Source organism: Homo sapiens, chromosome 10 (genome assembly GCF_000001405.40).
Source record: "Homo sapiens chromosome 10, GRCh38.p14 Primary Assembly".
In the NCBI taxonomy this organism is placed as follows: domain Eukaryota; kingdom Metazoa; phylum Chordata; class Mammalia; order Primates; family Hominidae; genus Homo; species Homo sapiens.
This window is the reverse complement of record NC_000010.11, coordinates 9,185,099-9,329,277: the sequence shown is the minus strand read 5'-3', so window position 1 is coordinate 9,329,277 and position 144,179 is coordinate 9,185,099. Positions and strand designations below refer to the sequence as shown.

The following is a 144,179-nucleotide window of genomic DNA, read 5'->3' as shown; positions in this document are numbered from 1 at the left end:
CAGCTTATAAACAGAAGCAATAAGGTGGCTTCTTCCCCAAGCTCATATTCAAGTAAAGTCCTGGGTTGCTTGAATTTGAGCATTGTTTGTATTTAAATGTGTCAGTAAGTTCCAGTTGTTTTAAAGATGTGTGGCATGGTGATATTAATAATTACTTCATATGTTCTTATGCCAATTCCACACTGCCTCAATTAATGTAGCTTTGTAGTAAATTTTGAAATCAGAAAGCATAATTTCAACATCATTCTCTCTTTTCACGATTGTTTTGGCCATTCTGGGTCTTTTGCATTTCCATAAGAATTTTAATCAGCCTGTCAATTTCTGCAAAGAAGTTTGAAGGGATTTTGATAGAGATTGTGTCGAATCTATAAACCAACCTGGGGAATAGTACTATCTAAATTTTAATTTAACAATATTAAGTTAATAATGTTTTATTGATCATTAATATTTATTCATCAATGGGATCTATTTCAATGACATATTCTATTATCATTAAATCTGTAAGCAGAAATAAACATAGGTAGTTTAGTAATCCACTCAAGGTTATGGAGTCCCTTTGACTATTGTAACTTGTGCTTTGCTGAGAAAGAAATAAGCCTTACTGAGGTTGCATTAAGCTTTTGGTAATTTTAAAAAATCTGTCTACGAGTAGCTTTAAAAAATAGGGTCCTCTCTTAAAAAGAAAAAAACCTCTGGATAAAGTATTGTTCGTATTGATTCCACTCTTCACCAACACCATCAGAGGCTGAGAGCATTTCTCTATTTATACTCCACCATCCTTAGAACATTGGTTTAGGTCCTGTGCTGGCTCTCTGAAGGTTACCAGATAAAAAGAGAAAGGAAAAATGCAAAGGTGGAAGGGGGAATGAAAAAGACAAAAGGCTTTCTTTTCTTTATTTATTTATTTTTTTTTTTGAGACGGAGTCTTGCTCAGTCACCAGGCTGGGGTGCAGTAGCGCGATCTTGGCTCACTGCAACCTCCACCTCCTGGGTTCAAGCTATTCTCCTGCTCCAGCCTCCCCAGTTGCTGGGACTTCAAGTGTGTGCCACCCACACCCAGCTAATGTTTGTATTTTTAGTTGAGATGGGGTTTCACCATGTTGGCCATGATGGTCTCAATTTCTTGACCTTGTGATCCTCCTGCCTCAGCCCCACAAAGTGCTGGGATTACAGGCATGAGCCACCGCGCCCGGCCAAGTCTTTCCTTCTTAATTGATGAACGAAAACCCTCCTGTGAGATTTCTGCTTATATGTCCTTGTCCAGAACTGAGTCATATAGCCACTTCTAACTGCAACGGAGTTTAAAGTTGTAGTTTTTTAGACTTTAGAACTTCAATAGTAGAAAGAGATGGGGAATGAGGTTGTAACTGAAGTTGATTCAGCCAATCCAGAAGGCTTGCTAACCTCGGTCTTCAATGCAGGAGACTGAGTGTCACTGTTTACCTCCCCTTCAAAGATTTTGGTGAAAAAAAAAAAACGTAAAACAGAAAATGTACAAGAAAACATGTAAATCAATAACAGATCTGTAAGAAGAAGAGGGAAAGTTTATTAACATATTTGAAAGAATTGATGGATGACAGGGAGCAGATGAGATTGGCTAAGGCAGAAGTGAGTTGTGAAAACAATAGGCCAACACCAACAAAGAAAAGAACCATTGCAGGGATAGGAGCTGTTCTTCATGAAGCACTCAACAAGCCTTGGAGGAACTCTGAGGAATGGTTAAAAGTGCAAGGAAGGCATGTTGATCAGAGGGTAGCTACAAGGATGATCATGTAAAGGACTATTGGCCATGCAGCTGGGTCAGCCATGCTCCTCCTTACTGTTCATACAGAATGGTGAGATGTAGAGTTTGTCCTCAGACTAAGGCACAGAAAATATCTCTTTAAGCAAAAGAAAATGCCTGTGGGAGAAGGAGGCATTCTGAAAGTGGGGTCTGGGAGTGGGCGATTAAGAAGGACAAAAGAGAAGTACATTCTAAAATTCTGAAATAGTATGAAGTGGGGGAAAAGGAAGACAACCCTGGTTATCAATGAAACACAACGAAATTCTCCATGACGAATGTAAAGGTCTCTTCTAATGAAAGTTATGCACTTCTCCACCTTCCTTTCCCTCTCCTCACCCAAACACCATCAGGGGAAACCTCCCTGTTGAGCCACTCAGACAATGAGCTGCAGTCAGCAGCCAGCTCTCTGTCAAAGGGCATGACTGAAGACAGAATTAGCATTGTGCAAGAAAGAGTCAAAGAAATCTCCCAGAATATAGAAAAATGGGGACCCAAGAAGTGAGATAAAAGTGAGAAGCTGTGGAGAACACATTGAGCAGATCCAGTAACCATTAGCAAAAGTCTTAGTAAAAACAAGGAAAAAAATTGTATATATGTATATATAATATTTTATATATATATATAATGAGGTTATTGAATTGTGGGATGAGAAGTGATAATTGTGACTGAATTAATAATTTGTTGAAGAATTTCTATGAACTGAGTAATAGAACAAATCTTGAGACTAAAGTGGCCCTTTGAGCAACAACAAAAAAAGTAGACACTTACTTAAATGTTTCTTAAGTTTCTGAACTCAAAGGATGTACAAAAAAATCAGAAGTGTTAGCCTCAAATTTGTCCGTTGAAAATATAGATGCTAACAAAAGATATTGACTTCTTTTCTAATTCTGTGGAAAAAAAATATTAGGAGCGAGACATTTGTCCACAAAAATTATCATTTAAGTTGAGGGCAAAGGTATCATTTATCATAAAGCATGAAAGGACTCAAAATTGTTGTCACCAACAAAGCTTTGTTATCAAAAATGCACTGGAGATAAATGAAACAAAAATATACAAGAGAAGAAGAAATGGAATTTAAGAGACATGAGAGACAATAAATAGTCAAATCAATGATTAAATCTTAAAAAGAGTATTTACAATGTAGGTGTGAAGATTACTGAAATTATTCAAATAGGATTGCTTTCTGATGCAAAATATGAATTATCTGTAGCCAGAAACTCATACGTTTAACCAAAACATGATTAATAAAAGTTGCAGTGGAATGATACTCAAATATTGCCTTGTTCAACATAGAGAGTTACATATACTCATTATTTTATTAAGATCTTGAAAAATCTCAAAGTATGTTTGGTTAAGTTCTGTCAGCATTCTAACAATGAAAACAAGATTTAGTTCCTCCAACCACTAGAATAAAATAAAGGAAAAAAAACTCCCTTATTTTTTTTTACCTGACAATTATATGTTTTTATCATATTCCAACTTCTACTCATTTAGTAAAATATTTACTATTAGTATACCATTCCCTATGTGAGGATCTATAAATCATGATAAATAGAAAATAATACAATAAATAGACAAGAATAAATGCAAACATGTAAGTATTCAAAATACTTGTGAATGGTTAAATTTCTACATTAAGAAAAATATAATATTCTCATACTGCATAAAATAAGTCCAGCTATATTCTATTTGTATGATAAAGTATTTAATAGAATATTAAAAGTAAACAAAGGAACAAAGATATCATACAAAAGTTACAAAAAGAGAGGACCTAGTAATAGGAAAATCTGATGGCATACAATTCAAGGTAAACTGTTTCATACAACATAAATATGATAACAGTTTAAGTTATCAAAATGTTGTAATACTTAAGTGAAAATTGGGGACATCAATTCACTATTGACCTTATATTTGTGCAGGGACAGACTCCTGGAAAATTGCAATTGACACCAAGAAATCACATGCTCATTTAGTAAAATATTATGTAAATTTAGTAAAATATACAGTTTTACTATAGTAAATTTAATAAAACACAGAGAGACAGGGTGCATGATGCCTTACCTGAAACTGGATTTTTCCCTTGACTTTTTAAATGTGTGACTCAATAAACAATAAATTGCACACACACTCACACACACACAGTTATTTCCTTTTTACATTATTATTATCTGCAGTACCAAAATTATTTTTAGTTTGCTGAAGTCAGTTTGAGTTGGATGGTCACATAACCAAGTCAGGCCAACGAGAGCCAAAGAGACTCCATGCCAGGACTGGGCATTGTTATTTTGTTAAAGTGGCAACTTTGTTCAGCAGGTTGCTGATAGGATGGGATAGCCTAGAATGACTGAAATCTGCTTGAAAGCATGGAAATCATGGCGTCACAGGAGAAAGTAGCTCCATGGAAGAAGAGACAGTAAATTCTGCTGATATTGAATGCTCCATTGTCTAACTGTGCCTTACAAGTGACTCTTCATGTATGGGCATCTAATGACGCTGCTGTGCCTAAAGCCAGTTTCAGTCCTGCTGTGCCAGGACTCCTTTATTTATTTATTTATTTTTGAGACGGAGTTTCACTCTTGGTTGCCCAGGCTGGAGTGCAGTGGCGTCATCTTGGCTCACTGTAACCTCCACCTCCCGGGTTCAAGCGATTCTCCTGCCTCAGCCTCCTGAGTCGCTGGGATTACAGGCATGCGCCATCACGCTCGGGTAATTTTGTATTTTTAGTAGAGATGGGTTTTCTCTGTATTGGTCAGGCTGATCTCGAACTCCCGACCTCAGGTGATCTGCCCGCCTCGGCCTCCCAAAGTGCTGGGATTACAGGCGTGAGCCACCGCACCCGGCTGGACTCCTCAATTATTGGAGCTGGCAATCAAAAGCATCATTTGTATGAATAATAATAACAATAATAATTGAATCTAGGATGGTACCAAATAGAAGTGAGAGAGAGAAAGCAAGTGAAAGAGTAAAAATGAGTTTTTATTCTTCATTGAAAAATGGCATCAAAAAATGAAGTTAGACAATCATCTAACTCTATTTGGGTCTTCTCTGCATGGCTGATAAATCTTAATTGAACAAATTAGTTTGATATGTCTTTGAACAGAATGTGTGCCCTTTTATCTCTAAATTCCAGTTCAGGTGACCCTGAAAGTGGGTCATGACATTGATCAACGCTTTTATGAATGCTCCCATTCTCACTGATCTGCTTCTGTCTTGGGCTCAGGATAGCCATATCGCAACACAAACGAATTTATTTCCACCTCAAATAAACATTTGGGGGTTATTTCCTTTTATCCCAAATCCAAACACCAATGAATTTTAAAACAATTACGTTAAAAAAATGGAGAATATGTTAATATCATTATCTCAAATATTATTCCTTAAAGTACTTCCTCTCTGGAATAATTACCAGGTACTAAGTACACAAATACCAGGGGAAAAATACACTTTTACGCAGAAATGATGCCGTGAACGGTGCCTTAAACAAGTCATCATATTTAGCATCACCCACGATGAGACAAACTATCATTATATGCTTCCTGATGTGATGCTACAAAAAGTATATAATATCACCTATTTAATGTTTTTGCAATAAAATTATATTTAGTTTGAATTTAATCACTCAGATGAATCAAGAAAGTTCAGAGTGTAGCTCAGGGGATTTTTCTAGATTAAAAGAAACTAAAGAAACTTAAAAACCAAAGGTGATGTATAAATCTTAATTGAATCTGTATTAAAAACATATATCAAAGACATTTTGATAGTTGGAAAAAATTGAGTATCAAATGTATTATTAAGTCAGTATTGAATTATTATTCATTTTCTTAAGTAGAGTAGAAGAATGCTATTATTCTTAAGCACTGAAGAGCTGTATTCTGAGGGAGGCAGCTTAATGCCTGCATCAAGTTTCTAAATATATTTCAGAAAAAGTATATATCTATATTTGTATGTGTGCATCTATGTATTTATGGTTATATATAATGTACGTGTGTGCATGTGTAGGGGGGGCTAGAGAGAATAAAAATGTGGCAAATTGTTAGTGATTTATGAGTTAAGTGAAGGATATATGGGCTTTCATTGTGTTTATAATAATTTTATATGCTTAAAATTATTCAAAAACTCTGTTTAAAGTCTAAGTGAGAAATAAATCTTAACAGTTACAGTAATTAACAGAAGACCAAGAAATGGGAATCTTACAGAAAATAACAGAATGTTAAGAAACAGGAATAGACCTTTTTCAGTGATATAGAATTACCTGACAATAAGAAAGACACCAGCCCAGCCCGTTGTATTGGGATATGGCTGTCCTGAGCCCATGACAGAGGCAGATCAAGTGAGAATGGAACACTCATGAAGATGATGATCAATGTCATGACCCACTTCCAGGATCATCTGAACTAGAATTTAGAGATAAAAGGGCCCACATTCTGTTCAAAGATATTTCAAGCTAATTGGTTAAGTTCACATTTACCAGCCATGCAGAGAAGACCCAAGCTAAACTTGAGGAATATGTTGAGATTTAAGTTTATCTAGAAAGTGATTTAGGAGTGGAGAACTTCATGTAACAACTCCTAATAGACTGGAGCCATGGTCTATCCTCAGCCAGGTGCACATCATGACTAATCCTTGCGAAGTCTCAGCCTCTTCTTCTCTAGCTGCCTAATCTAGGACTTGATAAACAACGTTCTTGGAGGTCTGGCTGTTGAATGCATAACCAAGTATTTCCCTATTTGCCTTTGCTTCCATCTGTTCTTTAAAACATTGGATAATAAATACAACATAATCTTTAAAATTCAATTATTGATTAATACTTCATTATAGACTTCATTATTAAAAATGTGTATTTATTCTGACATCTTTTTCCACAGTTTACTTAAAATTTTTGTCTTACATAAATTCTATTAAAATACTGGCATGCAAAATGTTCTCTGAGCCGCATGATGAGTTATTGTTCAAGACAAGCCCACAGCAAAATCTATGGAAGTCTCATTAAGGAGCTTGTAAATGATGTATTTCTCATTAACTTTGAGACTTAGCTTTTGAACTCACCTTTTCCTTCCTTTAGATAAACAATATTCCAATTCTCCATATTTAATATGTGTTAGTTCTTAAGAGTTTTATCCCTCCCCCATCTCTACTGAAATACTAAACAGGCATGTAAAGTCATTTATTTCATTGATTTAGTCTGAAGTTTTCACAACAAGGAAATACCAATCACAAACAGGAATCCATATCCAGTAATTTAGCAATCAATGCAAGCAGTCAGGGTTTTAAAATAATAAGGTAATAAGAAAAAGAAGGTAAAATCTGAGGTTTGATAATTTTGTTATTTCTTGCTCATTAGAAAGAAGAAAGACAAAAATCATCTCCAATTATTTTCAAGGTTTATTGATGTTTTCCTAGTTGATAGATAAAAAGACACCATGGAAAATAATAAAAACAGGGCTAGATTATTTGGGCTCAAAATTAATTTACAACACTATCTTCTTCATAAACAGCAGGTAATTATATTTTTCCATCTGCACTGCACGTGTGTGCTTACAGCCCATCCAATGTCTTAGAGCAGTCATTACACATGTTACATTGTATTGCAAACAGCAGAGGCCCATTGCTTTAATTTGATAAGATAATATCATTTGAACAAATTCTACATAATTACTAAGGAATCAGACCAAGTTCCCATATTGAAAATTAGAGAAATTAAAATAGATTAAATGAATTGTTATTCTAGGTGGCTACTTCCCAAGTACTGTATAGTCAGAAACACACACTGAGAAAGAACAAACTTTAAAACATTTAAAGACTACTTAATTTATTCACATGTGACAGCAGCATGCTGTAGTTACATGAGGGAGATTGCTTGGTGGGAAACCCCTATTACAGGCCTTTAATATACCACCAGCGGTCCAACACCATCAATGCCACTTTAACACTGACGTTTATATTTATTTTATTATATTGGAACAACTGTGACAACACTGTAAACCTAAATATTCATGTCTCTAAGATCCTCTGAAAACTGTTTTCATTGAATATTAGCTACTTTTCTTCACTGTACCAGGGGAAGAACTACTCCATGTGTATTCTTTCAAACCATGCACTCAGAACCCAGGCCAACATAATAAAATAAAAGAGTCGCTTCTACTGGGGGCCTCTCTTTGTGAAGATTCACTATTTCCAAGTCTGTGCTCCTAGATCTGTGTGGTTCACAGCAGAAAAATAGAATGCTCAGTCACGCTCTACTTGTAGAGGCCAGTGTTATTTTTCTTTGTATTTTATTAATAGCTTGCTTTCTAAGTGACCGAAATCATATATTCTCCAAAGTGCAAAGGGACTTCATTTACAAAATCTTCTAAGTAACTCTTTGCTTTTATTCCATGGGTTCCTGAGCTGAATCATCATCACAAGCATACTTGCTCACAAAGAAGAAAGAAGGAAAGAAGGAAAGAAAAAAGAAAGAAAGAAAGAAAGAAAGAGAAAGAAAGAGAGAGAGGGAGAGAGAGAAAGAAAGAAAGAAAGAAACAAGGAAGGAAGGAAAGAAAGAAAGAAAAAGACAGAGAGAGAAAGAGAGAGAGAAAGAGAGAAAGAAAGAGAGAAAGAAAGAAAGAGAAAAAGAAAGAAAGAAAAAGAAAAAGAAAGAGAGAGTGAGGGAGGGAGGGAGGAAGGGTCCTGTAGTTGCTCTATTTTCTGAGAAATATAGAGAAATGAGGAAATGTACGGGAAATTTTGTGATATTAAGGAACTGTCAGATTATTACCTTTGGGGAATGCTGCTTAATAAGCACATATAACTGCTATCCTATAACAAGCCAACTGTCTTCTTATTTCTTAATAGGATTTCTCTCTGACTTGACAGATGTCTCTGTTGGAATGCAGTGAACAAGGTATACCCAAACACTCCAGTAATACTATTTTTGTTCTCTTGATTATATTCAAGAAGAGATTATATTCTTCCTAATAGAAAAAAAGTGTTTCAGCTGACTACTGTCTGAATATGTCATGTAAAACAAGAAGTCAATGATTATGGGAAGAAAAATATGTCTTCTGTATAAAGCTTTGTTCTTAATGCGAAAAGTCTCTCTCTTTTTATTGAAGAAAGAATAGGACAATAGAACCATCATAGTGTAGATTTCAGATAACTCATCTATTATACTAACTTTCACACAAGGGCATTGTCACACATTCTGAAATACATATTCCACTTCCTCTCCGTGACACACACATAGCCTCTCCCCAGAATGCTTCTGTTCTTAGTCTTTGCCTTGGATTCCACAATGTATCCAAGTTTCCAATATTCTACTTTCAGAACTGTAGCCCTGACTTGCCATCTGGTTCTGGGCTATTATCCATCCATCCCACATTCTGGTCGGGAAAGTGTTTTTGATGTACTCTCATGGGCGCAGGTCTACTCTGAGCATTGATGGTGCGCACAATCGTGTCCCCTGAGGGTCATCCTTCCATCAAGTTGAGTGGTGTTTCTGACTCCAGACCCCCACTTTCATCTGTCCCCACATGCAAGACATCACCTAGCAACATCATTGTTACTTGTAGTTAGCTGGTTTATGTTATTTACATAACAATTCTTTTTGATTCAAAGCCTATTTTGAAGAATGCATTATTTTACTTAGTATGTTTTTTTACACGTATTAAATCTACTTATACACAGATTATTTATGTTTAAACACATAACGTGCTCACGAATTTTGTCAGCTGTGATGTTTTCCTCCATTTATTACCCTGAATTTCTGCATTTCTTCTGGGTTCCAAATTCTCCATTAAAGTTGATCTTAAACTGTATATTTACTAACTCCCTTAGACTAAGCTTTTGATGTAATTTGTTACTGTTTTATGCTGATGTTCACCCTTCTTAATTAAAAATCCAATCTTAGCCAGGCCATAAATATTTAGTGCACTATTAAACAGAATACCTCATTTAAAAAAAAAGCTTTATTGAGTAAAATGTACATGCCATAAACTTTGATCATTATAAATGTACAATCAGTGATTTTTAGTAACCATATAGTGTTGTAGCAATATAACCAAAATCCACTTTTATTATTATTAGAAACCAAGATCTTGCTGACTGATATGCATATTGCTACAGGGTGTCATTGCCTTTAGGCCCCCTAAGCTCACTGAGTAAGTTAATGTATGTGTGTATTTTAATCAGTAGATAGATTAACTATAGATATAGTTATAAATTATTACAGATATAGATAACTAGTTTTCAGCTTATCTGAATCCACTCAAATACCACTATACTGCTTCATGTATAGTACAGTACCTTAGAGGACTCCTAATTTTTCCCTATCATCACTTGTGGTATGTATCTCACACACACACACACACATCCTATGTGTATTATATATATGATGAATATACACATGTATGTGCACATATATTATATATGTGTGTCTATATATGATATATATAGTATATGTGCATGTATGTGTGTATGTATATATTCATTGCTTCTGCTCTTTGTTTCAGCTTCATAACTTTGTTGTTTAAAATCTCATATATGATAACCAATTATTGTCATTATATCTTTCTATTAATAAGATGTTTTGTTAAAATTTCCCACTTGTTGGTGATTTTGTCAATTCTTCCTTGAATTTCTGTCAATTTTAAGTATAGTTATTTGGAGGGTCTCTTAAGAGGTGCATATATTTAGAATAGTTATTTGGTCCTGGAGAACTGATCTTTATTTCAAATTTAGTGACACTTTGTAGCCCTAATAATTATTTTTGATACAAAGTCTATTTTGAAGAATGCATTCTTTTACTTAGTGTATTTCTTTGGCTTGGCAGGGTCTTAAAAATAGCATTTAGTTGAAATTTTAATATCTTTTATTGATATGTAATTTACACAACATAGAGTTTGCTTATTTAAAGTGTACAGTTTAATGATTTTTTATATATATTAGGAGTTTTGCAACCAACTCGATAATATAATTTTAGAACATTTTTTTCATCCCACAAAGAGGCCTAGTTGTCAGCGGCCATTCCTCATTGCCACCACCCTTCTCAAGCTCCTGGTAACAGCAAATCCACTGTCTTTCTTTATAGATTTCCCTATTCCGGACACTTCATATAAATGAAATCATACAGGCTGGGTGTGGTGGCTCACGCCTTAATCCCAACACTTTGGGAGGCCAAGGGGGACGAATTACCTGAGGTCAGGACTTCAAGACCTGGCCCATATGGTGAAACCCCATCTCTACTAAAAATACAAAAATTAGCTGGGCGTGGTGGTGGGCGTTTGTAATCCCAGCTACTTGGGAGGCTGAGGCAGGACAATCGCTTGACCCCGGGAGGCAGAGGTTGCAGTGAGCCAAGATCGCGCCACTACACTCCAGCCTGGGTGACAGAGTGAGACTCCTTCTCAAAAATAATTAAAAAAAAAGAAATCATACAATATTCTGCGGGGTTTTGTAGCCAACTTCTCTCATTTAACACGTTTTTTGTGGTTCATCTTTGTCATAACAGGTGTCATTATTTCATTCCTTTTTGTTGCTAAATAATATTCTATCGTATTTTAATTTTTAAATCCAACTTAAATATTGATTACTATAATTAGCTAGTTTATGCTGTTTCCAGGTGTTAAAATTACTTATATATTTATCCTACCATCTTCTTTTTTTCTATTTTTCCTGTTTTCTCAAGCTTCCTATTTTTTCTTCTCTTTACTTTCTCATGGATTGGATTTTTTTAGTCCATTTATTCTCTCCACTGTTTTGAAGTTATACATGCTACATCTTTTATATTTGAATTTCCCTTAAGTTGTAGCATGTACATTTGTATTAAATGTAATATTACTCATTATCTCTATAATTTTTCAGAAAACTTCAGGAGATTAAACCTTTGTAAAGCCAGTTGCTTCCTTCTAAGTTATATATTATTTAAAAAAATTTAGGTTCTACTTTGTGTTAATTCGTCCATATTTATTCACTTCAAATTAGAAAACATTATTAATGCATAATCAATATTTATTATAGTTTACTTAACTATTTACTATTATCTTTTTTTTTTTAATCATTCCAACTAACATATCAGACTCTTGTTCTGGGATTATTTTCTGCCTTGCCAAATATTCTTTTGAAGTTCCTTTCATGAAGTCCTGTTGATCAGAAAATTTTATTTTTTGTTTAAAATGTTTTTGCCATGACCCTTTTCTTGAATAATAGTTTAGGTAGTTCCCCAATCTATGTTGAAAAAATCTTTTCTTCAGCAATTTAAAAATTACTATTCCTTTGCTTGGTGCAGTTTTATTCAATTCCTACTGAGTAGCACGCCTGTTCTAGATGTTGGGGGTACCAGAGGAGGTAAAATTGCTGAAGTTCATGACTTCTTTCTAGAGTGTTGGGGAAGACAAATAAGACAAATACATAGCTAAAACACAGAGGTCATTAATATCAAAAACAAAAACAAGGTAGCTGTAGATATCTTATGGGATTCATTTTATGTGTCACCCCAGATCTACACACTTGCTATGACTCTGGTTAATGTTATCTTCAAAAGTTTATGTGGTTCTCATGGTCATGGGAGCAGGTCAATGACTATACCTGCAGTAGACCAAGGCTGCCAAGGACCCATATTGCCATTCACAGGCAGACTCAACAGCGTTTGCCTCACCCATGCCATGTGTCACTCTCCTCTTACTTTGACACCCACCGGGTAACCATGCCTGTGTAACCCACACATACAGGGAAGTTAAAATCTTACAGTGCAAAATTTGAGCAATGAGAAGTAAAACCTTGGAGATAAACCTCCCCTTCCTCCCTTCACCCCAGACAGGAGATTCACAGGAGTAGTTTTAGATGGTGTTTCTGAAGATGTCCTGCAACTTCAAGCAGTTGGCTTATTACAAAGAGGTGGCTAGCTCTGTAACATATTCCCATCCATTCTCCTCCTCACACTCCTGCTTCTCTGGAATGGCACAACTCATAAAGTCTTGGCATAAGTGACCTCTGATTCTATTTTGTTAGGACACCTGGAAGAATCATATGGGAACTCACTAATGATGATGTGTTCAGCCATGAATTGAGATGAAGGGTTCTGACAAGATAGCTGAGACAGTTCAAAGCTGGCGACGCAATGATGGTTTTTTGAATGTTGAACATAGTGATGGACTGAAGTAAATAAGGTGACGATGCCACAACTTCTTCTGCATAGCCTTAAGGAAGGGTTCTAGGGGTTCAGAGAAGTGGATTAATTAGGACGGTTGATCGACTAAGCCCTTTGAACACACTATGCAGCTGTGTTTCCTCAGAAGACCCAGGGGACATTCCTTTAACCATCTTTGAGAGCTGACGAATCTCTGTGACTAGAGTTCTTGGTGGAAAATGCTACATGAAACTGGGCTCTATGATCTCAATGAGGATGACAGGATACTAGCATGACAAGGTACCGAATGGCAACAGTGGACTATCAGAGGCAAAGCAGCTGTAAATACCAGGGTAGCTTGAAGATGTGATTGGCAGCCAAGGCATCTTTACCTGCAGAAGATCTGTGGTGATAGCTAATACATCACTGCATTTTTAGGCATGAGACAAATGGACAATAAGCTAGAATGATACTTAATTTGTATATTTTAAAAAATCAAGATCTGGTGAGTAGATGGCTTATATCAGCTGCCACAATAGAATATTGCCATCTTTCTATCAGGATCCACATCTAATTCCACTCACAGATCTGAAGCCCTTTAATTAAAAAGTAGGCCAGTTGCTACCTTGAAGGTCCCTGCAAATACTGTCTTTAAATATCCCTCTGATCTTTCACTAATAGGGTCTGTGTTATTTATAGAATAACCAAGGGAAAATAAGAATTGTCAGACTTCTGAGGAATATTAAATTTGGGAACTGAGCTGGATTGAAAGCAAGGGAACAAACATATCTTTAAGTTTTTTTTTGCAAGAGTGGGGGTAGGTTTAGGGAGGTAATAAGGAGAGTTTAAACCAAAGTCTGTCTCAAAATGGTCCTACAGACCCACCTGTGGCTATAGACCCATCTGTGGCTGCTTCCTTCTGATCCAAATGTTGTGGTTCTCTGACCTACAAGAGCAAGAGCCATTATTTTAATAGGGCCAAGTGGAAGTCCATGAAGAAAAATCTCTCCTAGTCTAGTCAAAGTTGTAAATTAGAAGCAACATTATACCTCAGAAAACCTAAGGATGTTTATGTGGTTTGGCTGTTTCTCCACCCAAATCTCATCTTGAATTGTAGTTCCCATAATCATTATGTGTTGTGGAGGGACCCAGTGGGAGGTAATTGAATCATAGGGGCATTTAGTGATAGTGATAGTGAGTTCTCATGAGACCTGATGGTTTAATAAGGGGCTTTTCCCCTTGGCTTGGCACTTCTCTCTCCTGCCACCATGTGGAAAAGGACGTGTTTGCTTCCCCTTCCACCATGATTTTAAGTTCCCCAAGACCTCCCCAGCCATGCAGAACTGTGAGCCAATTAAACATCTTTCCTTTACAAATTACCCAGTTTCAGGCAGTTCTTTATAGCAGCATGAGAATGGACTAATGTAGATGTGAACAGAGGTCAGCACTACCACAGAAGTATGGATAGATGCTGGGGTGGTGAGCCTCACCATATCCTCATTTAACATACCCCCATGCAGAGCTTAAAAAGAAGCAATTGGAACATGGTAAATGATGGTGAGCTACTGTGAAATAATCCAGATGGTTTCCCTTATTGCACCTGGTTACTATTGCTGATCAATGAGCCCATATCACTTCATGCACTATTGATCTGATGAAAGTTACTTTCACGTGCAGAAAAGATCAAACATTGTACTTTACTGAGCAACATGCATTAACTCTCTTCCCTGAAAACCATTTTAACTCTTGGCCTTTCTGTAATACTGAGATACCAGGAACCTGAGGCAGCTTGACTTTCCTGAGAATATTACACTGGTCTGCTCTGCCCACAACATCATGCAACTGGACTTGGTGAATAGAGAGTGGTGAGGACCCGAGAAGCCTTGGTGTAGCAGGTGCATACCAGGAGGAGGCCTGTCAATTAATGAGGTTCATAAGAGGCCAATGGTTTGGTGTATGCCAGGGTGTCACCTCTAAGGTAAAGGGCAAGTAATAGCAATTCACATCTGCCACTAAGAAAATTACACAGCACTTTGTGAGTCTCTATATATTTTGGAGGTAGGATATACCACAAACAGAATGTGGTTCTGACCCATTCATTTGTTAAGGCTGGCAGGTTTGAGTGGGGTCCAGAGCAAGAGAAGGCTGTGCATCAGTTTCCAGTTTATTTCTTTTTATTGTGAAAGGGATACAAAAGTACAAATAGCCAGCACACAATTTTTGATAAAAAGACAGGTACTGCATTTAAATGAAGAATGAAATATGCAAAGATTTGAGAGCAGGGAAGCCCTGGTGAGAATGTCTGTATAGCTTAGGAGAGATAGGACACAAAATAGTCTACTGTTTAATAAATGAAGGCACAGTAGTTATCTAACCTACTCAGTTTTACGGTATAGCCAATGGAACAATAAGCATTTTAAAACAAGCAGTTTTACTTAGATTTAGATACCCAAGAACAATATTTTTAAGAGAGAGTATTAATATAGTCTATGTTATAGAAAATAAAATATACACACTGATTTGAGATTAATTGGCACACATTGAACATATAGATGCACCCATGGCCCAGAATAGGAAGAAGTGTTTATTCTAAGAAAAGAATTATGTTTAAACTATTTATATAAATGTAAGGGGAAAATCCAAAACTCCCTTTTTTGATAAGGCATATTGCAGATTTTAACAAAGAAGACTGGAAGCATTTGAGGGAACCAAGATTTATTGCTAGAAGTTTCTTTCTTTCTCTCCTAAACTCAGCTATGCCTAACAATTGAAATGCATGGACTCATAGGGAAAGCAAGAAAGAGAGTCAGAAAGGACGATTATTAAGTTTGCACTAAAAAGGAGATCTTTTCAGTGGTGAAGGGTTGCTTGAAAAATAATTCATTGATTTCCTTGGAATAAGATTTTTATAACTTTCTTTATTCCATAGAAGTCAAGGAAAGATATAGTTATAAAAAATCTTCTGCAGGATTGCATTAGTGCCTCTGAACGATTCACATGCAAATTCTTTTAGTTGAACTCAAAAGGAAGCCAGAGACCTTTTCAATCAAGAATACGCTCTTGGTTACATACCGTCAACTCTGCCAAAGCACGAGAAAGAATATTAGGGGAAAAAATGACCCAAGAAGGCCTCTTTTTTATTTTCAAACAAAATTTTTGTCTTGTTAGGAACATTAAAGGAAATATTAAGCTGATAGGAAGTTTTTCATTTAGTTTTTTTTCATTTGTTATCTAAATCCCTTATTTAGTTATTGTAGATTAATCCGTATATTCACAGTGACTGTATTTTTACTTCAATTAACACATTATATTCAAAAGGCAAGCTTCGTTGGAATGTTCTCATCATTACTAGGCAGTTGGCTTAAAATTCATGTAACTGATGCTAGGGACATGGTGCCACTTTAGGAATTTTTAGGAGATGATGGGCCAGATGGTCCTCAAAATATCAATCTATCCATGCTCCCCTTAACATTATAGAATGACTACTTTATTTGCATGAATTTTAAATAAGCAAGATTGTTATAACATAGTTTAGTCAATACGATATGTTTACTCTTAAGAAATTAAAAGATGAAAATGCTAAATACATTGGTTTGTCCTTCACTTTAAGCCTCATCTATATTTCTTCTCTGTTTATGTTGAATTTTCTTTGTTACATTAAAAATCTCTTAAGTGTCTCTAATTCATATGTCAGGGATTCAAGATTCCAAACACATTGCTTAGCTGCAACAGAAACCCATGTCATTGATTGCATTTATCTCACTGCTGCTTGTATAGTGAGTCAATACCATCCTAGCCACCTTCAATGTCTCCCCAGCACCAGCAAGGAGAACCACCTTACCATTTCCAGTGAAGCTATTATATTTTATATCTAGTCACCTCCTTTCCTCTTCCTGTGTTTATACCATGGTAGGTCATCTGTCAGGTGAACAGTTGGGCTTCCTAAGGCTTCTCCTGGGAAGAAATGATTGATATGATGAGTGAGTTGTTAACGTGTCCCCTTTTTCCTTTTCTCTTTGGAATCTGCCCACTCTCAGAAAGCACAGTTGGCGCCACCCTGCTACTCAGCAGTGAGGAGGGAGCAAGTCTTAGGGCTTCTAGCTTGGTTTATGGCTGAATGGGGTAGTCATCGCCTGCTGTGCCACCAGAGCTGGAAGCCCGATTTTGTCATGCAGATAAGCCACATTCTTCTACAGCTTTATTGGTAACAAAGATAACATATTGATGTCCATTTGCCAAACACCCTTGTCCTTCAAAGATGGTTCAAAATGTGAGTGTGAAAAAGATATTTATTATCCTTCTAACATATTAATAGCTAAGGTATTACTACATCTTTTCTCCATGTTTTGCAAACATGTGTATTATATATGTTTAAATCTATATTTATTTCTTTACATATCCATAACCAGTAAAACAGGTGAGATCACATCAATATTCCAATTCCTGTCCAACCTCACAAAATTGAATTTCCCTCTGTTCCATGTTTGCAGCTCCCTCTACTGACAGTAAGAAACCTAACTTCTGTTACCCTTAATGTGTTTATGTGTTTAATTCATCCCACTCAGCATACTTTCTTGAGCTATCAGGATGAAATTTGTCCTACAATCTATTATTTGAAAAAAAAAAAACCCTGCAACCCTGCTTATTAGAAAAGCAGAGTAATTATAGAATGTAAAATTAGTGAAAAAATTTACGAAATTTTGCCTTTATAATGATATTTAAAATAAATAACATCATGCCTCTTTTGCAGGTAAAGAAAATGAAAAACTAGAATATTTAGGCTCAGGGTGGGGTAACTTTAAAAAAGAAGGACTGGTCATGTCTATACAATACAATATCCTTCCTGCCCTAATAAACTAACTCCTAAAATACTATGGTATCTGAGATTATTTTAATTAACTAGTTTTGAAACATAGTACCATTTCTAAAATTCACTGGCTTTTGAGGAAGTGAAAAAAATTAGCAGAAACACAATCCAGATGCTTATGATTATTAAAGAATCATTAACCAGTTTATATTCTTAAGGCAAAAACCATGCTAATTTAAGGAAAGACTGTATATTCAGTAAATATTTACTAAGCACTTCTGTGCAAAGTATCATGCCTTATATTGTAGTAGCTGTATTCCCAAAAGAATGACACTAAGAGATTTTGTTAAAGTTCTTATGCCTTTTCTTGGATCCCTTCTAAATTAAAACAAAGGTCACATGCTTTTTAAAGGCATGAGAAAATGCATACTCCTCTCTTCTGACAGAAGAAACAGAAGCAAATTGACCGCAGAAAATTATTCAAAATCAGTAGTACATTTTTCTATGTACTTTTTTTTTTTTTTTTGAGACAGAGTCTCACTCTGTTGCCCAGGCTGAAGTGCAGTGGCACGATCTTGGCTCACTGCAACCTCCACCTCCCGGGTTCAAGGGATTCTCCTGTCTGAGCCCCCTGGGTAGCTGGGATTACAGGTGTGCACCACCACGCCTAGCTAATTTTTGTATTTTTTATAGAAACAGGGTTTCTCCACGTTGGCCAGGCTGGTCTCAAACTCCTGGCCTCAAGTGATCCGCTTGTCTCAGCCTCCCAAAGTGCTGGGATTATAGACATGAGCCACTGCACCTGGCCTGTACTTTGTTTCATATAATTAAAAGCTTATTTATCCAAATCCTGATTTCTTACCTTGATAATACTGTGTTTTGATGTACATATTTTTGTAGCTAATATACTCACAGTTTCCTCAAATATTTGATTTCGATTTGACAGATTTTAAATACTATTGACTCACAAATACCACTATCAAAAATAGTATATTTTAAAATATAAATGCTAGGATTGTTAATAATTTTGCTGGTTCTTCATCCATGACTTAGAGATTAAAGCACCCATGTGGATCATTTTTCCAGATACATTCACCTGAAGTTAATCAATAGTGGCAACCAAAATTGTATTCAGAACAATTTAATATCACTGCATAAAAGCCAAAGGCAAAGTTCAAGGGTAAATTTAACTTACAACTTTAGTTAATTATCCAATGAATAGAACATTTAATAATCATCTTTCTCTTGATTATTTCCATCCAGGACATGGATATTTAGATGGGATGTCCACCATAATTATTTTTTTGCTGAGCTTCAAGAATATTCTTTTGTTTGTCAGTGATACATAATTAGAGAATATGAGGAATCACGGTTTCATATGTGAGTGTATTTACATACGTACATGTGTGTCTACCTTTGTGTTTCATTTTTATAAATAGCATTATTTCACAATTAAAAGTAATACCATTTTCTGTTTTAACTATCGCTTGTGAGAGGTTTACTTTTTAACTTCATACAAATTGAGTGTAGACAAAAAGAATCAATTGTAACTACATTTGATAAGAATATCTGGGAAAGTTACCTATTTTAATATATTCAACGATAATTTTCTTCGTGACTGAGTGCCTACTATATGGCAGACACTGTGCTAAGCTACAGATAATTGGTTCTTGACGTTAGCTGCACTCTGGAATACCCTAGAGTGAGTTTCAAAAATTCAGGGCATGGGTTTTGTCCTAGTTTCAGGCTGCTCTGGAGGAATAGCCTCAGTCTTTGAAATGTAAAAACTCTTCCCATGATTCTGATGTGCAGTCAAGACTGAGAACCTCTGAAAAGAGAAAGACAGTATTTTCAATAAGAGGAATCATGGTTGGACAGTGACTCAACTGAATTCTCTCTTTAGCTGTCTTCTCTTGCACCCTATATACTTGCAGCTCCATGAATTGAGGGGTTTGGTCTCGTTTCTGACAGTATCTGAGAGTCCAGTCCAATGCCTAGCTGAGTAAGTGCTTAACCAATATTTGTTGACAACAGGAAAATGGTTTCTGAAAGATAACGTAATTTAATCTTGTGTCTTTAACTTTTATAAGTAGATGGCTTTTAAATCTACATCTCTCATATCCTCTTATCAACAATTGGATCTTTAAACTATTCACAATGGTTTTAAGTCTTTTATCCTTAAATATAATGTAGGAACACTAAGGAGAGAACTTATAGGGTAAATTGGAAGGCACAGAAATGCCATCAGGAGGTAAAAACCAAGAAAAAAGTGTTATTGTGTTGATGAGAAATATACTCGTTTATAATGACATACATTGGCTTATTCATATAATTAAACGTACTGGCTTATAATGACAAAACTCTATTTCAATTCATGTACACTCACACTAAGGGTCACAGGTTGCATATTTAACGAATAGCAAACCGAACTAGATCCCAAAATTTTTGGACTCTAAGTCTATTGCTACTACACCATGGCAATGGGAACAGTTTAATATTGTCTATATAACCAAATAATGCTGGGAGCCAAGTGAGATTTCAGTAATCACTAAATATATTGATGAAAAGAAATCAGTTTTGTATTTCATCATTTTGAGCCATAGTTTTGCCTTAATCAGGGATCCACCAATCAGAAGCCTTTAACATATTCTGCTCTTCTAATTTTCCAAATAATTTTGATTGATTAGGAAGTTGAATAGACTGCCTTTCAGGATGTTCACATTCAACCTTAAAGGGTTGAAACATGTCAAAGATGTGACAGTTCACTCCCTTCCCACAAGATTGTGAGGTTTAAACTGTAAATACCTCAAGATTAGAGAACATTAATGTCTTCAAATACTCTTTGAGTTTCCTTTGCAGGTTATGTCTCGACTGCCATGAATGAGACAGTGTGAAGAACAGAAACCAATGCAATGAACAGCCCTGGAAGCCGCCAGCGATGGCTTGTCTGACAACAGAAAGAGGCAGGTTTCTCTCCTGAGCCTTGCACAGACGATGCTGGCCCAAATCCTTCCTGATAAACATCAAATGGAGACAACCAGCTACAAGCAATTCCTCCAACAACAGAATAAATATTGGCACACCAAGAAATAATCTACTGATGGGAATAGAGGCCCTGAAAATCATCCCACAGTGAGTCAATCCCAAGTTCAGCAGCAAATCCTCATTTTGACAGAATCAGGAAGATGTTGAAGTGAGTATATTTCTGGTCAATACAAGAACATTTTTTCTTGGTTTTAACCTCCTCCTGGCAGTTCTGTGCCTTCTCATTTACCCCACCAGAGTTGTTCTTGCTAGACTTTTACTCTGGTATCAGAGTCTATTTAGCCAAGAGACTCACTGGGTATTAGCTAATTGGCCCATGGAGGAGCTTCCATAGTTTCCCTGTCCCCACTCAACATCAACTGCAGAAATTGATTCATAGGGGCCGTGGTCCCCTATTTGTTAGCAATACATGGATGTTTATCTGTTGAAGAAGACATTGTGGTACATTGGAAAGGGATTGGAATAGGAGCAAATAAGCCCCAGCTCCAGTCAGCAGTTTTACTGTGCTATGTGGATAATCATTTTGCTTTGCCAAACTCACAGACATGTTATGTGACTAGAATATGATATCTTGTGTAAGAGTACTTTCAAAATTATACTTACGTGGAAATGAGAACTGATATTAATACGTAATATATCTGTGAAACATTTTATGAGATTTTTCATGTCATTTCTCTTTGAAACAGATGAGTATCATTAGAATTTTTTTGCAATTTCTGAAAGGCAGACCTCTCAAAAAAGTTACACTGATATTTATTCTCGAGTATCGTAGCTTTTTATCCATTTATCCTTTTCTTTTTGTAAGTGTCCCATGATTTGGGGAACTTATTGTAGCAGTCAATGTAATTTACAAATTTAAATTACACTATAGGAGTAACTTAACTTCTTGCCTTGGGCAGCAGTGAAAGATAACTACTTTGTTTCTATTTGCAATAATAACTATTGATTAGATAAATAAATACTTTAATATCTCGGCCAAATCACCAGTGACATTTATGCCAATCCCTCTAATACTAAATCCATAAAATTTGAAAATAGTCTGTTTAATATTAATTTTATAGCCATGAATAAAGTACTCCTTCAATTTCTATGCTTCATGTAGCTTGTGTCTTTAACATCCATGTTTCTTACTCTACAGAGGAGGATACTAAAATTCAGTAATTAAGCCATGCAGCAAGTAAGACGTGGAGCTAGGATAGATACCCAAGCCCATAATTTTTCCAATATCTTATGTTGCCACTTGATTAACAATGCTTCTTAGAAGCATACTAATGGCAATGTCTATGATGGCAGTGACTGTACCTAAAAAATAAGTGTTTTTCCTATCACACGTCATTATGATCAGGTCACATTATATAATAAACATCAGTCATGTAAGGTGATGGAGTTTCTACTCAGAATGTTATTTTGCCACTAGTTAGCGTGTGTCACTAGTTAGATAATGACAAAATAGGGTTCAAAATTTTAAGTAATTTATATGCAGATAGACCAAGGAGAAAAATGTATTAGCAGTAGATTAAGGTTCAGAAACCAATGTTTTCTAATCCCAGATACCCATATGTATGCCTTTGAAAAAGTTATCAGGCAGAATTGAGGTATGGAAAGTAGAAGGCAGTCTGGGACTGCTCAAGGCTCAGTACGGAGCAGTACATGGAGTATCACATCATAGAGATCATTGACCATATAAAACACATATTCTTTCCTCAAAAATTTTAAAAGACACACTCACCAACTTTCTTTTTTTTAAACTTGTATTTTAAGTTCAGGGGTACATGTGCAGATTTGTTACACAGGTAAACTTGTGTCATGGGGGTTTGCTGTACAGATTATTTCATCACCCAGGTATTAAGCCTAGAACCCATTCGTTATTTTTCCTGATCCTCTCCCTCCCTCCTCCCACCTCCACCCTCTGAGAGGCCCCAGTGTGTGACATTCCCCTCTGTGTGTCCATACGTTCTTATCATTTAGCTCCCAGGTATACATGAAAACATGTGGTATTTGGTTTTCTCTTCCTGTGTGAGTTGCTAAGGATGAAGGCCTCAGCTGCATCCATGTCTCTTCAAAGGACATGATCTCATTCTTTTTTATGGCTGCATAGTATCCCATAGTGTATATATACCACATTTTCTTTATCCAGTCTATCATTGATGGACATTTATGTTGATTCTGTGTTGTGAATAGTGCTGCAATTAATATATGTGTATGTGTGTCCTAATAATAGGACGATTTGTATTCCTTTGGGTGTATACCCAATAATGGGATTGCTGGGTCAAATGATATTTATTTCTTTAGGTCTTTGAGGAATCGCCACAATGTTTTCCAAAATGGTTAAACTCATTTTTACTCTCACCAACGGTGTATAAACATTCCTTTTTCTTCACAACCCCACCAGAATCTGTATTTTTTTGACTTGTTAATAGTAGCCATTATGACTGGTGTGAGATGGTATCTCCTTGTGGTTTTGATTTGCATTTCTCTAATGGTCAGTGATGTTGAGCTTTTTTCATATGATCCTTGGCCGCATGCATGTCTTCTTTTGAAACATACTAACCAACTTCCAACTCACTATATGAACCTTGAAATATTTTGCTCAACATGTTTGAGGTTCTCTGTTCTCCTTATAGTTTTTGAAGCACTTCTTTCCTTGTGAGAGACTTCCTCCTGCCACCACCAAATCTGTATCAAAGCCAGAAATCTCTATGGATCTGAGGGCCATTTTTTTCTTTTCAAAATATCAGTAGGTATATCTGAAGTATGAACTCAGACTACTAGAAAGTCAAGTGGTTCTATTGGCAAAACTATGTATCGCTCATGAAACTATATTAACTATGCGTAACTATCTTTTGTGCACCTCATCAAATTCACTGATAATAATCTTTGTCAATGGTCCATATTTTGCTGCATCAAAAAACCCGAACGTCGGGTAAGCATTCGTTGGATTCAGGGTAAATCCACCTTGCCCTTTGATGGCATGTTACGCTGGAATCATCTTTCATTCTTGAATTGTCCATATGGAGAAGCACATTGGCTTTGCCTGTGTTATCTATAAACTGTCAGTTATCTACTATGTATGCTTTCTTTTATTAGTTTTCTTTTTCTTTAAAGTGAATATTTGTTTCTGCACTAGGCATTCAGAGTAAAATCCCTTTTTTCCTTAAGACACTACATAAATCCAGGCTTGCATTTACTATGGCATTGATCAAACTAAATGCCACTTACTAACCAATACAGAAGAAAGTAAAGTCAACAAGTTATATTATATGAGCATTTAAGGGAATTAACCTGAATTGCCAGTAGAGGTCTCTGCTGCTCTATGTAAATATCTTTTAAAGGCAAAGCAAAGGAAAGCAAACAAAACAAAACAAAAAACAAAACCTAACACCCCCCACCAAAAAAAAAAATTTTTTTCGAAGAAATTTGCTGGCTAAATTGTAGTGTGGCACAAAAGGTGCATTAGAAGAGGAAAATATATTTAGAGCTTATGCCATATTTTGGGGGTAAGTGGCTAGGTCTGTTAAGGAATGCACCTCTATGGAAGCAAATCTGGCTACATTTCATAGGGGGACTTGAAGTTAGACTCATGTAGAGAATAGCCTTAGGCAGCCCAGCAGGGATTGAGTACAGCAGGGCAATGGAAGAGCAGAGTGGAAAACGAGTAATATTGAATTAGCCAGAGTCAGGTACAGAAATGCCAGGTGCCAGGTTTGTGTTTAGGTTGGTACAAAAGTAAAGTGCTGCCAACGTTGAAAGTAAGGGCAAAAACTGCAATTACTTTTGCACCAACCAAATATATCTCCAATTACCATACTGGGATACTGCAACAGTAATTCTGTTTCAAGGATTAGCAATGTGAAAAATGCCAGGTGACAGTATTAAACGTATTGGGGTATCAAGATGCATTAATGCACAGATTACTTATATAAGAAAAAATCAGTGACTTAAATATTGCTTTTGTTCTATAAAGATTAGAACATTGTTACAGAAAGAAAAGTAGGCACGCAGTTGTTAGAACCAGGTGTGAAGATCAAAGCAGCCCTGGTAAGTAGTAGTAGTGATCAGAAGCTGAACCACCTGAATAACTTCATTTCCTTACATTCTCTCTTATGGGAATAAGATTAAATTTAGAGCATGTGCCAAGTCTGAATCTGCAGAGGTGAATTGATACACAGGAGTAGGTACCTAGGCAGATTTATTAGCCCATTTTCACACTGTGGTAAAGAACTACCTGAGAATGGGTAACTTACGAAGAAAAAAGGTTTAATTGACTCACAGTTCAGCGTAGCTAGGGAGGCCTAAGAAAACTTCCAATCACTGAGGAAGGCAAAGGGGAAGCAAGGACCTTGTTCACATGGTGGCAGGAGACAGAGTGAGAAAGGAAGGAAGGGAGGGAGGGAGGGAGAGCAGGAAAGGGAGGATGGAGGGAGAGAGAGAGAGAAAGAGAGGAAGTGCCACCCTTTAAAACCATCAGCTGTCCTGAGAACTCATTCACTATCATAAGAACAGCATGGGGAAATGGCCCCCGTGATCCAATTACCTCCCACCATGTCTCTCCCTCAACACATGGGGATTACAGTTTGAGATGAGATTTGAGTGGGGACACAGAGCCCAACCGTATCAGCAGACCACTATAGGCCAAGTTTAAATCTGGGTTTAGTGGTTTTTCTATTATTTTTCTTTAATCTTACCTGTTAAGTGGAATAATCTACCAAATACTTACTAGTAATTACCACATGTGAAAAGGAGGGAGAGGAAGCAGCGTCGGGCAAAGAGAAAAGATGAACTAAGATGCAGACTCAACCAAGCTTTGGGTAACTCAGTGGAGCGTTCTGGAAAGAGCAGTGTCCTTTGGAGTTGTCCTACCACAGGCCAAGATGGCTAAAAGAGCTGGAGCTTTAACCTTCTCCCCAACTTCCTCTATTCGGTCACCATAAGTAGACTGCCCAAAAAAGGCATGATCATAGGAGGACTTTAAGATAGAAAAACTGAAAGACATTCTTCCAAGAGCATCATTATTGTAAGAGGAAAACAGAGGAGAAGACTGCAGGGGATCAGATCACTGAATTTGCCCTCATAGGAGGACATTGAAGACTTCGGTGAAAGCAATTATTCTAGACTGATGGAGCCCAAAATCAGAATACAACAGGTTGTAGAAATAAAATGGAAATTTGGGAAAGAAGAGATACGTTAACAATAGGATGCAATCCTATTGCCACCAAGGACTTGCTAGAGTGTGTGGGTATTTTCCCTTTCTCAATGGGCCAGCCAACATTTCCAAGTGTTCTAATGGAACAATTAATAATCAATGGATCAATTCTTTTAGAGCTGTTTTGTTTTTACTGGTGGAGTGAAGAAGTGGGTATCTTTGAAGAATGAATGGGCAGGCATCAGAAATGATCTGTGTGGTTTCTAACTATATGAAGCCTCAGTAACTCAAGCAAAATCCTTGAATCTTATGTCTTTTTTTAATTATATTTCTCCAGTCTCCACTCAGCTTGAGCCACTTTCCTTGGGAGTCAACTCCAGTGATTTAGAAATGGAAGTCTTTTCTCGGCCTTAGTAAAAGTGGTGATTAGTAAAAGTGGTGAGAGACTGTTGATCACTCCATCTGGGATGTAACGCCCAAGCCGACTAAAGAGATATTCTTAGCATTATACTCTGGAGCCTTGATTTCATTTCCTCATAGATGCATTATGGGGTTTAGACTGTCCGTAGTATAAAATACTCCAGGGTGTACTATGTATCAGGTAGTAAAATGTAATAGAAATATCCTGGTGATGACTCTGAGGTATTCATTCTAGCTGTAAATTCATTCTAGCCTTAAATAATCATTATGTAGCCCCAAGACTATTGTGAAGTCACTTAATCTCTTGGTGGGGGGTGGTCTTAGTTTCCTCATCCGTAACATGATTGGGTTGAAATAGTTCTGTAATATGACGTTCAACTCTAAGACTAAGCTCTTGAACTTGAAGCATATTTCATGTCCTTGGGAGTTAGATAGGATTTTCTGAGCCTTTGAAATTTAACCTCCACATGCAACATTGTTTCTGTGCACACACATTATTTTAAATCTCAAGTAACCAACTTGAAAGTAAACTTTGTGAACCTAACACATTTATATGATAGTTTACTTGTATTTCCACTTTTAGAAACTTTAATTAAATTCATAATCACTTCATCCACAAGATGTCACTGTCGGCCACAATTTATGTTTAATCAACTTGCTTCCTCTTCCCCCAGGGCTTTATGACAAGCATGTGCTATGTAGAGTTAAGCACACAGAGATCCAAAACCTTTGAGATCATTTCTGTGTTAAGTGAAAGTCAATGTATAATGAGCAGATTTCAAAAGTAAATATGTGTATGTCATGATAGTCCTTAAAAAATGCTTTTAACATTATCCACTCATTTTAACATAAAAAAGTTTCTAATACATAATTTTATAAAAGAATCATAAGAATCCTCTAAAACAAAGAAGAATATTTAAGGGTTAAATAATTTTTTTGTCACAAAAATACTATCTTGGAGGGAAATTAGAGTGTTTGGTATGTCTTGTGATTGGTTTGAAAGGACAAGACAAAAAGTTTTGGTTAAATGCGAGTGTACCTTTCTGCAAGACCTGGTATCATCTGGGGTATAGAAATGGCATCAGGCATTTCTATTTATTTATATAAGATGGAGGGTGCTGCAGTCTTGGCCCTTGTTGCAGAACTTTATGCAACACCTGTGCCCGTGTTTACAGGGCCCTTCTCATCATTTAAGCCTCATTAACCACACCAGAACTAAATTGCACCATTTCTTCTGGTTTAGGAACTTGAATGACAGTGGTGAAACGTCACTGGAATTATGCATGTCACTGAGTACCACAAAATGAAAGCTGTGAACACTGAGTTTAGTCACTGATATAATAAAGTATTTCATTGTGTGACAATTTTATCCCTGAAGCATTTCCTTGACATAGCGTTTGAGAACACTGTCAAAAAAAGGATCTTACAATTGCCTTAGATAAACTCAAATCACAATTATCAATATCATCTGACTGCTAGAATAACGCCTTAACACATTAATCTCTATGATTTCTAACTACTGTGATCAGATTCTGTAAAGTATTTTCTAATACTACGTGGAGAATTGGCAACACAAGCATGGCAATCAAGGGAAAATCTATGTTCTCCAATAAAAATGTAGTATTTTGGGAGGCCACTGGATGTCAGACTTCACTCTAAAACTGTTGAATTGGTTCAGTCACATTTATCATTCAATATTTCCCTGAATTTGGAGTTCCTGAAGGTAAGGCATTTTCATATTCTTATTATCTTTTCTATGCCTATTAGTTTCAACTGAGCCTAATTATATTTTTCAATGAATATATAAATTTAAAAAGAACACAGATTTTGTTTTTTAGTTTGATATGCCCTCATAGTTTCTCACTTTCTTTGAGATGATTCTTCTATTAATGTTAAGATTTTGGGCATGGTGGCTCACATCTGTAATTTCGGCTCACACAGTGGCTCACATCTCCCCAGCACTATAGGAGGCCAAGGTGGGAGGATCACTTGAGGCCAGGAGTTCGAGGCTGCAATGAGTTATGAATGCACCTCTGCACTCCAGCCTGAGCAACAGAGTGAGGCCCTGTCTCTAAATTTTATGTGTATATATAATTTCCGCATTAGAGAGAAGGAGTAAAATTAACAAATAACCTCTTCACATTCTGTACAAGTGAAATTTGTTGTTTGGCTTACTGCTGATCTCAACAATAGCGTCACCATAAAGATGAATGAATTTCTCCATTGTTTCAAGCCCTCTCTGCTGTTCACACTCTTTTGGCCTCACAGATTATGTCCGGTAGTTTCTCTTGGCTGAATGCTAGGAAATATGGCAGAAGCGATGAACTAGGTAGGTACAAGAGAACCTAGGTTCAAATACATGCCCTTCCACTTCTTAGCTGAGTAACTTGCGGAATATTGCATATTGTCTCTTGACCTCAATCTTAAATGTTATAAAATTAAAATAATATAGATTCATCTCAGAAGTTTCATTAAGACGGTGTTTTATTATCTCTACTTGATAGCCGGCATGACAGAGTTGGGTTAAATTTCTAGGAACAATCATTTCAGTCTTCCCAACAATTTCAGACTCCCAAATCCAGCCTGGAGAAGCTTTACCCACTGAACCACTGAAAGTGGCTTTTACCAACAGGATGTTTTTGCTCCTCAATAGGGGACAAAGATGGAACTGCATGAGAAGCTGGAAGGAATTCATTTGCTGGACCTAACTCACTCAACCAGATGGAAAGTTGGGCATTAGCACAGTGCCCTGGAGCATGTGTTGGGCATGCAGTTTGTTGCCTCATTGGCCCCAAGTCTTCCTCCTACATGCTTCTGCACATACTGGCTTCATTGTTTCATTGTTCTACCCCACGGGCAATCAGAACATCTTTAGTCAATGTGCTTCCAGGCTAACAGAAGGCAGCAATGTTTTGTATCTGGCTTTTACCAAGCGTCCATCTTTAGTACTGAGTAGGACTTGCATGGAGGCAGTGGATGCATGCTTGTGTTTATCTCAGCCTTTAGCATCAGTCTGGATACAGGTAATATCAGTGGAAAATAGTGGCATCTCTTGCTCACATACACTCAAAGAACTTGGACAGCAACAAACACCGACTTCTGCATTTCTTTAAGTTCCCAAAACTCTTTGGCATAGTTTTCACGTGATTTTTCAGATTTTTTTTGTTTGTTTTTTTGTTTTTGAGACAGAGTTTCACTCTTGTCTCCCAGGCTGGAGTGCAATGGCACGATATCGGCTCACTGCAACCTCCGCCTCCTGGGCTCAAGCGATTATCCTGCCTCAGCCTCCTGAGTAGCTGGGATTACAGGCACCTGCCACCATGCCCGGCTAGTTTTTGTATTTTTAGTAGAGACAGGGTTTCACCTGTCTCTAATAAAGTCATGAACTCCTGACCTTAGGTGATCCGCCCTCCTCGGCCTCCCAAAGTGCTGGGATTACAGGCGTGAGCCGCCGCGCCCAGCCTGATCTTTCAGATCTTGTCATCATCTTATTATCTGAACTTGCTTCAGACATTAGATCAAAATGAATCTTGTGCTACTGCATGGATGACGTGGACAGACGGAACTTTTAGGAAATCATCAGCTGACCAAATCTCACCAATTGATTGTGGGTAAAAGTACGCACAGAGGGACATTTTCTATGTTACCAGATTTTCTTGGCTTGAAGCAGTGAAGGCTCCTCTGTACAGTAAACCTGACTTCTCTTTAGTACTATAGCTTCTCTGGTCCTTCTGATCTCTGCTTACCTAATAGATCTCATTCACCTCTACATCTCTGCTCTACTACTGCTTACTCAGGTGTGTCCAGTAGGTAGGCCACTGATGAATTTGCAGGGTACAAAAAGAGCTTAATGGATGGCTTAAAATATGGCTGTAACTCAAATCATCATGAAAAGGGATGGAGATGTATTTTGTAAACACTGCTGTGCATCAATAATAGTCAATCCAAAAGATATACCGCAAAAAATCTACTTAAGAGACCATGAGTGAGCACGTTATTTGTGAGGAATAATTAACCCTGCGTAGAATCTAAATATAACTTTGCAATATGAGAATATCATAACTTCTTTAGTATATTGCAGCCAAATATTGAGTTGAAGAAATATATTTTAATTGTTAAAGATCACTGTCAGGGACAGTATTTTCTGTCTTACTTGTATCGAATTGTGTTAACATGTAATTTATGGCCAGCCTGGGTTTAATGCAGTAATTTGGATTCACAGTACTAATTTTCATTCATCACAATTCACTTCTTCATTTGTTGGGCTAATGATCCACAAACTAAAAAAAATAATAATAATAATAGAAGAAGAAAAAAAATGTGTGAGGCTGCAGTATCAGGTATCAGAGAAAGAATCGTTTTCCCCCATTATGACTGTTCAAGGCAATGTTTACTCATCTGCTTGGAGGATTGGTCTCTAGGAACCCCTTGTTTTATTCTTTTCTATGTCTGTTTACAAGTGACAGATTCTACCTATGGTATTTTTTATTTGTTTGATGAATGAAATAAAAACCATTGAATTAATTTGCTTGGATAAAGGAGCCCAGGGGTATAATAGGCAAATGTTTCATGTTATTCAGAACTCAAAACAAAAGCTTTATTTTCAGAAATATTTGAGTCTTTATAAAAAGAAAGAATAGAATTACATATAGACACATACACATAAATATATATGTATCTGATTTGCTCAATAGATACATTTAAATTCAGACATAAATAATTATCTAGAAATTATCTGGTATGTATTATTGCTTAAATACAAATCAAATTTCCTTTAAAATAATAACATTACACCTTGGGTTTGTGATAAGTGATCGTCAACCTACTTGCTTACCTCTAGTCCCCAACTCGGGGTAGTTTTTATAATGTCACACAGAGATCATCAATCAAGTTTTTGCTTTTAATTTCCCATGATTATTATTAGTATTATTTTTGGTTGATAGGAGATTTTACTCATCTAAGGATTGCAGGAGCCAGTCCTTTAACAGTTAGAGATGAAATGAGAATCAATTTTGGCCAATAAACAGTGAACGGTGACTCAAGGCATCAGGTTAGAGTTAAATTCAGGGTACTGTAAAATAGTAACCTCATTGAGGATCAAAGTCATGCTTTTTTATCCAGCGCTTCTTTGTGACAAACACATTATGTCAGCTCCACTAGCTCATTTGTCTGCGGCAGTTCCACTTTATCAGGCTGGAGTAAAAAGAATTGATGTGTCTGGATAGATAAAGTAAATGGAAACTCAGGACTCATTCCAATATGCTGTACTTTGATATATTTTGCAAACCTGAGAGCAGCTGGTGTAACACTAGTTACTGTTTGTATTTAAATATTGTACATTAGAAGACCTTTGAAAAGGTGTTTTATAATGTTTCTCTTTTTTTATTTTTTAGCACCTATTGGCTTTCAATTGTTCTTTTTTCTTTTATTTTCTTATTCATAAATATTTTCAGAGCCTGCTCTTTCAGAAACTTTTGTCTCATTTCCAAGTCAGACAAAGCAAGTTAAGATACTTTACAAAGTGCTAATTGAAATATAATTTTAAATTAGAGTGGTTATTTGCCTTTGCCTTATGTCTTCATTCTTTATAAAATTAAACTGGGGCTTTTTTGATTTGGTAAGATTTATTTCCCACCATTTTCTGTTTTCAAACTTTTGTCCTTTCTGGTTATTATTCAACATAACAAATGTATCTTCTTGAATGTTAGATCAAGGCAATATGAAAGTATTTTTATTTTAAATTATGTTTTGAATAAAATAAATGATCTATATCAAAATAAAAATCTTAAACATATAACATGTTTTCATATGTAGATTAATAGAACAAAAAAGCTACCAAAATTACAAATAATAGAACCATAATATATCTCAAATTATTAGACCAAAACAAGTTTTAACATGTAGATACTGACACTAAAATTACTGGTGTTTTTAGAGGTTTAGGTTGCAGACAGCCTTTAGATAATGGTTCAAGGAGAGTAGAAGAGAAAGAATCACTTTTGAATGATGAAAATGAATTCATGAAAATTATACCCATACTTTGTCCTTTCTTTCCTTTAAAACTTCTTTACATACTCAAATGAATTATTGAGAACATTAGTTAGATCACCGAAACCCAAAATGTTCCTGTTTATTTGCATACTTGAATTAATGTATTTTTTCTTCCATTTGGATTTATCTCAATAAATGCTCTTTCATTCTGTACTCTTGCACATATTGAAAATTTTGATTTCAAATTTAGGGCAAGAGTATAATCGTAAAACCTTTCAATAAAGTTGAAATGGTACCAGATATTATGCATATTAAATACATGAGTAGAGAGAGGTGGGAGAAGAAGCCATTGTGATAGGGAGGTATCAGGGTGAATGACTAAAATGACCCACAGATCTTTCTTTTACCAATACATTTAGGAGGAACTCAATCAGCTACTGATGACTCCACTGATTATGGGCTTTCTCAAGCTGCCTTTATGAAGAACAGGAAGACAAGATGGTCGGCTCTTATCCCTGAAGAGGAACTTGATCCTGATGGAAACATCCTAATGGAAAATGTGGGTTGGGATGGGAGCCCGTGATGAAGTGGCAGCTTGGCCTCACCACAAGTCATTCCAGTGACATGCGTCACAGTGCCTTCCAGCTCCAAATTTTCAGAAATAGTTTTGCATATGGAAAAATATGAGGTGACATAAAATGGTAACAAAGGTTCTACATTTCTATTGACTCTTCAACCACATGTCAATTAGGGCCAATATTTAGAACATACTGGATCTTCTGAAAGCGTGAGAAAGGAAGGTGCATTTCCTTGCTCTCCTTGCAAAATATACATAGCTACGCATTTGATTTTTATTGGGAATGTAATCAACAGAATATTTTAATAAAAAATGTGAAAGCAGGCAGAAAATTTTCATATACAACATATATATATAATATATATATGTAGAAAATGTACTTTATTATCAGCCATTTCAATTACCATGGACTCTAAATGTTATGAGTTTAATTAAATAAAGATGAGTTTTAAAAATAAAGAAATGTACACATTCAGCATTTTAAAAACTATACTTCTAAAAACTCTTATTTATAGAGATGTCCCTTAACATGCAAGATATATAATAAGCACTTAGGATAGGCTGGCAATGGCAAAATATATATTAGTCCTAAGTAACTAATACATATGTACCTATACATACTAACTCTCAAATGAAATGATAAAGACTCTAATTGTAGCAACCAAAAGATCTTTCCTTGTTTGAAGATTGATTGAAGAGAATCCTGACTTATGTTTCTGTTTATATGAAAAGTAACAATGAAGAAAGAGAAGCAGAAGAAAAAGTGCATTCAAAATGCTATAGCAATCATGAGGCTCTCACCTTGCAGTTAAAAAAACTCCAGCAAAGTTGAGCTTATTAAGGGACAAAATGGAAAATTTGGTAAGTAATGGAGGTAAAGACGATTGATAACCAAAAGAAAGGGAAAGGGAAGAACAAGGGAGGGGTGTTATTTAGGATATGCGCAGTGTAGACACCATGTAGCTCTGCTTTTAGCAGCTCAAAATGTCATGTCATTGTTCAGTGTGTTCAAAATGCCATATATGCCATATAGTTTGTGCAGTGACATTTTCTAGGTTATATCAGCAGGGAAGAATAGTGTCATGGGCCCTCCAAGGTGTGATCCTATGGAATGCAGGTGCACAAGTTCAGTAATGTCACTGAAACCCTATCCCAAGCAATGAATGTCAGCCAGTCTGTCCTCTGAATACCTCACTTGATACAGTGGAGGTGCAATGGGAAACCCTTCCTGTTTACTGAATGTCCTACTCTGTGATTGGCCAGAGCCATTTCCTTTGCAATATAAGCAGGTTAAGTAATTCTGCATTTGCTAATCTGATCATGGATAACCAGATGGCCTAAAGAGTGCAGAACTTGTTTCAAGCTTACTCAGCATGAAAACCACTGAAGTGGGTGACTTCCAGTTATAGTAGGGTGACTTCAAGTTATAGTAGGGTGACTTCCTGTTATAGTATGAAATTCCTACACTGAGAGTCCTGAGCATGGAGTCCTGGTCTGAACCCTTCCCGAGTTGCTGAGTGACTTTGGGCATGTCATTTAATCTCTAGGAGTCTCAGTTTCCTTACCTGTAAAATGAGAATGATGGGCTCATCTTGACAGTTGGTTTTGGTTCTAAAGTTCTATGAGAATTAAAAAAAGGGACACCTAAATATATATTCTCATGGAGCCTGATTTCTACCAAAAACACCATTGAGAATTCCAAAATCTGCTACTTTTGATGAGAAATAATGAGTGATTTATCTGCCCTTTGGGTTTCAAGGTTTCTAACAACACTTTGAAATGGAAATCCCCAGAGACAGTTTGTAACAGCTGATCTTTGGTACATTCTCTGTGGCATAAATTTTGCATATTTTTGTCATATTTAAATTTTATATGAGCTCAAAAGGAGATAAAAGTTGGCCTGATTTTTTCAGATGACAGGTCTGAAACTCAGAGAATTACAAAGCTAATTCGTGCCGTAACTTGAACAGTTTTCTGGATGCAAGCACATGTGATTTCTACTACAACCACAGCTGCTGGGAAGGGAAGAAAGACATTTGTTGAGTGCCGACAATGTGTCAGGTATAAAGCTGCATCATTTAATGCTCATTCTGAATGTTAGACAGATTATCTCCTCAATATCACAGAGGTTAAATCAGACGTTGGCTAACTACAGCTGAGCAGCAAAATTCAGCCAACCACCTGTTTTTGCAAATTAAGTTTTATTGGCCCTCAGCCATCCTCATTCATTTACATATTGTCTCTGACTGCTTTCACTATGTGGCAGTGGAGTTGAGTATTTGAGACAAGACAGTGCAGCCCCCAAAACCTAAAGTATTTATTTAATCTGGACTTGTACTGAAAAGCTGTTTAATCATGGGTGAAATGAATCCTTTGGAGACAGAAGACATCTTTTCCATTGGAATAAAAAGCACGAATTTGGTAGACTTAATTCCAACCTAAAAATGCTCAGAACAGGAATACCAACTGATTAATTTTTTAAAAGTACAATGAAATAATGTATGATCATTAAATTATATCACTGATTTTCTTTTCTTTTTTATTTTTAATTGAAAGTAAAAATTGTATATATGGTGTACAACATGTTCTAACAGATACATACATTGTGGAATGGCTAAATCAAGCCATGTAACATATGCTTTACCTGGCATAAGTATTATTTGTTTGTGATGAGAATGTTTAAAATCTAATCTCTTAGCAATTTTCAAGTATACAATATATTTTTATTAGCTGTAATCACCATGTTGTACAATAGATCTCTTGAACTTCTTCCTCCTGTCTAACTAAAACATTGTACCCTTTGACTCACATCTCTCCAGTCTCCCTGCCCCTCTCCCCACAGACCCTGGTAACTATCATTTTACTCTCTGCTTCGATGAGTTCAACTTTCTTATTTTTTTTGAGACAGAGTCCTGCTCTGTCACCCAGGCTGGAGTGCAGTGGCACAATCTTGGCTCACTGCAACCTCCGCCTGCTGGGTTCAATCGATTCTCCTGCCTCAGCCTCCTGAGTAGCTGGGACTACAGGTGTGTGCCACCACGCGTGGCTAATTTTTTGTATTTTTAGTAGAGACGGGGTTTCACCATATTGGCCAGGCTGGTCTCGAACTTCTGACCTCGTGATGTGCCTGCCTCGGCCTCACAAAGTGCTGGGATTACAGGCATGAGCCACCATACCGGTCAAGTTCAACTTTCTAAAATTCCACATATAAGTGAGATTATACAATATTTGTCCTTGTGTGTCTTGCTTTTTCATTGAACATATTATCTTCCAGGTTCATTCATGTTACAAATGATAGAATTTCCTTCTTTTTAAGGATAAATAGTATTCCATTATATATGTACGTACTACATTTTCTTTCTCCATTTATTCATTGATGGACATTTAGGTCGATTCAATATCTTGTCTGATCTGAATAATGCTGCGATGAATGTGGAAATGCAGATATCTCTTTGACATACAAAAAACCACTGATCTCCTTGGATAGCTCAAAAACTGACTGAAGACAATTCAAGAAAAGAGTTCTAAAAATATTTTGAGCAGGCCAGGCGAGGTGGCTCACATCTGTAATCCCAGCACTTTGGGAGGCTGAGGCAGGTGGATCACGAGGTCAGTAGTTCGAGACTAGCCTTACCAGCATGGTAAAACCCCATCTCTACTAAAAATACAAAAAAAATTAGCTGGGCGTGGTGGTGGGTGCCTGTAATCCCAGCTACTTGGGAGGCTGAGGCAGGAGAATCGCTTGAAACCAGAAGGTGGAGGTTATACTGAGCCGAGATTGTGCCACTGTACTCTAGCCTGGGCGATAAGAGCAAAACTGTCTCAAAAAATATATATATATATACATATGTATATATATATATTTTTTGAGCAATGGCAGCATTAATGAAATAACTGAGTCAGTTACTAATTTTTTAATATTTATTGTAAGTATATATTTTTATTATTTAGTTATAATAAAATAAATATGTTAACTTCAAAGGAAAATTTACATTTATTTGTATTATGTTTGGTAGTTTATACTTGCTCCATCCAAGTTTATGAAGTTTGTTTCATCTTCATGTGGGACTCTGAGGCCCAGCTGTTATGAGATCTTCTACATTATTTCTAAATGTTCACTTCTCAAAGCCGACTTAATAACAGCTAGCAATTTTGTGGCACACACCGTGTCGTAGGCACTGTTCCAAGGGACTCGCATAGAATTCATTCATCCCTTACAATCACCTTTGTATCGTTAGTTACTATTGTCATTCCCATTTTAACGATCAGGAGACTGAGCACAGAGAAGTTAACAAGCAGGTCACTCCATCAGCAGTGGCTTGGTAGGACCTGAACCCAAGCATTTCTGGTTCAGAGACTGTTTTCTTGGTCATCATGGAATGTCCATTTCTGCAACTGTCCTGATTTCCTTATTTCATACAACTGCCCTGTTTGTAAGGTGACTAGAACAAACAGATTTACTATCCCCTGACCAACAGAAGGTCCAGATGACTTTACCTGTACCATAGCCAGAAAGTTGCATCTCTAGGACTGGAGCCAAAGCCATCTTTTTTTTTTCTTTTTTCTAAAAACATGTTCTTATTCCATAAAGTCACCACTGGACTTCCTCCTAGGAGATAATAAAACAAGTACCTTCTTCTTGAGATGATAATGCTTTATAAATTGTTAACACTTTTTCAAATAATTCCATTTTATTGTGTGGTACCTAGGGAATAAATACCTAACTCATAGAAGTAAATCTCTAATAGAGTTACAGTGGTAACCATGTTGCATTGTTGGGGGGGCAAAGTTTTTGGTAGAAGAGAATTTGAGACCCCTCAAGTCAACATATGTGGTTCTGTGGATTTCCTAGTGAAAATTAGAAAATAGCTATAGATACATCTGCTAGCATCACCTCAAGCACCTTCAGAATTTGTGGAGTCATCTGTTTAGCATCCTGAGAGGGTACTGACATCCAACAGCTCAAGTGAGTCCCCAGATTGTATGAGCCCCTAATTAACTGAGGGAGTATACAAAGTTACTGAAGAACTCAATTGCTTAAAGGCACCAGTGGTGAATACAAGCTGACATCTACAGAAGCTGTCTGTGACTAACCAAAGGACTTTATCAGTGGCTTGCTATCACAATTTAGCAACATAGGCATTGCATTAAGACCTAAATGATGTAATAATTATGTCCAGCAATGAAATATAAGGCAAGGAGCCATATTGTGAAAGAGAAGGAGAAATTTCGTTTCTTTTACACCTTGAACTAACTTTTAAAATAGGTGTCATTTATATCTAGCCCCAGATAGATTCAGAACAAATAGGAATATGGTTAAAGCAATTTTTCTTTTTGACCAAAACCAACTAAAAAGTGAAGAATGGAATATAAATGGGAGCGCCTTGTTTGGCCATGTATAGATTTTTGACCTGTGTTTGAAACCCAGTTTGGCAAATTCCAGCCAATTCTAAATACCCTGAATAATCAGTCATTTCTGTTGACAAAGGTGTCTATGATGAGAAGCTAGGAGGGCAACCAATGTAGACAGTGCCATAAGACCTTTTATGGTAACAAATGGGGGAAAAAAATAGACCATACCGAGATACTGATGCTGTATGGCCTCCTTTTTCATTGAGGAAAGAAAAGCCAAATTTATGCCCAGTTTCAAGTAAAAAATATGTTTCCGGTTTTGGAAAGAGAGTGTTGGGTTTGGCCACATACGAAAAAAAGTCAAGGAAGAAATCACCTGCAGGAGCTATTTTGAATAATGTCAATTACATTGTGGCTTCCATTATCACTGCACACCAGAAAGAGGTCTTTGCCAAGTCATTGACCTCCATAGACCATAACGCTAGGATCCTGACCTTTTAGAAGAAAAATAATTATTCTCTCAAACTGCCATCAATTATCAATGCCTACATGAGAGATATTTTTCAAATTATTTTGTTTCTAAACATGAAGATTATATCTTGACTCAACATACACATTCATACATAAAAATGTTTTATAAAGCAAGACTTATACCTTTGTTGAGTAGTGTAGTTTGATATTGGTCATTTCATTTCATTTTATTCTAATATATTGTCTTTCATTGCAAAACCTAGTTTTTACCTACACAATTGATTTAACCGCTCTGTTGATTCTCAATCATAGTTTGAAAAACAGCAGACCAAGGCATATCTTCTCAAGCTTGCAAATGCATTTTCAGATATAGAAATTGAATGATTCAAATACTAATGCAAAAGGCCAAGTTTGCCTTTAAAAAATAATCATTTAGTTGAGATTCCTTGAAGTACCCAATTCCATTTTCATCACCTCCCTCTGAAAAGGTATTTTTAAATGAGCTATATGCAATGAGTTAGTTATGTAAATAAATAGTGGTCTAGAAAATATTGCACCATTTCTAGTGGTCTAGAAAATATTGCGCCATTAAAGAATTACAAATACCAGAGGAACTTCCTGAATGTTTAGATCCTGAAAAACTGTTTTTTTTTTAATCAGACTTGTCATAGGAGAAGTATAGGATTCAAATCAAAAGAAAGAAAGAGAGACAGAGAGAGAGAGACTTAAGGGACCTCATATAATATCCTCAAGGTTTTACCCCAAGCACAGTATTATGAGCAGCGAGCACAATGATTTGCCCACAGTAAATTTTCAACCATTGAGCATGCATTCACTCATTCATTCATTCATTCAACAAAGATTTTTTTGAATGCATAATCCTGTTAGCAATGTTTAAGGCACTGAGACTATCATTGCTAACAAGACAGACAAGGTTTCTGCCCCTCAGCACTTAGACATTTATACATGGGTGTCTAATAAGTAATATGAATAAATGAATTAATAAATTGTGGGCCTCTTTAGAACAACTTCCTTTGGTTTTGGATTTAGACTAACCTAGATCCAAAGCCCCTCTCACAAGCTATTTGGAAAATCAACATGCATATGATTTACTGACACACATTTGTCACTCATTAAGTGTGAATTCCCCTCTCATTCTAAGAGGGCAAGAAATGCTCTCTTAGCTCTTCTGGACGTATAAAATGTAACAATTTGATTGTTAGCTTTGTAAACTAAAAAGATAAGTGTAGTTAGAATACTAATTTCTATAAACAAGATGATGGGAACTTTACTGAATCAATGAAAAAGAAATTAGGTTTTAAATTTTTTCGTGTAACTTTCTAAATATGTTGTTTCCACATTTGTAATTTTTAATTATTAATAATTTAGGCTAATCATACTTAAAATTAAGTTGCATAATTTATTAACTTGATGATTGATCTCTTGACAATACAAATATATCTGAGGTATGTAATGCTTAAATATATAGCATATAATTAACTATTGAAATATTTTGATGAGGCCAATGTGCTACTCTTCCATAATTTTGCCTCTGTAATACTTACAAAATATTGATGGATAATGCCTTCAGTTACATTCTAATATTGGCAAAGGAATGTACTTGATTTTTTTTCTCACAAACACCTCTGCCTTGGTTGAAAGAAGCAGTAACACTTTGAAGAAGAGACCTTCCCTTCAGTGATTTGGTTGTATGGTCAAAGTAAGAGAAACTCTCAATTGTCCATCAAAATACACTCTCCTTTCTTTGGGGATATATGCTTTTTGCATTTTCTTTCTTTTTTTTTAAAGTTGGGGAGGTTGTTGCTTTTGAGGGGAGCTACACTTTTTTTTTTTTTTTTTCCTTTGTGTGGAGAATAGGGTCATGCTATATTGCCCAGGCAAGTCTCAAACTCCTGGACTCAAGCTATTCTCCCGCCTCTGCCTCCCTAAGAGCTGGGATTACAGACGTGAGCCACCACACCTGGTGGTTTTTGCATTTTCTATCCTCACTTGCAGTTAAGTGTGGTTATGTGATTCAGTTCTTGACAATAAAATTTGAAGGCAAAGGACTTGTACCATTTCCAGCCCAGGGCTTTAGGAAAAGCTATACCTTCCACTAGCTGGAATCTATATGCTACAGCAAGTCAGACTGACCTGGCGGACAACAGCAATGAACCACTGAATTATGGAGCAAAACATGTCAGGTCCCCTAGGTTCAATTCGATAATTTTTTATAGTAGCTACTGTAAGTCAGGGACTGTCTAGAAGCTCAGAATACATCAACACACAAAACAGATGCAGATCCTTCCCTTACTTTTATTCCAATGGGAAAATACAGAGAGTAAATAGGATAATCAATGAGTAAATTACAACATCTGTTATAAAAATAAAAGTGCTATGAGAAGAATTAAGTAAGTGTTTTGGGAAGGAGAAGCATTAGTGGGACTGGGGTGCCTCCATAGGGAAGACGCCATTTCAGCAAAGTCTTTTTGAACCAATCAGAATAGACACCAGACACTAAACAACAAATGTGCGCTCCTGGCTGGAGATCAGCCCTACACGTTTTGTGAACTCCCCGTGCTTTTTCTTGCCAATGTCCATGCCTTTCTCTTTGTCTAGGATTACATCCTTCTGACTCTACATATCTAAACCCGACAGGTGATTTCTTCCTTGACTTTCTTTTTTTTTGTATGTGACCAAACCCAACACTCTCTTTGCAAAACCAAAAATATATTTCTACTTGAAACTGGGCATTAATTTGGCTTTTCTTTCCTCAATGAAAGAAGAGGACAGGCAGCATTAGTATCTAGGTGTGGTCTATTTTTTTCCCATTTGTTACATCGAAATGTTTTATGGCACCTTAGCTTAAATGCAAGTTCTTTGGAGAATCGGCCTGCGCACCTTAGCTTAAATGCAAGTAGTTCCTTGGAGAATTGGCCTATGGCTTCATAGCACTGCCTCCCAAACCAGGTTGAGTTTCCTTCTACATACAGTTGTGGCTGCCTAAATTTCTGCTTTGTAATACTTAGAATTACTAGCTCAATGTCATTCTTTTCTGATAGACTGTAAGCTTCTTGAAGGCAGGTGCTATTTCTTCCTTGTTCACTGGTTGTCTGTTTTATCTCTAATGTGGAGAACTGAATAGACCAGACAAGAATGGTCAAGAAACACTTCTCAAATGAATGAATGAATGACTAAGCAATGATGTCCCATTATCAGAGAGGAAATATTCCACGATGTTGACACGTGATTTCTAAGAAACTGAGCTTATTTTTGCTTACATAAAGGCAACAAATATACTTAAGTTGAAACAGCATTTAACAACTGTTATTTGTGAGCATTGTGTGAGGTGTTGAGAAAAATACAATAATGATTAAGATATAAACCCTTCTTTACAGAAACACTGATTTGTGTATTTTTGAGCTTTCATGGCACTTGGGCTTGACTTAATCAAGAATGTATACACACTAAAAAATGTGTATTACAAAATTTATACCAGTACACACCTCGTAAAATTAAAAATAAAAATATTTCAATGGATATTTAGAGTTTATTATCTTGTTTTTTAAGAATCAATATATCTCAGTCAAACCTCAGTAACTTGGATTGAATTTTCCAGTTGTATTTGGTTTTCAGACATCCATCTTGTTAACGCAAACTGAAAATGGCTTACTTTTAATACTACCATAGATATGCAGGTAACAGAGAATAAGGCAGCCTAATGTGATAGAATAAAGCACAGAGCAAAACCTAAATGGCCTCCTAGAAAAATCTTTACTTCTCTGATGTTACTTTTCATATCTGTACAATTATTAGGTGTGAATGGATGTGCTTCAAGGCCTCACAAGAGTCTCCTTTCCAATGAACCTTCGTGCTCAGTGTGCAGAGAACTTGAGTGCGTAGTAATTCTTGCAGCAGGTCCTAGATTTTTGACCCAAAGCTAGGCTATACATTGGAGAATGCACGGTGTTGTATTTCAGCCGGAAATCCAGGCTCCTGATGTGTTAGAAAGACAAATTTACGAACAAGAATCAGAACATTTCTGTGCCTTCTAGAAAGATAGATGAAACCAAGATTCTATTTGTAATTAAATTCAGCATCTCCTTTAGCTACAGATTTATGTACATACATTACTGAATTAGGTCATTTCCTAATTTTAGAGAACTTTTGCTCATGCTTAATACTTAGGCCTCCTCATTTGTAATTACCATTCCCACAATGTTGGTCACAAACCTCAAAAGAAGAATGAATTAAAATTAGATGCCCCAAACAGTGTTTTTATTTTTAGCTTGAAAGACACTTGAACCCCTAACACTGTAAAGCGTAAGGAAAATTGCTACTCATTCAGAGTTTTGTTTTGTTGTGAGTAAGGTTTGGGATTTGTGTTTGCTCATTCTCTCCACAGCCTCTCCTCCAGGTGTTTTGTCTTGTTTTGTTTTGTCCTGCATCTGTTTTACAGTTTGTTGCTCTGGCGATAAATTTTAATTTATATTTATTTTTATTTCGGGTATTTATTCTATTTGTGCTCACTGACTTACAGGCCAGGATGGTGATTGTTATACAGTAGTTTACTTTTAAAAGAAATAGGGCTGCTCAAGCAGCTAATACGGGAAGATGTATCACCAGCCTGAATAATTGTGACAACCATAGACCGTATCAGGGCCTGTTTGTTTGCACAATACCCTCCTGCATTAAGAAAGCCGTCCCAGCTGTCTTGGGCTCCGGAGTCACCCATTTCATCGCTTGACACTGCGGCAGATGTTATGGATTGATAACAGACTTCACTTCATTCACTCCACATCTAAGATTACCTCTGGAAAAAAAAAACTAATACATTATAACCCTCCCAGCCATTTGTTAAAAAAAAAAAAACAGCAATTTATTTCCCTTTTTAGCATTAAATGGTGTGTGTGTGTTTTTTCTCCTTCTTTGAATGCACGTACTATTTAAAAATAGCCATTTAAGACATTCATTGCATGGCTTTCTGTAGGCAAGAAAATCAGTGAAAGACAAGAAGGTAATGATTTAATTGAATTAGGACCAGATCAGATTTTAGGGTGATGACTCACATTCTCATTATATCTGAAAGATGCTGTCTGCCTTTAATGATAGAGAGATGCACTGTATCCATAAATTTGTCAGAAATAAGGTCTTCTTCATTTCTGAAGAATTGGAAAAGAAGAGCTCAGTCTGGGATTTAAGAGAAGGTATAAAATCTGTATTAAGTTGAACAGATTTCTTAGCTAAACAGCAGATTCTCCTCTTTACTTTTGGAAATTCAAGGATCCCCATAAATGTAGCACAAATAGGATTGACCATTGCTTAAATATCATGCAATGAAACAGTCTCAAAAGTGGGCATACAAATAGATTTTATGGGAAAATGTGGATAAAATGGAAAAAAATGCACAATGGGCCTGTTTCTTATACGTGAAATGCTTTGTTTACAAACAGCATGGTTTTATTGTTCAGGTTGTAGAATAGCATGAGATCTGAAGTGCATTTCAAAATTAAGTGTGGCGAGGGAAGGTATGTAGATCAACAGCACCCCATTTAATCTCAAATCAAACTAGATGCAGAAGCTTCAAACTTGCCTTCTACATTCGGGCATTTCCACCATTTTTTACATCTCTTTCTATCTTAAACCCAGCCCTTCAGGGACAAGTGTTCAGTCTGTGAATACAGTATGTATGCAGGCACCTTCACCTAGAGGCAAGGTCACCAAAGCTGGCAGCAATGTTCAGAGTGTCAGGTCCAGGGTAGAAAGAAAGGAGGTGGAGAATAAACAATATGTGACAAGATCATTTTTATTCAAATGATGAATTACTTTCCTTTACAGGTGTGTAATGTCTTAAAGTTCACAGCATTCTTCTGCATTGATGTTGCCATTTTTATTTGCATCCTTTCTTGTGCTAGAATGGTCCACACAGGAAAGATAGTCTTCCCCTAGTTTACAATGGGTTAATTGAGTATCAGAGAAATAAGCAGACCAACTACCAGTTTTAAACTAGATCTTGTACTGCCTTATGAAGCCTTTCTTCTACTCTGTGTTATGGACTCCAAATGAGAGTGACAGACTTCATTTCGACAAAACTGTGTTCACCCCATTTTCCATTCTGTGAAGTCTGGTTTAAGAAGCAAAGGAATGGTTGCTCTCATAGCTCTGTCTTTCTTTTCCTTTTCCTCCCTTTTCTCACAGAGGCCCAGAGAAAACCATTGTTCCAGCAGTACTTCATAGGCCAGGGCAGAAGACAGAGAGAAGGGACACCCACAAGTCCAGTCAGGGATTACAATGACATCCATGGACCACCTCAATCTAAGCCAATTACAGATAATTCGGTGGTGGCAGCTGAGTTTTGAATATAAAACATTGCAACATTAACTAGAGGAGACTATGGCCCTGGAGTCTGAAAATGTGTGGGAAAGGTGAGTTATTTATTTATCTTATTTATATCGAGTTTTGGATGCTAGTTTAGTACCTTGTGTGGATGGGTCTGGGAGAGGCATTATTGTGGTTATGCTGATCATTATAGCTCTAGATCATCAAAACAGCCAACTCGTTTTAAATCTAGAACTGCAAGCTGGGCACAGGATTACAACTGTAATCCCAGTTACTTGGGATGTTGAGGTAGAAGGATGGCTTGAGGCCAGGAGTCCAAGTCCAGCCTGGGCAACATACTAAGACCCCATCTCTTAAAAGAATTCCAGAAATACACAGCCAAGCATTCTGGGGACTATTGCAAGATTCAAGTACCACTATCAAGAAGAGTTGACCGCTGATGTGGAAATCCAGCAGGTTAAGTATAGGAAATCCAGCAGGTAAGTGTATCTCCAGAGGAGATAGTGGTCACAGCCTTGATGACAGTAGGCACTGATGTCCGAGGAGGAGGAAAGTAGGAAATAGGAAGACTGGGGCAACAAATGGTTCTCTTAAGAACAGCATAGGTGAAGTACAAGGGACAGGATTCTTCCCAGCTGCCATACTGAAAGAACTAGAAAGAACCCCACAAAATTTCAGGTCTTCCATCAAGCCAGGTTAGGCTTTGCACAGTTTTCAGGTTTAGTGAGGGGCTATCAGGCCAGGTGGGAAAATAGATTCATTCAAGAAAGATTCAGTGTTGTGGTCAATATAGGAAAATGGTGACTTGTAAGGACATTGCCAGGATTAGCCCTGTTTCAGGGAACCAGATTTACTAGGACCCACAGGTGGTGGGAATAGGCATTGCTATGTGCTCCCTGTTGTGATAAGGCTATTCTAGAAATTCAGAAAGGTTGAAAAGGAAAGTGGCAGGGATCAAACTGATTGTTGCTCTGCAAACATAAAAGGAGTTCTTTGGGCCGGGCACGGTGGCTCACGCCTGTAATCTCAGCACTTTGGGAGGCCAAGGTGGGTAGATCACAAGGTCAGGAGTTCAAGACCAGCCTGGCCAAGATGGTTAAACCCCATCTCCACTAAAAATACAAAAAAAAAAATTAGCCAGGCATGGTGGTGGGGGACTGAAATTCCAGCTACTTGGGAGGCTGAGGCAGAGAATTGCTTGAACCTGGGAGGCGGAGGTTGCAGTGAGCTGAGATCATGCCACTGCACTCCAGCCTGGGTGACAGAGCGAGACTCCGTCTCAAAAAAAAAAAAAAAAAAAAAAAAAAGGAGTTCTTTGTTTCTGCATCAGAAGCCAGAAAATACTTATTTCCATATTTCTTCACTTGTATACCACCTATACTTTAACATTTTAACATCTTTGAAATCAGGGCCCATCTTAGTGTTGTCTCACAGTTTAATTGACAGTAATTTTTCTTGCTTAGTAACACCATATAATGGTACTTCTTGCAATAAAATATGTCTAACAGTTGATCAAGTGTCAGACATCTGCTATGATGTAAATAATCAAACCAAACCAACTAAAACCAAACAAAAACAAGTTGAATGAGATATCTGCATCCAGTGAAAAAGAATCCAAAATTTCTTATGACAGAGGGACCGAAAGAAGGACTCTAGGAAACCCTGAGATGAAGATAAAACATTTTTTTTAAAAAAAGGATTTTGCTGAGAGACTAATACATTATTTGATTAAAATGAATTCTTACAAATTGTTTATCAATTTATAATTTATACCTATAAGATCAGCAGCAGTAAAGAGCATGTTTTATTTTAATTTCAATTAATAGAGCAAAGAAAGGATGCAAATTGGAGCATGAGATTAGACTACAGGCCTAGCGTGCAGGATGTTTGTGGGAGAAGTTTCTCACTCCATTAAATTATAAAGATGGAAGAATACTCAAGAGACCCCATGAGATGGAATCTGTTTGAACATACGCTGGGAGATTTCAATCATAAACGGGAATCTCACAATGAAAACTTTTCTTTTTAAAAATCCAGTTTAGATTGCATTTTCCACTTTACAAAATGTGTATTGTTGAAAAGTCCTATTCTACATTGATAAAATGTTTTTAAGAATGAGAGATTTAATAAGCCCTGGGCAAACTACTTTTATGAAATGAGCAAATATTCTCCATTTATCTAGCCTATAAATTTGAATTGTCAGGTTAATATACACCTACACTTAATATAGTAATGATCATGATGATATAAAACCACCAATTAGCTCTAGATCTGTGATCAGTCTTGTACATAACATAGTCAAAGATAAAACACTCTTGGCCTTAAGGAGCTTGCATTATAAGTCAGAGATAAAATATAAAGAGAGTTTGTATTCATAGGAGACCAGATCTGGAAAGGCCTAGAGATGGGAATGAAAATGCCTTCTGAGTTGGCATGAGAGGAAGGCCATAGTATTATTTAGTGATATTTTCCTTTTGTGTCATGAAAACAGACTGTCATTTAGCCTTCCCAACTAAGATCTCAGGTTTTGCGTGATCTTCCTAGGAACACTGTGACCTTTTCAACTGGCCTCTTGGCGAATCATCCTGGGCAGCAAGATGGCTTCCCTCTCTGGGATTTGATGGCTACCTACAGAATCTCTGGTGTCCTTAGGTAAAGGCCTCATGTGTCCAGTAGTTGTGTCCTGTCCTGGGGGTGATTCTAGGATCACTTTAATCTCCATGGAACTACAGAAAAACTAGAGTGGTAAACTGACCTCTACCTTTAAAATTAAAAAAAAAAAAAAAAAGCAGAAGGCACAGGCTTGATCTAGGATAAACTGGGAACTTCATTCCAACAGCAGAAATGTTTCACCAGGAAGTGCTTCATCGGTCTACAGAGAACAGAACTGTTAGCTTTCTACCACTCCACAAGGGTCCACTTCCTGGAAACACAAGCAACCTGATGTCTGTGGGTGGTGGAGGAGCAGAAAACAGTGAATAGACAAAGGAAAACAGCAACATACTTAAGGGTCTCTGTCACCTGGGGCAGCTGGTAGATCCAACAGAAGGAGAATGAATTGAAGAGTCAGATACTTTTGACCAAGAAAACCGGAAATGAGACAGCTCGAGTGGATAGACTTAGATCACATGCAAAAACAAAAACAAAACCTCCTGGAAAGGTAAAAAGAAATTTAAAAATTTGAAAGTGTAATAGAGGAACTGATACAATATCATTGTCAAGTTGGTGGCCTACAAGAGAAAGTAAAATAAATCCTCACAACACAAAGCCAAAACATAGAGACAAAAGAGATGGAAATCTTTGGGGGAAAGAGAAGCAGTGTGAAGGAGAACCATGAAGAGTAAGAGGAGAAAGAGGAGTGTGAGAAAAAGAAAGTGAACTCAGAATCTGGGGAATCATTTGCTGGGTAATTTTTCAGGTTCTTTTTGCTTTAGTAAGGCTTTTTTGGTTGTTGTTGTTTGTTTTGTTTTGCTTTAGAATGGGTAATATCGGTGTGTCATGAACCAAGGTTATAATTAAGCCACTTATCTGCAGTTCAAGTCCCAGACCCCCAAAGTTTTAAGTAAGGATTGGAATAGGTTATATTAATAAATGTAAATAAAGAGACTCATTCAGTGGCAGAAAATTAAAAGTCCAGTGGCAGAATGTATGCCCGAAACATCAAGCAGGACCAAGAAACTCATCACATATAATAATCACTACCACTCACCATGACCACAAAGTCACTAAATGGCACACATTTTATGTATCAAACAACATAAAGCAAAATAGATGTGGAAAATCATCTTGAGATTGATGGAGAATTTAACTCTAAAATGATATACTGGATAAATAAAATGTGGGACATCTATACCATGGAATACTATGCAGCCATAAAAAGGAATGGAATCATGTCCTTCGCAGGGACATGGATGGATGTAGGAGCCCTTATCCTCAGCAAACTAACACAGGAACAGAAAACCAAACACCACATATTCACACTTATAAGTGGGGACTGAATGATGAGAACACATGGACACATGGTGGGGAACAACACACACTGGGCTCTGTCTGGGGTGTGTTGGGGGAGAGAGAGCATCAGAAAGAATAGCTAATGGATGCTAGGCTTAATACCTAGGTGATGGGATGATCTGTGCAGTAAACCACCATGGCTCACATTTACCTGTGTAACAAACCCGCACATCCTGCATGTGTATCCTTAAAGTAAAAATTAAAGAAAATAATAATAATAATAATAATAATAATAATAATAATAATAATACTAGAAGAAGAAGCTTCAATGTGTTTCTTTATTAATAAACAGATTTAAAAACATAAGTAAGGTCAAATAAGATTTAAATAATATCACCAACAAGCTTGATATAATAAATATTTACATATAAAACTTAAAACCAAAGAAGGAGTTTGTATTTTTTTAGAGCAATGGAAGATTTGCAAGAGTTGTTCATAGGCTTAGGTTCAAAGATAACTTCAATACATTCTAAAAATGTACAGACGTACCACCCACATAATCTGAATAAAATTCCAGATATCAGAAATAAACAACAAAAATAAATTAAAACTTCTTAGCTGCTTAGATATTATTATTATTATTATTGTTATTATTATCATTTGAGATGGAGTCTTGCTCTGTTGCCCAGGCTGGAGTGCAGTGGCATGATCTTGGCTCACTGCAAACTCTGCCTCCTAGGTTCAAGTGATTCTCCTGCCTCAGCCTCCCAAGTAGCTGGGATTCAGGCATGTGGCACCATGCCCAGCTAATTTTTGTATTTTTAGTAGAGATTGGATTTCACCATGTTGGCCAGGCTGGTCTCGAACTCCTGACCTCAAGTGATCCACCCACCTTGGCTTCCCAAAGTGCTGGGATTATAGGCGTGAGCCAAAATGTCGGGCTTTAACTGCTTAGATTTTAAACAATTGTCCTAAAGAATCCCTGGACAAAGGAACAATGACAAAAATCACAAAATGTATTTCAGGAAAAAGTATTGGAAAAGAGAACATGCCCTATGAACCTTAGCAACAAACAGAAGCAGCAGACACACTGATATCTACTATACGTCCATGTTACAAAAGGAGTATCCACATCCAAGTTCGAACATCAGTTAAAGAGGTGGTTTTAGTGGAAATACTGTCATTTTGAATGTTTAAAAAGGGTAGTCATAGGAGAAGTTGTCGGACATATTTTAAGGAGAAATAACTTTTTCAGGTCATACTCAGAGGTGTTTAGAAGAGCTCAAATCTAGAAACATGAGAATTGTTTGAGAAGGAGAACCTAGAAGACTTGAGGTCACCTTGAAAATGTGGGTGAGATGACAGCTTGCAATAAAATACAAGATTCCAGAATTCTTGGTATGACAGGAAAATAGTTAATGTGCAACCCTGTCATATCTTGATGCATCTGCTGATGGCTATTTTTTCAAAACCTCTAGAGCATGACCACTAAATAGCATAACGTTCACATTTTTGTCCTCTCTCTCATTTTCTTCTTTTTAACGAACGGTTGGGAAAAAAACAAAAAACAAAAAACAAAAACCAGCAAACAAAAACCAAAAGAAAAAAAAAAACATCACCAATAAACAAAAGAAGCTTCACCATCATTTGGGCCAAAGAAAGGGGTGCTTCATTTTCCCCGGAAAGATATGCCCTTCCTTCATTTGCTAAAAGCTGTTGATGACCACTTCGAAAAGAAACTCCACTTTGACTCTGAATTGCAGCAGTCTCTTTTTTTTTGATCCAGCTGCCGTGGAAGTGCATTGTCGAGCTAGATAAAAGGTTGTTATTGGAACAAAAAAATTGTGTTTTTTCCTTCCTATGTAATATGTAATAAAACTATTCTATGAAGTCTCAATGAACTCTCTCAATTGAGAAAAATACAGACAATTTTCATTATAAGTGAATGTCTCCAATTCATTCCTTTTCTATGGAAGGAAGACATGCAACAGTAACTTACTGTAGGCCACATTTCATAAGATATAATCTATTCCATTATTCTTGTGTATGTTTCATATGAAAAATGTTATGAAGTTTTTTCCCCTCACAAAAATACATATTCCCTTATCTCATTAAGTCCCTATCTCACACAACACCATTCCTCTACTGTCGCCCAGACCCCCAGCTCCCCTGCTCCCCCGCTGGGGTCTCAGCCTGTATTGCTATTTCAGAAATATAAAAGAAATGCATGCATTTCATTCACGCACAGTCAGTCCATTATTCAATTTAAAATCTCTGGCAAATGTAGATGAAATTCTGAGAATGAAATGAACCTGGTTTTGGTTGACTGTGCCTGATGAGATTCAGCATTATCTCCAAAATGCTATGACTTACATTTTTTGTTGTATGTAGAACGTTCTATTTGTTTCTAGAAATTACAGTGTTTTTGCCTAGCAATGACCTTACGCTGGTCACAGGTACCCATGTGAAACCAGTTAGTCTAAGCAAGCATTATAACCCTGAACACTGGATTTATCAAACACATTTAACATAGTGTGTGCTTGAAGCTTTATGTTTGATTATAAAATTAATACATGCTTATTTTTGAAAATTCAAATACCGTAAAGCACGTTAACAAAAAAAGTAAAGTGTTCTACTTCCCCTCTCTTCTATAGTTAACCCGTTTCTGGATAGTCTCTGTGTTTAAAGGTTAGGCATGAACCTTCACACAGATGCTTACCCTCCCTCACTCCCCTACATAAATATTCATGTGTATTTTACATACTTTTTATTCTTTTTAAAACTATAAAATAATACTGTACATGCTGTTCTGCAGAAATCATTTTTGCTCAGCATATTATCAGTAAATCTCTGTGTTACTTCCTACAGATCTGTTACATTCTTTTGAATAGCTACATAACATTGCCTTTTGCTCTTAAAATCAAAGCTGCAATGAAGATCACTTTGCATAAAGATTTCACTATACTTGATTGCCGGGTCAAAGAAAGTTTATTTTTTATTTTGATAAAGTATGTATTTTGAGATTTTAATAAGATAAAATATTACTTTAAATGATTTTAATAGCCCTATTAAAAATTACACCAAATTTATATTCTCTGTTACGTACTCCAATAGCATTACTCTATGAGTAAAACACATTCTATTCTTTGTGACATGCTTAATATTCCTTTCTTAGAGTCATAGACAAAAGACAGGAACTGGCTAGAAGCATGATCTTATTTTAAAAATTAGACGTGAAGGCCAGGTGCAGTGACTAACGCCTGTAATCCTAGCACTTTGGGAGGCCGACGTGAGTGGATCACCTGAGGTCAGGAGTTCAAGATCAGCCTGTCCAACATGGCAAAACCCTGTCTCTACTAAAAATACAAAAATTTGCCAGGTGTGGTGGTGCATGCCTGTAATCCCAGCTACTCAAGAGGCTGAGGAAGAAGAATCACTTGAACACAGGAGGTGGAGGTTGCAGAGTGCCGAGATCACGCCGCTACACTCCAGCCTTTGCGACAAGAGTGAGACTCCATCTCAAATACACACACACACACACACACACACACACACACACACATATATATTAATTAGTCGTGGAGTCCCTTGGAAATAGGTTTTGCCCACAGCCCTATTACCAATGTGGATTTGTGACTATGGACACATTATTAATATCAGTGTCCATGTGGTTCTAGTGAAAGTTAGCACATGTCCTAAGTATTTGCAGGGTTGTAATAAACATAAAAAGAAAAATATGCAGGGAAGATATATTCAGGTAAATGCACTCTAGAGAAAAATGCATTTGGTTACATATAACACACACACACACACACACCACAAATAAATGAGATAATATGCCATAAATGATGAAATGAGACCAAATCTCATCAGTGTCAGTTCATAAATATCTTAAAACTGTCTAATGACAGACGCCTCATCATTTTCAGTCAAGGCATATTATAAGCCAGTTAGTAATAGCTAGTTATTCATTAAGTATGTTTTGAATTTCTATAGTTGACATTCAGAAAAAATATTTTCTTAGCAGCTTGCATTAGATTCCCTTTTAATTCAACTATTTGAGTTTGGAAGACACTTTAATAAGTCTGTTTATGTTAATAGCAGTAATAATAGTAAATACTTTTGTGGCACTTATTGTAAGCCAGATGCTATCATATGCATTATATGTACGTTAATCCATTTAATCTTCCTGACAACCCCTGAAGTTGTTTTACAGGTGAGACACAGAGAGGTTAAGCAGACTACCCAATGTCACACAGCAAGTAAATGACAGGCTCTGGACTTAAATTAAAACAATCTGGATCCAAGTCTATGCTATTATCCAGAATACTACATAATCGTTCTTCTGTGCTGTGACAGATAGCACTTTAAAATGTAGTTATTAGCTAGTACCAATTTTTCAGACAAGGAAAGTACTAAATGAGGATAGAAACTTACTTGATCCGGAGTAGGAAAAAGAACGAAGAGAAGAACATCTTTGTAGTTACAAGTGGCTATGGTGGGTGTGCAAAGAAACCCATTTTGTGACTGTCCATATCTTCAATTAAAGTATGAAAACAATAAGACGTTTAATTTGAATAACTTCTGGTAGAGACTGGTGAGAAGGCAGGGTTTTGCCCCTAAAAGAGCACAGGATAAAAACTGAGAGAGTATCCATGGCTACAGAAGCCAGGCAGGTGAACTGTTCCCCTTATAACAAGAAAAATTCCTGGAGAGCTTTGGTTTAAAGTATATATCCTCCCAGGCTACGTAATGGGAGGTTGAATCTGATTCAAATAGATTTCCACTGGGAAGAACTCAGCTAACCTCTAGGTTTCACCTGCTAAATGCCAAGCACTGATTACATTTTGGCAATGCAAAGATATTCATCAAATCAATTAACTAGGACTACCTGAACTACTCTGATTTCAGGAGAAGGTGGTGGTGGTGGTGGTGGTTGATGGGTCATGACATGGAACATTGTCCTGAAAATTGGCCCTTGACCTTGGACCATAAAAGATAGCTGGAGAACAAGTGTGAAACTCTAAGAGAGACCGAGGGAAAAAATGATATGGTTAAGATCAAGACGATTCCCTTCATTAGATAGAAACAGTTTAACTGCTTTCCAAGAAAACAGCTCCAGCTAACATTGAGTAGCTTTTCTTCTTAATCTGCCAACTCTTTAGTTAATTAATTGGGATAATTTCCAATAGATAAATGGATTTGGAAACTTGATAGTCAGCTTAAAGATTGTTTTGTTTCCTTTTTCAAACAACTGTATTGATGTATGATTGACACACAAAATGCTGTACATATTTAATGAACACAACTTGATGAGCTCGGGGAAAAGTAGACACTCATTAAACTATCACCACAATCTATGCAATAAGCGTATCCATTACCTCCCAAAGTTTATTTATTTATTTATTTATTGAAATGGAGTTTCACTCTTGTCGCCCAGGCTGGAGTGCACGATCTCGGCTCACTGCAACCTCTTCCTCCCAGGTTCAAGCAATTCTCCTGCCTCAGCCTCCTGAGTAGCTGGAATTACTGGCATGCACCACCACACCTGGATAATTTTTGTATTATTAGTAGAGACGGGGTTTCACCAGGTTGGCCAGGCTAATCTCAAACTCCTGACCTCATGTGATCCCTCCGCCTCAGCCTCCCAAAGTGCTGGGATTATAGGCATGAGTCATCGCACCCAACACTGTCTTTATTTAATATTACTATTTTTTTTGTGATGACACTTAACATAAGATCTACCCTCATAAAAAAAATTTTAGTATACAATACAGTATTGTTAACTATAAACACTGTGCTATAGAGTCGATGTCTAGGTCTCAGGCATCTTGCATAGCTGAAACTTTGTGCCCCTTGACATTCTCCCCAACCCCTGACAACCACCATTTCCTGCTCTGCTTCTGTAAGTTTGACTATTTTCGATTCCTCACATAAGTGGCATCAGTTATTATTTGTTTTCTGGCTCTCAATTATTTCACTTGATGAATGTACTCCAGGTTCATTCATGTTACTGAAAACGGCAGAATTCCTCTCCTGTCCCCTGCCCTCACCATTGAGGACCTAAAGGATAATGAAAGGGGGGAATCTGTGCCCTAAATAATCCCTTTTGGCAGTTACTTTCTGTTTTCAAAGTTCAGCTCTCCCTCTCCCTCTCCCTCTCCCTCTCCCTCTCCCTCTCTCTCTCCCTCTCTCTCCACGGTCTCCCTCTCCCTCTCCCTCTCTCTCCACGGTCTCCCTCTCCCTCTCGCTCTCTCTCCACGGTCTCCCTCTCCCTCTCCCTCTCTCTCCACGGTCTCCCTCTCCCTCTCCCTCTCTCTCCACGGTCTCCTTCTGTTGCCGAGCCAAGGCTGGACTGTACTGCCGCCATCTCCGCTCACTGCAACCTCCCTGCCTGATTCTCCTGCCTCAGCCTGCCTGGGATTGCAGGCGCGCGCCGCCATGCCTGACTGGTTTTTGCTGGAGTGCAGTGGCGTGATCTCGGCTCGCTACAACCTCCACCTCCCAGCCGCCTGCCTTGGCCTCCCAAAGTGCTGAGATTGCAGCTTCTGCCCGGCTGCCACCCCATCTGGGAAGTGAGGAGCGTCTCTGCCTGGCCGCCTATCGTCTGGGAAGTGAGGAGCGCCTCTTCCCGGCCGCCATCCCGTCTGGGAAGTGACCAGCGTCTCTGCCCGGCCGCCCATCGTCTGAGATGTGGGGAGCGCCTCTGCCCCGCCGCCCCGTCTGGGATGTGAGGAGCGCCTCTGCCCGGTCGCGACCCCGTCTGGGAACTGAGGAGTGTCTCTGCCCGACCGTCACCCCGTCTGGGAGGTGAGGAGCGTCTCTGCCCGGCCGCCCCGTCTGGGAAGTGAGGAGCCCCTCCGCCCGGCAGCCGCCCCGTCCCGGAGGGAGGTGGGGGGCAGCCCCCGCCCCGCCAGCCGCCCCTTCCGGGAGGGAGGTGGGGGGCAGCAGCCGCCCCGTCCGGGAGGTGGGGGGCCCCTCTGCCCGGCCGCCCGGCCTGGGAAGTGAGGAGCCCCTCTGCCCGGCAGCCGCCCCGTCTGGGAGGTGGGGGGCAACCCCCGCCGGGGCAGCCGCCCCGTCGCAGAGGGAGGTGGGGGGCAGCCCCCGCCCCGCCAGCCGCCCCTTCCGGGAGGGAGGTGGGGGGCAGCAGCTGCCCCGTCCGGGAGGTGAGGGGCGCCTCTGCCCGGCCGCCCGGCCTGGGAAGTGAGGAGCCCCTCTGCCCGGCCGCCACCCCGTCTGGGGGGTGTACCCAACAGCTCATTGAGAACGGGCCATGATGACGATGGCGGTTTTGTCGAATAGAAAAGGGGGAAATGTGGGGAAAAGAAAGAGAAATCAGATTGTTACTGTGTCTGTGTAGAAAGAAGTAGACATAGGAGAATCCATTTTGTTCTATACTAAGAAAAATTCTTCTGCCTTGGGATGCTGTTAATCTATAACCTTACCCCCAACCCCGTGCTCTCTGAAACATGTGCTGTGTCCACTCAGGGTTAAATGGATTAAGGGCGGTGCAAGATGTGCTTTGTTAAACAGATGCTTGAAGGCAGCATGCTCCTTAAGAGTCATCACCACTCCCTAATCTCAAGTACCCAGGGACACAAACACTGCGGAAGGCCGCAGGGTCCTCTGTCTAGGAAAACCAGAGACCCTTGTTCACATGTTTATCTGCTGACCTTCCCTCCACTATTGTCCTATGACCCTGCCAAATCCCCCTCTCCGAGAAACACCCAAGAATGATCAATAAATACTAAAACAACAACAACAACAAAAACAAAACAAAAAAAAGAAAATGGCAGAATTTTCTGCTTTATTAAAGCTGGATCATATTTTATTGCATATAAAAAGCAGACATATAGACCAATGAAACTGAATAGAGAGTCCAGAAATAAAACCATACGTATATGCTCAACTCGTCTTCAACAAGGACACCAAGAATATCAATGGGGAAAGCAATGTCTTCAGTGAACGGTATTGAAAAACTGAATATTCACATGCAAAAGAATGAAATTGGATCCTTATCTCACACTATACACACAAATCAACTCAAAATCAATTGAAGACTAAAACTTGAAACCTGAAATGAAAATATTAAGAAGAAAACATAGAAAAAAGTTTTTTGACACTGATGTTGGCAATGATTTCTTGCATGCGACCCCAAAAGCATAGTTGACAAAAGCAAGCATAGTTGACAAAAGCAAACATACACACATGAGACTCCATCAAACTAAAAAGCTTCTGCACAGCAAAGGAAACAATCAGCAGAATGAAGAAACAAACTATGGAATGAGAGAAAATATTTACAAACCTTATATTTAATAAGTAATTAATATTTAAAATACATAAGGAGCTCCTACAACTGAACGGCAAAAAACCAAATAGCCCAATTAAGAAATGCGAAAAGGACTTCAATAGATATTTCTCCAAACATACAAATGGCCAACAGGTATACGAAGAGATCGTCAACATCACTAATCATCCAGGGAATGCAAACCAAAACCACAATGAGGTATCACCTCATACCCATTATAATGGCTATTATGAAAAACAAACAATAACAAAAGACAGCAAGTGTTGACAAGGATTTAGAGAAAAGTGGACTCTTGTACATCATTGGTGGGAAAGTGGTGCAGCTGCTATAGAAAACATTATAGAGGGTCCTCAAAAACTGAAAAACAACCACCCTATGATTCAGCGAACTCACTTCTGGATATATATGTATATACATATAATCTCCAAAGGAATTGAAAGCAGAATATTAAAATGATATCTGCACTCCCACAGTCATCACAGCATTATTCACAATAGCCAAGACACTGAAGTAACTTAAAAGTTCATTGATGGAGGAGTGCCTAAAGAAAATATGGTATCTACAAACAATAATTTTGTTTCTGATGAATGTATACATCATATTAGAATTTATATCCTTTCTAGAAAAAATAAAAGACACCTGCAAAACTCATCATTTAATTTAGGGAGAAAATACTGCTGTAAGAAGGGCAAGGCTTCATACAAAATATAGAAATAATTATTCATTTGCTCAGAATCAGGAACTCTTAGTTGGTGTCAAAGGAAATCAAACAGTGAAGACTTATTTATAATATCTCAAGAGATAAGGACACCCAGTTTATTATTATCGCTTATCTGGGTAGTTTCTTTAAAATATGTTTTATTAAGATTCATCAAATACTGACTACTGATCCACAATATAGGTGGGCTAGCAATTAACCAAATAATTTTTTCTAATACATTTGTAAAATAACTAGCAAAAGAGAATCAATATAGGTAGGCATTATGAGAACTACAGCAGCATCTTATTTATTTGAGGAGCCTCTGCCGTAATGCCAAGTACAAGACATGAGAAGCTGAGAATGTTCAGTAATCGGTTGCCAAACTTAGGAAATGATTCTGAGCTTCAAGCTGCTTATAATCTATTTGAAGAGACAAATTTAATATATAAAACCAATGAAAAAAGAATTCAGTGTCAAAGTAGTCTTCCTTATCTCTAAGGGTAAGCAGGAGTTGAGAATATGAGAAGGAAAACCTGCACCAGAATAGTAAAGACCTATGCTGATTTACAAAAACAATTTTTATTATATATTTAAAAGAATTTAAGAACTTTTGATAATACTCCTATGGGAAAAAGGGAGAAGCTGATGGAGGCATTTGCACACTAAATCCATTTTATTACTCCTAGTCACATCCAAATCACAGAATAGGAGAGGCCAGTGATTCTCTGCAAGCATCGAGGAGGCCAGTGTTTCAGGATCCTTTTTACCCAGATTATTTCCTGTCTGAAAGGAAGCAGTGATGAGCTGTATGGATTTGAGTTATTGAAACTTCCTCTTCTTGCAGAAATTCGACAGGGAAGAAAAGCAAGTCACCAGGGACTGTATCCTTGATTAGTGGCTGCGATCCTGCAACACACTTCATCCTGCCCAATCCCCATCGATGTTGGCATTTTCCTACTCAATTGATGTCCTCATATTTTCCCTGCTCCATCTACACACCATATATTTCCTCAGGTTAGTCCATAACTCTTATTCTTTTCTCCTCTTGCTTGATCTGTAAAATAATTTGTACTCACGTGTTCACATATCATAAGAAATAATTACACTCAAGGTCAAGATCAAGTGAAATTGCTTACATTTCTTCTCTCTCTCTCTTTTTTTTTTCTCCAGGGCTTTACAATTGAACCCCATGGATTGTCCTTAATTAGATTTTAGAGGAATCACTTTTCTAATTTCTGGTTTCATATATATAACCATTCACAAGCACACATATGTGTATGTACATGCATATACACGTAGAGAGGCAGTTCACTTATGTATGTATATATGATGTGTGGGTGTGTGGGGGTGTGTGTATGATTTGTGTGTGTGTGTTTGTGTGTAATATATAACGCTGGCACCAAAAATGGCTGTTGAAGTCTCATATCAGGTAATTCTAAATGAATATCTGAAATGGCTAAAAGGCTTTTGTCAGTTAGATAATTCATTTATTTATCATCTCATTTTTTTTCATTCATAAGCAAAGCCTAATGATTAGGGTGGCTTGAGAATTTTCTTTTCTGAGAGTTGTAAGGACGCAAAAAGAGCTCCACCCATCTACCTGAGAAGAAACTGTGCTCCTAAATAAGTGAGTTCTTTTAGAAAAAAAGAGAATATATTGCATGTAGAGTTTGTTAAACTTTGCATTTCAGTCAACAGCCACCTAGAGATATCAGTTTCACCTGTATATACATGGAATATCATAGAATATAATACTGTGCTCCACAACTGCCTCCCCTAGCTTCTGTGCCCTCTTTGTTCATCCCTCATCCACATTCTCACCCCAGGCTGCACATCTACAGAATAAGTTCCGAGTCTGTCATTTGGGGAGGGTAGAAACAATGTCTCATTCATTCGTCTTAGTGTTCCTACAGCTTAAAATACAGTCAGTGTTTATTTATTTTTACTTTTTATTTTTTAACATTTATTTTAGTTTCAGAGGGTACATGTGCAGGTTTGTTACAAAGGTAAATGCATGTCATAGGGGTTTGTTGTACAGATTATTTCATCACCCACGTACTAAGCCTAGTACCCAATAGTTATTTTTTTCTGCTCCTCTCCCTCCTCCCACCCTCCACCTTCGAGTAGTCCTCAGTGTCTGTTGTTCCCTTCTTTGTGTTCATGTGTTCTCATCATTTAGCTCCCACTTATAAGTGAGAACATGTGGTATTTGGTTTTCTGTTCCCGTGTTTGTTTGCTGAAGATAATGGCTCCCACCTCCATCCATGTCCCTGCAAAGGACATGATCTCATTCCTTGTTATGTCTGCATAGTATTCCATGGTGTATGTGTACCATATTTTCTTTATCCAATCTATTCTTGATGAGCATTAGATTGATTCCATGTCTTTGCTATGGTGAACAGTGCTGCAATGAACATTCATGTGCATTTGTCTTTGTGGTAGATTTTATGATAAAGACACCAAAAGTAATCGCAACAAAAGCAAAAATTGACAAATGGGATCTAATTCAACTTAAGAGCTTCTGCATGCCGAAATAAACTATCAACAGAGTAAACAGAAAACCTACAGAATGGGAGAAAATATTTGTAAACAATGTGTCTGAAAAAGGTCTAACATCCAGCATCTATAGGGAACTTAAATTTACGAAAGAAATACATCCCCATTAAAAAGAGGACAAAGGACATAAACAGACACTTTTCAAAAGAAGATATACATGTTCCCAACAAGCATAGAGTAGATGTTTAATCACTATGTATTGAAACTTATGTACCTGAATAAAGAATTTAATAATCACGTTTTGCAATAGCTCTATGCAAAACAGCATTGTGACGAGGTTGGGAGCAAGTAAAGGGTTGCAGAGGATGCAGCAGCAGGGAGTCAGGGGATTACATAACCCACCCTGGGCATTAGTCCATTCTCGTCTGACTCCCTACTTCTTCTGGCATCGTGTTGGCTAGTCCTACCTAGTCTGCACACACGATCTCTTTTAACACTAATGACCATATTGCTGGTAAGAATTATTACTCATGTTTTACTGCCAATAAAGCACCCAATGGATACATTTCACTCAATAAAAAGCATCCCTCTTCTCCAACCATTAAACAGTTTCCTACTTATTTCCAACTCAAAATAATCCCTCTGCTCACTTAGGCTATATCCCAGAAGTTAGTATTCTTTGCAATTCCCACCTTGTATTGAAAATATATTTTCCCGGCTGGGTGTGGTGGCTTACGCCTGTAATCCCAGCACTTTGGGAGGCTGAGGCAGGTGGATCACGAGGTCAGGTGTTTTTGAGACCAGCCTGACCATCATGGTGAAACCCCGTCTCTACTAAAATACAAAAAATTAGCCAGGCATGGTGGCGCGCTCCTGTAATCCCAGCTACTCAGGAGGCTGAGGCAGGAGAATGGCTTGAACTGGGGCGGGGGCGGGGGTGGGGGAGGCGGGGCGGAGTTTGCAGTGAGCCGAGATCGGACCACTGCACTCCAGCCTGAACAACAGAGCGAGACTCTGTCTATATATATGTGTGTGTGTGTGTGTGTGTGTGTGTGTGTGTGTGTGTGTGTGTGTGTGTGTGTGTGTATTTTCCCACAGGTCTAGGAAGTCACCCTGCAAATAGGAGACTTAGCCTGATATCTGATATTCCAGAATTTCAGAGGCCTCTTTCTTCATGGCCCGTGGTTGTAGTAGAGACACTTGTTGGATACGTGGATAGATGGATGGGTAGATATTTGAGTAGGCACAATACAGAAAGGTGAATAATGACTTCTACACATTTTTAATATGCCCAGGTCTCAATATGATTGTGCGTCAGAGTCTGATGTATGCCTGTTGTGTTGCTTCACCACCTCACGTGTTCTTACACGGATGTCTGAATACATATCATCAGACTCTCCCAGGCTCTGAGAAGTAAAGGCTGAGTTAATGGCCCCATGCTTCAATCCACTCCTTTACTCTCTCTGTTTGAAAGAATGCGATTTTTATTCTAAATACTCGTTAAACTTCAGAGCTCTGAATTCACCCCAGAAACATCAGAGTCTACTTTTCATTTTATCATATAAACTATATACAGCAAATTCAGGACCATGCAATGTTCCCCAGGCTCTCACATTTCATTGTCCTACTAAATCTAATTGAGGCAAATAATTTTTATATCTCTTCATGATGTAAAGAGTTTCCTTTTCTTGGTTTCATTTTTTCAAAGCATATGTGGTCATTCAATATATCAAATTTGAAATTTAAGGAAAATTATCCCCTACATGTAGATAATATGGAAGATTTTTAAAAAAATAACCATATGGATTTTAATTTGGCACAAATACCATGTATTTCTATACAGGGTGAGTTAAGGTGTATGCTTCTCAAGTTCACATCATTCTTCATGGTCTTGTGACTTAGAATTAAAGCTGAAATATCACCTGCTGAGCTCCTTGTCCCACTTTTCTCCACCTTCTGTATGAATAAAATCCCATTTTCCTTCTTTCATAATTCAAAGAAACTGACATATTTAATCAGAGATAACAGATTTTATTAGACCAAAGGCATGAGGAAAAATATCCAGGTGTTACTCCTCAACTGCAATTAATAAAGTTTCATGGTGGTTCAATTCATTAGGACAAATTAAGAGTCTGTAATAAATCCTTTAATTAACTTTCTAACTTTCAGCTTTTTTAAATGATTAATGTTGCTTGTACAAAGGAGTCTACTGTGGCAGGAATGACCAGGAACATAATAAGCAAATCCAATTATTATATTGTCAAATGAACCTGACTTCACACTGGACTCAGAGGACCATTCTTAAAAAAATTACACAAAATAAGCTACTTAAATAAGTATCTGATTAGTGTGAGAAAAAATATCCAATAGCTTAACAAATTTCATGGATTTTTATACATGAAGTATCCTGGCTGCCTATTTATTATATAATGGTGTTTTCTATGTAATGGTCAATGTTAAACTTATTTTTTGTTGCATATAAATAGATTTATATTTAATAGAATAGATATAGTAACATCTGTATAGCATTAGATTTATAGACTTAAAATTGCCTAGCCACTTCACATAAATATATTAAATATTTTACCATTACTTTCTGGATGATTAAGAACTAAGTTATTTAGATAAATTACCAAACTTCATTACTTTAAATATGCAGTCTTAAGGCTTCACTAAAAAAAAAAAAAGATACAATTGAGCATTGTGAAAATAGCATAAAATTTGTATGTGTTTTTAGCATGGTTTTTATAAGACATTTATTTTCTTTCTGATGGCACAAGATAACATATAATTATTAATAGCATTCATCTTTACTGCTACATTTGAAAATATGTAAACCTTAGTGCATAACTGGCATTCCTTTTCTAACCCCTATAATGTTGGTTAAAGAGACCTGGGTTTTCTGTTACTAAAAAAGTTATTTTTAAGTTGCTGGCATTTCTTGTTTGTTATAACCACACTTCCCTTTTAAAAAATTAATATATCTTAGTGATTTGGCAGAAAGCATAGCTATAAAAATACAATGCAACTATTTTACATTTATAATATTTTTCTTTTCTAAAAATAACTTTGGTTAGATCTCTAAAATTTGGTTTATTTTAGATCCATAAGCATTCAACATATTATAGTAAAAAAGTTCACTATCACAAAACTGCTTAAATGAATGAACTCATACTCATAGAAATATATGTAATGAGAAGGTTGTAATTCTCAGCAGGAGTTGGTCACTAAATACAGTAACAGAAACAAGGAAGGAATTCTGTCTTCAGGAAAACTGATTATTCTAAAAAATTAAATCTGCCAATCAAGTTAGTCCTTTGCATAGTAAAGCTGTTGATAATCTGAAATCTACCTAATACAATTAGTTTAAAAGTTTGTATAACCTCCGATGGTGGTAAGTATTCCATATAAGTATAATAAACAATGCTTGTCTGCTTTAAAAGCCAGCAGAAAACTTACCTTTTCCATACAGCTTTTCGGGGCACCCTTATTCATTCCCAGATGTAAGATGAGCAAACCTCTCCTGATCTTCACTCATTGTCATCTTCATTACATAACTTTTCTGTGTTACTGAGATACAGCAACCATTATATATTTGTATCTGGGATCCTAATTATTGTGTTACCTTACAGTTCTATTTCCTATACTTTTCACATTCCATCTTAGTTTTTAAATATTTATTCATTCCATAAATATTTATATTCTATTATATATACACTAATATAAATATATATTTATATACATTTCCTTACATCAACCACATTTTAAAAAACCCCACTTTGGGAGGCAATGAGATGATTTAAAAGTAGCTACTACTTGTCTCAAAGGGTTTGCTACCTGAACAGGAAGAAGTGCTGGGGATTAAATAGGTAGTAACTGTGCATTGTTGAACACTGTGCAAGTAATTAGGGTATTCAGAAGGCATCAAAATTTTTTATACTGAGGCAAGTAGCAAAATAGGAGCATCCAATTTACATTTTACAAAGGAATAGAAGAAGTTGGCCATGTAGAAATATTAAAGAAGACAGTACCAAGCAGATAAAACAGAAACGACCATAAGGGTGGAAGTTTAAGGGGACAGAGAATAATTTGGCTTGAGAATGTGAGTCTTCATAAGGGAAAGAATGACGAGATAGCATGCAGTAAGTGGGACTTGGTGAAAACGTTAAGTTTCTTGAGTATGAAGATAAGAAATTGGGACTTTGAGTCAAATGCTAGCTTTGTGTTCCACTGCTGACTCTTCAAAACTATAATTTTTGAAGGTTGAACTATAATTTTATATTTTCTGTAAGCTTCTGCACATTGTACTCACATACTTGGGATCCACTGACTCCGACCTTCCTCTAGTGATGTAGCTAAAATTTGGGGAATCATAAGTATACCAGATCCAATGTTTCTACACAGTATTAAGAAATGATAGTCAGGGTAAACCTTCAATAGTTGGTATGCCTGCCAAAAATTTATCTAAATATACCCGGTCACTTTGCCCTACAAGTTCGCTTAGAAATGTTGATAAAGCAGGCTTTCTACAGAATGGTTATTTCCTTTCTAACTTGCACGAAACAAAATTTACTCTGGCAATCAACTTTTCACCTAGTATTTTGACATAAGTACCGAAACTAGAAAATCAATGATGCACAGACAGATTTCTGTTCCCCTTCAATAAAAATCTGGCATTATTTAATATTCGGGTTAACAACAACAAAAAACCTCAAGTAATCTTGCTCTGTAGTTCTTATTTTCGCTCTTCTTTCATTCAATGTTAAATGAGCAATTACTGCATACTAGATACTGTGTCAGATGACAGGACTACCAAAAGGGATATGTCCCTGACCTCAAGGACCTCTCCTTGGGTAGAGAGTATGCACAATGAAATAGTGATAATAAATTGTGATAAGCACTACAGCAGGGATATTAAATATTAAATACTTGCTGAAAGCCCAAAGGAAATAGCTATTGCTGCATGGGTTTGCTATTACTACTGAATGTCCATTTGATAATGTTTTAATAATCATATTAATCAGGATAAAACAATCCATTGATTCATATAAACTTCCTTTATCTCCGTGTTGGTAGGCAGCAGCAATATGTTTCACAACTATGTTGGTTTAAAGCCCTTTCTATTAAATATAAGGTCAAGTAGAGAGTCAAAGGGAAACCTGTGTGCTATGCTTAGCCCCCAACTCCTCCTCTTTGTCAGTGAGATTATGCATCCCACGTGGTCTGTTTCCTTAGATAACTGAATTATGATGGACATGTCAATCAGACAAGAAAATTATTGGCTTATTAACAGCTTACTTTATAAATTCTGACAGCCAGTCCCTATACTATTGGACACAGTAGTTTATGCAACATTTGCTATGCATTTGCTGAAGATTTAACATAAGTCATTATTTCAATGTCTAAGTCCTTATAAAGTCTAATTGAGAAATAGAAGTCCCAAAGCAATGAAGATTTATATCATTCGCCCTAGGTCAAAAACTGATCTTTATAAAAATGGAATTCAAAATCTTCATTCTTCTATTAGAAAATGAAGTGAAACTCTGAAAACTTCTAATACCTTTCCCCCAAATGTATCACCCTACATTTTTCATCTTTTTATTAAGCTGTACAGAGATATTTAATAGGACTATTCTTGTTTGCTTTGTATACAAAGCATATTCCACTTGAACATGCTTATTCCACTTGAGCAATCCTTAGAGTTGGCAAATTCCTAACACTATGACTTTTGTTCTCATTGACTGTTATTTGTGTGGCTCTAACACACCTTTCCATAGTTAGAAAGATAACAGAACCATAGAAGCTGACACACAGACTTGGAATGATCCTTATCTCTGGTGTGGTAATACGATGCTGCTGTGTGACCAAGGCTCTGGGAAACTTACCTCAAACCCACATATCAACAAGATACTGGATCTTGAATAACAAATTAGGGGCCTGGGAGTGAAAAGCAGAGAAAGCATTCTCTTCAATAATACAAAATCACTCCTAGAGAGAGGCTTGTCCTCTGTGAGCACAAAGGTCTCCCTTTGGGTGCCCCTATAGACAATCCCCTTTGAATTTTGTGAAAAGTTTTAGCTATTTCTCCCAGAAGTCAAGTTCATTTCAGGAAGAGAGTTTATAATCTTCTCTTATTTTTCTGGCTACAGCTTTCTCCCAGCCAAGCTATTGGGGAAAATGGTGTCTAGAAATATATGGGCTGCTATTCCAGGGTCTCCAAGCCTTCCACTGTGTCCATCTGAACTTAGTGAGTCTGTATTCTTTCTTTTCAGTGATTCTGCTCTGTTCCCTGAAGCTGTTCTGTGAACTTCCGTTTCCTTCCTATTTTGAGATGTTATGATTTAGGAGGTTAAAAATATAGAAAAAGTACTTTATGCAAAGGTTAATAATATTTTGTTAAGTTTCCCAGGCTGGTCAATTCATAAGAGGCAGGAATTTGTGCGTGGAACTGTATGCTGAAGTTAAACCAAACCTAAACCCATCCAGCAGGGGGAAAATACTCCTCTATGGTTTCTAGCTTGAGAGGATATAACTAATATGGTCAAGTCTCTATGTGAGCAAATTAGTTCTTTAATTAAATACTGATATACATAAGCCCTTTAAAAGAAAAGTGACCATAGAACAGATTAAAGCATTAAGACTTCTTGAATTTTCTTAATTGATGACTTTTCAAGCAGATGCCATGTTTCTGTGGTAATCTAGCAATGTATGGTCAATTAGTCTTCATACATGCATGTCCTAATCCAAAATCAATTTATTTAACGTATCAGATTCCTGAATATAAAATCACCAATTTAGCTACAACACAGTTAGCTTTAGACATGAACCTGTATCCTAAAAATAAGTTTGGGGTATGGAGAATATTTTGTTTATGAATCTTGTACCTGTTCATGGTCCTAAATGGACTGAAGTTCTAATGAGATGTAATTTCTTTCATGTTATGTTGCATGTTGCCTAAATTAATTCACAAGGTGTTGTAAAGGATAGCCACACCAAATAACATTTTCTTGATGCAAGATCCTAAGAAAGTATGCACAAGCAACTGATAGGCAATGTCAAGGCAAATAAAATATCCACGAGGAATATTTATTTGTAGTCACATGTGTAGCTTTTGATTTATGGTATACTAGAACCATTTTCAAGCATTTTTTCTATAAAAGGACTTCATCCACACACAGAGGACATTTCTACCTACTAGTCCTGGTTGTAGTTGGAATTGTTCTGTTTAAATGGGTGGCAATTTTTAAAGCTTTTAAGGCATTACTGGAAGAATAGCATTCTATCAGAGATAAGGAGGGGGTGGAACAAGTATGGCTGGAAAAATTAAATCGATATCCTTGAGCATTTATCCTTGTGCTCTCTCCCTTTCTCCAATGACATGAATATCACATGGCATCTGTTATTTTTCACTGGGAATGTGAAGGTTAGAGATGTGGTTTCAGAAAAATACTATTCCCAAAGGAAAGTATTGAGAAGCAATGTAAACCCAGCCATTAAGTGAACCTTACACCCTACATATATAGGGGATTTGGATTAGAAGTTCTATGTGGGCATGAAGTGAGGAGGGTTGCCCATAACATCCAACACATTAGCAAAACATTTCAAGCCAATCGTGCCGAAGGAAAATGCAATGGACATTGGCATTCAACATTTTTTTTAATGGACATAAATAAAATATCAATTTTTCATTTTTATAATGTATTTTTAATGGGGCAGAAAGAGGAGATGAAAGATGCAAAACTGAGAAAATAAAGTGATTATTGAAGAAGCATCATCTTACTTTGGACAAATAAACATGAAACAGATGGCTTGGGTTAAGAGGTCATAGAAAAACAAATTTAAAGTCTTAAGGCCAAAGTGTTCATGGCAAAATGCTTGCTGAGTTCTATAAGAATTCATAATCATATTAAGAGGTTTAAAAAACCCAAGGGACATCAGGGGCATACTTCACTGACAGATCTCTCAGGTCATAAAACTAAGAAGAAAATGTCCTGACTGAAGCATTGTCAAGGAATTTCCAGATGCCTCATCTCTGTGTGTACAGACATTGGGGAAAGTGTTTCTGTTGTTACCTCCGGGGCATTTGGAATTTGGAGTCTGCCAGTGCAGGTGGAGGCCATCCTGAAAGTCAGCTGATGAGGGTATGGTGATGGAGAGCAAAACTGGCCTGGAATAGTGGAAGCTTGAGGCCAGGAGCTACTGATTTCATAGTCCTTGGCTAGGGAATTGATTTTGTCCTATGTGCAATGGAACCACATTCTAGGTTTTCAGCTAGGAGGAGGCATTTTACATTCTCATAAAATTACCCTTCATGCAATGGGGAGAATTAATTGGAATGAGATAGGTTTGGAAGCTAAATGGCCAGTCCACAGATGATGGCTTGCTGGAAAACGTGTCAGGAAGAAGTAGGGATATAAGACAGAGCAGGAAAAAGTAGGGATATAAGACAGTACCCTGGAATGACCTTTAGATAGAGGAGAGGAGGGAACAAGATAATATAAAGGGGAAGCCTAGATTTTAGATTGACCTCCTGGGTGGATGGTATGAACCACTTACTAAGAGGAGGGAGATATTGAGTGGCTGCAAATATCCGAAGACTAAAAATCAAGCACTGGGTTTTGGACATGCTAACTGGACATGCCTATGGATAATAAAAAAAGAATAGTTAATATTCATCATGTTTTTCACTGTGTGCCAGTGAGAGTTTTAATCACTTTGAATTAAAATATTTTATTATGACAATAACTTTGCTACTATTACTATCTCCATTGTATATATGAGACAACCGAAGCCCAAAAATATTAAGTAAAAACAATCAAATCCACATAACTAAGAAATGGCAAAGGTATAATTTTACTTGCTTACTCTGTCTCCTTATCTTTAAATACTTCGTTTATACCACCTCTCCTTATACTACATTATTTAGATGATAGGTGAGCAATTAGATAATTGAATTTGAAATTCAGAAGAGAAGTCCGTACTGCACATAGACATTTAGGAGTCATTATGAGAACAGTTTCAGTGGAGCTATGACAGCCATTGCATGCTGAAGTAAAAGAACAGGGTGTGCAAGATAGATGCATGGAGCCAGCGTGCATTAAGGGTTCAAGAAGTTCATCTCCGAAGAGAAAAGAAGAAAGAAAATTTCCTGAAGGGACTTTGGAGCTAGGAAGGCTTAGTATTTTAGTTTGGTATTGGCGTTTCCTTGTTTTCAAGGTGGAGTATTTTTGGCTTAGGAATGAGAAAAATTTAGGAGAAAAGAAGAAGCATGTGATCCAGGAGAGAGAAAGACTAATCGAGGGAGCACACCACCACAAACAGCATGCAAATGGAGACAGAATTGAGGGTTATTGGTAAAATTCAGGTGATATTGCTTTTAGTTTTTTTTTTTTATGATGAAGGAGACAAGTTCATGAATTGAGAAAGTAGGGTAAAAAAGAGATGGTGTTCTCACTTATAAGTGGGAACTGAACAATGTGAACACATAGACAAAGGGAGGAGAACAACACACACTGGGGCCTGTTGGTGGGGGTGAAGGTAGGTAGAACATCCAGAAAAATAGCTAATGCATGCTGGGCTTAATACATAGGTGATGGGTTGATAGGTGCAGCAAGTCACCATGGCACACGTTTACCTATGAAAGACACCTGCACATACTGCACATGTACCCCAGAATTTAAAATACAATACAATAAAATAAGAGAGATAGTGTGATATGTAATTGGTATACCAGACCTCTCTCTTGGTCCCAGATTCTCTCTTCAGGGATGTGGCTTCACAGATCTATTATAACAGATCACAACTCCATGACATAAATAAAATATCAATGGACGTAATAAAATATATCCATAGTGACAATATTGTGCTTGGCACAGTAAACACACACACCCCCACCACCCCACAGTATTACAGAATCTAACAATGGTGAGAAGCATAATATTGTCAACTGTATAAAATACAAAAGTAAAGTCAAGTAAATAATTTTTTAAAAGATCATCAAATAACACTTTAAAAAGGATTGTGATTAGCTGTTTAAACCATGCAATCCTGGGAAAGCAGGCTTTTCCTGAAGTTCTGAGTACAATACTATTAAAGAAAATGCAAAGAGTTCATGCTAAGCACTCAGTCCTTCGTTTTACTCTCCTTGTCCTAAATATTTTTACCTAATGAATTAGAATCCAGAAGATTGGATCCATTAACTTTCCAGAGGGCTTCCTGGAGAAGTGCCTCTCCCCTCAGCAGTATCCTGTGAGGATAATTGTGTCAATATACACATTTTAATCTACATCCTTTGATTCTCTAAATTTATCTAACTAGCCTGGAATATTATTTGCGAGGAGCTACCTGTACCACCCACCATACATAACTACATTCTAAATCATAAAAAATAGAGATTAACTTTCATAATCTAACCAATGCTTAGATGTCAAAGTTAATTATTCTTTATAAATCAGTAAGGTCTCTAGTCTGTTCCTATTAAGTACACCTGTATTCAGAGAAGCATAGCACTGTTGTTTCTTTGGGAAATGGCAATGTCCAGTTTAGTAATTGCCTGATATATGTGTGTTCCGTGTAAAAATATGTTTATTATAATTTTTTATCCAAAAGTGTCATGATAATCAAACTTGGAAAATACACATATAATTTATTATCTGGTTTTAAAAGAAAGCAAACAAATAACAAGTAGTTCTAATTCTAGAAGAACTGAATAGCTTATAAATGATGCATATGCCAAATATTTCTTCATTCATTTATGCCTGTATTTGTTCAAGAATGTCTTGATGGATAATCAACAACATTCAGGAATATTTCATTGAACATATTTCGTGGCTCCTATTACTTTAATAAATGAATGAGTCATTAATTATTTATTTGAAGAATAGTTTGTTGAACATTTTTATAAGACATTTATTTTGTGAGCCATTTTTGTACAATTTACATTTCCAAAATGAATCAGGCAAAAATCTGCCTTCAGAAATTAATTGCAATGATAAGAGATGCTCACAAATAACATTAATAATAGTCAAATACCTTTAATAATAGTCAAAATAACAAGCATTTCTATTATCATATCTCTGTTTTATTTGCTTGTTTTCTGATGTAATTAATTCTCTGAACTCTAAGTCAGAGGACTTACCCTGGTTCCAGCTTCCTCAGAGTTAAAACATTACTGAAGAGACAATTTCTGCCTGTATATTTAATTCTGACAGTTTCTAAGAGCTATCCTGTAACATCCAGAGGATACTTTAGTTGTTATTATTTAGCTTCTTAGAGGAGTAATCAATGAATTAACCCTCCTAGACCTATTTTGTTTCTGTGCAAAAACAGTAGAAAATGGACTTTTCCTTGCTCTTATGATCAAGTCCCTAGTATATAGCTCCAATATCTCGATTCCCGCTTTATTTTTAAGTGCTTGATTCCTTTTCTCCTTATCTTTTTATATTTTATGCAATCCTCTAACTATGGGTAAATCAAACTATCTGTGATTTCTATTCCCACCTTTAAACAGCTGACCCTTTTTCAAGGAAATCACTCAGCCTTCCAATTTGTGCCACCGCTAATCAATGAGGCATGGCGTTTGGGGGAAGGTCATGCTAGAGCTCAACAGTTTTGTTTTATGTCCTGCCTCGATAACTGCCATTTTCCCTATCACTGATGACAACCCAGACCTCTCCTCCTCAAAGGACCTAACCATCTACCCCTCTTCCTCTTAGCCAGCGATCTTCCCTTGTGTTAGAAATGCTCCAAACCCCTCCCCATTATTGAGGATGAACAATCTCAAAGAGAATATAAAAACTATAATTAAGGAAACTCTCCTAAAATCTGCCTCCCCCCCCACATACATGCTTTGGCTTCTCCACTTATTCTGAACTCTGTTCATCTTGGTACAATGTGTTCTTACTTCTCTACCAAGTTAATCTGTTTTCGTGTTTCTTTTCCTTCTGTCTCCTCTGCAACCGTACTCCATCAATTTCCTCTGCTTCCTCCTGTGCCACACCTCTGTAAGTATCTCTCATCCTTAAATCAAACTCTCTTAAATTTATGTTCCTTTTAGCCACATCTCTGACCAATTCCTACGTAATCTTGCAACTCTCAAAGTAGGGACATCTTCCCTGGAAGTGTCATCCAATCTCTTCTCTCTGCTGTCTCTAGAATGCCTTCTCTCCTCCCCACCAATTTTCCAATACTACATAGTCTGGACCTGTTACATTGAAATGATCAGTTTATGTAGCTGTAGCCTCAAAAAGACCATGATCTATCAGAGGAGACTCTGTCGTGTTCATTATTGTGTCATGTTTCAGCCCGGGGCACTGTATGTAAGAGGGAGCTAGTTTAATGATCATTGAATTGAAGGACACAACTCCATGTGATTTTTTTTTCTTTTTTTAGATGGAGTTTCGCTCTTGTTGCCCAGGCTGGAGTTCAGTGGTGTGATCTCGGCTCATTGCAACCTCAGCCTCCAGGGTTCAAGGGATTCTCCTGCCTCAGCCTCCCAAGTAGCTGGGATTACAGGCATGAGCCACCGTGCTGGGCCTCCATGTGGGTTTGAAATTGTCTCAAATGCCCATGCTAATACAAAACAAAACTTGTTCTCCTCTGCGTTGGTCCCTCTTAGCAACATTATGTCCAACATGGAGGGAAATGTTTATCAAGGGAAGCAGACATAACAACAGGAGATAGTAATCAAATTTTAATTAATTAAGGGGAAAAGTGAAGAAAATGAGAAAAAATGATGCAAAGCCACATATCTGAGAAATGCAGAGGTCACAATCGAGAATTATTTTGTAAGACGAAATGTTGGAGAGACAAGAACTTAATCAAATGAAGACAGTTAATCAGATAGAACCAGTCAAATACCAAGTTGATTGACAATTGGAGTATGTTTGGGGTCCAGTTAAATGAATGACTGAATGTGAAAGGAAACCTTAAGATGGAAATGCTTGTGCTAGATGGGTTATCTCCTTATTTTTGTGTGCGTGAGTGCTGCTACCATTTACCTAGTTCCCCCAATGAGAAGGTCATGCAATATGAATTCTCCATTTTTCCACGTGCCTTCTTATATCCAATCAATTATCACATCCTATGAACTCTATCTCACTTGTCAATATAATATTCTTCTCTAGCCCACTCTGCTGCTTGAGGTCAGACACGTGTCTTATCATGCCTACACAATAAACTCTCTCCTCCTTTAGCTAATTCTTCATATTCCTTCCAGAGCAGTCTTTCTGATACACAAATACAATTGTGCGAAAAAGGAAAAAAAGAAAAGAAAAAAAAAATCCAGAGGCTCCCTAAAACCTATGTCTATTTTTCAGGTCTAGGCCACTCGGATTACCCTCTATCACCATCTAAATCACCTGTGGCCATCATTTTAGTTGCTATTTTTATTCTGTTGCTTTACAGTTCTCCTGAATGGAAAATGTCCCAAAGAAATAGCACGAGTTGGTACAATATTCCCCAACTGACTCATTATTAACTCAGGGGAAAGCTAAGAAATGCTCCAATGTCAGCTGGGTGCAGTGACTCACACCTGCAATCCCAGCACTTTGGGAGGCCAAGGAGGGTGGATCACGAGGTCAGGAGATGGAGACCATCCTGGCTAACAGGGTGAAACCACATCCCTACTAAAAATACAAGAAATTAGCCGGGTGTGTTGGCGGGCGCCTGTAGTCCCAGCTACTCGGGAGGCTGAGGCAGGAGAATGGTGTGACCTGGGAAGCAGAGTTTGCAGTGAGCCGAGATCGTGCCACTGCACTCCAGCCTGGGGAACAGAGCAAGACTACATCTCAAAAAAAAAAAAAAAAAAAAGAAAGAAAGAAAAAGAAAAAGAAACACTCCAATGTCTTTGCTGCATCCTCCTTCCCAAAATGTCTAGGTAATGTCTTTGGTGCTAAATACTTAAATACTTGCTTAGTCAATTCTTGTGCTTTTGGTGATGTTTTGTGGAGCGACAGCCTGTAGCACAAGATGATAGTCTTTTCCAAACTATTCTCAAAAAAATGCCAAAAAGGGGAGAGGGCAATAGTCTATTAAAATAATATAGTACTGTCCTATTTAGGCAACAGTATTAATACTGTACAGAGAAGCTAACTGGGGGCGAGGATACATAAACACACTGGACCAAAATCAGAGTAGTATTTGATAATAGACTTTTTTTTTTATATTCATAGAGTTATTTTTACTTCTGAAAACAGCATGTGGAATTAATCATTTGAATCATCGTGACTAAGAGGAGAATAATCACAAATAGAGAGTAAGTTGTTTCTTAGATGAGTGTCCTTTAACCCTTTTTAGGAAGTTAAGAAAAAGCATTTCATAGCTTCAGTGTAATAGAGTACATCTGAATTTGTAAATGCTAGATAATCAGGATTGAAAATCTGACATACAAAATAGGCTGGTTTAACTCCTCAATTAATGGCTATAGATATCATATGTGACCTACTATCTGAGGCATTAACACTTGACATGGGATCCACTCATATGAAACAAAATCTCTGACCCTTATTTCTGGGGTAACAGAAGCTGTAGGAACTTGTTATGGTGTGTAAATTCTGTATTTTTTAAAAGGAGAAATAATTGAAAGAAATATTCTAGTAGTGCCACATTTCAACTTTGCACGTATTTTTTAAATGTAAAAAGTTTCCAACATCATTTCTATGCCTGGTATCTGATGTGTTTGTGAGTAAAGACTGCCTTTGTTTTTCTCGTCCTTTCTTTTTAAAGAAATGAACTTCCACATTATGAAGTTACCTGTGAGTCCTTAGTGTCCTGTATCTCACGTAGGGACTTCCCCAGTGAAAGATAATTCATTTCAAAGGCTTTTCATTCTGTGGAAATAAATTTTATTATTGATAAGAACAATTGTAAAATAATTCTGAAGAGTATTCTTTATAAGAAATCTGTTACTTTATCTAAACCACAGCCATGAATTAGATTTAGTTTAGTGAGTTAAAACACAGACCCAGTTGAACTGTTTTACCTACTTGTTAATGACAGAGAGCCATCCAATCTATAGACAATAGGAAATATCAATCATTAAATGCACATAGATTTTTTTCTATAACATCAACCATTAAATTTAGCACCATATTTTGATCAATTTATTTACGGTATCATTTCTACAAATGCTGATAAACAATATGCAAATTAATATCTTAGTATTTGATTTAAAAATTTTATGTTGGAAGGTTGATATTAATTTTCTATCCAAAAATTCTGCTTTGCAAACAATTTTGCTTCTTATGAAACAGTAAATTTTGGAGATCCCCTTTATAAGACCAATGGTCAGAAGAAGATTAAAAGATTTAAAAAGCTGGTTTTCAAATTGGGGGGGAAATGTAGGCTTTAAAAACTAGAAAAAAAAGTATATTTTTTTGCATCTAAACTCTGCTCTAAATTTCTACCATAGAGTTATAATAGGTATTATGACTAAGGGTAAATGTTTATCTCTCTCATAAGCCTTTCTGGCAAAAATCCAGCATCAGATTCCATATTAAAACAGAGAAGGAAATGTGCATGTAGAGGGCTGGGGAGATTGTATTTGTTTGATGTAGCTTCAGTTAGAAGCATAGATAAAGATGGTAAAGTTTTGTAATGATTTTGTTGTGATAAACTTCCAATGTGCTATATACATTAAGAAAAAATAGAGCTTGACTTAATATGAATTTTTTAATGTGGCAGTAGTGTCCAATCTAAACATTTCTGAGTATTAACTTTGGTTAAATATTGTAACTCTTTTTTTGATGTAAATGAATGAGAAAAGCAAAACCTTAATGTTGTGGGTGGATATCTCTATCTGTCTTTCTTTGTTAAAGTTCCAAATGCTAGTATAATAAAAATATTCATTTGCCAAAAGGGACCACTGTGGTAAGTACAAAAAGACATTATTCTTTGGTGAGAAAGAAGCAAGAAGGCACAGAATTGGCTTTGTGGGTGAAAAGGGACAAACCTTCATCTATTTTTTTCCGTGTAAGTGTTCCAATGACAAATTTTACATGATGATTAATTTTCAGAGAGGTCTGGTAATCTTTGTTCCCATGCTTTTTCTCCCTATAGTGTATTTTGCAACATATTTTTAAACCTAAAATTATAGTGGGATTTATTCTAAATTCATTTATTTTTGTATTGAACATTAAATTGCCATGCATTTGTTAGACCTATGTTGAGATAGATCAAATAAGATAAGTGTTGCAAATAGTCTTCATTAATAATTAAATTATAATAAAATTGAAGATGTAAACTAGCAGGAATTATAACATTGATCTGCCTTTTATGTTTATAAACTAATTAGGTGTTGCAAAACTTCAAAGTCCATAGTAGATTTGTTAATTTAAGTAGTGTATTTTCTTTTTTTCCCCCTCATCCCCGTAAGCATTTATCCTTTGTGTTACAAACAATCCAATTACACTATTTTAGTTATTTTTAAATGTACAATTAAATTATTATTAACTAAAGTCCCACTGTTTGGCTCGCAAGTACCGGGTCTCATTCATTCTTTTTTTTTTTTTTTTTTTTTTTTTTTGAGACGGAGCCTTGCTCTGTCGCCCAGGCTGGAGTGCAGCAGCGCGATCTCGGCTCACTGCAACATCTGCCTCCCGGGTTTAAGCGATTCTCCTGCCTCAGCCTCCTGAGTAGCTGGGATTATAGGCGCCCGCTACCATGCCTGGCTAATTTTTGTGTTTTTAGTAGAGACAGGGTTTCACCGTGTTGGTCAGGCTGGTCTAGACCTCCTGACCTCGTGATCCTCCCGCCTCGGCCTCCCAAAGTGCTGGGATTACAGGCGTGAGCCACAGCGCCCGGCCTTATTCATTCTTTCTAACAATTTTTTTTGTACTTATTAACCATTTACGTCTGTCTGCCCCCAACCCATCACTATCATTCCCAGCCTCTGATAACCATCATTCCACTCCCTATCTTCATGTATTCAATTCTTTTGATTTTTAGATTCTACAAATAAGTGAGAACATGTGATATTTGTCTTTCCATGCCTGGCTTATTTCACTTAACATAATGTCCCCCAATTCCATCCATGTTGTTGTAAACGGCAGGACCTCATTCTCTTTTATAGCTGGATAGTACCCCAATTGTGTATAAGTACTGCATTTTTTGGGGGGCAAGGATGTGCTTTAATGAAAATTCTGTTTTTTTTTAATTTCTGTGTATGTGTGTTGGGTTACAATGTAAAATATATTTCTTACAGTGAGTCTCAGTAAAACAAAATAAAAACCATTTGAAGGCCACTATGTTAAAAGATGTAAAAGAGTTCATGGAGACAAACAAGGTAGGATAATGACTATATTTTTTTGCAAAGGCAGAGGTTGAAAGATGGAAACGTGTTGAAGGACAGAGTAGTTCACTATCTGGATGTGAGATGTCACTAGACGAGTGAGATAAGGCTGTAAAAAGGAAGATGAGGTGAGGAAAGTGGGAAAACATAGAGGACTTGAAATCCAAGCCAAAGATTACAGGTTTTATTCTAACATGTAGAGAGCCATTGTAGATTTCTGGACAGCGGAGGAACAATAACAGAGTTATAGTACTGCATTTTCTTTATCCATTCATCTGTTGATGAACACTTAAGTGGCTTCCAAATCTTGGCTATTGTGAACAGTGCTGCAACAAGTGTGGGAGTGCAGATATCTCTTTGATATACTGATTTCCTTTCTTTTGGATACATACCCAGCAATGGGATTGCTGGGTTGGATGGTAGCTCCATTTTTAGTTGTTTGAGCAACCTCCAAACTGTTTTCCAGAGTGGTTGTACTAATTTATATTCTTATCAACAGTATACAAGAGTTCCCTTTTCTTCGCATCCCCATCAGCATTTGTTAGTTGCCTATGCTTGTGGCGTATGACTCAATAAATTTTTGCCTAGACCAATGTCCTGGAGAGTTTCCCCAGTCTTTTCTTATAGTCGTTTTGTAGTTTGAAATCTTAGATTTAAGTCTATAGTCCATTTTGATTTTTGTATAAGGTGAAAGATAAGGGTCAAGTTTCATTCTTCTGCATATGGACACCCAGTTTTCCCAGCACTGTTTATTGAAGAGACTGTCTTTTCCCCAAATTATGTTCTTGGCACATTTGTCAAAAATGATGTCACTGTAGGTGGGTGGATTTGTTTCTGGATTCTCTATTCCATTCCATTGGTTTATGTGTCTTTTTAAATGCCAGTACCACACTGTTTTGATCACTATCACTCTGCAGTACAATTTGAAGTTAGGTAATATGATTCCTCCAGTTTCATTCTTTTTGCTCAGGATGGTTTTGGTTATTCTGGATCTTTTGTGATTTCATATAAATTTTAGGATTGGTTTTTCTATTTCTGATCTTTTAAATATATTGTTGAATTCGGTTTGCTGGTATTTTGTTGAGGATTTTTGCATCAACACTTATCAGTGATATTGGCCTGTGGTTTTCTGTTTCTTCATGCATCTTTAAGTGGTTTGGGTATCAGGGTAATACTGGTTTTGTAGAATGGGTTTGGAAGTAGTCCCTGTTTCTCTACTTTTCAGAACAGTTTGAGTAGGAGAGTTATTAGTTCTTCTTTAAATGTTTGGCAGAATTCAGCAATGAAACCATTAAGTCCTGGGCTTTTCTTTAATGGAAGACATTTTATTATACATCAGTCTTATTATTTGTTATTAGTCTGTTCAGATTTTGCATTTCTTCGTGGTTCAACCTTGGTAGATTGTATGTGTCTAGGAACTATTAATTTCTTCTATATTTTCCAACTTACTGAAATATAGTCATTCATAGTGGTCACTAAGGATCCTTTGAATTTCTGCAGGATCAGTTGCAATGTCTCCTTTTTCATCCCTGATTTTGTTTATTTGGATCTTCTTTCTTTTTTTCTTAGTTAGCCTGGCTAAAAATTTGTGATTTTTGTTTTGTCATTATGAAAAACCAACTTTTGTTTAATTGATCTCTTGTATTGTTTTTCTTAATTTCAAGTTCATTTATTTCTGCCCTAATCTTTATTTTTTTCTTTTCTTCTAGTATTTTTTGGTTTGATTTGCCCTTGCTTTTCTAGTTATTGAAGATGCATCATTATTTATTTATTTGAAGTTTTTCTTGTTTATTAATGTAGGCACTTATAGCTATAAATTTGTCTCTTATTACTGCTTTTCCTGTATCCCATAGATTTTTGTATATTATGTTTCCATTTTCATTTGCTTTAAGAAAATTTTCAGTTTCCTTCTTAATTTATTCAGGAGCATATTGTTTAATTTTTACGTGTTTCTATGCTTTCCAAAATTTATCTTGTTTTGACTTTTAGTTTTATTCCTTTGTGGTCTGGGAAGATGCTTGATATTATTTAAATTTTTTGAATATTTGTGATCTAACATATACTCTGTCCTTGGAAGTCATCCATGTACTGAGGAGAAAATTGTGTATTCTGCAGTTGTTGGATGAAATGTTCTGTGAATATCTATTAGGTTGCTTTGTTCTGTAGTGCAGTTTAAGTCTGATGTTTCTTTGTTGATTTTCTATTTAGGAAATCTGTTGAACATAGAAAATGGGGTATTGAAGTCTTCAGCTATTATTGTATTGGAGTCTGTCTCTCTCTTTAACTCTAACAATATTTGCTTTATATATCTTGATGCTCCAGTGTTGGGTGCATATATACTTATAATCCTTGTATCTTCTTCCTTCATTGATCCCTTTATCACTATATGATGAACTTCTTAATCTCTTCTTACAGTTTTTGTCTTGAAATCTATTTCGTCTAATATAAATATAGCTAACTCTATTCTTTTTTGGTTTCCATTGGCATAGAATATGTTTTTCCATCCCTTTATTTTTAGTCTATGTTAATTTTTATAGGTAAAGTGTGTTTTTTGTAGGCAACAGATTAATGGGTCTTCCTATTTTTATCCATTCAGCCAGTCAATGTCTTTTGATTGGATAATTTAGTCCATTTACCTTCAATGTTGTTATCAATGTTATTGATAAACAAGGACTTCCTCCTGCCATTTTGTTATTTGTTTTCTGGTTGTTTGTGGTCTTTTCTTCCTTCTTTCCTTCCTTCCTTCCCATCTTCCTTTCAGTGAAGGTGATTTTTTTTTCTGGTTATATGATTTAGTTTCTTGCTTTTTATGTTTTGTGTATTCATTGTATATTTTTTCATTGGAGGCTACCATGAGGTGTGCCAATACTACCTTATAACCCATTATTTTAAACTGAAGACAACTTAACACTGCATAAACAAAGAAACATGCAAAAGGAAAAATAATAAATAATAAAACCTCTATACTTTAACATTGTCCGCTGCTTTTTAACTTTTTTATTGATTCTCTTTATATCTTATTTTACCATCTATGTCTTGAAAAGTTATTGTAGCTCTAAATGAAGAGGTTATAATTTATGGAATGTGACCTGCTGAAGCTATGTGGCATTTTTGGTTTATATCCCCAAACCATGATAACTGTGGTAACTGTGGTTACCATAGTTTAGTAAGATTATAAACAAAGAAAAGTACTAAGTGATCAATAAACTTGGTACTCTCGATGAACAGTTTGACCCAATTTTTTGTTATTTTCAGAACATGCTTAACTCACTTTCTGGTTAATAACTGGTAAGGCTTTTGCAGGCACAAAATATTATAAGATACACTATTAGGAATAATTTGAAATACAAAGAAACAAGGAAGATAAGTAAATGTTGAGAGAGGATTTTGATTCCATTTTAGAGATATGAAGTTTCAGGCAATGGTGAGATATATAAGTTGAGATGTCAGGTCGGCAGTTGGACATGTAAGTGTGCTTAAATATATATGTATTTAATTTAATATGAATGATTGATTTCATTCAATTTGTTATAAAATTGAAAGGTTGTCTCTATCTTCCTTTCATCATTTCATCTTGCATATTTGTAAAATCATTAACTCTTCATCATATAACTCTGAAGAGTGGAAATGATTACACCTTCCATTAATATGATGAGAATGATTTAATTGATGAATGATCTATTATGGCTAACATGGTAAATTCAAATTATTTAAAATTATTTGGAAATTAGAGCATCTCTTTCATGCTATTATAATACGCTTAGTAAATACATAAATAAATATCATTATAAATGATATTAGTAAATAAATATAATATTATAAATGAACTAAATATATTTAATGTTTATTAATCACGTTGGCTCTAATCTTGCTATTTGTTTTCTACTTGCCTCATTTATTCTTTTTTCCCTCTATTCTTTTCTTTTTTTTGGATTAATCGATTATGATTTCATTTTATCTCCTTTATTGGCTTATCAGCTATAGCCTTTTGTAGCATTTTTTAGTCATTACAGTATACAGCCTTAGTTTATTGCCAATTTGACTTTAAGAATATTATACCACCTTTTATATATAGTAACCTTATAAGGGTAAACTATATTTGTTCCTTCCTAGTGCTTATGAAATTGTAATTCATTTGATTCCTACATATGTCATGTATCTCACATGTATCTATTTTTGTTTTAAGCACTCAATTATATATTAAATGGATTAAAAATAGGGAAAAGTATTAAACTTATTTACATATTTAGCATTTTCAGTGAACGTAATTCCTTTGTGCAGATTGAGGTTTGTAGTGTGGGTCATCTAGTAATAGATTTTTCAATTCTTATATGTCTGAAAAAATATTCAAACTTTGTGTTTGAAAAGCATTTCAATGGACATATAATTCTAGCTTTACATTTTTTTCTTAAAATACTGAAATATATAATTCCATCTCTTACTTGTTTTCATCAAAAAACTTTTCTTTTCATCACTGATTGTAATTTTTCATGATGCCCTTCAATCTAATTTTCTTATGCTTCCTGTCTTTGAGGTTCATTGAGCTTCTTGTATCTTTGAGTTTATACTCTTCATTAACCTTTTAGAATATTTGGTCATTAGTTTTTCAAATGTATTTTTATGTTCACATTATCTCTCCTCTGTTTCAGAGACTCTGAATACATGTGCATTCAATCACTTGAAGTTGTCACACAATTTTCTGAGGTTGTGTATTTTAGTATATTTTCTCTGTGTTTTGAGTAGTTTCTATTGCCATGTCTTCAGGTTCACAAATATTTTCTTCTGTGGCATCTAATCGGCTGTTAATCCCATCCACATTAATTCTCTATCACCACCATATCATATGGCTGCAAATTTAGTGACTTAAGACAAATTTATAATCTTACTGTTCTGGACCTCAGCCGTCCAACAGGCATCTTATTGGGCTAACATCAAGGTGTTGGCTAGGCTGCAATACTTTTGGAGGGCTTTAAGAAGGAATTGCTTTCTTGCCTTTTCATCTTTTAAAGACCACCCACATTCTTTGGCTTGAGACTGCCTGCCTCTCCTTCTTTTTTTTTTTTTCTTTTTGAGACAGAGTCTCACTCTTTTCACCTAGGCTTGAGTGCAATGGTGCAATCGTGGCCCACACCAACCTCTGCCTCCTGGGTTCAAGCGATTCTCCTGCCTCAGCTTCCCGAGTAGCTGGGATTAAGGTGCCCGCCACCATGCCCAGGTAATTTTGTATTTTTAGTAAAGACGAGGTTTCACCATGTTGCCCAGGCTGGTCTCGAATTCCTGACCTCAGGTAATCCACCCATCTCGGCCTCCCAAAGTGCTAGGATTACAGGCATGAGTCACTGCACCTGGCCCCTGCCTTCTTCTTGAAAGACAGTCATAAAGTTACCCTCTGATCCAACTCTCTGTGTCACATCTAAGAAAGAAAGAGAGAAAGAGAGGGAGAAAAAAGACAAAAGAAAGAAGAAAGAAAGAGAAGAACAAAGGAAAAGTCCGTTTCTCCACCTGCCTTTTTGACTTTTAAGAAAGAAAGAGAATAGAAAGAAAGAAAGACCTGTTTCTCCACCTCCCTCTTCGACTTTTAAGGACAGTTGTGATCACATTGGACCCACCCAAATAATTGTGGAGAATATTCCTATTTCAAAGGCTTTAACTTAATCACATCTGCAAAGTTTCTTGTACCATGTAAAGTAACATATTCACAATTTCTGGGATTAGAATATGGCCCTCTTTGGGGAGCCATTGTTTTGCATGCCACACCACTGGATATGTTTCATAATTTGTGAATTTAATCTCTACAGGTTTGATTTGGACTTTATCTTCTGCATCTCTACTGAAACATGCTCAGTCTTTCCTCTGCCTTCTTAAACATATGGAGTACAGTTACAGTAACTGTTTTCATGTCCTTGTTTACTATCATCTGCGTCATGTCTAGTTCTCTTTTAATTGACTGATTTTTCTTATCATTTTAAGCAATAATTTTTGTTTTTTTAATACCTAGTATTTTTTATTGAATGCCAGAAGTTGTGAATTTTACTTTATTCAATGCTAGATATATTTGTATTTTTTAAATTATTGAGCTTTATTCTGGAAATGGATAAGTCAGTTGGAAACAGTTTGAAACTTTTGAGACTTGCCTTTAACCTTTTTTAGGTTATCAGAGAAGCTTTATTCTAGAGGTAAATTTTCCTCTCTACTGAGGCAAGATGCTACTAAGTACTCTAACTAATGTCCTTTGAATTACAAAATTTGTCATTCTAGATGATGGGAAAAAAATTATATGTGTTGTTTTTGGTGTGTTTTCTTTTCTTTTTCTTTTTTTTTTTTTTTTTCTTCCTAGTCTTGGGTAGACCCCTCCCTGCTACCCATGGCTATAAATCACTTTAATGTGATTAAGTTAAAGCCCTTGCATGCCCTTCTCAGTACTCAGGCGAAGGCTTACAAGAGATCCTCCAGATGTCTGGAGTGCTCTTGCTGTGTGGCCCCTCTTCTCTTCACCACTCAGCCCTGCACACTCTGGTTGCCTTGGCCTCTGTACATTCCTAATTCCATCTCCTCAACTCAGGGAGAACTTTAGGCTCACTTAGACTCCTCCTCTCTGACTCTGGTCTGGAAAATCTCACCAGACAATAAATGGTGGATCATCTTAGCGCTTGACTTATTTGTTTCCCCCTCTCAAAAATCACTGCTTTGTGCTGCCAAATATCCAATGTCTAAAAAAAGTTTTTAATATATTTTATCTGTTTCTGATTTCCCATTGTTTATTGTTTTAGGCTGAAGGATAAATTCAATCTGTTATCCCATCATGATTGAAACTATGAGTCTTTCTATTCTTTCGTTCCAATATGAGAGCTGATTTTCAACACATTTGGTGCATTACATCCTAGGAACCCTCCAAGAAAAGAGACTGGGGAGGCATACTATTTGGTGTCTTGGGAGGATTTTATTCTCTACATAGTATATCTTTAATAACTTTGTAATTGGTACAGATTTATTGTAAAGATTCTAAATTCAAACTTTAGAAGGAATGCCTATTAGGAGGATTATATCATGGAGGGTGATGTGTGAAATGGAAGTATTTACACTAGAAGTGTTTGGATGCTGTTGCTTTAAAGGGAAACAGTGCAATTGACCTGGTTGGCACTGGGGAAACAGGAAGAAGGGCTGCTGGGAGACCAGAGCCAGAGAGCTGGGAATTAGGACAGCTGCTCTTTTTGTTTAAGCTGCCACTGGCCTTGCCAACGCATGGGAGCCTCTCACAAATCATGCAAATTTCAGGGTCTTTATGATGCCACCTTTGATTCATGCAGGCGAAGCAAGGGAGAGAAAACACTTATGTGTCAGTGTGTGTGTGCTTCCATAAACACGCCCAGAGACACATGCATGCACACCATTGCAAGATTTGGCTAGGATTGTGTAGCTGCTAAGTCATGTGGAAAGAGGTATGAAAAGAGAGCAGAGCTGCTCTCACACCACTGAGCCCGATGGCCTGAGGGAAGTGGACAGTTTGAAATTCCGCAGGAGAATTAGGGCAACGTATCACCTAGAATGACCAGCTGCTCTGCTCTATTCAGGGATCCTAGAGATCTGCTCTTCAGGCTTGTCTTTCTCTGACTTTGCCAACACTCATTGGTTTTCGTTTTCTAAATGCCAACAGCGCTCACATTATGTCCCACACGATTTAGCACACAACTGCCTAGTTTATAGTTATTTATTTATTTATTTTCAGCTGTTTCCTGTTGAGAAGTGTTGTCGCTTCAATCAAATGGAATGCTTCATGAGGAGAGGATTTCCGTGTCATACCTTTATGACACCATAGCAGCCCGACTGCCCCCAGTCTTGGGTGCTCCCTCTATGAAGCTAGATTATTGGTTATGGTCCAATAGGTAAAGCTTCGATTGGTTTGCTAGAGAAACCACAGTTGTTTGTTTAAAAAATGATTTATAATGATTTTTTTACAAAAATAATAGACATGTAATTATTTAGCAAAATATCAGGGAATGAAATAGAATAAATAGGCTTATGGAATAGTGTTTCAATAAAATAAAAGTTTCATAATTCTACCGCTTATTTGTACATTTTAACCAATTTGTGCACAAGTATCATACCCACAGATTTGATTGCCTCAGCAATGGGAAGGTGGTATTCTATAAGGTATTTATGTTCAATTCCTTGCTTGCTTTAATGTGATTACTATAGACAATAACACTTACATCATTTTGATCTTTAATGTTACAGTTTTCAGACATTATTCTTTTCATTTGCATTTGACAATGCAATGTATAATAATGGTGACAATGAAAATATATTTAAGAAATTTAAACAATAACTCAAAAAAGGCATTAAAAACATTGACTGAGGCCAGATGCAGTGGCTCACGCCTGTAATTCCAGCACTTTGGGAGACTGAGGCGGCAGATCACGAGGTCAGGAGATCGAGACCATCCTGGCTAACACGATGAAACCCTGTCTCTACTAAAAATATAAAAAATTAGCTGGGTGTGGTGGTGGGCACCTGTAGTCCCAGCTACTCGGGAGGCCGAGGCAGGAGAATGGCGTGAACCCAGGAGGCGGAGCTTGCAGTGAGCCGAGATCGCGCCACTGCACTCCAGCCTGGGCGACAGAGCAGGACTCCATCTCAGAAAAACAAAACAAAACAAAAACAACAACAACCAAAAAAAAACAAAACAAAACATTAACTGAAGTAAACCTCACCTGTTGATAGCCTATTAGCTAGGATTAACTAATCAATTTTCTTGGCTCATGAGTAACATTTCAATATGTGAGTTCTTAAGAGATTTATTCTTCAAGATGGCAGATAAGACACACTTGTACATCTTGACTTATTCTGTGAATTCCATTAGATTGATCATGAAGAAATAAAGGAATAAAATAAGTATAGAAGATAACTGGAAAAAAAAACTTCAGTAGCATTTCTAGTAATATGATTAAACACACACACACACACACACACACACACACACACACAAAAGACCAACAGAAAGAGAACAGAGAGAACAAAAGCTGTGAAAAGGGAGTTCATAGAAATTAAAAGTAAACTGCCAAATAAAAGCTTCACTACAGACTTGGAAGATAAACGCAAGCAAGTTAGGATATGGAGCACAGTTTGAAACTACAAGGTGAAACGTAAGAGACATAAATGTTCTTTTTGTCTATCACCAGGAAATCCAGCATTAGGTTACTAGGAATTCGAAGAAGAAAACAGAGAAAATGGATGGAAAACATCTATCAAGGAAATAATATATACTATTCAGTATAAATGACACTTGAAAAATTGAATTGCAAAGGGCCACTGACTACCATGTCCTATGGACTAAATAGCTCCATATCAAGACATTGTACTGAGAACCAACTGGTAGACCACTGAGAAGGTCAATGGTGTGGAGTGATACATTGTAATGTATTACATAGTAAGATGAGAAATAAATGTGTAGAGAAATAAAGGTCTATACTCCCATATTACATAAGCCAAAAAGTTAATTCTAATAATGAGCATCAAAATGGTAATGTAAATAAATATTTGTGATCCTTTTACTTCAATAGAAAATGTCCACCTTTACCTAAAATCATGATTAATAGTTTACATAGAACTTTAAACATTTAGAGATGTATACCCAACAAATTAATTTTTCTTATCATTTCTCATTCTGAAACACTAAGGTTTTCCTGCATACATGTCATTAACACACACACACACACATATATATATATCTATATATACATATATAGATATAGATATATATTGCATTGAGAAACTCAGTTTCTCATCTGTAAAACAGGCAGAATAATAGTACCCATCTTATATGATGACCCTTAGAATTAAATGCACCGATACATACAAAAATGGGGCAAGGCCTGGCACAGAGTAATTGTTTAGTAAGGGTTAGGTATTATAGTTCAAACATTGCAAATAAGCCAACTTATTTCTATTTCAGAGGATATGGTGGTTGTGAAAAATAGAACTTCAAAGTATAAAAACAAAAATAAAATGTGTGAAAACATCCAGAGGATGTTTTCCTCTGTCTGGTAGGACAGTGGTTTTTACCTTTTCATTTAAGACCTTTTGAACTATTTAATTTTTAACCATATTCATATATAGGTAAAATTACTTCCTTGAAAATTGTTCCCATTGAATGCATTTGTTTATGCTGGATCTCTTAGTGAGCCTGTACATAAGAAGCATTGAGTAAATATTTGTAGATTATGAGAAAATAATCTGTAGAATCTTAATTATCTATCTTACTCTCTCACCATTGACTTTGAAAATACATTTCTACTGTACTTTGAGAGTGTAGATTAGTGAACTTTTTATACTGCAACAACAACTTGTCTCTTTCTTTACTTCAATAATCAAAATACTGTATACAGATAAAATTATCATCCGTTCATTGCAGCCAGCATGTTTTCTTCTGTTTCAGAACTTAAATCTTCTGCCGTTTTTTCTATATCTCTTACGAATCTTTCTGAGAAAGAAGGGCATTACATGACCAGAAATTGGGTCATCATCCTGAATTCTGCCCAGTTCTGCCATGAGCTTCATGGTTTATCATCAGGTTGCTCACTTGTTTCTGCACAGAATTTGGGAACAAAGGTGACCCCTCTTCTGATTCCTTACTGTGAAGGAATAGAATGAATTTCTGCCACAGACCTTAGTGGAAGAATGGAGCTGGGGTCCTGTCTTTATCATTTACTGCATAACTTTCTCTAAGTTACCTAAACAATCTAAAACTTAGAGTTTTTTTTTTTTTTCTTTTTAGTGGAAGGTGGGTATGGAGAGGAGTAATTATGTTTACTCTAAAGAGTTGTTGTGGGCTTTAATTGAAATAAATATTTCCAAATGAATTGGAAACTGTTGAGTGATAAAGCAATGTCAGCACCTAGCCCAGACTTAATCACAGCAATGCCAATTATTGTTCTGCTTAAAGAAGATAAAACAGCAAAATCTGGAAAAGTCATAAATAATAATCATGCAATATCAGCTCTAGAACATTCCATCTGTCATCTCTTTTTTTTTTTTAGAAATAAACAATGTAAAATACTAGTAAGACTGAAAATTTAAAAGTTGCACTAAACATGACTAAGCTACCAATGCTCTATATTTTGGTTACCCATAATTATTCTTTTGGAGAAAAGTAGAGGAATTTTGGGAGGAAATATTAAGCATAAAAGAGAAGCATGTTGAACAACAATTGTTGCTTCTTGAGTTAAAAAGAAAATTTAGAAAAATTAGCTTACACAAGAACATTGTGTTTTTAATTGTTATAATGTATTTTCCTGTGTACAGAGCACTTTAATGAAATGCATCTCTAAAAATTCCAGTTTCCAGATACTACTTTTATAGATAAAATGATCTGACTGTGGCAACATTCTCAATCAGAATATATTTAAAAGCCTCATGTGCAAGAATAATTTTAAAAGATAAAATATTTTAAAAATGTGCTTTTAGAAAAAAAAATCACAGTTTGCTACCTGTGCTTCCAACCTAAAAATGAAAATACCCTACTGCATTTAACCTATATCTTAGATTATGTTCCTGAATGATACTGTAGCTTTTGCTGCAACATCCATCCAATCAAACTTTAACTATTTCCAGTTTTTCCCCCTTGAAATAGCAATAACAACTCTTTTCCTGGGGGTAGGAGAGAGGGGTTATGCCATAAAAGCTATCTTAAAATAAGCATTTTATTTATGCTGTTTTTCTTAGGGCCTAGGAAAGGTTGGAAGTGTTGAAAACTATTCAGGACTTTATACCATCTGCCCTTATTTCATATGTTCCCTCATATGAGTTGGAACAAAGGAGTGGGCTGGATGGAATTAAAGAATGTATATAAAAAAAAAGAAAGTAGTGATCAAACGCGACTGATAAGGGAAGCCAGTGTGCTCCCGGGTGATGTGTGTATTCAACTCCAGGCTGACTCCTCTTATGCTAATACAGCCAATTTCCTCTTTTATTTCATTTCTGGAGCCTGAATCTGTGATCTCTGATAAGGTTCCCAAGGATACCGCCTTCACTCACAAACGGGGAGGTGGAAGGGGGAGTGGATGATGGAGATGTGTAACTCGGAGAGAGCACTAGTGGATGAATAATTTAAAGCTCCGCCCGGAGATTTGAGGCAAAATGCAGAGATAAGAGACACCACAGGGTCCTCTCTGTTTATTCAGAGCTTCATCTTCCAATGACAGGTGACCTCCAAGGTCAAGGGCATGATGGGAAATGGAACCGACAGTGGGAAAAGGTACTGCATCCCAGAAGAAAGTAATGATTTACTTTGTGTCAAATGAAAAATTGATCTTTTTATGTAACTACTTCTTTATTTTGTTCATCAGTGGAAAACCTGTGATGGAAGACACTTTGCATAAACCACAGAGAGTATCCCCATGATATGGAGGTATTCCCATAGGCTCTTTCTTAGCAACTTCAACTTGATAATTTTAAATACCGTATTTCTTAAGGAAATTGTTAAGGTCAGAATGAACTTTGATTGGGTACTAAGTGTATATAACTTCAGCCCTCAAGTGACAAACACAATATCTGGGTTCAGAGTCAGTTTGGTCTTTAGTGTCCCTTAGGCAAAGGCTGTATTTCCTTAGCTTCCTACCTTTTAAACTTTGTCCTAAAAAGGCTCCGTGTGTTCCCCTCATTACAATTTTCTGGAGCCTTACATAATCCCTTTTGCAGCATAACACCACATTACATGCATTTAACCTAATCAAATCTTTGTGTTTTCACTAGTTTGCTGCCTAAATCCCTGAATCTAATAACTCTTTTCAGTTCAGAAAATTTGAAGCCATTTGTCCCGGGTAGAACCGTGTTGTTAGTTTTAGGATCTTATAAATTCTGACAGTGAGACACACACCTAGGAAAGCTCTGGTCCCCATGATCAAAACCGTCTGCTGGGTCGTTCCTATTTGTTTCAATAGAATACAACCATGACCTCTACCGAGAGAGAGGCAATGTCAAATGTTTCCCAGGGCTGGTTTACATTTCCCTCATAGTCTTAAACTGCTGTTTCTGCTTTCCTCTGTTTGAATGTTACCCATGTTTTCATTCCTGAGCAATCATACCTTTTATCTTTTTTAGATAAACATGAAAACATACTAAGGTCACTGCCAGGTGAGAGGTAAGATGTGCGTGACTGCCACCCAGCCCTATCGAGTCTTTTTCCCTCTCTCTTCCTTGGCAAACACTCCTTGAGGGTTTCAGTGAAGTGAGACAAGTTACAAGTATGATTCACAAGCTTGCCACAAAGAGTGCCCGTACAGGTCATTCTCCAGGGGTCCCATTACTGTGGCACCAGTCTGCTTGGTTTCCAGCACGCACTTTGCCCATGTCCCTCCTTTTTTTTTTTTCTTTCAACATTCTTGTTTTTATATTTATAGTCTATCAAAGCAAATACAAGGTGCACCACATTTTATGGCTTCCTGGTTGCATTTTATGCATTTTTGCCAAAGCTTAAAAGGAAACTACCCCATTATTTTTGGCCTGGCCTGGCCTGGCCTGGTCCTTTTTTTTTTTTTTTTTTTTTCTTCTGAGTCGTAGAAAGAAACATGAGAGAGGGAGCACACAAGCTGAAAGAGAAAGTTTCTGATGAAAATGGACCCTGATAACTGCTACAAATAAAACTAAAACACAAACTTTTTGGTAAGGATGGAAAATGAGTTTTCACGTTAGTCCTACCGCAATTTTCTTTTATTGACTTAAAAATCAGACATACAGTTTAACTTTCACATTGAGAGATATTTTTAAAACAAGGGTATAACTTTGATTAACTACTATGCGAATAGCACATTAGTTTCTTAGTATTTCTCTCCTTCATAGAGATTGCAGTTGTATTAGTTTGATATTTCACTTTCTTTTGACCATTTTCAATAAGCCAATGAGAAATGTGTTCCTTTTGCTAGATCATGTTTGCCAAATTGTTTCTAAAATTCATAGCTCAGTATCACAATAGCTAAATATCAACTATGGCCCTCATGATACATAATATTCATCTTATTCTAAAAGTGAATTTGATTTTTAAAATTATTGTCCTTCTAAAGGTGTGTTTCTACTTCTTTTTATCTCAAACTACTGTGCTTTATAATTTCTTTTGTTTTTATCTTGAAAGTATTTAGTGCTCAAATACAGAAGCTCAATATTTTCAGTTAAAAATGGCATTCAAATCTCAGGATACTGTCAACTGAAAAGAACAAAAAACTAATTTAGAACAAGAAAGAGACTAAACTATAAGAAAAAAATAGTTGGTCTTCAGCTAAGAGACCCTTCTCAAGTCAGTTTTTAGAAAGTACTATTCCTTTTCAAAAACAGAATTAGGACTTTGTGTTATAGCACATTTTTATCAATGTATATATGATACTCATAACACTTTAGATTTACGGTAGGCATTAAAGATAATCGAGTATAAACTTTTAAGGAGGTATTGATAGCAAAGTCAGGACTGAAACTCCTCTATCCTCCTAGCCCAGTGGTCTTTCAACTCTATCATTCTCAAATTGGTTTTGTTCATATGAATAAAAGGAAAACTGCCAATTATCACTCCCGGATATGTGAAAGGACCAGCATTCGTTCATGCTCTTTGATGTTAAAATCCCCAAGCTTCTGATTCCTCTATTTGAGAAACAACTCAACTGCTCTAATCAAAGCTTAGTTGTATGAAACACTTAGGCCAAATGATTTAGTACACAGGCATGAAGAGGTTAAATGAAGTATTCAAGTATTAAGCCTTTAAAATTTTCTAACTTTGCTAGTTGACAAAAATTTATTTCCACAACAACAAAAATTAATGTTGCTGGTGACTGTGAAAACAATCATGTATGAACTGGTAGATAAGAGGAAAATGGAGGAAATCAGCGTGTAGAACTTATTAACAAGAATCTGTGTTTACGATGGGTACTTTTACCTTAAAATGATTAAATAAATATGAAATAAAGTAATATTATATTGAAATGGCAATAGATGCTATTATTATAAAAAAGTCATTGAAATTACTTTTGCATGGAATAAGTAAATTCAAAAACATTAATTAGAATTTTAGACACTTTAGAGAATATTTCTCTAGAATTTTAGACACTTTAGAGAATATTTCTTCATTTTTAATTTGAAGGCCCCGAGGCTCTGAGAAATTAAGTTACTTGCCTAAGACACTACAGCTAATTTGTAGTAGAGCTGGAAATAGAACTCATGTCTCTTTGCCCTGTTTAATACAAATGCAGAAAAGTGGGAGAATTAGAAACCAAAGTTGTCTACACGGACCTTTCTTTCCATTCCAGAGTTTGTTTGAAAGTGGAAATGGATACCTCTTCCTGCAATGACTTTTCCTGCAGGGACCTTTTCTGAAATGGCTTTTCAACATTCATCTAGTCGGATAATCTATGCATGCCTCCGATTATCATAGTCTCTCTTCTCTAGCCCCAAATCAATGATCCAGAAGTAAGGCAATGTATAACTTTGTTATAGGAAAGATATTCTCCAGTAGCTTAGTATTACAAAGTCTGAATTTAACTTTGGAATAATTTGGATAAATACTCATTTAAAAATAAAAATTAAAATAAGACAACAAACAGACATGCATCAAGCCTGCATTCTCTTTTGGGTCATAGCTTGTTTACATTTATACATCACTATAGCCCCTGAATTCTGACTGTCCCTGTAACATGCTTTAGATTCGGATTCAAATTTTCTTTGAGCCATCACTTGCTGTATAGAAGATTCTAGGCATCCAATATGCATTATTTGCAGGTTTCTTAAAACGGGGTGCTTTTGCTGATCATAATTGTACAAAGCATTTTACCTATGGAAATATTGGGAGGAGGGTGTTCAGTCATTAAATTAAGGAGAACCGCATTTCTCTCGTCTCTTTCCCATGGAAATGAATCTGGATGTCTGTGTCATAGCCTGTTTTGCTTCCCTTGGGTGAATTAATCAATACATAAAACCAAATCTAGGGCTGGTTTCCCTCTTATCTCTATTATTTGGATTTCGTTTCAGATTTGGGAAATTGGTTTGATCTAACAGTTTAACTTTCAAAGCCACTCTTATTTTCCATAGCACTCATTGCTAAAATACTCATTGCTAAAATCATAGTATGTATGCAGTAAGTTTAAAATCCCATAGTTCATTATTGATATGAATGTATTTTGATCATTCATTATATGTTAGAATTCTAAAATATTACTTGCATATAGTTTATGAAATAATACTCTACACACAATTTAGGATTGAATTTATGTTCTAGTTCATTTTTGGCAAACTCATTAAAAAATACTCTTTACAATTTTATTATTTTTAGACAATGTCTATTTGCTAAATTTAGTTTTACTTATATGGTACATGTTAGTTAAAATGTTGAATAAAGAGGTCAGTGAAACTGGAAAAGACTGTATTACATTCAAAGTTTTGTTTGTCTAGTTTTTTTTGTTTGTTTTTTGTTTTTTCTTTTTTTTTTTTTTTTGCCATATGCCCATTCAGTTGAATTTCTTCACTTAAAGCCATTTTTCATTTGCATTGAAGGAAAAAAATCACATTACCATTTAAAATGTTTTTTCTGTCAGATTTGATTAGTTTCCTTCAAGTGTACTTTTATAATATACATTTATGAAAAGGAGAGAAACTAGTAGATACCTTATAGTTCTATTACCTAAAACCCTCAAAAGAATTCAATTTCATCCAAATGCAAAATTCACACCATATTTTTCCGAATTAAGTTTTTCTAAGTTAAAGCAAACTATTAACTAAAACAGTAGTTAGCTTTCCCTGAGGAGATATTTCCTTTCTTATTTTTTCTCCATATTTTGGAAGACAAGACTTTGGAGAAATGTTTTTAATCCACTTAAAAATAAAGGAGGTATGCTTTAGCCATTTTTCATTAAACACCATGAAAATGTGTTAATTCCATCTAATTGTGGATAAGCTAAAAAAAAAAAGCATTTTAACATGTGTGAACTATGACCTCAGGAGGGCTTAATTCTCTTTGTTATTACAGTTTTTCTAAGATTGTTGCTCACATGGCTCTCACTATTTTTCCAACAACAACAAAAAAAATGCATTAGTGCTGGTTTGCTGGTTGATGCTTACAACTTGGGCTCTATTCATAAGATGTCCTGTCAATTCTTAGCTGAACAATAATAACCTCTGTGTCTGTGTGTGTTCCATGAATAGTCCTCCTGTCTCACATTTACCCACTACCCAAGAGCTCACCCGTGTTTCATGTTTATGTTTGCATGACTTGGGTTGTGCATCTTCTCACAACAAAATTTCATAAAAATTAAGTGATATAGTAATCACCAGTGCAGCTTGGAAAGCCTTGCAAAATGTCAGTTTGCTTGTTAGTTGTGCAAAAACAAAAGATTTGAAAACCAGATTGTAAAAGTTTCACACAGCATTTATTGATTATAGTATAAATAGTAGAGCACTGCTTTGTAGAGCATTTTAAATATATTTGTAAAATTATGCATAACAAAAATCATAAGATATTTTGTAAGGCTATATCTTGTTTTGGGACTAAAAGTATTTAGACATTGCTAAACTTACTATATACATTTCAAGGAGAAATTCCTGTAAAAGGGGTCATTTCTGAAAGAGTAAAGACTACTTTACATGTATATTTAGGAAAGTCACTGTTTTATCTTGAAAAATTATGGATAGTTTCATGTAACAACTATTATAACAAAATAAAGTCATTTTGATAAAATCTTTTGAAAGTTTTGTATTTATCTATATACTTAGGTGTTAAAAAGTTAAACTATTGAGGACAGAAAATATGAAGATTCCAAGTTAGGTATTTAGGAATAAAGAAACTAAGATGAACACAATATAGCAAAAAATTAAAAATCGCTTTCACGTAAAAATTCCAACAGATAATTTTTGCAATCCTAAAATGTAATGTACTGGCAAAACAAATTTTATTATTTGTTAAACAACCACAAATGTGAAATGAAGTGACACATAGGACCCTGCACTCTGCGCAAAACTATGGCACAGACTTAGCTAACTCTATCCTTTTGCAACTAAGTTTTCATTACAGCAATACAACTGTATTTAACATGTCTTATTTAGAAAAGCCTTATAGGTTAAACTATATAATTAGGCAAATAATCAAATGAAGAGAACAGAGAAAGTAGATCAGCAAATTAGAAATCAGACATTTAAAATACAGAATGTGAGTTCCTAATCCGGGATTTGTTTATATGTTATTGATCATAAGACTCTGAAGCAAAATAAAGTGGCATAAAATGCTAGATATTAAAAAGAACACTAATAACAAGAAAATGTCAGCCAATATTACTTTCATACTTTTTCCCTTTACCAGTGATTTTTTTACACACCCCAATGCCTTATTGAGTCAGTGTCATATCCTGTCTAACTGCATGATACATTTTTTTTATTTGGTTCCACGAGATGCAAGACTGACACTCTGATTTCACAGAGAAGATATGGATTCATAACAAAGGGCTTAAAATTAGGGTGTTTTCCCCCTATCAGTATTGCAATTACAGATGACACTCAGTTTTCAGAACAAAATTATCTGTAGTTTAATTTGATTCTGTAACATGTTTAGAGGTTGAAATTTAAGTTCACTGATAAAGTAACTTCTTGTGGATGAAACTTCAAAGATGAAGAGACAGATTAAACACCCAGGCCAATATCCATACAGAGCAGGTACAAATGGCAGAGATATCAGGATGGAACAGTGAAAGGGACAAGGAGCTATCCTCAAATCTCTTACTGGGGATCATACTGTCTTTACTTAACATTATGGTGGCCCCATTTTCTTGCTTATCTATTAATATATTTTTATTTTGTTCAGAAAAAATATTGTTGAGAGCACCCCATGGTAGCAGTGAAGCATACTTTTCTTCCCTGCTGATTATGAAAAGATACAAAGCAGAGGAAGGTGGAGAATGTACAGTGGGATTTTAGTGGCTCAACAGTTATGTCCTAATTGAATATACAACCCTTGACTTTCAAATAGGTCAGAAAAGGACAAAGTGGGACATTCACTGAAGCCTGAAGGCCCTCCTGGTCTCTGAGCATGGAAGCCCTTCTCTCTCAGTTGTCAGAGGGCTGGGAATGTTGAAAAGGCAAGAGTCAGAAGGCGGAGGAATAGAGAATCGTAAAATAAGGCACTTCCATTCGTAGTTCTTTGTTTAGATTCTGGCTTTTAGGACTCCAGGAAATTTATACTCAGTTTCTTCCTATGAATATGCCACACTCCACTGTTAGGGAGAAGAAAAACTATACTCAAAGCCTTAATGAATCTTCTCCCTGGTTTGAATAACTTTTTTTTTTTTCTATCTTCTACACGCACTTAAAATTTGCACAGTGCTGTGGAGAATTCAGGAGAGGTCATTTTCAGAATGAGCTCATTACCACAATTTTATAAAACCTTTGCAAAGCAAGGAAAGGTGATATCATAATTTCCATGTAGTCAATGAAAATGTAGAAAGTCAGGTAGTCTTTCTCATGTTTTTCTGACCCTAATCCTGTGCATTGTGGACCCATGTCTTCTGTTTCTCTAAAAACAGGCATTTCTCAGTCCTCTTCTTGACCAAATGTTCTTCTCTGTCTCCATTTTCTGCCTTGGAGGCAGGTCTCGCTTCTTCCGAGTTTGGTTTCTGACTTTCTGTATTACTGATTTGATAGCCAATAACACGATGCTTCGACAGTGCATTTAGTTATTTAACTTGTCCTATACGTGTACTTACGCAGTGCAGCAAGTCTATTCATACAAGAGTGATGTCATGAGGTTACATGCTTGATACCTTCTGTACTTTGCAAATAAGGGTTACTTAATTTAAGAACTAGTGTGCATTGTTGCTGTACTTGATGGTCACCACAAAATAAATGAGGTTGTTAAGTGGTTTAACTAGAAACACCCACTAAATGGGATTTGTAAGAGCAGAAGTTAGCACATTTCTCATTCACTTGTGAATGAAGAGAGGGAGACTATATTCAGACTCCAAAGAAGATGGAGTTGTATTTCACATTATAAACCAAACTTACAGTAAAGTTTTCTATTAAAAAAATCTTTAAGATGTCAGAAAAACCATCTTATCAATCTTTAGATAAAACACTATTCTTAAGAAATAAGACATATGCAAATACATTTGACTCTGAATATATATTTTTTTAAGTTGAGCCTTCAGGCTCTGTAAAAATGCAACTTACTGCATAAAGAGGAAGGAAATAATTATCCGAATGTCTGCATGACCAACTTTCCTACTATCGTTCATATTATACTTGTTTCAAACCATGTTCTTTTACTCATTGGATTCTCCCAAACTTCGACATTTTTCTGTTTTTTTTTTTCCTTCACTAATTCTTCACTGAAATTCAGCATAAGAGCCATCTCCTCCAAGTGACCTCTCTTTGCTCACACATGGCTCATAGCAAACATTTTCTCACTTTGCATTCCTATAGCACTCATGCATATTATTTATATAATGGTGTGTTGTACTAGCTTAATTCTGCATCTATGTATTTAAAATAAATGTGTTCTGTTTCTCCCCTGCACTCCTGTGTGCTTCCCCAGAGATTCTAGTTTTGTTTGTTTTTCTTTCTTTTTTTATTCCCGGGGACTTGGGTCAGTGTTATGACTACCGGAGCCACTTTGCACATGCTTAATGGAATGAACCAATAAGGAACAACTAGATGAAAGAAGATTTGCATGGAGGAAAAAAATGCAAAAACTAAGTTAGAGCAATGAGTGTTGTTAATTATCTCAGCTCTGACTGGATTGCATTAAGATGGGGAGGCTGGTAGTGAAGGATTGTTTCCTAATTCAATATGCACATGAGCAAACCAGGAAGGAGACTCTGTTTAATTTGGGATGAAGTATGGAAAGGGACGTTACTGGATGTCTACAGATAGGAAAGCCCTGCTCTATGAACTCACAAACTCTTTGTTTTGCTATAAAGAATTAGTGTCATGGGGGAAATAAATGCAGGAGGGACGATGCTTCCACTTATATCTGGGGAGTTAAGTGTACAAACAAAATACCACTTTGCAGTCAGATTGAGTAGTTTGCAGCTCTCCTTTTTCATGAATTCATTTTAAATTGAGAGCCAATGGCAAATTACTTTTACTCCAACTACCTACCTGACACGACAAATGCATGCTTCTATGGTCAAAGTATAAAGATTAAAAAGAACAGAGAGTGCTGGATGGAGGAGTCATTTGTGTTTGCCATGAGAAAGAAAATAAAACTAATAGTATCAATCAGCCTCAACAGCATCATCAAGCATTTATCTGTTAGTGTCCCTGTGTGAGGTCCCATGGAGAGTAAATTATGTAGCTATGACCCTTACTTATTATTAGTTTAAGATGAAAACATGCCACTGAAAGGCTTCGGTTAAATTTGCAGAGTTAAACACTGAACAAATACAAAAGGTAAAGCCCTTAAATGGAGAAGCGCATTCTGAAGAATGAAGTTTGACGCCGGAACAGCGGCACTGGTAGTTTCAGTTAATGAGGTCAAGGGGAAATCGCTACCTTTCTCCCCATGAGTCAAGGAAAGTTTTATTTGTGGTTTGACACCTACTCCTTCCAGATGTCTAAGTAACTCCATGTAAGCCCGAAAGAGAACTCCCTGCAAGGATATCTGCAGATCTCAGTTGCTCACAGTGCTCGTCAGAAGATTGGTGCAAGGAACAAAACAGGAAATCTCTGCACACTCAAGGCAGTGGAAGGCTTTCTTCAGTCCGTGTGCCCTGAAAAACCTACAGCTTTCATAGTCAGTCATTCTGCGGCCAGTGAAGGAAATTTTGTAACTCACAAAAGCAATTTCTTAACATCAAGTGGCTGAATCAATTTCATTTTAGAAGAGCATGATTGAGTCTGTATCTCCGTCCCGTGTCTTCCTCCTGTGCTGTGTCCCTGCCGCTGGAATGTTCTAGAGCAGCTACTATCTCAATATTTCCAGATGTGAGCAGAAAATGTGCTGCTAAACAATGGATAGATGCGTGCACATAGGGTTGGTTTCTTTTTAATCAGAACAAATTCATTCGCGAGTAAAGCTCACCATCTGCTGTACTTAGACGATTAAGATCACGTTATTTTTTGGGCACAACCATACCGAAAGTATGTTAACTAGTTAACTTTATCAGTTAAAAAAAAGTTCCATTTCAATATAGATATATTATAGATTAGGCCAGTGTTAGCTTAATATATAAAAGACTATTCCAGTTTTCCCTTAAAAGAAAAAGAAAATCATGAGAAAATCTATTTGTGAGTGATTAGTCAAGAAAATATCAAAGTCCAAAAATACCCCATTAGAACGTCATGGATAAGAGTATTCATTTCTCAGAGAAACATAGCTCCCCCTCTTAGCTCACATGCAACATCCTCTTATTTTGGTCCAGAATATGTGAGGAAATGAAAGCAGCAGACAGGGAAAAGTCTGTATCAGGAGAAATAGATGCAATGAATGTCTCCAGATAAAAAACAGTTAAGGATATTAAGTTGATTAAAGTAGATCAAAGGAAGTTAAAAGGGATCAAGAGAAAAAGATATTCCCAAGAACAAATAATTTGGGTGTGAGTCATGATTGCCCTGGAGGGAAGAGAGTGGGTGGGTCCATGAGAGAAGACTCTACATTGCCAAATCTCAAATAAATTTGCTTCAAACTTCTCCAGATAAGTTCAAAATATGATCCTGATGCTGATTGTTTCTCCTGAAAGTCATGCACACACACACTGTGTTTCTAAGACAAAAGGAAGCGTGACATTTCCAAGTCATACAGAATGCAAGTGGTAGAAATGGGGCTAGAACTCATCACCTTATTGAGACCAATCTTTCTCTAAACTGAGAAAAATTGAGTAAACTGTAGCTACGAGTAGTTGATTCAGGTTTTAATATTAGTCCCTTGGCTACATAAAATTATCCCTCAGTGGAGTATTTGGAGATGATTTGTGAACTACAAGCCCAGTCAACTACTGATCAACACTCAATTTCTATCTGAAGTTTTCAACTACCGTTAACAGTACATTCATTGCCATTGCTATTCATTATTATTTGTGAGAGGACTACTGTTGGTTAATGACCCAATTACATGAACAAGTGGCTATTATCCAAGGGAAGTGTTGAAAAAATGTACACTGAGAAACAATAATGATCCCTTGGATTGGATCCAAGTAGACATGGCACTACCCAGGAATCTTCCTGTTCTGGTCATTGCTCTTCCTGGTCAGGAGTCCCTTCATGCACCTTGTGTTATGGCCTCGAGGCTTGATATCTGTTCCATGGAGCTTATAGTCTTTGCAGCTGGGACGTATTGTTCTACAGAGGTTTGTGCTGTACTCTATTGGTGTTAAGGTTGATTGGCCTTCGGTGATTCAATGAGGCTCAGAGGGAATTCTACATGCTTGAGCATGATGTGGTCACGTGTCCTAGAAGAAAGGGAGGGGAAATGCTACCCTATTTAGCAGAGAATAGCAGAGAACATTTGTGCGGCTGGCCAAAACATGGCAAGATACTTGGCAAACAATTTTATCTCAGATCTGAACGATATGTTTTAAGAGAAAAGTGATTTATTCTTAATGAATTTAGAAGCTATTTATGTTTTTTATGTACTCACATCTTCTAAAGAAACATTCATTTACACTGGAAGATGTCGCAATATTGTAAATGTACAGACCAGAGGCAGAAGTGCCCAGCAATGACTTAAATGGAAATATGTCTTCATCTCACTATATATTTTGTCAACTTTGCTATAAAACATAGTCTTGAATCTGCTAGAACCACATACCTGCAATCATTTAGCAAATAGAGTTTTGTTTTGTTTTTTCCAACCACTATTTATCTGGCAATTCTTTCCTACCAGTGCTTCAAATTTTATGTAGGTTATAAAATTTAACTAATTTGAAGTGATTACTGTGTTCTCCAACTCACTTGTGATGAAATTAAAGCTTTAAAACACATAGTTAGTGGTTGGAAAAGCTGGGATTCAAACCCAGCTTTATCTTATTTCAGGATTAGTGGGAGCAAAGCCCCTATTCTAGAAGGAGTGGCAGTAGGAAGGACCATGTTGGTAGTGCCAGGACTAAATTACTCTTGACTTCTTGCAGATAATTAATGCTCCTTGTGATCATTTGACATGGCAAGGCATGTTTTCTTACCTCTCCACTCTTTACCTGTCCTCTGTCGTACTTTCTGTTTTCTCTGTTCTGCTCAACGTATGTTCCCTAGCTGTCCTGAAAGGTATAGTCACTAGCACTCATTGGCATTTTGACCAATGCTGGAAATAACTGTGAATCTAGAAATGTGATCTCCTTTTGATTAGCACTAGGGATACAATCTCTAAGAGACAGTCTTCAGGATATGAAAATAGATGCAAACTCGGGCCCCTCATACCTCATACCAGGGCCTCAAGTACCTGGCTTCTTGTGAATGCCCAAGGGCCAGTAATGATTTGTAATCTCTCTAGTGATCAACTTCAGTTTACACTTTACGCCTTTTTGCAGTAGATTGATTTATCAAATCCATGGGGCTATTTGGCTCCTTTCTTGCAAGAAATTAAGTTTCTGATTTAACTGATTGCTTCCCTAACGTTTCCAGAGCTGTAACCAGTAAGCCTCAAAGAGATGTCTTCATGTCTTTGGATTTTAAACCCCTAAGACAGTACCCGACACCACAACTTGCTGGGTACATTTCAGTGACTAAATAAATCAAGTGGCAGGACATTGACTTTCCGCTCCCAGGACTGCTCTTGAATTCTTCAGACCTTGCACCTGGAGTCCTTCAATTGTCTGTTCTCCTCCAATGTGCTTACAAGTGAAATCAATGGGCTTCTTTACACTTTCCTGCATTGGCCCTCATTTCAGCGTTTTCCAATTAAAAGCAAGACACCTCACAACACAACCCTTTCTTGGTTTCATTATGGATAGCCTCACAAACTGACAAGGGGAGTCCCACTTCTTCTTTAAGAAAGCATCAACTTTTCACAGACATTTGAGCTGGGTACTGTTTCTATGAAAACAAAAAGTTGAGTTATTATTTTTTTACATTCCATAAAAATGTACTCCTGAAGAGCTAAGGAAACATCAATATATTTATTAACATTAATCGAATATATGAGTCTTTAGGAAGAGAGAGGGAGTTTGAGGATAAATAATGAGTGAAGAGAAAGAAAGTAGGGTCTGAACCAGTAGTCACCAAATGGCAAATATCCAATGGCATATTTAGAATAAAACAGTATTAGAAAATAGTAGACAGTGTTGAACATCTCACAGCCATTTGAAAATATCATTTAGTTCTACTGTTATCATTACTATTACTTCCACTGTTGCTTTTACTGCCACTTCTAGGGCTGGTTAGCATAATGGTGTTACCGTGTTAAATATTATATTTATTTTCTCATTTAATACTCTTAAGATGCATATATTATTATCTGCACTTTACAAAGGAGGCTTCTGGAACTCTCCTAAGATCTCAGAAGTAGTAGGATATCAGCCTGGAATTTAAACCTAGCTTTGTCAATCTTAGAGGTGTGTGCTCTTTCTACTATGTCAGAAAAATTACAAAGGTGACTTATTTTTACCCTAGTTTTTAATTTGACTTCCTTTTTTCCCCTGACTTTTTTTTCCCCTCTAATTTACTGAAATATAGGACCTCTTTTATCTACTTTTTCCTCCCAGTGGTGAATGGTATTTTAATTTTACCTTCCATCTTGTCAAAACTTAACTTCAGAGGATCTGAAATCAATTTTATCCTGTGTGTGTGTTAAAACATTCTACTCCATGTATATATTCAGATAGTGAATTAATAATTGGAAAGAACATGGGATTTAGAATTGTGAAACTTGTGTTACAAGGCCCTAAGCCTCACATTATTTCTATTAAACCTCTCCTTAGCCTCAGCTCCCATATTGATACAATAGGAACAAAAGTATTTTCTCTGCCTGCCACATGGGGCGATTGGGAGGGATACATGAAATCACACTTGTAGAAGTGGTTTGTAATCGGGCAGGGATATGAGTTTTAATTTTGCATTTGTTTGCCCAAAACTTCATGGCTAATTTTGGGTTGAAAGGCTTAACTTTACCTGTTGAATTTCAGGCATTAATGAAAAAGCGAGAAAAGAATCTTACATCACGAGGAGCCATTTCTGATACTTGGAATCAGAACAAGTAGCTATTTGCCTCCTCTGGTTACACAGAAGCAGAACCGTTAATGAGGCAGACCAACAGTGCTTGGAGCAAGGACCGTAGCAGCGATGTAACAATCCTCATTCCTGTCAGGTGGAAAGGAGGATGGGCTCTCTGTGGTTTAGGCTTGGGTGTCCTGAGGATTAGCATGTTTGTGCTCCACTTCTTTGAGAAATACTGTAAGAATACCAGTGAGCAGGCAGCTCTAACTGTTGAGAGGACAAGAGCAGCAGCTGCAGTTTTAAGGCCTTTTGCAAGGGTTGGGTTCAAAACCAATAAATCAGAACTGACTTTCAGAAGTATTTCTATTTCAGGATTCATCATTTTGGGGCTTCTATCCAGGAATGAATCTGGACTTTGAACATAAAAAATGTGGAGCTCATTTTCTTTGAATAAAAGTGTATGGGACGATCCATAAGATATTGTCTGCGGTATTTTGGAAACAGCCCTTAACTCTTTTTTGACAACTGGTACCAGTGCATGTGTTATGCATGCTGGAGACCCCAAGGGAGGGAAGGTGTAATAAGCAGCAATAAGACAAGCAGAAAGACACACACACACACACACACACACACACACACACACACGGAGGCAATGCTGAAACCATATGAGATAGTAATTGTGAGCACAGCGTCGTTTTGTCTATTTCACCGAATTGTCACAGCGCTTTTGGGATTACAACAGCGTTCATCTCAATCATAATCTGAGAACACCACCATTTATCAACAGGAAACTTTCTGCAAAGATAATTCCAGAGATTTCTAGTTCATGTCCTTCACTGTAAATGAAAATAAAGGAAGACATGTCTTTGCAAAAATGATTTGAGTCAAAGAAATGCTAAATGTTGGAAGTCTAATTTTTTAGGCTGGTTTCCTCCCCTGCTTATCGCCCTAAATGCAATTGTCCACTGTCACCTCCTTGACACCAGCATCCATTTCAGACTTATCTTTGTCTCCAGAATCATCTAACACTTCTTACATCACTGAATAAATGAAATAACCCTTTGGAAGTCCTCATAGCATGGTGTAGCTCTTTTTGATCACTTTTCACAGTTGCTTTTTAAACTTGTTTGAATGATTTTTTGGGTGTCTGTCTCTCTACTAATGTGCATGGGCCCTGATTCTAGGGAATGGCATCTGTTCTTTCTCATCTCTGCATCCACAGTGCCTCACCCACCTCCTGGTACAGAGAGATTTTCAATTACAAGTTGTGGAATGAGTGATGTGTAAATGAGTAGATACGTGAGTGATTTTTAAACATTTAAGAGTTTGGTAACTTGAATTGGAAAAATTTGGTATCACATCTTTCAGTTTAATAGCTTCATATAAAAATTACCTTGACTTGCCACTTCATAAAACTATGCTTTGCATAAAAGTTTGTAAGCCATCCCACTCATTGAAATACTTAATTAACAAAAGCATATTTTTATTTTAAATTCAGATTTATGAATTTTATTAAAAACAAAGTCTAATAGTGTTTTGAGATTTTTATCTAGTTTAAAACATGTTCATATTTGTTATTTTTTTTCCTAATTTATCTTCATACTACTTATTTAAGTGAATTTTGTCAGGCAATGGACAGATTTCCTGCTTTTTGGACTCCTTGACTGCAGGATCCATAAATACATAACTTATATATTAAATATATGAAATGGGAAGACATTGACACCTTTATTAGAGAATAGATGCGTTTGTTGGCACTATTTCTACAGAGGTAAGAGTTACAATTGTAAAAGAAATATCTGCATAATTGTAAAACTATAAATCTCTTATGATGACAGTGGCTTTCCATGAATAACTTTCATTTATAAGGAGAAACTTTTAGACTCTCAAGATAAACACATCTAGATCAGAAATGAAAGGAAAAACATATACACTACTGTTATCAGAAAACAGGATAAGGACAGCTACACACTGCACAATCAGATTAGCAGTATTTTCTAGGCAATAAATGGAAATGCTGGTAAAACAGTGGGAACTTAGGAAAATTGCCCTATTGTCCACTCTCATTTCCCAGTCGTCTTGACCCAATCACATTCCTTTTTGTTCTTCACCCTGCTATGTCTCCACATCCCTGCTGACTTTCCCCCAAACAGAAGCTCTCTCTCTCTCTATATATATATATATATAAATGGCAGCTGAAGTGTTCTGGTAACACATAGCCCCTCCTTCCCAGGCTTTCAAATGTGTAGAGTTGAGCGCACTGCGTATATTAGCAGCAGATGCCATCTGTGAGAAAGCTGCAGTCGGTGTCAGAACACTTGGTGATTCATTAAACCAGAATGTACTTGGCTGGATAATGCCTATGAAGAAGAAAGGGCACCCACAACACTATGAACTTGGTGCTGTGTCTTGTGGGAATACTAGCCCTGGAACCAATTTCTCCCTCTTTCTCCACATTCAATTCTTCCTTCTAGTCTTTCAAAAAACTTTTGCCTCTACTTGTGTCCTGAAACCCCACCAACATCTCTAGTCTCTGGATTACAAGACTCAACTTTCCACTAATGGGAAACAAGGTTACTTACACCACTTGCTTAAGGTCTACTTTGTTCCACACACTTCATATTCATGGTCTCTAATCCCATGAATGTTCCCGGTAGACAAATTAGTTTTCTACTAACTTGTAATCTTTATGGCAAATTTAGCACTTTGGAACAACACAGAGTTATTATACAGTTTCCACAGGTCATGGGTCCAGGCATGCTTTAGCTGACCTCACTCTTCAGGGTATCACAGGACTACAATTAAGGGGTCTGTTGGGCTGCAGTCTCATTTCACACTCATTGTTGGTAGAACTGGGTTCCTTGCAGTTGCAGGCCTGAGACCCTCAGCCCCTACAGGCCACCCTTTCTTGTGGGCAGTTTGCAGTAGGCTGTCTGCTCCCTCAAGGCCAGAAAGGAAGAGCTTTCTGCTCCCTCAAGGCCAGAAAGGAAGAGACTCAGGAAGCTCCCGGTCTCTCTGTTAAGGGATGTCACCTGATTGAGGCAAGCCCACCTGGGAAAATCCCTCTTTGGATTAATTCCAAATCAACTAACTTGAAATCTAAAATCCCTTCACTTTTGCCATACAATGTAACCTAATTACAGAGAGATGCCATCATAGCCACAGCTATGATGTGTCCTTCCCAAACACACTCAAGGGAAAGGGATTATACAGGGCATAGACACCAGGTGTTGGGAATTTGGGGGGCCATTTTAGAATTCTGTCTCCCACAGTCTACCCTCTGGACTACAAGATCCATGTCCTCTTGAAAAATGCACTCACCTTTCCCAAGTCTCCTGTTATAGCAACAGTTTAGCCTTCTGGGTATGATGTGTGAAGTACCATTCCTAGGGCACAGTTCTTCTCCCTCCATGGTCCTATGATACTAAAGAAACAAAATATTTGTTCCCAACATATTATTATTATTATTATTATTATTATGTGTTTAACGTACAAATCAGGAATAAGAGACCCAAGGAAATTTGAGTATCTCAGTACGCAGGAGCTAAAGCAGGCCTGCCAAACTCCAAGTTTATGTTCTTTCCACAGCTCAAGGTGCCCCTCTAGACACACACTTTTCTCACATCGTGTCTCGTTTGTGATCATCATTCTTCTTCACCAACCCTCAAAAAGAGAATGCAAAGCCGATGGCTATGAAACAGGATGGAAATGGCTTCCTATTAGTGTTAATTTATTGTTCATTCTTTGAATGACTATAAGAAGAAATTTATGTATACGTTTTTTCTTGAGATGGAGTTTTCGCTCTTGTTGCCCAGGCTGGAGCACAGTGGTGCCATCTCGGCTCACTGCAACCTCCACCTTCCAGGTTCCAGTGATTCTCCTACCACAGTAGCAGGGATTACAGGCGCCTGCCACCACAACTGGCTAATTTTTGTATCTTTAGTAGAGATGGGGTTTCTCCATGTTGGCCAGGCTGGTCTCTATCTCCTGACCTCTGGTGATCCACCTGCCTCGGCTTCCCAAAGTGCTGGGGTTACAGGCGTGAGCCACGGCGCCCTGCCTAGAAGAAATATTTTAAATGGTGTGATGGCTTGTTACTTTCAGTATTTTACAAAAAACTTATTTTTTAACCTGTTCAATAATTCTTTATGTGATCCTAGTGACTTTAATCATAATGCCAATCCTGGATTCTTCATGAACTCAGCATTTGGTTATGAAAATAAACTAATTAAATTAGATATCTGATAATGCAATCAACCTGAAGGAACTTAGACTCCAAAGCATTTTGATTTATTGGTGCTAATTTAGACAGGACAATGATTATTAATAGAATTGTTATTTCTGGGTCCTTCAGCATTAGGGGTTTGTGCAAAAGGGCCACAGAAAACCCAATTTCTGGGTCTCGGTAATTTCACTGCATCTGATTGAAAATGAGACTTTAAAAGTTTTATTAAAATCATTAAGAACCTCCAATGGGAACAATGTTATACATTACAAAAGTCGCCTTTTAAAAACTACCATTTTCTGGGGTATTATTTGTAGAAGCTAATGCAGCATTCAGCATGTCTAAATAAAAATCTTTCTTCAAAATTCAGCACCTGTGATTTTAGTCCACTTTCTATCACAACTTACACTCTACTAGTTTATACACCAGGTGTAAATTTCTTCCTTGCACTAAAGTGACAGAATTTTAGTTATAATTTAAAAATTAAGGACTGGTTTTGCAGTGGTTGAACCCATGTGTTCTCCTACAGAACTTTATAATGAAATAGAAGACTCAGTAAAATGCAATCTAATGAACAAAAGAAACCTTGATTTCAATTTCTTTATCTATGTAGTGGGGAATATGATTGAACATTTTCTGGTTAGTTCTATTCAGGTATGAGTTTAAGAATATTCCAAAAATGTGTGAGAGTGTGTGAGTGTGTGTGCACCACAATGATACTGAGTACCTTGAATCTAATACATATTTATTTCTTTATCTTTTGGTTTGCAAACTCATATTTTTAGCTTTCTACAATACGATTATATTTAATTATCACAATTAACCTTCTTCTACAGCCATTTCATGAACTTCAGATTCCACAGTTTCTGTCATTCATTTTTCTCTTTTTTGAAAAAGTGTAGGGGCATTGACCTATTGAATAGGAAGCAATATAGGTATGGTGCCCTGGTAACTAACACTGGCAGTCACAGAATTATAATAATAAGACTGTTAAAATTCCTTTTCTTTAGAGCCAGGGTCTATATCCTGTTTTCTCACTGACAAACAAGGGAACTCTCTGCGGGTCCATTAGATGGAGCAAGAAAACAAGAAGTGACGTTTCCAAGGGTGGTATCCTGGACCAGGTGATAAAGCCCTGTGGGGCAGGAACTATGTCTCTTTAACCCAGTATAGAAAATATTTGGTGTACTTTGTAAACAAATAATTTAGATAATGAATGGGACTGTGCTGTTAGGAATTCGTGTCATTAGAAGATGAGGCCATGGCAGGGCAAGTGGTGAAGCTTGGCTGCCTTCATTCCTTTTCTGGAAAAATACCGGCTCCCCAGCTGGTAGCAAGGGTAATGGCCAGGCATCTTTGCAGAATAAAAGTGAAATTTATGCTGATGATTTCTCCTTACTACCAGGATGAAAATGATCGTTTTTGATGTTGTTAATATTAGTATTTTTATCCAGAGACATTCCTATGGGACTATCACTGCCTTAGGACTTTTACACCTTATCCATAATAGAATTTGGTCAGTATGTGAGTTGAATCAAGAGATGGAAACTTTCCAGTTACTGAACCAGGGCAGATCATTCCTTAGACTTGTCGCTTCAACAGTTTTACCTGAAAATACCTGCAGATTGCTTTCCACAGCCTAGTTTGTTTCTTAATTAGCAGGATTCTCCTGCAGGCAAACACCTGCACAATCTTACCAGCTGTTCCAGGCAGGTGAGAGAAGCCTACCTGTTCTTTGCAGGAAGACCCTCAAACCACACTCGTCGCTGCTTCCACAACTTCCTATGTAGATTTGTTCTATATTGAAAGTAAAAAGTGAGATCAGGCATTCTCTTCTCTTTCTTCCTGGAAAGTCAAAAGTAACACGCATAAAATGCACTGCCAGATCATTTAAAATATTAATAAAAAATCAACCTCAGATTTGAGGAAATGAGTGTGTTTTTCCCATTTGATGCCTCATCAGTAAGTTGTCTTTTAAAATTTTTTTTTCTTTTTTTTTTTTACCCTGGGAGTGTACCTCGTGATGATAGCCATGTATAATTCATAAAGGAAAATAGATTTAAATAAGCCTGCTCAGTAGTTCAGTGTGTGAAAATTCAACAAGCTAGTTTCTCTTTTCACTGGGCCTGCAGTCACTTTTCCTCCTACAAGCTCCCTCATTCCGCATTGTATTTACTTTTTGTATTTTGGATCATAATATGTTTCCAAATGTATATTTAAAGAAGACAACTCTGAGGGACACAAGAACAGCACCATAAATGAAAAGTAGGATTGTATTTTCATGTAAATCACATTTGATAAATATTTAAATTACTTTCTTTTGCAGAATAAAAGTGTATGAATACACATTACATTTAAGCTACAAATTATGCTGAAGGAGTTTTACCTTGTGGAGTTATTGTTTACAGCAATGTATATTAAATTTTTTCTGTTCTTACATAATTCCTCGAGACATTTTACTGACTAAGGTCTTGCAAAGGTGAGTGAGAATTCATCTAAATTTGATAAGAGTGTCGTTGCACTCAACCACTAAACGATCTTTTATTCACACTCAAAATTTTAAAGTTTGATACAGAACGAATACGAAAGTCACATTTTATTTGGGAGAGTAAGCATTATATAAACTATAACTTGCAAAAACGCTATCTAATCTCACTAATTCTGATCCTGCTAATTTGGATTTAGTAATCATTCAAAGACAGTAAGTATACATTAAAAAAAATGATTATGGTCTGAAAGGAAGAAAATCAGTGTACCAGATCTGAGAATTTTGAATCCAAAGAGCATGCAATAGTGATAAACTAAAACTGCCATTTATTATGTGCTTATGATGTGCCAGGAATTGTAAAAACACGAGGATGCTATTTCTATTAATGTTCAAGTGTTGATGGCGGAAGTCATATTATCTGAGTTTTTCTGATGATGAAAGGACGGCTAAAGAGCTTAGGAGACTATGCCATGATCACACAGTTACAAGTATCAATTAATCAAAACCCAAATCTGACCAGAAATTTTGTGCTTTTAATTAGAAACAATTTTACTATTTTCTCAATTTCTTTTCTAACAACTAAGTCCTCTACGGAAAAGGACTTAGCGTCTGTAGCATTTTATTAATTGATGTAGATCAATCTTGAATTATCATTTTCCTTTACTGAAATTTGCATTTGTATATCTTGGTTGGCCATATAAAGTGACTCAAAAGTAATACAGTTGAAAAATGTGTAATTGTTCTAATCTTTACTTTTCTCTCTGTGTTTAATTAGTAAGTTCTTACTATATTGAAAGTGTACCCCTGAAAATAAGTTAAGAAGCAGAATGCCATTACATAATTTTCACAGTTCATCACCTTGAAAAAATCCTGCACCAGTTACCTAACATTAGGTAATTCTGCATCGAATTAGAGAAAATAAACAAAAAAAGAGAATTTTATCTGAGCACATGTAACTATTACTTTCCTATCTCTAAGGCTTAGAGACCAATTTATACTTTAATAATAAAATAAATATCTTTTAATTTGAATAGATCATTATGCAATAGAATGCATTATACAAAAACCTTAGGAATGATTGTTTTTTAATTACTTCTTTGTTTAAAAAAGTAAAGTTTTTAAAACTTCATCCCTTCCTGTATACCTTTTATTGATTAAGATATTGAAGTTTGGACAGGATCATTCCATCAATAAGAAAACCATGATTTTCCAATTCATGTCATTCTTCTTTAATACAAGTAAGGCCTTTTATAAATTGAGCAATTGTCACTTGTGGTATCTAATGATTCTGTTTCAAAAATATCAGTATTAAATTGTGTCCAGGTACCTGTGGAGACACTTGTTTAAATAATGGTGCCCTTGCCTATGTTTTTAAATAATAAGTGGATTTGTTACATTTTCTTTCTTTTCTTTTTTTTTTTTTTTTTTTTTTTTGAGACGGAGTCTCGCTCTGTCGCCCAGGCTGGAGTGCAGTGGCGGGATCTCGGCTCACTGCAAGCTCCGCCTCCCGGGTTCACGCCATTCTCCTGCCTCAGCCTCCCAAGTAGCTGGGACTACAGGCGCCCGCCACTACGCCCGGCTAATTTTTTTGTATTTTTAGTAGAGACGGGGTTTCACCGTTTTAGCCGGGATGGTCTCGATCTCCTGACCTCGTGATCCGCCCGCCTCGGCCTCCCAAAGTGCTGGGATTACAGGCGTGAGCCACCGCGCCCGGCCCATTTTCTATATGTATAATTTGTTATTGGGTTTAATCTTGAAATACAAATATTCAACTGAAATTTCTCTCACCTTTAAAAAAATCTGTTCATCAGGTTGAGGAAGAAATGTATACCCCTTAATTGGATTCTACTTTAATTGTCTTCTTGTTGAGGCTGGTTGTTCTTGGGATTTCTGACTTGGTTCAATTATTAAATACCACACACTACTAGAGAATTGCCTTCAGGAGAGAAACATCTGCTCTATCATGGGTCTGTATTTCAGTATGCTTCTAGATCAACTTATTAACTTGCTTATAATCCAGTCTCTCAATCTGTAAATGATAGGTGTGTAATTCAACCTAATTCACAAGGCAAAGTGGAAATCTACAAGTTACCTTAAAAAAAAAAAAAAAAAAAAGCTCTGGTTAAATGAATGGTGCTAGCACTTGGGGGAGGACTGAAATTTGGCCAGAGGAATAGCTTGCGTCTGCTCTATCATCTGATTAGCCCAGTATGCAGGCCAGGATCTCAGCGAGGTAAGCATGAGATGAAAATGAGCAAGTGGGAGTTTATTAGGAAGTGCTCTTGGGACTCACATCTGTAGGAGAAGGGAAGGAAGCAAAACTGTTCAGGGAATGAGGCTGGATGTGATACAGTCACAAGGAAGACCTCATACCCCAGATAGCTCCAGAGCTGGGTGGCCCTTCAAAGTGGTCACACGTTGAATCCAGGGACTTGCGTCTTTATACCCTCATCAATCTGTCATTGAATACGAAGGCAGGATGCATCCTTGAGCAAAGCAGCTCTCTTTAGCTGAGTGCAATTACTAGACAGAGGATTGTCAGCCAATGGCAAGCCCAGCACTTGGGACACTTGGTTATTTATTCTTGACCGGGCAACTGGGCAGAAACACTCAGTATCAGTGACATCTAGGTTTGTCTGGATGAATGAGGAAAACCAACGCTGGAGCACACACTGGTGCCCGTGTGGCCTTAACCTAATCAACATATGATTTAGAACCCTATCTCTTCTAAAGCATATATTCTAATAAGGCATTAGAATCAGAGAAGCGGCCTTCAAAAATGACAACATAATGAAATACTTTGCTGAGACATAAGACTGATTATTGTTATTACATTTCAAGCATTGAGAAAATATTTTTCTGAAAATAAACGTATAATTATGAATATAACAAGTTCTAAACTTTCAAGGGAATTGTTGTTTTCCACTTTTGTGTAAAATCTTTGTGTTTTTTTCATGTCTAAGGAAGTTTCCAGATGAAAATTTTTCACTGTGGCTGGGCATGGTGGCTCACATCTGTAACCCCAGCACTTTGAGAGGCTGAGGCGGGTGAATCATCTGAGGTCATGAGTTCAAGACCAGCCTGGCCAACATGGTGAAACCCCGTCTCTACTGAAAACACACAAAAAAATTAGCTGGTCATGGTGGCAGGAGCCTGTACTCCCAGCTACTTGGGAGACTGAGGCAGGAGAATTGCTTGAACTCGGGAGGCAAAAGTTGCAGTGAGTCAAGATCATCCCATTGTATTCCAGCCTGGGTAACAAGAGTGAAACTCCATCAAAAAAGAAAGGAAGGAAGGAAGGGAGAAAGAGAGATAGAGAAAGAGAGAGGGAAAGAGAGAGAGAGAAAGAGAGAGAAAGAGAGGGAAAGAGAGAGAGAAAGAGAGAGGGAAAGAGAGAGAGAAAGAAAGAAAGAAGAAGGCAGGCAGGAAGGAAGAAAGGAAAGAAGAGAAAGAAAGAAAGAAAGTTTTTCACTAATAGGTCTGTGCTTCTTTCTATTTAACACATTTGCTAACTTTCTAGTCAACAACAGTATGGTACCGAGATATGAGAAGCAAAATAATATGATTGCAAAGCCCCCAAATAATAGCAGCTTAAATAAAATAGAAGTTTCTTTCCCTCTCTCTCTCACACACAGATGTGAGCTGATGTGGGAGCTCTGCCCTGCTGAAGTTCTTAAGGGCCGGGCTTCTTCTGTCTTACTCTACCTCTCTAGAATATCACTTTCTTTGCATGGTCCACACAGTTTATTACAAGGTGCACTTTGCAGCCAGCAAGATAAGGAAAAAAATAAGTATTAACAAAAGCCACGTTACTTCCTTAAAGGACAAGACTTGGGAGTTCCACATCCTGCCTGCTCGCGCATCCTCTTGGCCAGCACTGAGTCACTTGGCCTCACCTGCCTGCCAGCGAGTCTGGGAAACGTGGTCTATAACTGGGTTGCCTTATGCCCTGAAAGTAGTAATATCTACTGTTACAGCCTATAGGAAAGGGTGAGTGTATAATTTAGCTCTCTCTTCCATGTGCTGTACCGACTGGGTTTCCAAAATCTGAAAATCTGAAATGCTCCAAAATCCAAAACCTCTTGAGCATGGACATGATACTCCAGAGAAATGCTCACACTGGAGCATTTTGGATTTCGGATTTTCAGATCTGAGAGCTCAACTGGTAAATATATTGCAGATATTCCAAAATCCAAACATTTCAAAATCTGAAACTCTTCTGGTCCCAAGCATTTTGAATAAGGGGAACTGAACCTGTATTCATAATGAATACAACAAACAACCACAAATAATCCTGGCATTTAGAATGAATGCACAGTGCAATTTGCTTTTGTAATGTGGTGGTACCACCTCAGAGATTCAGAACAAAATTAACTGATGGCATTTTTAAAACATTAGGTGAGGGGAGTATGGCAGTTACCAATCTATTGCCTCTTGGCTCCAAGGAAACCTGTATTGTCCTGCTTGTGGCTTCTCATCCTTTCTCCTTGGACAGTTGGCATGCCATTAAGCTTCGTTGGCAGAAGGCACTCGTGGGAACCTAGGAGAGGAATGGGTTCTTCCTCTTGGGTCCAGCCTGTGCTCACTCTCAGTAGGCTCCTGCAGTGTGTGGCAGCTGGTGGTGTGGCGGGAACCTAGCAGAGGAATGGGTTCATCATCCTGGGCCAGCCTGTGCTCGCTCTCAGTAGGCTCCTGCAGTGTGTGGCAGCTGGTGGTGCAGGACATTCCCTGACACCAAGAGGGAGGTTTCCCAATGTGCCATTTCCGGTAACAAATTCCAAGTGGGACTTGTGTGGGCATCTCTCCATTAGTGACGTCCCTCTGACACTCAAGAGGGCAGTTTCTCAGTGACTACTGCTGGCATGGCACCTCAGCAACTCCGCATCCCCAGGGCCACTGCCATGCCCTCTCCAGTGAGGTCTGGATCTCAGCCCTGGAGGGGCAGGGTCCTTTTCCAGATTTTTTCTTACCTTGGGTGTGTTCTCTCAGCGTTTGGAATAGAATCTGCTATTCTATATTCTTTAGAATTACCTATACTTCTTGGTATCCCAAGCTATGATTCCAATCCTCTGTTACAGTTAAAAAAATTGTATTTTACACATTCTCTATTGAATTTACTGGATAGAATCTGTTTCCTGATTGAAGCCTGTCTGATACCATTAGGGAAGTCGGTCATATTAAGATAGCCATAAGGGTGCCACCATTTCCTATGTAAGATACAGGCACTTATGGCATCTTCCTGTGTCATTTTTGAGGTCTATTGCTCATGTTAAAGCTCAGGTATCCTGAGGATTTTGCTCTAGTAAATGTCATACAAATCGAGGAATACAGAAATTAATTGCTTCTGTATTAAAACGTTGCTTGTTTGAAAGTACTGAGAATTCATGGGAAGAGAATTAGTGTGGGTGTTTTAAAAAATTAAATCACTGTTATGCTTTGATATTTTCCATTCTTTATCAACATCAGATAAAAAGCAAGCCTTTGGAGTTCCTCCAAAAATTAAGTTTCTTCTCCTACACTACACACTCTATGCTTTTAGGGAAGAATATTCACATTACATATAAGGAAAATGCCTCGTTTTGATAGGAAATTACAGTTTCTGGATTAGTGACATATTGTTTGAGATAGTCTTATTAGCTGCCCTGCATCCCTAGCCCAGATGATGTTTTCAAACACTGTAGCTCTAGAAATCAAGTTATATATGCAACAAAATTTTGCCAACTGCCCTTTTAATTAGGGTGTAATGCCAAAAAATATTATGATATTATTTTCCTTTTTCCAAACTAGCATCTGGCCTAAGAGAATGACAGCAGAGAGATAAATTTCTTGAAGTCAGGTATATACAGTAGGGAAAGTATTTTCTTCTATTCATAGTTACCATTATTCTTATTTATTACCTGTTCACATTCAGTAAATTTAGCAGAATTATTATTTATAGATTGTAAAAGATTTTTTTAAAACATAATTTTGTCAAAAATATATATATTTAAAACTAGAAGTAATCTATTTTGGTTTTAGCAGCAACTTTTGCTTTGTATATTTTTGTCACTGTGAAACATTTTTTACTTTGATTCAGTTTCATACATTTTTAAAACTACCATCTAAATGCGATTTTGGAAATCTTGTAAGTGTGTTGTAAAGGAGGAGGACAGAATGTTTCGCTTTTAATGAGGCCTGTTTTCATACTGGATTGCATCCATTGATATTCTTATTTTTCCATATTTTGCATCAACTGTCCATTGAGGTTTTTAATGGTTTACTTTACTTTTTCTATTTAGATCAAATTTACAAGCATAAAACATTACATAAATTTAGGTAAATCTCCTAACTTCATCAAAACTATATATAGATATTTGATGGCCAAATTCTGTGGACTTTGGCATTGGAGGGTAGCGGTATGTGGAGTCAATGGATGGGAATGGTGGCATCTTTATGACTTAATTTCCCAGTATAAAGTCTTTCTTTTTAAATAGTTAAACATCATAACACATTGCCCAGGTATTAGGTTCTTATAAATGCACCATTGTATTCTGGCTTTTTCTCCTACAGCCAATCTTAAACTATCTCTTCAAGCTCAGTGTAAAATATAGACAGGTAAAGGGGAAGATCTTGGTATGGAATCCTAGGAAGCTGCTTCAAGTTGAAATACAAAGTGAGACTTATACAACAGCTTTTCTACCAGTAATTAAAAAGCCTAATGTCTTTGGAGTATTATTAAGTTGACTGATTTTTGTACAGGACTCCACATTATCTTCATTTAATAACTTTCCAAGAAGTATTTGCAGAGGGAATAACAGTAGTCCATATTTAAGTGTGCAGTAGCCCCCCCTTTATCCACGGGGGCTACGTTTCATGGACCCCAGTGGATGCCCAAAACAACGTTGAACCCTATATATACCACGTTTTTTCTATACATACATACTTACGATAAAGTTTAATTTATTAATTAGGCACAGCAAGAGATTAACAACAATATCTAATAATAAAATAGAACAAATATAACAATATACTTTAATAAAAATTAGGTGAATAAAAGTTCTCTCTCTCAAAATACCTTGTTATACTATATTCACCCTTCTTTCTGTGATCTGTCAATCTGATAACCTAGAGGACTACCAAGTGACCAGGAGCGTACTAGACTATCTCCTAGATGCAGATTTTCAGGATACCAAGCCTTACAACAGTTTTCAATGGGAAGGGTATGAAAATGGCTTATTTCCACGGTTAAAATTTAAGGCAACTGCACTGCAAAATTCCAACCTATAGTTGTCAGCACTGAGTATATGACAATAATTCCTAGCAAGGGACAACTGAGATCCAGTGCCATGCTCTCTCTTAACAAGTCTTCCCATTCTTTCTTACTTTGTATTGTCACTTTGGGTCTTTTGCATGTCCAATGACAAAGCCATCACAAAACTCTCAAAAACTGATCCTATAATGACAGCAGTGTTTCACTTTATAAACTCAAGTACTCCAAACAGTAATTGAGATCAGAACAGAAATATGAACGGTACGTGTGCATTTTAAAATAATATTAGTAACAAAATGATTAATTTATTAAATGAACTAACCATATTGCCACACAAAGACAGCCCAGTATGCAGGCTCAAGGCCTGAAGAGTGGAATATAAACACATGTACTCCAAACAAGAAGAAAGTGGGCACTGGATAGCACTTCTAAGAATACTTAATTGTGTGCATATTTTTTTGTTGTTGTAATTTGGATGAATTCCAACTTTTCTGAAAGAAAACATTTGCTTACATATTAAGAAAATATATAGCAGAAAAACAGAAAGGTAACAAATACCAATTTTTTTCTTTTTAAAGAAAATATTTAAATTATTTTAATGGGTGAATATACATGAAAATGATCCATTCAGTTCACTCTGCTTAATAAAAGTTATTTCAAATAAAAAAGTCATTGTAAGTCAGGGTGTTACTATTTACATATCTTATCCATATTGTCTTTATATGTTTCTTCTTTATGTTGAAGCTTGTTAGCAGTTTATGGTTTGTTAAAAATGGCTGATGCCACTAAGCTCAAAGTAAATGAACATTTATGTGCCAAAGGCCCCCTATAGACTGGTTAGTACGTATGCCAAGGAAACAAATCTCAGATAACTGGATTTTCATTTTAGCTTTGTGGATTACCTTGAATGCGTTATATATTTGTATTAACATAAGAAAATATAAATAATGTCTTTCACGTAACAAAATAATTCTATGTCTTAGGTGAAATAACTCCACTCATATTTTCCCCTGCCAAATAAAAAGTGCTGAGCACAATCTTTCATGTAAGATCTCATTTCTCCTTTTAAACTTCTCCTATGAATGAAAACCAAATGGCAACGCAGCATTGAAAACCAATGCCTACAAAAAGTACACAGAGTTTGTAACATTAAAAAAAAGCAGGAGCTAATGACACATAACAGGTAAATAAAGGGGGAGGGGACCCCTGAACTTATACCAGGCGTCCAGGATAACCCTCTTGAAGTCTATTAGAAACATGCATTCATCAGTACAGCTCTTTGAAGGGCTTGGAAGATGTGAGGTTTGAAGGAAAAACAAAATGCTATTTTTTTTAAAAAATAAAAAGTGCTGAAAAGGTAGGGCTGCTTGAATTGTTAACCAATTCAAACCTAAATGTTCTGGGTGAGACCTCCATTGCAATTTACCCAGAAGGTGGGAGAAATGTTTCTGATATATGTGGAATAAATACAGAAATCAGCAACATAATAGAAAAACAATGTGCCCTTCAACATCAAACTGACAACAGGAAAAATCTCTCCATGTTCTTCTTTCTTAGTTCATGCGTTTATTAAACACACACATGTGAACTGCACCAGGTACTCTAAGTTGGAGAGCTTAGGTTGGTATAATCACAACCTTGGTGTGAGTCCATATCAATACATCTTTGAGTTAATAGTAATGCTATTAAAATAAATGGGCCGAACCATTGCGATTTTTAATCACTAGAAATTCCCTGATCTTATAAAGAGTTGCTCATTTGGAGTCCATTTTAAGTACTTTAAATCTTCGTTCAAAAATATTAGTAAATTTTTATTTTGCCTACACATTTGTTCATTCTACACACGCTACATCCAAACCTAGAGGGGAAATAGTAAAACTAACTTAAAATGAAAGATACTTTAACAACTACTTCTGCTTGCTTATTACATACATTGAATTGTTAAGATAGAAGAGAAAATAAACAAAGTCATTGTATTTTATTTTCTATGTAGGACACGGTGTCCAAGCAAAACAAACGGGGTTTGGTTGAACATGCAATACCGGATGTCGCCACTGGATGGCAATGCCAGCTTTTGTCTCTAAAATGTGCATGGTACCTTTGATGAGATTTAGCGCCACAACCCTTGGGTCCTAAGTTTCTCAGGACCATCAAAGTGTAAATACGCTGGGGTGAGTCTCCAGCACACATCTCGCATTCCTTTGGGATCTGTCGTCTTCTGGTGCACCCGATGCTAAGGCAGCCCATAAAGCTTCCTTATTTGCTATTACTCTTTGGGAACCTGATGTTCAATAGAATGCCAAGTTCATAAGAAGAAAAAAGGTTACAAAGAAAGTGAATAGGAGGTGAGATGGAAGTACAAATAGGGCACCAGATTCCTTTCCGCTGCTGAATGATGTTAAGCTTGCACAGGACCAACATCTCAAAAATATACTTGTTATGAATTCACTTTCTACCATATAGCAAGAATAGCCTTCACTCTTTTCAGCATTTTATAGTCTAAATCACTTGTTCTCACAAGCTATACACACACACATTCTGACATGTATACACACTTCAAATAAATGTTTGTAGTTGAGACAATTAGCTGATGACAGTTTAGTTTTCCACAGTGAATTGGTTTTAAACTTACAGTAAGGAAAAAACCTTTGAAAACATTATTTTAGGTATACTAAAGAAGCTAAAGGTTTTTACAACGAATTTTGTGTGGTGTTAAAATATATAAATATCTAAATTTGTATTAATTCAAAGATTAATGATAATTATGAAGGTGTTAGATATTATCTGGAACAATGAATCACTTCTGTTCAGAGAAGGAAGGATTTAATGCCAAATAACTTTGCTTAGTTATATGGATGGGAAACATGAGTGGGGTAAAATGATCACATTTTTAAGGTAAAATAAAGAGGGAGAAAATTTGTGTAAATATATGAAATAAAAAAAATTGATAAATTTAATTATCCTTAGTTCAGGAAACACATTTATCTATAACTCCTTATTACTATTTTAACATATAAAAACTTTGGCAAGCAGCATGTCATGCTTTTCTAGTAAACAAAACTTAATAATTAACTTTTACAATTAGCTGACATCTATGGAAGTTACAGTTTGCACTAGGCCTCTTATATATCTTTCATTTGCTTGTGAAAATGATGTTCACACCCCTCTGATGGAAGATGAAATGGTTAAGAATACCACAGAATAGCAAAACAAAACTTGAAACAACAACAAAACTAGAATGAAAATTTGAAGCATATTATAGTATGTTTAAGTTTAGCTAGCACGGGAAAAAATGTTTTTAAATACCAAATTTCAAATTAAGTTTTCTTATTCTTCACAACACAAAACACTAGCTGAATAAACATATATTATTCAATGAGTAGTAGGCATATAAAAGGAAAATTTTCTCTCTGTTAATATAAGCCACTTTTAATTTTGCATGCACAGATTTTGTCACTAGATCAAGAGATATTTTTGCATATACCTTACATGGATATATTTGGATTTGTAAAAACAAACTAGGCAAGATAAAGCCAGGTTTTGAATATTTATTTTTTGTTTACTTCCCACAAGAAGTCCATACCTTATGGGACAACAAACCAGTCAAGTATATTTGGGGTTTCCTGATTAAGAACCAGAAGGAGGCTGGACAACTGTAGCTCACGCCTGTAATCCTAGCATTTTGGGAGGCCGAGGCAGGTGGGTTGCCTGAGGTCAGGAGTTCAAGACCAGCCTGGCCAACATGGCAAAACCCCGTCTCAGTTACTCGGGAGGCTGAGGCAGGAGAATCACTTGAACCCGGGGGCAGAGGTTGCAGTCAGCTGAGATCGCACCACTTCACTCCAGCCTGGGCGAAAGAGCAAAACTCCGTTTCAAGAAACAACAACAACAATAATAAGAACCTGAAGGGACTGCTTCTGTCTTTCCATCACACTGGCAGATTCTTGCATAGAAGTGTGGCCTTATTCAGGAGCACTTGGAAACAACCAAGGCAGATCTACTTTGTGCTCTTAGATAATTGACTGAGTAAAAATACTAATTTTCAAAACTTGCTTCACTTTCATCACAAAGCCAGATATAAATGGAGACAAAGTATTTGGTGCATATTTTAATTTTCTATTTATTTGAAAACTAAAGTTGTATGGACTAAACTTTGTTTACATAAAGTAAGGTGAATTTGTAATACTGTCATATACACATGAAATACTATCATATGACATTTCATATATATGACATATATATGAAAGTCTGTCTAATATATGAAATCAAACAGATAATTCAAGCTAAAATCACTCCCCTTGGGGATCAGCAATCTCCCTTTTAATGTATATATTGATGTATGATTTAAAAACTTTTCATTTTTTAGAGTCCTAAGTTTCAGCTTCAATTTTTCTAGGGAAAATTTAGTCAAAGGTTTATGACTTCAAAGGATTGAAGAAATACCCTAATCTGAAATCTTGGAAAATGGAAAATGAGATCCTAAATATTTTTTCTCGTTATCTGTTGACCTTATACCTGAGAAGTAACTTTTAATTTTAAATTTCTTAGATCACAAAAGGATATTTCAGATTTCAAGAAATCATTGCTTCTAATGCTTCTAAAACATTGATTGCTTCTAATGCTTCTAAAACATTGATATTTGATCTTGATATTGAAAACAAATATCAATGTTTTAGAAGCACTATAAGCAATAATTTCTTTCTAAATCTTGACACTCGCTAAGAATGTAATGATGAGAGTGAACAGTACTTTGAATTTGTGTGTTTAGGCAAGCACACATACACACATATATGAGAAGACACATGACTTCTAGGACCACATAACTCAGAGTAGGGCTATATGTTGATGTTGCAATTTGGGAAATGATGCTTTATATATATACATATGTGTGTGTGTGTGTGTGTGTGTGTGTGTGTGTGTGTGTGTGTGTGTATATATATATAAATTTTGCATGGGATGGCGTTTTCCCGCGACTTATATGTTTGCCTGTTAATGCATGACAATAAATGCCAGTTGCATTAAATATGTCATTTAAGGAATAGAATATTAAAAGTGTATCACTGGATATGGACTTTGCGCTTGTTCACACACACCACCACCATCCCACAGAAGAAGACAGTGCAGACAGAACCCCGTCCTCAAAGGTCTTCAAGTTGAATGCAGATTGTAGGTTGCCCAATCTCTGTTGTTCTGTGCTTGGTTTGTATTGCAATGGCACTGGTTATCAGTAAGGCAAAGTATTCACTTTAGAGAATGTTTGAGAAAAGTTCTTTTAGAACAGCAGTGAAAGTAGCTCCACATTCCAGGAGGTTGCAGTTTTTATTTGCAGGATGTTTATGTATTTAGGCATTACATACATAAAAGTAAGAGTTCAAATTCTGACACAAGTAAATGATAAAAGTCAGGCAAATTCTTAAAGTCTTTCATAGTTGGAAAGTTCTTGGACAAATGGCTATCCATGTAGTGATTATACATTTTTAAGGCTATATTCTCCTTCCCCAGCCTTCCTGGTTCCCTAGGTACTGCCAAAGGATATTTTCAGTCCAATAAAATATACAGATTCCATAATTTGCCTCTATTCCTACTTGGCCTTCTTCATACTCATTTCACTGGGTTAATATTTGTTCTTAGCCATTTCCTCATTCTCTGGGTTGAACCCATCTTCTTGAAAGGTCACTTTCTCTGTGGGTCTCTAAACTACAAATAAAAATGTTTTTGAACTAAGGTCTTTACAAGGTTTGCAGAAGTCCTTTCATGATTTAAGAATAGTCAACAATTCAGACGTGAGCACTGATGGTGAAGAGCTGCCAAATGGGAAAGTTCAGGTCTTCAGCTCTATTTTCTCCTAAAACTTGTAAGCCAATACTCAGTGATATATTATAAAAGTGCCAGGAAGCCCATCAGGCATCTGAGGCAGTGGCATCAACTGCCAGAAGACTGGAGACAGAAGAGTTGCAAAGAAGAATGTTGTACTATTCAAAGAAATTATGACATAAGACTATTTTTTTCAATCTGAGTTCTTATGCATAAACCAAATAGAATGAGACTAAAATCCTAGCAACATGAAAGCAAAAACAGGAATTCCACGAGATCGTGCCACTACACTCCAGCCTGGGTGACAGAGCGAAACTCCGTCTCAAAAAACAAACAAACAAACAAAAAACCCCAAAACAGGAATTCCAGATACCTAATAACTTGCAGACAAATGTATAGACTCTTTCTAAATAGAAATCACCCAATTTAATAACTTTAGATGAAGAATTTTATTTATTTATTTATTTGTTTGTTTGTTTGTTTATTTATTTATTTATTTATTTTAAGATGGAGTCTTGCTCTGTTGCCCAGGCTGGAGTGCAGTGGTGTGATCTCGGCTCACTGCAACCTCCACCTCTGGGGTTCAAGTGATTCTCCTGCCTCAGCCTCCCTATAGCTGGGATTACAGTCACCCGCCACCACACCCGGTAATTTTTATATTTTTAGTAGAGATGGAGTTTCTCCATGTTAGTCAGGCTGGTCTTGAACTCTACCTCACGTGATCCACCCGTCTCAGCCTCTCAAAGTGCTGGGATTACAGGCGTGAGTCACTGCGCCTTGCTAGATGAACAAATTTTAGATTCTATATTTTAAACATATAAGCAATATTTTTGTTTTCAGTGTAACGGGGATATTACCTAATATGGAAGAGGAGCAAAGAAACACAGTAAGCCTCATGGAGCGGCAAAGAAATCTAGTTTAATAAAAAGTTCAATGTAAGAAAAGCACGGAGTAAGTTGCTTGTGCACTATTTGTGTGGTATTTTCCTCCAATCATTCTTTCTTATTATTTGCCTTAACACACACTATTAAAGCGTCCTGTATAACCACTTCCTAACTTTATATCTACAAGAATCTAATTTATTGTCATAGTTAAGTACTGCAGTATTAGAATTTATCTTACTGTACAGGATAACAAGCTTAAGATTATACCAATGTTTCTCCTGTATTGACATCATATAGGGCAGCCATCACATCTTCAAAACTACTTAATTTTTAGTGAATGTATCCCCACGCACATCTCTCCTAACACGTTGATTTTACTATTAAGATAGATTGTTCTAGATTAATTAATCTTTTCCATAAGTAGAAATTTTAATAATGCTATCATGTCCTAGGTGACTAAGAATACTTGATCTTGGGTGTATGAAAAAGCACCCAAGAACACCATATTGCCTATTTTCAAAGCTAAATCATGATAACAGAGTTAGTATGAGGAATCCTCTTACCTTGTTTTGGTAATGGACTCTCTTCCTTTGAAATGGTAACACTGCATTTGTGAATACTGTATTGCACTTGAAAAAAGCTGCTTTGTATTATAGTTATTTCTATTCCACATTTCCATATCTTACCAGAAACCCCCTACTGAAAACTTCCTTGAAGTAATAATTTTGATTTTAGCCTCCCATCTCTCAGTTTCTAGTATAATATCTTCTTTAAATATATTCATGCATTCAACAATTGTTCAGTGAGTGCTTACTGTAAGCTGTGCCTTCTGCTAAGCTAAGGGGATATAGCTAAGAACAAAACAGATGTAATCCTTTCCTTACATTACATATGATTAACACTGAGAAAGAAGCATGTAGTGACTTAAGCACTCAGAGTCTGTCCTCAGGCCTGAGTTCAATTCCTGCTTCAACTCCTACAAGTTAGTTTGTCATGCAACTTATTCCTCAGCTTTAGTTTATTCATCTGTAAAAAGATGGATAACTCTCACCCCAGAGATTTGTTGCAAATGCCAAACTGGATTACTTAAGTAAGATTTTAAATACAGTGCTGGGATATATGGAGTTTATAATAAGTGGAAGCTATATATTATTTAATATTTGTTAGCATCTTTTAAAAAATAATGCTATTGATAAACAGTTGTAACAACATGTTTAAGCAGAGATGATACATGGTCATTGGTTAAAATATTTATGGCTTATAATTTGTCTTATTAATGAAAACTCTTCTGCATATCTACTTATTGATTATGGTAAGAGAAAATTTCATAGGATTTTCCGAGAAACACTTCAAAATTTAATTTTGTACTTTGTGAATTTTGCTATGTTTATGCTTAAAAGTTCTCTTACTGCTCCAGGATTAGAAACATCACCACTTATTTTTTCATATTTTCTACAAAAATTTTTATTTGGTAAATTTTATTCCTTATGTTACCTTAAATTTACATTAAGTTAAAGTGTAAGATAAGGATCCAATTTAAGAATTATTTTCCAAAAGGCCAATTAATCCAAAATTATTTAGCAATATTACATCTGTTTATGTAATGTTTGTAAGATATTCATGATCATATAGCAAATTTTATATCTACTAGACATTAGAATTATATTGTTACTTATATTATGATATCCGTATGCTATTAGTATATAGACAAACAACTTATTTCTTTCATTGTGAACATCCCTGCTTTTTGGTCTTTTTTTATTTTTAATTTTTTTTTTTACTCTAAAAAGTCCCAATGACCTTTCAAGGTAGCTCTTAGCATGTTAAACAAATATATTTTAAAACTATAACAGGAAGTACCACAGTAATTTCAGATTCACATATCTCATTCATTAATTTTAAAATACTATCCATCTCTTAGCCTGCTGATGGACATCTTCTAAGTAAAAGTTTCAAAGCAAGTATCCATGGGCAGTTTATGTTCTAAATTCTGCATATCTGAGCAGGGAGGTCAGTGTTATACCAGCACATAAATTAGGTTGTACTCGGTTAAAATATCCTTAGATGACATATTTTTCTCTCAAAACTTTATCTCATTATGACATCATATTCTGGCACTCTGAGTTAAGTAGAATTGGAAACAGTGTAAATTTTTTACGTTTTGCCCATGTGGTTGTCAATTTTTTTCTTTAAAACTTGAAATTCAACAATTTTGCCAGTTTTATTCTAAGTTACTTTGTTTTTAATTTTGCGTGGCACTTAGTGAACACTTTTGACCCGTATATTCAAGTAATGTCTTTTGTTGCCGTTATGTTTTCTTGTTTGTTTTTAACTATGCAAAGTATTCTCCTCTAAATAATGATTAGCTTCAATTGCTTTGATTTATTCCCAGTGGAAGCTAATGATTTATATATTTTGACTTTTTGTTTTCTCTCCTCTATAGCATCTCTTATTATTGTTATTATATATTTTCTTGGTGTTTTTAGAGAACTGTCTACTTTATTAGTGATTTCATTTTCTACAATGTCAATTATGTTGCTCGCTACAGCCGAAGCCAATTTTAATTTTTCCACTGTGATATCTTCTGTCTCGCATTCTTTTATGTTTGTGCTGGCAGTGTTTATAGTTCAACACTCTTCTTTTTCTTTTATTTTCTCATTTATACTTATTTTACATATTTATGATAAATAGTTTTTTCTTACATGAAAAACTGCAGTCATTCGCTCAACTTTGATGTTTAAAAAATCATTGAAAAACGTAAAAATCTCACACTGTTAATGTTTGCAAAGGGCATTATTCCCTTGGACAGATATTACTGTCTGTCTTGGTGTTCTCAGAATCTCACAAACATTTGGGCTGCACCCCAGCCCCAACCCTGGCCCCGCTGCTGATATGTAGCTTTTTGAGACACATTCCATCATCAAGTAAACATTTAAACAGCTCAATTCCACAAAAATTAGGCAGAAATTACCCTGCTGCTGTTGTCCAGCATTTTTTTTTTTTTTTTTTTGAGACGGAGTCTTGCCCTGTTGCCCAGGCTGGAGTGCAATAGTGCGATCTCAGCTCACTGCAACATCTGCCTCCCAGGTTCAAACGATTCTCCTGCCTCAGCCTCCCGAGTAGTATTACAGGCACCTGCCACCACGCCCAGCTAATTTTTGTATTTTTAGTAGAGACGGGGGTTTCACCATGTTGCCAGGTTGGTCTCGAACTTCTGACCTCGTGATTGGTCTGCCTCACCCTCCCAAAGTGCTGGATTACAGGTGTGAGGCACCATGCCCAGCCATCCTGCATTTTTGATATTACCAGATGAATTATTTCCTAGATAATTTTAAGCATTCTGTAAATCCTCAGAATGGATCCTTTCAGGGTGTGCAGTTTACTAATACCTATTTCCTACTTTATGTCTAAGGCTGTAATCCTCCTTAAACCCAATCAACTTTCAGTCCTGTACGGAAAGAAGTTGTGGACTTCCATAGAGTAGAGATGGAGAGTCCAGAATGACAAGATGAGGAGAAGGCAGTTTTGGCCAGCTCTAAAATAATGACCAAGAATTAAGAGAGAACTCAAGCTTTCTCACTGGTGCCTTGGACAACAGTCTTTATTGGATACTGTTTTGAAGGATAAAATCTTTTTTGAAGCTTCCTCTCTATATTACAGCATTTCTATTTTAGATATTCAAACATGGATTAGCCTCCTGTCACTTATTAAACTGGCCTATGTAATCTTTCAGCCCTGAGATTTTAAAATATTTTATTAGTCTTCTTGGTTTCATTGGCTGTCATAACTTATTTTTCTGCATTATCATGGCTATTTTAAAGGTCTGGCACAGTTAAGTAGCTATCATCCCAACCGGAAAGTTACACCATTACTTCCTAACATGAATTTCAAAGTGTTTAATTATAGTTGGTAATGATCTCGACTGCCTGTTGATACATTCGCCTTAAAATGATTAAGATTTATCATGATATTAAAAACTTTCAAATAATGAAAAATGTAATGCAATCACCTTTCAGAAAATTTCACATGAATTGAATAGCTGATGACATGCCTTTAAAAAAAACTCTGAGAAATCATTTTTCTTGAACTTTGAAGAAGTGTAACTTGAAAGAAAAGTAGACTTTTGTTTTACAATTCATATTTTGATGATTATGGAACAAATTTTGTGCAACTATATAGAAAAATATGAAATTCCAATTTAGAATTCCATCATGAAACGACACCATTCTAATTTCCACAGGCCATGGTTTGTTAATATTCCACAAAGTCCCAGGATGCAACTATAAGGCTGCATTCAAATCTATGAACATGAGGCAATCGTGCTCAGCAGAGTATAACAATAATTATAATAGAGATTAAATAAAAATAATTAGAAAAAGTTCATCTAGTTTTGATGTATTAATTATTCTGACCCTGTTCTATTCAGAGTCTAATTATCTGGTTCAGTGAAAATGCCAAGATTTCTACGACTCATAAAAATTACATTCAAGTAATTATGTCAGCAAACTAAACAGTATTCATTTACCATGCCTCTTTATGCACACATTTGAATATGCTTTTTTAACTGTTTTTGCTCTTTGTTCCTATTCATGGGAAATAATACCTGTAGAGAAATTTGAAAGTCAGTTACACTCCGAGTGCAATGTGCAATTCTTGCTGATATTCTCCTTTTGTAAGACTGCTGTAAGTCTCATATAACCTTTGTTTAAAAAACATGAATTAAAGTTCACTCTTCAGTTGCTTCAAAGAAATCTTTAAAACCTGTAGCTGTAGTTTTGAAAAAAAAGTTTAAAGCAGTCATACAAAGCATCTCATAGAAAGTTTCTTACCTTGGGTAACTCAGAAGCTGACTAAATAGGTCTCTGCAGTTACTTCTGCTACCCATATTTCCCATAGGGACATAAGACATCCTATAAAAGAGCCTGGATTTAGAAATATATGTGTGTGTGTATGTATTTCTAAATCTATGTATATATGTATGTATTTCTAAATCTAATTAATAAATAATTTCTATGTTATTCAGATATATATTACATATATACTATACTATGTATTTATGTGTATAAATGTGTATAGTATATACACATATATGCATATATAAATACAAATACACATATGTGTATATGCAATGTAAATATATATATTTAGAAATACGTATATATATAAATGTATATACACATATGTATGTACATGATATTTTAAAACTCTCCAGCAAGGTAAGGACATATCTGAAGATTTCAAATCACTGAAAATTTCTAAGCAATGAGAATTTTTACATTCTTAAGGCCCATTTAGGACCTTCTTAATGCTAAAAAGTAAGTAACTTCATGTAACAAAGAGTTATACTGTTGAAGAATTCAGTATCTATTACACCGCTTATGATCTCTTTTATTATTTTTAGTAAGGAATTTTTCTGATGGGCATGTTAAGTAAAAGTATATTGCCTGAAGTATTAGCATTATTGCTTTGCGTCTGTTTTCTTCTCTGTGTGGATAGACAGACACAAACTTAGTTGAAATTACAACTTCTAATTATATTCACATTGAGAAGACTACATTAACAGTTAATTTTTAAACAACTTCCTTGGTGTGCTAGTAATAAGATATATTTACATGCACACACAAATATGTATATAGCCATAGCATATTCATTAACAGAGAAACTATTTTGTTCTTGATAAAACTGTATTTTATCTTTCAGGTGCTACAAACAAGTTCCAAACTTTATTGGACAGGGGAAGAAGTAGAAGAAACAAGAAGTATTATTAAAATGAATGGAGTTAAAATGGGACAGAGGTGAGAAGAAGGAGCTAGAAAACTTTAAATAAAATGCACCTACAGCTAAGGAAATAGACAAGCCTTTCTGATGGCTCTCATGGCTCTGCGTTTACATACTACAGATTCCTCCTGGATGAAACAGAAGCCGGGCTGCTGATGCAGCTGGAGGAGGAAGCGAGAGGTTCCAACGGCATGACTCCTTGGCATTTCACACATCCATAGAAATAACCCATCTATGATTTCCACAAGACAATTTTTTCTTAGTCCCCACTTTTCAGTGTATGCTCAAACACAATGCAGAATCCCAAGAAACTGTGAAACTTTTCTGAGAAAATGTTCTGATTTGAATTAGTTAGCTGTATTCTGCATTCAGCACATTTACAAGCTTTGAAATATCGGACATTGGCAAGCAAGCACTAACATTTTATAAGTAGCAGTTTGCATCCAGGTTTGAGGTAATGTAATCCAACATGCACGAGAACACAGTCTAGGTCCCCTTCTCCCTTCTAAGCATAGCAGAAGGATTAGGAATAATGAATGGTGTGAATTTTGCCACCTAGAGGGTTTCATTTTGATACCTGTTACACAGTCCTCTTGAGCACTGTGCTCATTTTTCCTATTGCTGAGATATGGAAAATAAAACAGTAATAGGAACGTGCACTGACAACACACCATGTCAATGCCCTAAAACGCAAAGTCTTGGAGAGGGTTCCATAATGGCTTCAGTAGAAGCATAGCTCATTCCCTGCTTTGCTAATCAATTTTCTGCATGCCATGTTCTCCCCGTTATACCTCATCCCTTAGGCTACTCTTGTAGCCCAAGTCAACCACACAGGTGATATACACCGGTGGAATAGGTCAGGGCAATTTCTTGAGGCACTGGAGGGGGAAAACCTGGGGTCTCTCCTCAGCCCTCCAATGTGTCCATAATGCTCCTCATGTGCCACAGGCTCCGTGCCACCATGGAATTTGATCTGGAAGTCTAGAGCCCTTTTCAGGGAGTTGTTTAAGCCTTTAGTCCTTGTTTCTTCACTCTTAGTGTAATTCTGTGTCATTTTAGAGCCAGAAACACTGTTGTAACAGTCAAATGTAGTAATTAAGACTGTAGTATCAGATCACTGGCTTTTCAATCTTTTTCTAAAAGGCTCTATGATCTCAGGCAAATTTACTGAACTCTTCTTGCTGTAATATGGGGAGACAGTGGCCCTCACTTCATAGATTGTAGTGAGATTAAATAAGTTAATATATGTAAAGCTTTAATAAAGTACTTAGCAAATAGTATATACAGTACTATGCAAGTTTTAGCTATAAAATGACAATAACATTTCACATAAAAAGGTTACTATTAATTGTTACTACCATTTCCTAATTATTGATTTATGTAATAAGCTATGCCCCAAACCTACCAGGTTTAACTCTTGGTATTCAGTGTGAACTGAATTATATTCCCCTCAAATTCATTTATTGAAACACTAATGTGCTGGCATTAGAAGGCAAGGCATTTGGGAGGTAATTAGGTCATGAAGGTAGAATCCTCATGATGGGATTAATGCCCTTATTAGAACAGACTGAAGAGAAATTTTACTCTGCCATGAGAGACACATAAAAAAAAAAAAAAAAGATGAAGTCTACAAGCCAGGAAGCAAGCTCCCACCAAGAACTGAATCAGCCAGCACCTTGTTCTTGAATTTCCCAGCCTCCAGAACTGTGAGAAATAAATATTAGTAGTTCAAGTCACCCAGACGGTGATATTTTTTGATATTTTGTGACAGCAGCCCATACAAACCAAGGCTATCTTCAAGCAAACAATTTAGAAGTTCACAATTTTTTTTCTGTCAAATATGTGGTGTTCGCAAATTGAAAGCATCTTGGATTTCAGGTTAGTATCCCTAGTACATATTTTAAAACTTATTTAGAGATTCAATTGACTTATTTTATTTGAGTCTATGTCCACCTTTCTCCTGAGGCAGAGAATGCCTCTGCCACAGGTCTCAAAATCCTCTGGTTAACACAAAAATTACAGAAAATGCAAAATTCCAGCCTAGGAATTAAACACTCTCATGTGTAAATTTGTGTAATGTAGAAGTTTAATAGCAAAGAAAGAGAAATTGTTATACCTATCAATCAAGCAGGAGCTTCTCCTTAAAATCTTTCAACATGAATCACATGGCTTAGCAGGGGTAAAATATTTTAGGAGCCTCCTCCTAGAGGATCTCACTCAATCTTACTCCCTTGTAGAACAGGCGATATCTTCACCATGCGCACAATGAAATCAATACTCAGAGAAGGCAGATAATTCTCCACGAAGCCAGAAAACTAATAAATGAACAGTAAGTAACAACACAATCAAATACCCTCTTCATATAGATCACTCATTTTAGAATTTTGAAATTGAATCATGCACTGTGTAACTGTGCAGTGGAATGCTTTCTTTTTGTTTTTTTTTCTTGATTCTCAATATAAGAAGCTTATAAATTTGTCTTTTTAATGGTTGGGATCATATCTAATAAATTTAATGGTTGGGATCATATCTAATGAATTGGCTGTACTAATGTGGAAGCTCTGTAGACTCAATAATGATTGATCTGTTTTCCTCCGCTCTATGAACTGCTGCCCAGAGGGTGCTCATGGCATTATCCACATGCATCCCTGTGCATCTAAATTCCTGAAGGAATGTGTATTCTAAGGCAAAATTCATAATGGTAATGTTGAAGAAATAAAAAGTAGCATATAAAAACTCTGAGTATAATTATTTAAAAAATTTTATTAGTTCAGGTCAAAAATTTCAGGAATAAGGTCATATTAAAACTTTGCATGGAAAAATTAACTTTAATTTGTACTAAGCCTTAGAGTTAAGTTTTAATAATTTCTATAAGGAAGAGCAGAACGAACCAAGATGAAAGTATCGTTTATGTGCTAGCACGTTTTTGTTATCCCAAAATAATTAGCAGAAGTAGATAAATTAGTTTAAGCTTTTACAGATCACTGTTCTAACATAAAGATGTACACCTGACTCATATAGAAATAAGGGATTCACTTTGTTCAGCTTTCTGGCAATGGGGGTTGGTGGGAGGCCCAATTTACATTGTGGAAGACGAGTAGCTTTAAAAAAGAAAAGTCAGGAAATGTCCAAACTTAATAGATACTATGGTAATGAGTATAAAGCACAGCAGAGGGAAGATAATAATAAACGTGTAATTGGCATCTGTGAAGAGAACATTATGACATTTTATTACTGGAAAATTGCATACCAAAATCTCTAGAAACATTGGCCATCACATCTTTGAAAACCACAAGCAAGTATATTTCATATGTGAATAAATCCATATACTCAGAACCACAGTTTTATGGTACTTAAGATGGATCTTTTGATATTGTAATGATGAAATAGGTCTCTCGAGGAAAGATGAAAAGGTAAAGCCAAGGCTTGTTTAAAAGATCAAAAAGAGAGATGCTGTGAATGCTCTCAGCAAATATGATGCTCTCTTTATCTGGATGCATTCCTGTTCTAAAGATAAATGGATATTTCTCAATAAAAATATAGAATCTTAACATTTTTGAAGTGTTGAGGAAAAACAAAGTGACAACAAAGTAAAGATATCTGAAGATAACAACAGTTCCTTGATTTCTTAAACAGTGCAAAGAAGTTAAAGTAGAAGGAAGTTAGGCCTTTGCACATTTAAATTTCATCAGGGCATCTTATAAAACTTTGGCAATTTTATTAGATCTTGGATTCCTCACCTAAAAATATTAATGTATGTACTAAACTAACTTTAAGTTCTCTTCATGCTCTTTATTATAAAAATATAGTACATTAACTTGGAGTACATCTTAGGGACATCTTGAAAACCATATTTTAAAAAATAATCTCTAATGGAGAAAGAAAGGTGTCTCTCTCTGACAATACAGGTGAAATTTGTAAGCTACTTTAGGCAAGTTCCTTCCTCACTTTTCCAAAGGAATGCATTTTGATTTTACAAAATGCTGTATAATCTTAAAATATTTTCATAGATATTTCCTATATGAATAGAATATTTTTTCCAATAAAAATGTGAAGGAAATGGTGAACCACAGCTATCAATTTCTCTCTGAATACTATCTTTTAATTATACCTTGCTTTCAGCTCCTCCTTAGTAAGACAGATGTGAACTTATTAAGCTGGAAACTGATCCCGAAGTATAAACTAATGTTTTGATGCAGTTAAAGGTTGTAGATAATTCTCAGCTGGGGGGAAATAAGACTGAACCTCCCCCAACCTCCCAGAAGTTACAGTATTTTACAACTCAACTAAGTCACCAATCATAGCAGGTGCCTTAAATGATTGAATAAATTAGCTCCGTTTACTTTCTCCTAGTAAATCAATTCAAAACAGCTTGATTTTGTACTGTTAGAAAAGTTGATGTGTCTGGGGCCGGGCGCGGTGGCTCACGCCTGTAATCCCAGCACTTCGGGAGGCCGAGGCGGGCGGATCACGAGGTCAGGAGATCGAGACCATCCTGGCTAACACGGTGAAACCCCATCTCTACTAAAAATACAAAAAATTAGCCGGGCGTGCTGGCGGGCGCCTGTAGTCCCAGCCACTCCAGAGGCTGAGGCAGGAGAATGGCGTGAACCCGTGAGGCGGAGCTTGCAGTGAGCCGAGATCGCGCCACTGCACTCCAGCCTGGGAGACAGAGCGAGACTCCGTCTCAAAAAAAAAAAAAAAGAAAAGAAAAGTTTATGTATCTGGAATACCAACAAACAACTAGCAAAAATATTACTTGAAATATTTAAAGTCAGACATCCTCAGCTTATTTTGTGTTCTAGATGAAATAATTTCATCTTGTACATAAATGAAAGCAAATGGAATATATATCTCCTTTGGTCTGATTTTTAAAAATACTAAATATGTAAATATAGAGGAAAGTGTTAAATACCAAGTACTAGCTCACACTTAAGCACACATGATCCAAATTTAACAAATGGAAGCACTTTATCCCATTTGTGAGTATTTTTTTTTAAGAAATCGAACAGCCAAAGACCCAAATTAAGGATCTCTGTCTATACTATTTCATACCTCCAAGATGTAACCATGACAATGCAGTTGATGTTTATCTTCAACAGTTTATACTTTTGTTTTATATGTGTAAATACATAATATACAGTATTTCAGTTTGTTTTAAAAATTAAAGTAAGCCATACGATGAATGTTTTTATAACTTGTTTTTTATTCAATATACCATTTTGAATATGTATACATGTTTGTTAATATATACAAGACTCATTAATTTTAACTGCTTTATTACAATATAGCCAGGCATGGTAGCTCATGCCTGTAATTCCAATGATTTAGGAGACCAAGTTGGGAGGATTGCTTGAGCCCAGGAGTTCAAGACCAGTCTGGGCCACATAGGGAGATCTTCGTCTTTACACATAATAATAATAAAACAAAATTAGCTGGGTGTGATGGCGAGCACCTGTAGTCCTAGCTAATTGGGAGGCTGAGGCAGGAGGATCACTTGAGCCCAGAAGTTTGAGGTCACAGTGACTCCGTCTTTACAAAAAATAATAATAAAAAAAATTAGCTGGGTTCGATGGCAAGCGCCTGTAGTCCTACCTAATTGGGAGGCTGAGGCGGTAGGATCACTTGAGCCCAGAAGTTTCAGGTTACATTGAACTATGATTGTGCCACAGCACTCCAGCCTGGGTGACGTAGCAAGATTGTGTCTCTAAAACAATTTCTTAAAGAACAAAGAATACACCCCAATTAATTTTTTTACTCCTTCTCTATTAATATAGTTTGATGTTTTCTGCAGTTTTTCTGGCTTACAAACAATAATGCTTCGAACATAATAGCACATTTATCATTATATGGATGTAAAAATTGTTCTTCAGGATATAGACCTGACATACTTATCATTTTTTTTGTTATGAGAATATTTAAAACCTATTCTCAGCAACTTTAGAGTATAAAGTAAATTAACATTAGCCATTGGCATCATGTACAATAAATGTCCAGGATGTATTCCTCCTATCTAATGAAACTTTGCATCTTTTGACCAACACCTCAATCACCCCGTCCCTGGCAACCATGATTCTACTTCTATTAGTTCAACTATTTTAGACTTCACATCTAAGTGAGATCATGCAGTATTTGTCTTTCTGTGCTAGCTTATTTCATTTATCATAGTGGTTCTCTAGGTTCACTCATGTTGTTGCAAATGATGGGATTTCTTTCTTGGTTAAGGCTTTCTTTCCTTAATTTTTATTCTCAGACAGTAAGTTTAAACATTTACATGAGTTAGAAATAATTCCCTCATTCCCTCCTTTCTGTAAAAATTTGTGTAAGATTGGTATTATGCATTCCATAAATGTTTAACAGAATTCAACAGTGAAAGCATTTGGACCTGGACATTTGTTTTCTTTCACTTTTTGTGAGCACCATTTTTTTAAAATAAAAAATCAATTTCTTTAATGGTCATATATAAAAGTATAACTAAAATTTTCTACTTCATTTGTGATCATTTTGGTAAATGGTATATCCTACCTACATTTTGAAATGTATTAGCATAAAATTGTGTGTATTGCCTTTTTATCTTTTAATGTCTAATTTCTGTGGCGATGTTCTGTCTTTTATTCCCAAGACTGGAGATTTGTGTTTTCTCTGTTATTTGACTCATCAGTCTGATAAGAGGTTAACAAATTTTTCTAATTTTTTCAATCCATCAATTTCTGCTTCACTATTTTGGTCTACTGTTTGTTTTGTATTTCAGTCTTGCTCTGTTTTTTTTTTTTTAATTTTCTTTCACTTACTTTCAGGTCGGTCATGTTTCCTTGCTTCTTAACGTGGAAACAAGATGATTAAGTTGAAACTTTCCTTCTTTTATATTATAAGCATTTAAAGATACAAGTTTTCTTCTACATACCACTTAAGCTGCATTTCATATGTTTTGGTATCTTGTATTTTTATTATAATTCAGTTCAAAACATTTTCTAATATCACTTCTATTTTTTTCCTTGACTTATGCATTAGTTAGAAATACTTTATTCACCTTCCAAATGTTTGAGAATTTTATAAATATCTCTTTCTCATTGCCTTTTTATTAATTCCATTGTAGTCAGATAACATTATCTGTAAGCATTCAATCTTTGGAAATTTATTGTGACTTGTTTTACAGCCAACCATATGGTCTAAATTCGTGAACATTTCATCGGCATCAGAAAAGAATGTGTATTCTGCAGTTGTTTCGTTTAGTGTCTAATAAATTTCAGTTAGGCTGAGGTGGTTAACAATGTGGCTTAGATATTCTGTATTCTTACTGACTTTTTATCTCATTCTACAAATTATTGAAATAAAGGTGTTAAAATCTTTATTATCAGTTTGGATTTGTCTATCACTCTAATTCTCTCCATTTTTGCCTTGTGTATTTTGTAGCTTTATTACTAGTTACTTCCATGTTTAAGATAGTTATGCTAACAAGCGATATCTTTCATTCTTATTAAATGTTCCTTTTTATCTCCCATTTTAGTCTTCATCTTAAAGCAACATTTTTTTCTGATATTAATAGAAGCACTTTCATTTTCTTTTGTTTGCTATTTGAAGAAGATTTTTTCCATTCAATCTATCTGTGACTTATATTAAAAGTGAATTTCTTCTACAAACATTACAGCAGATTCTTGTTCTTTTTTAACATCTCACCTAACACTCTAACTTCTAATGGTGGTTTTTGGTCCAGATATACTTATTAATTATTGGCATATTTGTTCTAAATCTACCAATTTGTTATTTTTTTCTCTTTTTTTTCCCTCTATTCCTTTATTCTTACCATCTTCTAGATTAATTTAAAGAAAAATTTCATTTAAATAATGTATTGGCTTTTAAATCACATGAGTGTGCTCTAATTTTTACAGGTTGATTCCATTATTACCATCCCTGCAATACCACTCCTTAACACCTTTCTACTTAGACATGAAAATCTATGGCTTTACCAAAAAAGTAAGTTCCTTACCCCTAAATAGTGACCTTTACTCTCTTCCTTTGGGTGATTGTTATCATATAAGTTATACTTAAGTAAGTTATAAACCTACCATACAGTGCTATGGTTTCTATTTAAACAATCATATGTCTTTTAAGAAAATTAAGAGAAGGAGAATATACAGTCTTTGTATTGACCTGTATGCTTCTCATTTTTGTTCTTTTTGTTCCTTTCTATAATTCTGGATTTCCATCTTGTTTAATAGCCCTCAGCCTGAGGGATATCAGCATTTCTTGTGCTATGGATCTTCTAGCAACATATAATTTCATCTTTTATGCATATCCAGAAATTGTTGCTTTGCTTTGATTTTTGTTTTGTAGTTTCACTCTGTGTAGAATTTCTGGTTACCGTTTTTTTCTTCCCAGCATTTTGAGATATTGATCCAGTGAGTTCTGTCATGCATTTGCCTGTAAGTAATGTGTTTTCTTTTACTCTTGGTGTTTTTAAAATATTTTCTTAATCTTTGATTTTCAGTATTTCTACTAGAATATGCCTAAGTGTAGTTGTGTTTGCATTTATCTTGTTCTGTTAGCTGTGCTCCTTGGAACTTAATGTTTGAGAGACTTTTGATTATTATTTTGTCAAAAATATCATCTGCCATATTCTATTTCTCCTCTTCTTCTGGGATTTCGAATATTAGCTATTGTCCAATAGCTAACCAAAGCTCTTTTTATATTTTTGAAATCTTTTCTCTCTCTGTTTTTAGAATAGTATGTATTTTGAAAATCCACTGACTCACTACATTCTTCTGTTGTCTATTCTATAAGTTTTTTATTTCAGATATTGTAATTTTCCATCCAGGACTTTCTCATTTTAATACCTTTGAGTTGTCAGCTGAGATTTCTCATATGTTCCATCATTATGATGATATGTTTTAGCTGGGTGCAGTGGCTCATGCCTGTAATCCCTGCACTTTGAGAGGCTGAATGGGAAGGATTGCTTGAGCCTGGGAATTTGAGACCAGCCTGGGCAACATAGCAAGACTTTGTCTCTACGAAAATAAAATATTTTTATTTGATACAATGAACTTTTCTGCTAATTATGAGATTTGTCTCATCTTGGGGTCTATTTTTATTGACTAGATTTTCTTCCCTGACTAGTGTCACATTTGCATACCTCGAAAATTGTATCACATTAAAGATTTTAGCTAATATGTTATAAAGATTCCTCTGAATTCTGTTTTCTTCCTTTTAAGAATGATGATTTTTTTTTTCTTCTAGCAGGCTGTTAACATATTTGTAGTCAAACTCCAAATCTATTTCCTGTTTTGGGCCGCAGCTAAAAGCTCTGCTCAGTTCTGTTAAACCTCCAGCTTTTGGTGTCTGCCAGGCCTTGGGCTCCCCCTGAGGGGTGCACAATTAGGTTTCTAGTTTATTTGAAGATTTGGGGTTTCTCTTTCTGTGTCTCTCTCTTTTCCATTGTCTTAGTCCATTTGTGTTGCTATAAAGGAATACCTGAGGCTGGACAATTTATAAAGAAAACAGGGTTATTTGGCTCTTGGCTCCACAGGCTATACCAGAACCCTGACATCACTATCACCTTGGTGAGGGCTTCAGGCTGCTTCCACTCTTGGTGGAAGAGGAACGGGGTTGGGGGGGCGGGGGTCAGTGTGTACAGAGATCCCATGGTTAGAGGGGAAGGAAGGGGGTGGTGCCAGACTCTTTTTAATAAGCAGTTCCTGTGGGAACTAATACAGTGAGAACAGCACCAAGCCATTCCTGGGGGATCTTCTCCCAGGACCCAATATCTCCCACCAGGCCACACTTCCAACATTAAGATCAAATTTCAACATGAGATTTGAAGGGTCATATATTCAAACTACAGCATCAATGTATTACCCCTTCCTCACCACCCCCCACCATCACACTAACTTCCAAGCACTTTTCAGTCCTGAACTCTGTTCTTTGAATCCACAAACCCTTAAGAATGCCAGTTTCTGATTTAGCTCTAGTCATCAAGTTATGATCTGGCAGTACCCTAAGATGGAAAGCACTATAAACCAATATCTCCTACAATACATTCTCTTTCCTCTAAGGGTCAATCATTCCTTCTCTCTTTGGTCACTCCCTAGTGTCTTCAACACTGACTTTTATACTCTGTGTAGAGGTTATACTTGTTGTCTGTGGGGTAGTCCTAAAAGTTTTAGTAGACGCAAGTTACTCTGCCCTGACCAGAAGGGACTCTTACTTGTCTATACTAGTTTAAACAACTGTGGGGTCCCCACTCAGAGTAGTCACAAGCCCAGCTCACAAAGACCCATCTTTGTTTGTTCTTGGTGAGTTATACAATGAAAGGGCCAATGTCTCACTGTAAAACTATTTATATGTCTATTAAAATAGCAAGGATAGAGCCTATCTAAGGATCTGCTTTGTGGGTGGAATTTAAACTTACATCTCAGTAGAATTGACAAACACAGGGTATCCAGGGGAAAGTAGCCTGAGGGTTGCTCTTTTATACTAAAGTATTTGTTGATTCAGTCAGTGACCTAAAGCCAGGACTCATTTTCTTACATCATAAAATGAGAGACATTAATACACACTTTCACCCAAAAGGATACTATGTATAGATTTATGTTAGGTCAAAAATATTTGAATTTCTCTAAGAAAAATACTATGTAAATAGAGGATCTATCTTATAAAAGAAATCACTTTTTCCATCTTCCAAACAACTCCCACAATGTCCTTCCTACTGATGCATAACTGGTATTTAATAACAAACTATTTGCATTTTAAATTACTTTGTGTGCACTGGATGTTTACTCTGATCTGATCATAAGAAGTATTTTGCCTTGAGGAGGAGTTATGCTGCAGACAAAATTAACTCTCGATTAAAAATTCTACATAATCTTTAAAAAAATCAAGAAAATTTGTTAACAATATTGTATTTATTTTTCATCGTACAGTAGAAAATTAATACATAATTTTCTTTTAGTTTTTAAAATATATTCTACCACTGGCTTAAACCAAAGATTCCATTTCCTTTTTATACATTATTAATTATTACATTGAAATCAGAGTATTTCTATGACCATGAACATAGAGGATTTGATAGGTCAATTAGAATTAATCTACTTCTTATCATGCTGTCACAACACCACAATAATTAGAGTTTATAATTACTGTTAGGTCCCAGTCTACCCTGCTGCTACTTCTTCCCAAATAATTATTAATGGTACCCCATTTCATTACCCAAATTTTCTCTGTGTGAACAATACAATTTTTAGTTGTAAGTTATAACCAAAGGTTTCCCCACTTACAATATCTTGCTTATCCATTTATGATACCAGTGTACGTAAAGTCAAACTATCAGTATTCTTTTATATATTTTATTAGATTCTGGAAAGAGGTACTATTATTTTTGCATTATGAAAATTGTTTCTTATTGTAGATGTGATAACATAATGCAAAATATGTTAGAATTACAAATGGATATATTTAAATAAGTGTACGGTAATTTTATAAATATTATAAAATAAAGCATTTTTATGACAGAAATAACAAACGTGTTAATATTTGAGTAAATGTTAAAGAGTCGATAATTCAAAAATAATCAAGAAATGGCATATACCTGGCATATTCTTCAGAATATGAAGATTAAGTAAACTAGTGCGGTTCAACCTCTTGACTTATTTATTCATTTACAGAGTTAACATGCAAACTAATATAAATTCAAGTCATAACCTGGAGCAGAAGAGTATCATATTCAATATTACTTACATTTTTAATTAATTTTGATATGCTTTATATTAACTTTGAAGAGAAATATATGCTATTCATCAGTAATGTCACTATAGCTTTACTATGTAACTAATAAGTGATCAGATGTCTTTTAAGATAAACATTTTAAACCAGTTCTGCTGTGCAGCATGGCACACAGAGCTGTCTCTTCCTTTAGACAATGAAACACAGTATCTGTTTTTGTATGTTTAAGATTTTGCTGAAAGAAAAAAAAATTAGACACATATAATCTTTAAAAAAGTATTCTGTCTTTTGATGAAAAATTAACACTCATTTGCGGTAAGGCCATGATCTGCATTCCTTGTGGAATCTCAGGTGAAGGCATGCCCTTCTTAGGCAGGTGCAAATATACCCAAGCTGATGACCATATTTTGGGGACAGATAAAATTACAAGTCAAAACACAAATACAGGTTTTTTTGGTGATATACTCATTATCCACAGTTAGAAAAAATGTCTACATACTTGGGTTGCAATGCCTTCATTTCAATTAATTTTTTAAAAATATACTGTGCACAGTTATTTTGAAAGTCCATGTGCTGGACACAGCAGAGAATCAAAAGTTAGAGCCTGTCCTCAAGGAGTTTTGTTTTTTTTCTAATAGTTACAGAATAAGCCAGAAGTTAATAAGAGCCAGGAAAAAGGTCCACAGTGTTTTCAGAGATACAAAGTTAGCTTTCTGAGAAGGAAATGAATATGTCTCAAATGACACCAGAAAAGTAATTTAGAACTGTATTTAGGAAGAGCTTGCTAAAACTTGGAAGGGATATGTGAATGAATTCAACAGTTCTGGGGATTTATTAAACAAAATTTAAGCTGAGAATTGGTATCATATGTCTCTGATTGAATTTCAATATTCAATCTCAGTGGTTCTAACGTTACTAATTTCTTTAACTGAAGGTTTTTAGCAGTATGCTATTCAATGCTTTTGATTCCAGACCTATTAAAACTCAAAGCAAAAGTATGCTGTATTATGAACTAAAATGTTAGTAACAGAAAGCATTCATTTAAGCTGAATGGAAAAAGATTTTAAATACATTTTTTGGTCCAGTGGCTACACTAATAATAACAGATAATCAGTGAGTACAACAGCAAAGGTCTTTAAAAAAAACTGCACAAGTCTATAATCTTTTATCTGAGACAGAAACCCAGCTTTTCAGTCTCTTATAACAAAAGACAATTCCACTGAATTTACAGTTGAGTGTCATTCCTACTGCTATTATTGATTTTCATAGTATACCAAAATAAGTCCTGCAAGTATCTATAATTTATTTCCTGATCTCAGAACTAGTTATTATTAGTTTCTCACTTAAAAGTTTAAAATGAAATGCAACATTTTTATTATTAATTATAGTGTTTGTACCTGAATGTTTTTCTGCATAATTTATGTGTTCAGGCTAATCTTTCCTGTAGCATATTGGTTCACCAGAATGTAAGTTAACTCTCCTGTGAAAAAAGTTTCACTGTCAAATTACTTTGGGAAATTTAACACTAAATACTTTCTTTTAACTTCAGATAACTAAAATTTGAGTTATTGCTCATTGTAAATTTCCAATAAGGGATAAAATATATAACCTTTTATTAACCTACTCAATCAGACGTTTTTGCATATGTAAAAGCACATACACATATGTATATTTAAAAATATTCACCAAAAATATTTTAGCATAATGTGACATATAGATAGAGAGGAATCTTGCATGAATTTCTAATTATTCTCTGATAGCAAATTTTGATTTTTGCCAAATTATCTTGGTCCTGCCCTAAACTAAGCCTGTTGTTCTGTCTAAGCTACAGTGGTCTTGGGAGAAAGTATTTGGGTACAATTTATACAGAAACAGGGCTTGGGAAGAAACTAAAGGTCAGAAAAAAGAAATGACTTTTTTCCTCATTTCCCATCTCTCCTCCTCCTTAGAAAATCCAGTACAGCAAAAACATTGCCTTCCCTTTATGCTAATGGGTAAAAATATATACCATTGGTTTCCAATACTGACTGCCCATCTGTGTCTCTTGGAGAGGTTAAAAAGCACGAATAACCAGACCACATCCCATGCAAAAAAAAAGTCAGTGTCTCTGGGTATGGGGCTCTGGCATTGTTTTTCTTTCTTTCTTTGTTTTGAG

At 36.3% G+C, this 144,179-nt stretch overlaps 2 long non-coding RNA genes across 2 annotated transcripts, besides 1 other annotated feature; one reads left to right on the top strand and one right to left on the bottom strand.

Moving 5' to 3' along the window:
* Positions 1 to 33,684: 33,684 nt before the first annotated feature.
* Positions 33,685 to 131,912, top strand: LOC101928272 (uncharacterized). The gene is made up of 5 exons (NR_120635.1): positions 33,685 to 33,728; positions 34,781 to 34,928; positions 44,889 to 45,115; positions 58,833 to 59,002; positions 130,232 to 131,912. It is a non-coding gene; the product is annotated as an uncharacterized LOC101928272 (long non-coding RNA).
* Positions 42,221 to 53,665, bottom strand: LINC00709 (long intergenic non-protein coding RNA 709). Its single transcript, NR_108039.1, has 2 exons — positions 53,418 to 53,665; positions 42,221 to 42,686 (listed from the first exon to the last, which is right to left on the bottom strand). It is a non-coding gene; the product is annotated as a long intergenic non-protein coding RNA 709 (long non-coding RNA).
* Positions 55,413 to 55,913: an enhancer, noted in NCBI's record as "H3K4me1 hESC enhancer chr10:9315328-9315828 (GRCh37/hg19 assembly coordinates)". NCBI's record gives its function as "activates a minimal SCP1, AML or CMV promoter by ChIP-STARR-seq in naive H9 embryonic stem cells {active_cell/tissue: H9 hESC(naive)}" and the evidence as "EXISTENCE:reporter gene assay evidence [ECO:0000049][PMID:30033119]".
* Positions 131,913 to 144,179: the final 12,267 nt, after the last annotated feature.